Here is a 144,179-nt window from a genome sequence, read left to right as displayed (position 1 = left end):
CGGGCCACACACAATTTCAGCATATTCTATAATTGTCGTATAACATTTTTACGTGTTATACATATCACTGCAGGGGTAGCGACATAAACGTTTCTAATAAGTGACCACAAAGGTTTTCTGGCCTTCCGACAAACATAATCTACAGGTTCATTGGTAACTAGAACCCAGGTAAACTTCAAAATACGTAAATGTTGAAAGTACTGATAACGAGAAATCTTGAATAGAATAATCGTAATAAAAAATATTTCCCTTTCTAGTGACAGATATGTACAGTTTTTTGTCTGTTCCCTTAATCATTGGTCAGTTGTCACACTTTTTATTTTAACACAGTAATATTTATTTCAGTCTGATGGGCACGCGGTTCAATACGGTTGTGTAATACGGGGTCATCTGCGAACAGTTCGATTGGAATAGTAATTTAATGCAGCACGCCATCGATAAACAGCACAAATTGCAGGAGGAACAATACACTTCCCTAGGGTACACCAGACTCTACAGGCGAGAAGCGAGATCGGTAGCCTTCCCATATGACAAAATACTCTCTCTGGCTAAGGTACGACAAAAACCATTCGATAACTGATCATTAGTGAATAGAGCATTAATTTTTATTAGAAAGTTGATGTGCGGTACGTTATCAAAAGCCTTGGTACGCTTTAGGAATATTAAACATGTTTGGCCTCGAATATATATTGTGTGCGAGAGATCAGGGATACTTTCATTTAGTTACGTTACTGGTGCAGACATGATTAAAAACGGAACAGCCAGCTTCATATTAACTAACTGCAATTTCACCTCAAGCGTAACTCATATTAAACGACACTTTCTACTGCTGCCATTACATAGCCACCACTATATTGTTATTCTCGGACTGTTCCACAAATACGTTTCCGCCAATAAGTGAATCAGGCTACGATTTCGAACGCCTTATTCTTTTTCGCGTGATGACATAATTAGCTCAGCTTCATGAGCATAAAAAGTAAGACTAATGCATTTAATTCACCAGCACTGCCTCGTACCGTTTCTGTTTGAAAGGACATCACGCATATCTAATCTGCCAACCGTTCCGCCGTCTGATACTCACGTTCTACACCGTCTAACCCTCTCCTTAAATTCCTAATGTATCGGGTATTTCTGCGATTTGTAACTATGTTGTATTTCAATTTTTTCCAGATTGGATCCCCCTTTCGCCGTGTTAAAGCCAACAAGCGTTGTATACTTCCAAATGTCGCCCACTTTGTCTCTAAATATCGGTTACCGTTTATACTTTTTGTTGTTGCAAAGCTCCTGCCGGAAACTTCTACGTTGTCTCTTTGTAACTTTTGAAATTTCCCCGTTACTCAATGCGCTGCCACGGGGAATGTAAAGCTTTTATGAATAAATAAATAAATAAACAATGACCCCTAATTTTAATTCAACTCGGAAAGTGCGTTTTGTACTGCCCTTGTCCTCTAACTTTTTAATAATGGTATTCAGGAAGGGCCATGACAGCTACACCGTATAAATGTAGCTGTTTGTTGCATGTTCAACATAATGAATACGGGTGTCGGCAGATAAAAGTATTAGAAAATATAAAAACTGCGAAATTCAAAATTGTAGCAGTGGAGCGTCCATCAACACGCATTTGAAAAGCAGTGTTACATCAGTATGCTTGTTTGCGCCGCACCCGGTGAGGACAGAAGGTATCTTCGTTTCTGCCGCCTCTTACAGCTGAACTAAGGTCGCACGCTTTTTCTGAAGGTGTAAACAAGAAATGCAAGAAGTGTAAAACCGCGGTAGTAAGCCATGAAGAAGATTTCGACCTATTTACTTTATTATCTTTACAATGACTTCTCTAAGTTTGCTTCAGGCTCTATTGTCACGCTGGTATCCCCATAACGTATTTCGCTGTCGCCAATGCATTCTCCATTGGTGTGCACAAACTTATTGTACACTTCTGACCTTGGAATGCTGATTTGTTACTTAATTCGTATTTTTCGCGGAAGTTGTGTCTGTTGTGCAATAAAAGCAAAACAAAAAATGCCATATCACATCACTTGTTTCCACATTTAAGTACCCGTTACATCGGGAACACAGTGAAATTATTATTTTTTTCCTTAATGCATCTTCTGTGCGTGAATTCTATTATTGCCGGTCACGAAAAATAACTTGCGTGAATGAGGAGTTTGATGCTATGGTGATTAAAACCCCGAATACTTTGGCAATCGTATATGTAGGTAAGTTTCTAATGCTGCTGCCTTTGTCCATGTCACCGTAGAACGTGTTCAAATCTCGCATTTGCATTTTGGAGGAAAACTAACAAAACCTAACCAAAACGTGTGGTCCATGCTTGGGTGCCAGCAATAGCAATGTTGAAAACTATTCAAAGTCAATCAAGTCACAACGTAAGAAGGAAGACTTATTATCACGATGGTAGACTAGGTATTTGCCGATTAGTACACGAATATGTAATATTCAACGGGCAAACTACAAGTTAATTTTAAAAACGTACCTCCACGAATGCGGGTAAAATACGCGCTTTTATGCCTTTCACTGCTCTGCTAGGAACACATAGAACGCGCCTTGTTCGAAGAGGAGGGGCTTTAGCCATAACCCTTTCATTGATCGGCTTACTCCTAGTTCGCTGTTCAGCATGCATGGAAGAATGAATGTGGGCAGTTGCTGTGATACGTGGTAGCGCATATCACGTACCATGTCAATAAACCTCCTAACTTCTAAACCGTATGAAATAGATAAACCGTGAAATATTTCCGTGGACAGGGAATGACTAGGTTGAAAAGAAACGGTTTTAACTCAGGAAAATATTCCTCCGTTGGCCGGAGTATATGTGTGGAATTTTTAAAATCTAACTGAGGTAGTCGTGTAACGGACTAGAAGGCGCAGGTTTCTTTTACTCACATATTGGAGAACTGGAGGTAAGTCGGCAAATTGGAAGTATTAGTTGAAGCTGAAAGATTCGATTCGAAGCAGGGACTGGTGCAACCGAGTTATCTGCGACGGGTTAATATAGGGTCTGTAGACGTTCCCTTCCAGAACAAGACACGTCATAATTAAGCTTAGGAACAAATTTCACCCGCATTTCCAGGCACACGGCCTTGAACCCGCACACTTTTACCCCCTACGCCTTCCTCGTGTTGAAGAAATGGTGCGCATCCGGCTTTTCGTCGAGTAGTCGTAGTCATATCCGGCACGCAAAAATGGATGGCCTCTCGAGGAAACTGGCTGCACGCCCATGTGCCCTAAACAATGCTTGTTTTCATGGACAATGTTCTGCGCTTGGGGTGTCCTACCTCCTCGCGTCACCGCCACGATTCATTCAGGCGTTGTTCATTTCCTGCTGGAAAATGACTGAACATGATGGAAGACATCAAAAGTAGGCACACAGGATAGTAACACCTCCGGACACAACGTCAAAGCATTAGAATGGATGAACATTTTTGCTTATAATTTGAAACCTTGTGCGTATAGGACTTTTTCCTGGTAAATTTCGTCAAAACACGTGCTGACCAAGAGTGATCGTTTAGCGATAACAATTACAGCATAGGAGCCTGGTTTTTGCGAACATAGGTCAGCTTTTGACAAGTTTTCTTAAGCATGTCGCCAGTATTTCCACGTTTTGCACTAGCTGTTATATTATTCTAATAATCATTATTGGACTACTTTTCGCATTGCTGAACCACACTAGTTCGCATAATTTCTAGACCTCATATGTCTTCTTATATTATAATTTTATAATTTTAATTGAACATTTCAGTTTACATGAAAAGAAAACCACTGGTTTTCATACGATCAGTTTACCACAGGCTGTAAAAATAACACTGTCTGCATGACTCGTCGCTCTAATTTTTAATCTTTATTTAAATGTTAGCTATTTATACCACTATAGATTTGCAATGCATTGATGCAAAGAGAATACTTCACCAGACTTGAAACACAAAATAATATTCGCCCCAAGTAGCGGTAAAACCTACAAGGGAAATGACTATAAGTAATGATCCGTTGGGCTTGATTGTGGGTATGTTGCAAGGGGGACAGGTATTTTGGGAATGCATTGCCCCAAGATTATATGTAATAACTAATGTGACCACAAATAACGAATAGTGCCATAAAATTCGAGTTTTCAACCCAGGATAAGGTGGACCGAAATTAATATTTGCATTCTATCTGGTACTGTTTTAGTTAACAAAGAGATGCGTTATTCAAATTTAAGATGTTTGTCAAGCTCAGCGACTAAAAATATCCAGTAGTCCGAGAAAAAAAGTTGAGTCCCAGTTAGGGAAATTGGAGAGTTTTCCGGGATAGTTCTGTGTGGAGGTTTAAAAATAATAACTCGAGATTTTGAGGATTTGATGGTTAACATGTCCCGACACCATGTAGCTAAACAATTACAACCAGCTTTCATCTCCAGAATTAGCTTTTCTAATTTCGTATAACGGTAAATATAGAGGTATCATTAGCCCAACAAATACTGGTCTAAAAGTTAACTGATTGTGGGAGATCATTCATAGACATTAACAACAAAAGGGGGCGCAGAATAAATCCCTGTGCTATGCCTGTATTATTTTGAGCTCAGGATAACTACTAAGATGCATACGTTTGGTTTCCTGTCGGATAAAAATTTTGATTAGGGTTAGACCACGGCCAGTAAGTGCTATTGCATTTAATTTTTAAACAACATGTGACGGTTTAAGAGATATTAGAATAGGCAAAATCTGAGCTAGTTGGATCATACTTGAATTAATATTGTTCAGCCTTAATTTAACTGGGTACGCAGGCAATGACGTTTCTTGCTTCGTTTCTTGTCATTGCCTTAGTACCCAGTTGAATTTAGGCTGACCAGTAATAATTCAAGTTTAAGAGAGTCGAAAGCCTTATACACGTCAATAAACAGCGCACCAACCAAATTACTTTCACTTTTTTTCTGTGAGGAATCTTAGGACATGTTCAGGGGAATATGCAGCCTCGAACCCAAGCTCAATCGGGGTTATTATGTTAAATTTTGGTAAATAACTGGTGATCCGCAAAACAGCTAGTTTGGAAATAACTTCGCAAAAAACATAACACAGTGATGGGGCGGCAGTTTATTATGTGAGGGCTGTCCGCTTTCTCAAACACATGTTCTGGTTTGGCGTTCTACAGAACGGATGGGAATGCATCAGTCTTAAAGAGAAGATTCCCAACGTGGGCGAATGTTCCAGCATGAGAGCGCTGTCAACTTAACAGTTATTTATTTATTAATTTATTTGAATACTTGCAAGGCCTTTAGGGCGTTACCGAGGGGGTGGGTAAAGGCCTTTTACAGAACGCAAGAAAAAAAGAAAAAGGAAAGTGAAGGGAAAAGAAATGAACACTGCATGAAGCATAAAAAATAAAAACAACCGAAATAAACCACAAGAGATTGGATATGTATAAAGCAAACACGCAAACAAAGACAAGACGAGAAAATGAGCACTGCAGATGGTTAGAAAAAGTACTCGGTAATTGCAGCCTTAAAGAATCAAGGGTCTTGAATTGTTGCGAAGGGAAAATTGGTGGTTCAGTTGAGCACAGGTTCTCGGCAAAAAGATAGCTGAATACAACTTCGTACACCAAAACGGAATGCCAACGTTATGCTGGGGGTCAATGCGTAATGAGTGGTATAATGGTTGTGAAATGAAGCCTCGGCTCATTAATGAGTTTTGAAAAAACATCGTCTGAAAAAGATGAGGTCACGCCACTTTCTCCCGGACACCTAAATCTGGTAGTTCAAGGTGAAATTTCATTTCGGATAGTCGCAGTACGCAAATAATTAGAACAAATAAAACGAGCTGAGGGGTCCTAAAGTGATTCTAACGTGGTGATTAGTGCGTGCTGCACGGTATCGCTTTGTCGAAAACACTCTGTGCTAGTTGATACGTCGTGTTTTAAGTTGACGAGGGGCCTGTTCCTTTTCTTTTCCTGAGTTTCGTATTATAACTAAGCTTCGTTCACCTTGTGGACATGTGAACACCGTCGCCGGTTTTACTATGGTTGGTCGTCCCTGGGGCGTCGCCTTGGTAGCCGCGACTTCTTCATTCCCGGGTTCCCAAACACCAAAAGCTCTTCACGCAAGTAGTCTGATCTCACACAACCAGAAAGAATAACTGTATTTAGATTAAACCGAATTCTTTGCTACCATGATCATAATTTCTGAGCGCCTATTATTTTCCTTCTGTGCTTTGTCGACCCATGACCGGCCCCATGATCTATCCTCTTCTTCAACTTCATTGTTCATAATGTGTGTCCAACACTGTAAAACGTAACACCCTGTACCTTGCACTAGGAGCTGATTGGTCCCCCTGACGGTTCGAGTCATCTGGTCCGGTTGTGCCACTATTGCACTCCTCTATGACAGAGTTTGCTCGAGGGTCAAGCCCAGGTATCCAATATTGCGTCAGCAGAGGAGACGTGTGCCATTGAGATGCAGTGGAGCAGTTCTGCGGGCTTGGGCTGGTCGCGGGTGGAACGCGATGTTCTTCGTTTTGGGCCTCGGAGAGGCGAAGTTCCTTGCTGCCAAGATATTCCGCCACTGCATTAAGGGCCACCTGTGGGGTCGCGCGTGCCCTCCTGGCGACTTGGGTGGGAGCCTGGGTCCAGAGTGCCGTGTCGTCAGCACAGATGGCCATCTCTGCAGGATGCTCCAGAGATCCCGATACATTACTGGTGAGTGTCCTCCGATACATTACCGCAGTGTCCTCCTTAAAAAAGGAGTAGTCAGGATGCTCGCTTGCAGAACACCAGTCCCCACCGGGGGAGGGATGCTCAGGTTGTGTATGACGCGTGCTTACAGTGCACGTTTTCTGAGGAAGCCAACAACATATTCCATATACCTCCCCCTACTCCGTGGCCGTCAAGCGCACTGTGGATGGTGAGGTGCTATAACGTGTCAAATGCTGACTAGCAGTGCAGAAGCAGGAGGTACGGCCGCGCTTCCTCGTACCGGGCCTGCTCTAGGGAGGACACTAGATCTACGACTGCGTCAGCAGTGCAGTAAGACATCCGGAAGGCGCTCTGCCTTTCCTGAAGGGCATCTCGCAGGCTTTCTAGCCAATACAACCTACCACAGACCACAGTCTCCATCAGTTTAACCTGCCTCCCTGTTAGGGAGCCTGCCGGTACAAGGAAGGCTTACTCGGTGGTTTGCATGCCTTCAACACTGCTGCCACAATAGCCATCCTCCAGTTCATTCCGGTGATCCAGGACTGGTTGAAGACGTCCAGTAGGCAGAACTGCTGGTCGATGTCAAGGTTCCGCTGCATGGCTTATGTGATGCTGTCTGCGCCAGGGGTGCTGCGCCTCTGGGGGCAGTGCCGGCGAGCCGCCTGCAGTTCAGCCAGTGTGATGTTTGCGTTGCAGTTCGCGTCACCGGGAGGATCATGTTGTTTCTGTCGTGGCTCGCCGAAAGGTATGCTGTGCGGCAGCAGGTAGCAAACTTGTCTCGTGTGGTCTAGCCCCGAGATAGTAGTCATAGGTGCCGGTCCAAAAGGCACGGGTGTTGTAGCGGACGGCCTCAGGACACCAAAGGTAGGGCGAGCAGTGAATCGGAAAAGGAGAGAATGATTAGTTGATTGTATGGTTTAACGCGCCGGCGCTACACAGGCGATGAGGCTCGCTGTAGTGGAGGAGTCCTGATTAGCTTTGACCACCTGGGGATTAACGCGCGCCGAAATCTCTAGCACACGGGCGTGTTCACTTTTTTCCCACATCAAAAAAGCGACCGCCACTGCCGGGAATTAAACCCACGTCCTTCGGCTCAGCAGCGCTGCGTTAGAGTCGAGGAGGATAGTATAGCAAGAATGTGAGGGGGAAAGTGGTATGCTTTGCCATCCGTGCTCCGAGGCGACGGCGCTTTATGAGGTAACGCGAGAGTGCGAGTGTTCGCTGATGATTCGATCACATGCTCAGACGAAGGAAGTGCGGCGCGAGCAGAGGCTCCACGCCGCCGACACAAAATCGAGAGGTGCGCGGTGCCCAAGCAGGAGCGACACGACATCGCCCACAAAAGTCTGAAGTTTGCAATGCACTCAAATTCCGCATTAGGGAGTAATGTAAACATGATCCAAATTTGTAAAGACTATTACGGGCTACATAATTCACCAAAATCTAATTTGATAAGCCGCCTTCTTTCAGCACGGCCCCTTCGCCCAAGCGAGCTATTGCGGAGCTCGCAGGGGAACCGTTCGTGGCGTTCCTCGGCTCGGGCTAGCTCACGTAGGCAAGCTCGGTGAGGGGAAAGAATGCCACCCTTCTCTTGCACTGCGGCGCCCGTAAAATACTATTCGGCATTGGTTAAAGCTCCTCCACACCAACCCACACGAATGGGGGACGGATGGGGCTTTGTTTCGAGGCAGTCATTTGTCCAGATTTGTATGCCAAAAATGCGGTCGCACACACAGTATAACGTTGCCTTTTGTTTTATTAGTGTTTTATTCTTTAGTTCTAAGTGGGACCACTGGCGTCCTGTCAGAAAACTAGCGCATTTCTCTATGGACCAGTTGGGGGTCTGAAAAGTGTGATAAATCTCTAGACGCAGGGCGCGTGCGTAAAACCAGTTTTTGATTGTGTCAGAACGGTTACTTAAAAATCGCGAAGTGGGAATGGCTCTACATAAGATAATACACGCATCCGTCATGAAGGAAAAGTACAATTCTATGCCTTATCTCATCAATCACCTCTAGGTAAACATCAGGATTATATGTAGATGTGTTTACTTAGTGCGCGAAACCTCGTCGCTTGAGTTCGTCCTTGGTCTCCAACTGTGGTCTTTGAAGGCTGTATGATTGATTAAACGCACCTTCAGCGAAAGTGTCGACGCACTTCTGCCGCAAATTTTATGCGAGCAAGCTTACGCACTTCTGTTAATTTTCTCTTGGAAGAGATGGCAGGTTCTTGTGGCGCATGCAAGAAAGATGGCCATGACTCTTATCTAAGAATGAGGCTCCGAGAGCGAATCCCACGTCGACTTGAGAACTTTACCATCGGTTGCGCCTCAAAGCAGCATTTACGAACTCCTACCGACATCGCCTCGGTCAACACCCCCAACCCTTACTGTGATAACTATGGTTTGCCAGAAACTGTTGAACAGATCTTATTAGAGTGTTCGGCGTACAACCAGGACAGGGCAAACCTCGCGAAGGTGATAGAGTGCCTCAACACCGTACTTTTATCATTGAAAGCTCTTCTTGGACCATGGTCATTTCCATCATTGTAGCGAAAAGTATTACAAGCAGTGTTTGATTATTTACATGACATCGGCGTCGTAGAGACAATCTAGAACGATGTATCGTCATCGTGTGAGACCACCTGGTCTTTTATGTAACCCACGGAGCACTCCATGTTACCTTAATTTTACCTCTTCCTTTTTCACGTCTTTTTCCCTTGGTTTCTTTAGGGCCTTTATTCCCTTCTCTCCGTCCCCACAGAGTAGCATGTAGGCGAATACATACCAGCAGACCACACTGCTTTCTTCCAATAAAGAGCTCTCTCTCAAGAGAGCCCATAATTACTTATAAACATTTTAAAAACTGTGCGCGGAAAACAATGCTTTTTTCGGTTGCTAGTTTACAAAAAAACATCATGTGACGGAAAAGAGACGGGAACGTGCGACGTAGCACATTGCGTTTACCTTATAGATGGTGCTGGACGCAGTATTTTGTACCTGACAGATTTAGTGGCCGGAAAGCGACGCGCCCGTTTTTCTTTTACACGTTCATAGTTTTACAAACTACACACAGAGCTTTTAATACGCCGTGCACCAATAGTTTGGGGCACGCATGAATCGTTTGTAAGACGAACAATTGATAGATTTTTAAACAGGCACAGCGGAAATACCACTAGGGAGAAACACTTCTGCCGAAGTTTCTAGTTGCTTTCGGCGTGACGGTAGTTTTGCTTAATTTGCGTGTCGTTCCCAAGGCGTTTTCACGCTACATAGCTTCTACTAAAATGTGCTGGTTTACTCAAACAACGGAATTTATTCAGGTCGAAGTGCACCCAGCAACAGCCGACGCGTTGACCTTTTTTTCTAGACAGACCAAAATACGTCTTAACGAAGGACACAGAGGTAGTAGCGAGAGGCCTTCTTGACTGTAACGCTCGAAGCAGGTGGTCATCCAAACAACCCTTTTGTGTGTTTGATATTGTAAATGCCTCTTTGTGCAGGGCAGACGTTTGTCAATGAAAACACGGCTTTACAGCCCAGGGAGATATTTGATTCATGAGCAGTGACTTCTAATTGTTACACCATACAATCATATCACTATCGGCCTGCACCCACAACTCATTATCACCATCTTTGTTCTCCAATTACGAACGGTCATCATCATTGTGATTACGCATTCTTGGCAGGCACACCATCCGCCCAATAAAACCCATCCTCGTTGGGTCCTGCAAGCATCCTTCCGTGACCTCTCTAAACGGTTCAGTGGCTCGTATCGACGATGATTTAGGCACACTGCAAAGGGTACTGTATTTTCTAGTATCGAGTTTAGATCAGGACAGACAACAAAAAGCAGCTTTCCCCACTACTGATGGCTTATACGAACGTGAAGTGATGTAATTTTTTTGTGTAATGCTCCAGAAACCTTCAAACGTTGCAGCAATACTGTTGTTCGAAGACGCAAATGGAGAACGTGCCTCTCTTACTTGGATGGTATCTTCGTTTCTTCGATTACCTTTTACGGGAATCTTCTCCCTCTTGATAAGGTTTTAACGTCCCTTTCCTACGCCGACCTGAAACTAAACCTAAAAAATGCCAATTCGCCTCACTGCAAAGCGTAAAACATTCGTTGAGTATGAAGATGGTGTACTGTACCGGATCTCTGTGGCCTGTGGTAAGGAATATATAGCATGACCAGCGGATGCATAAAGGATCAGTTGAAGAACACGACTCTATTGCCCGCCGGCTATCAGACGGAAATTTGGGGCAGCACGCAGCTGACTGCCTACTCTGTGGTGGGCGTACTCGCAAATTTGAGAAAAAAGCAGCAATGTTTAAGAGCAGAATCCAAAGCACGAGGGAACTTGTTGAAGCAGCAAGGATAGAAAACGCTGGTGAGAACTGTGTGAGAGTGCGTTTAATACCTATCGCTCAAAAGGAAAATGAATTTTTGGAGTCTAGGGAAGACCAGACGTGGTGATAAACTCAGTGACGTCAAAGTGGTTTGGCAGGTTAGGAAATTATTTCCTCTCTTGTGTACGTGCTAGTTCTGTCTATCCAAGTAAGCGTGTTATTTAGTCTTTCCAACTTCCAATAAGGCCATCAGTTGACAGTCAGCGCTTGTGGTGTATTTTTCTGTCAGTTTTTCACCAAAACGTGCGCTGTTCATACCTTAGTATGTCCCGACCAACTAGCCCAACATGGCACCCTTTTGGGTCATGGGGAAAACCAGAGGTTTCTTTTTATGAGAACATAAAGTCCTCCGTTGCTGACTTATTCCCACCTTGTGAAATTTCTTTTAAATGTATCTATAAGCGAAACGCGTAGAAATTTAATACGAAAGTACGTTTTTAAGAGAAAAGACCAATTTCCGTACACCGCCTGTTATACTGATTCATCGAAGTCCTCTTTCGCCGTGTAGTGTGGTGGATGTGGTCCTCATTTTTGAAGCACACGGATATAAACGAAAATAGTTGTATACTCAAAGCAGAAGCGCATAGATTTTTAATTTCAGCTCAACACATGACACAACCTACAACACGAGAATGCATAATATTTACTGACTCTGTAAGCATAGACACAGCTTTACATTTCTTTAAACTAACAAAACACAAGGGGCTTAAACATGTTAAAGAAGCTCTAATATCTGCCGATACCCCAAACAAAAAGTAATAGTTTTCTGGGTTCCGGGGCAGTGCGGATTCTGCGTAACAAAACCGCTGACAATATTTCCGCTGTGGCCACTCGCCACAGCTGCGTGTACGTATCACGTGTCCCCTACCTCCACCTAAAACCACTACCTTTGGCACAAACCGCTTTCGTATATCTGGGCAGTGAACACGGCATCCGCAAACAGACCACAAACTGCACCCTATAGAACCATGTCAGAAAGATACATAACAGAAAATCACGCCCACCTCCCCTCGCGGAAACCCTGGTGTGATGCGACGCTGAAGGGGGTTCCATTGTGCGTTTCCGTTGGGTCGATTAATCGAATTGCGTGAGAAATCGTAGAGTAGTGCCAGAGAGAGGGAGAGAGAGAGAGAGAGCAAGCGTAGCGCGGACGACCGTCGACTGACAGACCGGCCGGAGTGCAGCGGCCCGAAGGAGAGAAGACCGCGGAGAGAGAGGGCACTGCACATGCGCACGGCGCGCTTGCTCCGCGCGCAGCGCCACGCGCAGTTGTTGGGAGAGAGTGTTCGCTATCGGCGCTATCGGAGAGAGCAGAGGAGGCGAGCGGAGGAGAGACGCAGCTGTGCGGACGCGGACGACAACGACGCAGGAAGGACAGGGCCGCCGGCAAGAGATGCTCCTCTCAGCGTCGCATCTAAAAACAAACCACACACGGAATTAGCCTCATCTAGGGTACGGATAGGCTGCACGTACATGACACTCTCACACACGCTCAATGATTCTTCAAATTCACTGTGTTGCAGGTGTGGAGAGGGCCTATTCGCAGTTCACATCCCAATTTTTTTGCAATGCACCCGACAAAACATGAAGAAAGCACTTCCCAGAGATCTGCAGACGATAAATCCTACTTTCCGCATTGTTTTTTATAATTGACAATCCCATGTTTTCCCTCAAAACCGTTCTCAACTATTTTACACACTAAATTATTCCAGCTCGTATTATAGTCTTCATAACAGCAGGCTGGCCCTGTACGCAGCCATCTTAATTTTCTTCTTGATTGCATTTCACTTTTGCATTTCGCTTTTACTGCCATTTTCATTAGTTGTCTGCACTCGGCCAGCAACATGAATTAGTTTTTGGGTGATTTTTGCGCTAATAGGCATTACAGAATTAATTGATTGATTGATTGATTGTAGAGTTTAACGCGCCGATGCAACGAAGGCGATGAGGCACGCCGTAGTGGAGGGCTCCGGATTAATTTTGACCACCTGGGGATCTTTAACGTGCGCCGAAATCTCGTACACACGGGCGTTTTTGCTTTTCGCCTCCATCAGAAAAGCGGCCGCCGCGGCCGGAAATCGAACCCATTACAGAATTAAGGAAGTGTGCGCACAACTGGGTATATTTCCGTATAGAGGGCACTCGATACAGTATCCTCCAGAATACGCGATGTATGCGGATCCCAAACACCCGGAAGCATCGGTGACTTCAGGCAAACGAAGGTGTGGCATAGTAAAGGCGTTGTGGTCTTCAACATAAATACGTGTATTGGAGGCATGTACTGAACCGTACATAAATATTTGGGACATAGGGATTTTAGGAACAACTAAAGGAGTAGCAAATTACGCCCCCCCTAGTTTGCTCTTTGCTTTTAGAAGCAAATGCCGCCTTATCCGAGCTATATAAAAGACAAATACAAGGAAAAAAGCAATGGGACAAGGATTCTCATTAAACTAGGGGGCGCGTTTATTGATTTGATGTGAATGTTTACAGCAATACTAGAATAATGCAGTGGTGGGGTGTCTTAGCAATTTTCATTTCATCTCCCTCTTGCAGCTGGACTATAGGTGAGAGGCAGGAGGAATGGGACAGTTGGAGGAATGGGGCAGTAAAATTAGAAAAAAAACACTTACTGCTGTATGCAATTGAAGACAATCTCCATATATGGCACCAGGGCGATTGCAGTCTTGAATAGCAGTGGCGGGCATGGTCGTCGTGTTATACATCTCCTAAAGAAAAAATCGCGTTTTCAGCGCCCGAAAGTATGCATAAGAAATTCTAATTTATTGATTGTGGAGGCTAAACAGAGTATTACACGCCTGAAACGAAATAGGGTGCAAAATCTGCATTATTCAGGGTTTTGACCCGAGGCATTATTAGGCCTAATCAGTGACTGTTTTACGTGAAGAGCTGCTTTACTGTGTTCGCCAAACCTTGGAAGGAATGGGTAATCGTGATAACGGGAGGAACGTCACACTGTGCCGCTGCTCCCTGCAGTGTTGCGCTCTTCTCGGGGTATTTTATTTAATTGATTGCACTGAGATTTATGTATTAGTAAATCACCACCATGAACACAGTGATAACAAAAATATATCTAACAACAAAAATCGTGACCCCATTACTCGTGATTATACGGAGTAATGCCAGGTCGATATTATTTGGTTTTAACTACAGCAGAATAGCAACAATATGAAAACGCAAGTGCTCGGAGAGATAACAAGCATCAAATAGCGTAATAGTTGAGGCGGTTTGAGAAGTGTGCCAACAAAAAAGAAGCATTCGCGATTTGGCAGAAGATTTCAAAATATCGAAATTGCTCGCACGACATTTCAAGAAGCATAAGTCAATTAGCGAGAACAATGACATTGTATTCAAAACAAACCTCATCAGGAGGATGGTGTTCTCAACAGAGAAGGAAAAGATGCTGTGTTAATGCTTGCTCAAGACCAGCAAAATTCCCTATGGACTAACACGCAAGCAGGTTCGTACACTGGCCTATCCGTATGCATATTTCCATCCTCATAAGAAAGAAACAAACTGGCTGGCAAAAAATGGTTCCTGTGTTTCATGGAACGGCATCCAGCATCTCACTGCGATCGCCAGAAGCCACTAGCCTTGGAAGAGCATCCAACTTTATAAGGTTCAACGTGAACGCCTTCCTTGTAAACCTGAAATGGGTTTACAGGTGCTATAAGTTTGCTCCTGAGTTCATCTATAACTGCAATGACAGTGGATTCACTACGGTGCAGAATCCCGTAAATGTTATCGGAGCATGGGGTGAAATGCAAGTCGGCCATGTGACATTGGCTGAATGAGGTCATTTGGCCATGGTTCTCTGCGGTGTGAATGCCATCAGAAAATCCATTCCTGCCATCTTTAGCTTCCCTTGAGTTCAATATAGGAACTTTTTCTTGAATGGCGCGTTGGCTGGTAGTTTATGCTTGCCCAACCAATCAGGAATAGTGATTGCAGAGTTATTTCTACATCTCTCGCTCACATTGCAATACACACAATGTGGACGAAGGACGCACCAATTCTCTTGCTGTAGGACAACCACGAAAAACACGCAAGCATCGAATTTATCAACAGAGCAAGGGAGTTCGGCTTCTGCTTGCTGACATTCCCTTCTCATTACAGTCACCGGCTGCGGCCACTCGACGGGTCCGTTTTCGCCCCTGTGAAGGCCGGATACAATTGGTTGATTGGTTCGATTGTAGGGTTTAACGCGCCGACGCAACGCAGGCGATGAGGCGGGCCGTAGTGGAGTAGTGGAGGGCCCTGGATTAATTTCGACCACCTGGCGATCTTTAACGTGCACCGAAATCTCGTACACACGGGCGTTTTTGCTTTTCGCCTGCATCAGAAAAGCGGCCGCCGCGGCCAGAAATCGAACGCGCGTCCTCGTGTTCAGCAGCACAACGCCTTAGCACCTGAGCCACCGCAGCGGGCACTCGCTACAATGCAGTCCGCAACAACTGGATGTTAAACAACTCCGGAAAGAGCATCACAATTTACAACGTAGCAGAGCTTTTCGGAGTGGCATACACATCAGCATTAACCCCCGGAAATATCATTTCCGGATTTCGAAAGACCAGGACCTATCCTTTCAACAATGATCCCTATACTGACGACGACTTCGTAATGTCTTCTCTGACTGACAGAGATCAAGCACCTTCCATCGAGACAGTGACTACAAGCACTTAACCCATGGTGAATGACGCAAGCACCTGACTGATATTTCTTGAAACAGTTGCCTTGGTGACACAAATGTATACGTTGCTGAAAACAACGAATGCGCGGAAGTGGAGCATCAACATCTGTGACATCGAGAGAAACAGTTGCAGTTATAGCTATGGATATTCGCCTTTTTACAAAAGCCCCTCCACGAATAATTACCCAGAAGGAAGGAATAAAGGAAGGCTGAAGGTCCTAACTGATACACCGGAAAGCAGGAACATGAACGTGCGGCTGCTGAAGAAAAAGAAAAGACAGAATGTGCAACATGCGGAAAAAGCAGGCATTCCTCTAGAGGAATAGGAAGAATGCCTTTAATGATGAGGAGAAGTCATTCCTAGAGAGAATAGCACGGTCAGCAATGGGAAAAGAAGCCAAGGTGAAGAGATTTTTAGCTTAAAAAATACAAAACTATTTTTGTAGCGTAAGTACACTGGCCGAGGTTGAGCAGTTTCATGTGTACCTTGAAGGGCGGTACTGCGCAAACGCGATGAGCATTGGATTGGATTGAATTGGATTGTATTGTATTTGAATTGAATTGGATTGCATTAAATTTGATTCTATTAGATTTGATTTTCTATTGGAGTACGGGTGTGTAGAGAATTGAGTCTGCACGTTCGCCGGTCTGCGCATTCCAGAGGAGTGATGTTATAGCCGCGGCAGACGCACTGGCGCCGGCGCGTACCCAGCTGTGCGCCTCCGTTACGCAGTATCCAAGTCTGACGCTGCGCTGGAGCCGCTTGATAGCCGTTTCGCGATGCTCCTGGAGAGCCGTGATGCGCATGCGCGAGGAGCAGTGGCTGGACTAGACTGGACTGGACTGGACTGGACTTGACTTGACTTGACTTGACTTGACTTGACCGGACCGAACCGGACCGAACCGGACCGAACCGGACCGGACCGGGCCGGACCGGACCGGACTGGACTGGAATGGACTGCACTGGACTGGACTGGATGGGACTGGACTGGATTGGACTGGATTGGAAATCGTTTTAGCAGCAGGAAGCATGCTAATCAGCTAATCCTAGACAACCACGAAACCTAAGAATAACCAGCTGAACCTTAGCTCATGCTACGTATATCCTGGCCTAGCGAAGCTAAGCCACTAGTAATTTTTTATTGCATCCGACCAAACACAAGTTTTGAGTGATTTGTCACACTACACGACGAGCCCCACCGCCTCTCAGGAATTGAATGGGCTTCAGGACATTTAATTATCAAATACGTGACTTTCTATGTAAGATTCTGCAAAAACCAAATCAGTTGTCTTCTTCGGTGGTAGCGTCGAAAATCTAGACAGCACTGATATCACTGTGAAGTTCATGACGAGAAATGGTGGAAGATGGGAATTCTGCTTCACCGTTGATCCGGATATAATTGCAGCAATTGGTTTGCGAAAGAAACGCGGAAGTAGTAATAGTAGAGTACTTCTTCTCGGAGAGAAACGAGTGTGGCTTCTTCCAATAGCCCAAGTGAAGATTTGGCAATCGCCGCCATGGAGACCAGTAGTTTTCGGGCGTCTAGGTGTCGGCTCGTCGACAGGTTAACCATAAGCCCACGATGGGAAGGGGAGCGGAAAAAGGTGGTACGGCTGGGTTGTGACTGCAACCGACGATGGTGTAGGTTGGGGCGTATGGCTAAAAAGAAAATTGCATTCTTCGGAATATTAGGCCTGCCCGAAGCTGTGTAGTCAACTGGGGTGAGGGAAAGTTTCCGTGTGAATTCAACACAGCGTGGTATCTCTGTTTCGGCGGATCTTCGGGTACGCGTGAGCATCGCGTCTCTCCAATCAGAAACAGGAGATTTGGACCGAAGCCCACCCCTTGCTCTTGTATTATTCTCCTGCGAAATGGTGTATCTAGCACGCTCCTCTTGCTGTTCCAACCATGCTTTTGTTTTAGCCGCCAAACTTGTCACTTTTGCACACGTGCAGTGGTATTGGCTGCCTGTCGTTCTATTTCTTTTCCGCAATGTCGTCATGTTGTCCCCGTACTTCCCCACGGTATCTTTTTTTCAGTCACTTTCCCCTGCACTGGCTGCCCACGCATACACGCACTGGCCTGACTTGTCGACTTGCCGTGCGAAAGTCGGGTCGTGGGGAGGAGACTAGCCTAGCAATGACTTGGTTTTCCTGGTAACTATAGTTAATTTCACGAGATGAGTACAGTGAAGTCGAAGTTATGTGGCATACAGATGAAGTTTCACAAAGGTGGGTGGTGGGTGATTATTTCATTTCACGGACACAAATTGCACTATTGCTTTTCTTCAGCCGACTTTGTACACGTCCCGCCGAATAAGACGCTCACGCAAAGAGGCTTTGTCGAGCACTGCAAAGAATAAACCATGCTGCACGCGGCTTTTGTATTGAACAATAGGAGCAGCTGTTCGAACGCAGCGCCACCGAAGTAACTTCCAACCCCTGCATGGCTTATATTACTCCTACGTACACGCCCCATCGTTTGGTTTTTCTGTCGGTCAGCGTCGATACCGCCGCGCAATCCCGAGATGCCCCCACGCAGCCGCGCAACCCTCTACCACGACTGCCTCCCAGTAATTACACCGCGATCTATCGCCCCTGATCCGTCCTCGATCTTTCAGCCTTGTCGCCCCGCCTTCTCACACAAAGCTTAGTAATGGCAAGCAAGATTGCGCAGCAGCAATTCTTCTCTAAATTCACAATTCAAATTGAGACACTCGGAAACATCATTGTAGCTAGTACGCCAAGTGAAAGTCACGCCATAACCCTCAGCCGCATCTCCTCAGTACTACTCAAGTCTATCCTATGCGAACTTCTCCCCGTATGTGAAGTCTCCACGTGACACCTGCCGTGGAGTCATTCACGGCCTAGACTCCGGCACCACGAACGAGAACCTCCTAGACCTCCTCATAGCAAATGAGCCTCGCCTTCTTCAATCACGCATGCCGGGTCGAACCACGTCAGCTCCCCTCACATTTCAAGGGCCGCGCGTCCCCTTTCTTGTAAAAGTCGGCCGTCTCATGTACCGCTGCCGCCCGTTACGGAGAACTGTTGATTTCTGCGGATTGTGCGGAGAAGTCGGCCATCGGCAGAACGTCTGCCCACCCCCGACAAACAAGTCTGTATTGGCTGCGCGGAACTCCTAATCCCACTGACGACAATTGATTCATATCAAATTGAAAGATGTGTGACCTTCCCCACCTCACCATTTCCAAGGACTGCCCCCCACACCAGATTTCAACGTCTACCGTGGTCAAGCGGAAACTACCAGTGCAGCCCCCAGTCTTGAGTCTTGACCTACAATAGCAAGCTTCCGGACACTACCACAACTCAGGCCCGAACTACCACATCGGTGAGCTGGTTACAGGCCGTTCGTAGTGCTCTCTCTGTTCAACCTTTTCCTCCCTTTCCATCCACACTATTAACCACTCATACTTTCACTACCATTCACACACACACACCACACCTAACACCTCATCTTCGTCCGCCATCGATGCCTTCTTCACGGAACTACGCAATCAAAACGCGATACTCCTACTACGCATAGAAGCCCTTGAACAAGAATAACGCTCTCCTAGTAACGATCGCGCTTGCCAGCACGAAGGTTATGTTCAAGCTGAACAATGTGCGCCCTTATCTTCCCCATCTGCTCCTCACATACCCATCATCACTGCTGAAGAGGTTTCGGCGCTCATACATGCAGCTGTTGTTGAAGTAAACCAAAAACTAGCCAAAATTACCCTGTAGCAGCCTGGAATGTCGGCTGCTGAAGGAGGCGAGAAAGTGGACGTAGAGCTGGTTTGCAGTTTCAAGACAAGACTGTTCATTTTCAAAAGATGCGTACGCCAAGAGCTTTCCCCGACGAGGGAAAGAAGGGAACACCCGTGTCCCTCACATGAGAGGTAAAAGGCCCCCAAGGGAGCAGACGGCAACGGCGCCAGGACTAATGCCAGGAATCGGCCGGACAACAACATATGAGTTCCCCCTACGGCGACCGTTGAAGAGGGCGGGGGCATGACCCTCGTAGTAAGCAGGCGGCACCGTCGCCAATACGCGGCTTCCACAAGGGTGCACTGTCGACAAGCCGGTGGCAGACGGGAGAGAAAGGAAAAGTCCCCGTCGGCGGGAGCCGCCTGCGCTGGGGCGCCGAACGGCTTCTGATACAACCCAATGAATCGTCCACCTCGGAGAAACTATTACAGCCCGAATTACCACCCTAGAACAATCCCACTCCTCTAAGCCAAGATACTTCAATCACTTCATCCCCCTCTCGACTGCCTTGAACTCAAAGAATTCCAAAACCCCAAAAGGCCTAAAATAGATCAGAGCAGCGACGAGCAACTTGCCTCTATACCCGCCCTTCCAGATGACTAACGCCTCCACGGTTACAGTCTCCCAATGAAATTGCCGCTCTTTTCTCAGCAAATGCTTTCAACTCGGCCATTATACTCAGCAACGCCAACCTGACATTTTGGTCCAACAAGAATCTGACACCCCTTCACCTAAACACAGAGGCTACGAAGCATACACTCAAGGTTAGAGTCAAGGCACCGCCACGCTCGCTTCAAAGACTCTCGCCGCACAACTACAGGATATTGCCTCGCCCATCACTCATGCCTTTCTGAAAATTCTACCCTCCCACCAAAAGAGCACAAGCCTGTTCATTCTCAACATCTACAGCCCTCCTACCCACTCCCTCACCGCCATCGACCACCTCATCCACAACGTCATCGGCACCTGTCTACCGCTCCTCTGATTGTTTTGGGTGATTTCAAGGCTCCGCACCCAGCATGGGGCTATCATAACGCCACCAAAAAAGGTGCACCCTTACTCAACGCCACTCAGCAGCACGTTCTCCCTCTCTTCGACGAGCTTACCACCCCTACGCGGCTGGGCAACAGTGTATCAAGAGATACGAGCCCCACATAACTTCTTCGCATATTTCCTACCTGAAATGGCAGTGCCTCGAAGACACATTGGGGAGCGATCAGCACATTATCCGTTTCACAATTCCCCGCATCACACTCAAACCTCGCCTCGGTCAAGCCACACTCACCGACTGGGAATCCTTTCGCAAAGATCCTGAGCCCCTCCTTGACACTATCACCAACCTGGAAAAATGGACTTTCCAATTAATCACTGCTGTCAAGAAGCATTCCAAGACAATTCACCTGACGGTGGAGAATCCCTCATTTGACTACCACCTTCTGCATCTATGGGAGGCTCGCCGGGGCCTCGTTCGTAGATGGCGGAGGCAAAAACATATTCGATTCCTGAAACGTCGAATCGCTGCCCTGACTCAACAAGCCGCTATCTACGCTCACACCCTTCACAAACAAAACTGGGTGACCTTTTGCGACCAGCTCCAAGGAACACTCAGCAGTAAACGCACGTTGCATCTCCTCCGTAGTCTTATTGGCTCGAAACACGCCAAAGCTGCCAACCACAATCACGTCCGCCGTCTTCTTAACAACTATCCTCATTCGAACTATGAGCTACTAAAAGAGCTCAAGACCACCCTTTTTGGTACCTACAGCATTTACCTCTCCTTTCTGCCAGGCTGATTACACCGGTGCTCCGAATCCTACCCTTGACACTCCCTTTACGCTGCAAGAACTTGACCAAGCTCTCTCTTGTCTCTCTAAAAACACCCCTCCCAGCCACGACCGTATAACTAACAAAACTATCCGCACGTTGGGCAATGCCTCTCTAACCACTTTACTAGATTTCTTCAACTACCACTGGACAAACGGCACCCTCCCTCCGCGATGCGGCACGCAGATATAAAACTAAGTCCTAAGCCCAACAAGCCAATCCAGCAATCCAACCTTCGCCCCATCTCCCTCACCTCCTGTCCCGCTAAACTCTGAACGCATGGTTCACACCCGCCTCACTACTCGCGTTGAAGACAACGACCTATTCCCCTACACCATATTTGGCTTACGCTCACACCTCTCGACTCAAGATGTTCCCCTACAGATCAAAGAGCAAGTCATCGATCCCCTCAGCAAAATTTATTCCAGCGCTATCGTAGCCCTCGACGTTAAGGGCGCTTTTGACGTCACACTTCAGGCCATCTTAGAAGGACTTCGAGAAACCCAGTGTGGTGCGTGTACATACAACTATGAACGGGCCTTTCTTACCGAAAGCACTGCCACCCTTGGAATTGGACCACTTTAATTCGACACATTTCGCACACCTCCCAAAAACCTCACAGGGATCAGTTATATAACTCTTCCTCTTTAATATCGCTCTCCTCAAGCTCCCACCTTTCCTTCAAACCATTCCTGGTCTCCACCATGGCCTATACGCTGACGATTAAATGGTTTGGACCACTACCGGATCTCCTGGCACACAACAAGATCCTGGACGCCTCACGCGTGCACCCAGCAAGTCAGCACTCCTCATCCTCCGCTCCCAAACTCATGCGCGATCTCCAGTTCCCGCACCCGATCCTGCTCCAACAATGGATTCCCCACCGTCTCCTTATGTTCACACCCCTCGTATATTCGGAGTTCAATTCTGTCAAGATGGCTCTGGTGCTGCAGTTCTTCCCCAGCTACAAGCCACTGTCACCCAACTCACCCATCTCATTAAACGCATCCCAAACCAACGTGGGGCCTCAAAGAAGACGATACAATACGACCAATTTAAGCATTTTTAATTAGTCGCATCACATATTTCGCAGCATACGTCGCCCTCAAACCCAAAGAACGTGATAAAGTCGATATTTTAATTTGAAAAGCTTTCAAAATCGAACTTGGCCTTCCCGCTCAAACCTTTACTAGTGTTTTCTTTAAATTCGGAATCCACAACACCCTCGAACTCCTGGAAGGTCAACGCAACAGCCAACTCACCAGACGTCTCCTTACCACTACCGGCCGACACGTCCCCCAAGGCCCTCGGATAGCCGACAGCACCTTCTTCACAAGCCCTTCAGCGCATTCTATATTCAATCCGGTCCAACATTACTGTATCCAAAATTCCTAAAATTATGCACCCAGAATTCAACCAAGGTAGAATGCTCTCCCGGATTAAACATCTTCGAACACAATTCCACTTTCATCCGGATACTGGCTACACCGACTCCCTACCCTACCCCTCACGGCAGGCTCAAGTTCTGGTGGTTGTAAACTCAGAAAGCACACTTCTCACCTCCCTCACAACGCTGTCAACATCAACCACCACTTCCGAAGAAATTGCCATACCCATCGCCGCTACAACTGGCTCCGAATACCTTACAATATATCAGATTCCCAGCAAGCCTGCCGTAACAATCAACGTGGACGCATCTCACTTCCCGCCTTATGCATACTAGCATCAATCAATCCCGCCCCCGAGATGTACATCCTCTGGACCCCTGGCCACTCGTCCCTCGAGAGAAATGAGGCGGCACGTGTCGCTGCCCGTGCCATTCCACACAAGGCATTTCACTCAGACACAGAACCCACGGTCCAACTTCCTCCACCTAGCGCTGTTCCATCACGCTACCACGACATCCTCCATCATTATGGCAACATTCGCCTCACTTTGCTTCAACCTTACCCACAACTAACCGAGAAGGAAGCAATTATCTGGCGTCATTTACCAACAAACACCTGTTACAACGCACCCATACTCCACGCTATCTCGGCCACCCAATACACCCTCACGTGTCACTTCTGCCCCTCTCTTAATACTACCTACCACATAATGTGGGCCTCTCAAAACACCCCATCACTTACACCCAATCCCTGCCCTTCCTAGGGCAGCCGGATATGGCCTGCTGACCAGCTCGTGTCACGCAGACCAGATCTTTCTAGTCAACCGTGCCAAAGCTGGAGCTAAGGCCCAACGGTACCTGGACTAAGGCGAACCCACCCCACCGAGAGACGGCTCAACCCACCACCATTTGCTCTATTAAATGTTTATTCTCTCTCTCTCCCTGCGCACAGGTAAATGTCAAAAATATCTGCAAAGTGGCTTACCTATTGCTAACGCTATACACATACTTCATGGCACTTAACATTGCTTAGGCGGTTTGAAGGGGACAGATTACTACTTCGTTGCTGCAACATTGCACTTTCACCGCTTTCTTCGCGTTGCCTTCTTTGTCTATTGGTTCGAAATATTTCAACTACCGTCTGGTGGTGGTGATGCCAGAAGAGTGGCTTATACCCACTCATGGGGACTGACCAGGAAATGGGTGCTCGCCGATAGAAACTATGCTCCGGATTTCAAGAAATATAATAAAAAAATGCAATTGAAGTAGCTGCCTAGGGGTGAATATAAAACGTTACAAGAAATAGATGACCACCCAAAAACGAGCTATTGTACAAAAAGTATTCAAACAAATATTAAAAGTTTTGTCTACAGCGAGTACGCATCTCTTTCTTGGCTTTTGTCTCTCACTCTTACGGGGAGAGACAAAACCGAACCTCCTCTAAAACCACGCTTCTGTGGGCATGCTGGGCACATGTTTTACTCGCATGGTATCACGTTCAGGTGTCCCGTGGCGAAAATTAATCTACAACTTTTACGTTTAGCGCACCACCTAAACGTGCCCATGAAGGATCGGTGATTTCACTTATGCTTTTCAACCTTGGTGTATCGGGGTTACAGGCCCAGCTCAGTTACATAGAGGATGTCTCTCACGCACTCTATGCGTACGATGTAACACAATGGATGAATAAAGGGTCCTCAGGCTGCCATCAAGATCAGCTACAACGAGCAATCTACACCGCACTGGTAAACCTGCAGACGTGCTGATTAGCGTGCGTACCTTCAATATCTGCCCTAGTCATTATGCGCTCGCGGGCACGAGGGTGACCGGTACTACCGACTCCAGATCCGAGGTTACCATAAAGGGTGCAGTCCTTCCCGCAATGCAAACGCTCCGAATCCGGGGAATTCCCTACTACCATGATGGAAGTGGAGCAGCATGCTTCCAAGGCTTCAGCAGACTGTGGCTCAACTCACTCATCGCATTCAGAGCGCCTTCTCCAGCCGTCATGAACTCAAAGAAGGAGACACACGCAGAATTCTTCAGGCCATGCTAATCAGCACAATTCCTTTCGGACACTCTACGTGGCTCCCTGCGATTTATATGTGGTGCAGGCTGGGAACGTCTTTCCCTCTCACACTCACTCACTCTCTCTACGTGGCTCCCAAGACCAAGGACGCCACCAAAATAAAGATAATGATTCGAGAAGCCTAAAAAAAAGCTCTTGGGCTACCAGTCTTCATTTCATCTCAGAGCCTCCTCCAGCTAGACTTGTAATACACACTGGCAGAACTTATTGAAGCCCACAGCAACAGTCAGAATCAACGACTTCGACTAACTGCTACAGGGCTAAATGTTATAAGCACTTTGGGCTGCTCCCTTCCACCAACAGTCGACACCCTGCAGCGCATGACAGCGATCGAACGAGCTGCATACGGGCGCTTCCAGTTCCAAAGCACATGCACCCGTCTCACAATGCTGGTCGCCGGCGACACCGCGTGCAGCTTCTTACACCCAGATATGCTACACGGACGCCGCGAGCTACCGCTTGCGACTTCCATATGCGGATGGGGTAGTCAGGGTTAATGGCAGCACACTGGCAACAGCAACATTTCCTACCGGTACTACAAAATACAGCTGAAGAAGCGGCCACCGCCTTAGCGGTGGTGCACACCCCGACCTCCAACGTTACCGTGCTTACCGACTCAGAGACAGCCTGCCACCGGTTTTCAACGGGGATTATCACCGGCCTTGAAGCAATCATCCTCCATAAACGACCAAAACTGCCCCAGAACCACATTGTATGGATCCCAGCCGATACATCCCTAACTGGGAACAAGGTGGCGCATGCCAATGCTCGCGAACTTACCAACCGGGCATTCCCAGAAGGGGAAGAAGGCGAGCCACTTCGCTGCCATTTTGTCCTGCCCCCCCTCTCACAAAACTACTCTGACATCTTTCATAATTACTGGGCTCTCCGTAGGGCCCTACCGCCCCCACATCCGTCCCTAGGTGTGGGTGTGGCCGACGCACACATTTGACGACGACTCCAGACCGAGACTTACCACAACCACACCTTCCTCTATTAGATTTCACCAAACGCATACCCCCCCTCCCTCCCCCACTGCCCATACTGCCCCGGCATCCCAAATACAACAACGCATTTAGCTAGGATGTACCCTGCGAAACCCTCCCCCCATGACCACACACCCTTGAGCTGTAGAAGAGCTTGCTGCGCAGTAGCGAGCTCGCGAATCCGGACTTTCTTGTGACGCGCACCCGGGCTACCGCAGCACAGCGTGGACTGCCGTACTAGGATGTCCGCCCTCCGCCTGCGGTAGCACTCCATACGATAATAAAAAAAGTTTTTCATTTCATTCCATTCCATTTTTGAAGCGGGCACATTGACTCTCAGAGCTCTCTACTCCTGGCCAATTTCTCAGGAGCGTATAGGCCACAAAGAAAGAACAGCTTTTTTTCTACTCTGGCAACGTGCGGAGGCAGCACAGTAGGCAGAGGACTCGGCTGCTGTTGAGCAGACTTGGATTCGATTACCATCGGATGGCACGCCTTCTTTAAAGACACTTTCTTGGGCTACTCAATCACCAAAAATTTCACCCTGTTGTGTCATTCTGTTGGTCCGTCCTGAATTCAGCCGCACAGCCAAAGCTGAAAGAAGACGTGATCGAGACACGTATATAGACAAAACGTTTTCAATATAATAAATCTAAAAATATGCTTCATATTTGTCAACATTGTTCAGCAAAATGATAGTGATGGACAGATTTCACGAAAGACTTCAATTCGTGACTCGTCTTGGCAGTGTTCTTTTATTTAAAAGTATATGTGTGCTTGATTTATCTAAGATAAAATTAAAGAATGCGTAGAATGCAATATTTTAACCACAAAATACACAGAAGTCTGCCTTCCGGTCCTCGGTCTTGTGGCTTGAGCTCTCAGACTCAACAACCCCAACAGATGACGCACCCGCTGGTCGAACGAGGCAAAATTGAACTCTGCGAACCCCCATCGGGAGGACCGAGAGAAGAGGGAAGGAGCATGAGGGGTAGGCGGATAAGAGGACAGGGGTAGTTACTTGGAACGATCGGCAGAAGGCTGTCGTCTTTCGATGGTATCAATAGCGACGGAATGTGATACGTGGTTAATTTTTATTTCTTCTTGACGGGGTGACCAACTTTTTAACGAAACAACAAGTATCAACAGCGCTTTTTCGCCGAATGGGGCCCTTTATGCTCGCGGCCTATAGTAGCGCCTGCATTAGGCAGTGTGCAGTATCTCCACGCTTAGCTTAGCCGCCAATTTCGGGGACCTCTTTAGTGCCAGTCTTGCTTCTGGCTTTGTCACTAAATAACTCGGCGCATTAAAATTAAATAGCTCTGCACATAGATAAGGGCTTTACTCAAAGTCCACCTAGTCACTTTTCAGCCTTTACTTTGAAACAAAATATGTTTTCCTGCCATTCGTCATTGTTCCGCATATAGAATTTCGCTCTAAATTTACCAAAAACGTTTGGGGTAACACTTTCCTATCTCATACACAGGTGTTCACATTTGTAATTCAAATTTTTTCCAGACTGCCATGCGCGCAGTCGCATCATTCCTCCGGACGGCTATTTGTTTTTACCTCCCCATTTCCGCTTACGGTTTCCAGGCAAGGTGATAGGCACGGAAATGGGATCATGGCTTCTTTTTGTGGTTTGTTCTCCTCTTTCTGCTTCCTGCTACTGACATAACATGGTCCTGTAAATTACAACGTGCACCAATATGTTATTTTCGCATTCCAGGCCAAGAAATAAAAAAAAGAATGAAGGAGTAGTTGAGAAGCAGGACTACTTCAAAATGCATCCAAAGAGTAAATTCACTGCATTACCAAAGTAATAGCTTTATTAACAAGTACCAATAAAAGCTTGGAATTGTCATCTCCGCAACTGCGATAGTCGCGTGCATTGGCATTCATTCCCAGGGAACGTTGAGCAGCTGCACACACTAAAGAAGAAAAATGGCAAAGCTGTGCAAGGTAACGTCTGGTTCAAATACAATGCAGCAGTTCCTTTTTCGTGGAATTTATTTATTTATTTATTCCAAATACCTACAGCGCCCGTTGGGCATTTTTGTAGGGGGATTAATTATTAATCACAAAAACAACAAGTAATCATAGAAATGCAAGCCATAGAATGGGATTACAGGTTTGTCTCGGTAGTCAGAACGCAGCAGAACATAGCAACATAACTTAATTCAGAACATAGCAACAATATACGGTCAAAAGCATTAAATCAAATGTTAGCATTCAGGAAACACTTTCAAGAGCAGTCAAAACATTCGGTGAGCGCACAATCCGCCTTTTTCACTGCGGTGTGGCGCCTTCTTGAGGTAGCGACAGGAAGCAGATCGGAGGTCAAGGTTAGCCCGGTGCGTCGTGGTTGTTGCCTTCGGCGGGAGCGCGTTGTTTTTCGACGCTCGAAGAGAGGGTAGCTTTCCGTCTCACCTAGTCGTTTTTTTTTTTTTTTAATCTTATACTTCCGCTGACGACTGCAACTGCATCAGCATATCAATCGCCAGGGGTACAATTTATTCCGGGAACTTTCTTGCCATTACCGACGGCTGGACGAACTTGGCCCGGTCGACTAGCCATAATACCGTAGTTACACGGGCGCAGTTCACCACGGTTAAGCGAACCGCGGTTAGACAAAACCGCAGTTTGCTGCGTTACACGGCAGACGAAACTGCGGTTACCCCGCTAACCATGGTTAACGCAAACTGAGCGTGGCCACCTCATTTCAGTCATGCTAATCGCAGTTCTCGCAGCCGAAGTGCTCAAAATCGCGCAAGTCAGTTCGGACGCAAGCGGCTACGCATCAGCGGAGGCGAAAAAAAAAAATCACCTGGCGTTCCGAGGAGACGAAGGTTCTCAAATAGCGGGCGCCCCAACGCTGCCCCCAAGAGGCGCTGGCGTTCTTTGCGTTGCTCTCGCAAGCAGCGCGACTGCCCGTCAGCAGCGGCTCGTTTCCCGATCCACCCGATCAACTACGACAAAAGCCGTGCTAAATTTGCAAATTCCGCGCGTCGTCCGCCAAAAAAAATGGATAAACAAGGCAATCATGAAGCGTTTTCAGCCCTCGGAAACGATTGGCGCGCACGTCGGCCGTGCCTGTGGACAGGCCGGCGCGCCTGCCCGCACGGAACTGCAAGCGGGAAGCGGCTCGAACCGGTCCAGACCAAGGCAGCAACAACACAGCTTATCGCCGCTCTTCAAAATCAATCTGATCGCGGAAAAGAACTTCCACATGCGAGAAAGTTGATGTTAGCGCGGTGAAAAATTGTGCTATGCATTGTAATTCGCAGTTGTAGAGATAGCGGCGGTCAAATATCCACCGCGATGCTAAGCCTAAAGTTCCCAACACCGAGCAGACCTGAGCAAACCAAGCCGGTTGCGAGCAGTTAGGGAGGCCCCTCTCCTCGCCGCACGCGAGTGCGTTGCGTTTGGGCCTGGAGCGACTGCTTTAACGATATTTCATTTTGTCTACACTGCTTCTCTGTTGTTTTTTCTCGTTAAGTGAAAAGTGTGGTAATTTATTTTTGTTGCGCTCACAACCAAGGAACCGCGGTCGCCACAATCGGAATTTCGTGTGTACAGACAAAACCGCAGTTTGTGATAACCGCGGTTAAAGTTTCGTAACCACGGTTAAACTTAACTGCGGTTACTTCCGCTTCCCATTTTCAGACTGGCGTCTCACAGCCCTAATTCAGGCTTCTCGGCGTTGCCTGTCACGCGTACTTGATGGGAAGCGAAAGAAAAACGCTCCTTCTGGTCACCCTTGGCCCGATAGGTGCACTCGTACGCAGCACACGAAAGCGGCATTGCATTCAAACGACACAAAAGTGGCTAGATATTTGCAGTTCACGTTGCCGACGATATGCATGGGCCTCAGCCGAGTATCGGTGGACGCTGCATACGGATGGTACAGTGGCCCTCCAAACAGTTTCTCGCGTTCACCGCTAGGGCTTCGCGCATGTGCAGTGGCGTCTTGAAAAAGGCGGATTTCACTCGGGAGCACGTTCCAATCGTTAATTGTATTGGGAAAGAAGGAATACCTAAATACATTGATGTGGCACTGGAACGGTTTAATTTTTTCTAAACTGTCTCTTCTTGTGGACACGCAATTCGGCGTTTTTAGGTAAGTGTTTTTGTTAATTTCAGTTGATCCTATCTTAATTTTATTGAGAAGCTTTAATTTACAAATTTTTCTACTCGAGCATAATGTTTGTTACCCTAAGTTATCTCGGATGACAGAGCTTCTTACATTGAATTTGAAGTTACCTGTAACAAATCTGGCTGCACGCGTCTGTACCCTTTCCAGCTGTTCTTTCAACACTTCTGTATATGGGTTCCACACTGCGCACGCGTATTCCAAAATAGGCCTAATGTAGGTGAAATAAAGTGTTTCTTTTAGTGATTGAGGGGAATGTTTGAAATTTCTATGAAAAAAGTAGAATAGCCTAGAAAGAAGCTTTTTCAGCTTTTGCATGAATATGGTCTGTGCAATCTAATTTAGAATTCGATGTTACACCTAGATATATCATTTATTGTACACTTTGTAATAGATTATTGTTTAAAAGATAACTACATTGCAGTGGTTTTTTCTTATTAGTAAATGTTACATGGTAGAATTTAGCTATGTTTAAATTCATCTGCCATTGCGCACACCCTTCTGATACTTTGAATAAATCTGCTTGTAATAGATGTGAATCACTTACACTCTTGACAGGGAGTACAAGATGCAATCATCGGCATACAATCTGATATTAGACAGGATACCATTGGGTAAACCATTCAAAAAACCAAAAACAGCAGCGGCCCAAGAACTGATCCCTGGGGCACGCCAGACAGAACTTCAACTGGTGATGATGAAGTGCCACTTATGACTACCCGTTGTTCTCGTGCAATAAGGTACTGTTTTAACCAACCAAGAAGGCGACTAGGGATTCCCAAAAGTGATAACTTATGCAATAAGAAATTGTGTGGCACTACGTCAAACGCCTTTTTAAAATCTAAAAATACTGCGTCTACTTGCAGGCCCTGGGCGAAAGAGAAGGCAACATCATGAATGAACTCAGTTAATTGTGTGACACACGATAAACCAGAGCGAAAGCCATGCTGAGTTGGAGAAAAGAAATGATTTGCCTCAAGATGTTTTATGATAGACGAGTACAAAATATGCTCAAATGTCTTACAGCAGACTGACGTTAAAGATACTGGTCTATAATTGAATACCTGATTCCGGTCCCCAGCTTTGGGCATGGGTGTGACATTTGCAATTTTCCAATCACGAGGTAGCATTTCAGTTTGGAGTGACACATTGAAAATTAAAACTAAGGAAGGAGCTACTGCGGCTGTGCAGCGCTTTAAAATGTGGTTTGAGATACCATTAGGGCCATACGCGCAGCATGGATTAACATTACTGAGTAATGACGTCACGCCCTGCTCGTTAATAACAATGTCATTCATATCTGGCAATTGTGGAAGTGAATGAGACAGAAAAGTGGGATTTTTAGCTGAAAACATTGAATAATTGATTGATTGAAGGGTTTAACGCGCCGACGCAACGCAGACGATGAGGCGCACCGTAGTTGAGGGCTCCGGATTAATTTTGACCACCTGGGGATCTTTATCGTGCGCCGAAATCTCGTACACACGGGCGTTTTTGCTTTTCGCCTCCATCAGAAAAGCGGCCGCCGCGGCCGGGAATCGAACCCGCGACCTCGTGCTCAGCAGCGCAACGCCTTAGCCACTGCGCCACCGCGGTGGGTGAAAACATTGAATAAAAATATGCGTAAAGCACTCGGCTTTAGTGAAATTATCTTCCAGTAATTTGCCGTTATCCGTGATAGCAGAAATGCCAACGGGGCCCTTCTTGTTATTTTTGAAATAACGCCATACTTCTTTGGGGTTTTTCCTTATTCTATCAGCTAGGGATGATAAATATCGGCGTTTTGAAAGCTTCAGGTCGTTTTTAAGCTGCATACTAAATTCCTTTAGTTTAGCGTATAGGCTGGGGCTTTTTGTTCATCTAAATGTCTTGTACATTCTAGCCTTTCTTTTTACGGACGTACGTAACTCTTTTGTCATCCAAGCTTTGTCGACGCGCTGTTTCTGTCTATTTGATAGGACAAACATATTTGTTAATTAAATTATTTTATCCTTAAATATCGTCCATAAGCTCTCTATGTCCAGGTATTGGCTGTAGTCCACAAAGGACGGCAAGAAAGAACTCAATTCTGCACTCAAAGAATCATAATTGCCCTTGTCATAGAAATAAATTTTCCGTGGACATGGTCTACTATTTTTGACCCGCTTGGACATTAATGTACCACTTACACCCTCATGATCGCTAATTCCTGGTAATGGTATAACCGACTGAACAAAATCATTTTGGTTGCTGAATACCAGATCCAGTACACTACTTCCCGAGGCAGTAATCCTAGTAAAAATTTACCGACTGGAAAAGCCCATATGCACGAATAATTTCACAAAATGCAGCGTGAATTGTGCTTCGAATATTTTCAAACGGAAGTGTATCATTCCAGGTAACGTCAGGCATGTTAAAATCACCACCAAGAAGAAGAATATCTGACGAAAGGGCAGAAAGAGATCTCGATAAACTAAGAAGGGGGGTCATGCTGACACAACCAGGGGGTCGATAAAAAGAACCGACGACAATATTCCGTCCGTCCGGAAATATTACTCTACACCACACAGATTCCGAAGAAGGGTCATCCCCACGGACCGGAATACTCTGTACAGTATCGCGTACTAGAATAAACACGTCACCACCTCGCGTATTGCGATCTTTCCGGTAGCTGGTATACCCTGAAGGAAACACTTTATTATTTAAAATGCCACCATCTAGCCAGGATTCTGTTCCAATAATGATATCCGGTTGCGTGACGCTGACCAGGCTTCGAAATTCACGGGTTTTGTTTTTCAAGCTGCTGCAGTTTGTGCTGTGTGTTTACGCCGAGACGCAAGGGAAACCCGAGCCGACGGCGTGCAGCCGGCGGCTCGGCCCACCCGACGAGGGAATTACAAGGGCAAGGTGTCGAAGAGTTCGTCACTGAGCTACACCGACTGGCCAAGTTGTGCAGTTTCGGAGAACTGCATGACCAGATGATCCGGGACAGGATAGTAGTGGGCATCAGGTACCGCAAGCTGTCTGAACGATTGCAGCTGGATGCGGAGCTGACCCTCGAAAAGGCCACCAACATGGCGCGACAGTCTGAAGTCGTAAAAGAACAAGCTGCTACGCTCCACCGAGACAAGGAGGGAAACGTGGACAGAGTCGGCCAGACTCGTAAAATGACTGTACCTCCAAGAAATCGGAAGGGGTCTGCAACACGAGACAAGAAGCCGCCTGAATCCGACGCAAAGCAGTGTATGTTCTGTGGCTACTCGCAGCACACTACAGGGAAGTGCCCTGCACAAACCGCGACGTGCAACAAGTGCCGCAAAAAGGGACATTTTGCCCGTGTCTGCAAAGGAGGAGCATCAGTCCGCGAGATCGTCGGTAGCAACGATGAATTTCTCGGAGTCGTCTCATCCAGCTGCGACGACAAGTGGACGGCTACTGTGGACATCAATGGATCGCCCGTCACCTTCAAAGTGGACACTGGAGCTGATGTGACTGTGATTCCTGTGAAAACGTACCGGAGATATTTGAGGGATCTTCATCTCCAGAAGCCAGACAAGGTTTTGAAGGGACCCAATGAGCGACAACTTCCTGTTTCCGGCATGATAACGGCAGACATGTCATACCGCGACACGTCGATAAAAGGAAGCATCTACGTGGTGGATGGTCTTCAGATGCCTCTCCTGTCAAGGAAAGCTAGCGAGAAACTAGGCATTGTAAAACGTCTTGATCAAGTCATCATTCAGAAAAGCGAAGCTGTCAACCCACAGGGTGAGTTTCCCAAGCTGTTCTCCGGTCTTGGTAAAATTAAGCTCGCATACAAGATCAAGCTTAAAGAAGATGCTGTACCGTTAGCGTTGACCACTCCTCAAAAAGTTGCCATACCATTAATGTCGAAGGCCAAAGCAAAACTTCAAGAGATGGTTCAGCTTGATGTTATCGAGCCAGTTGAGGAGCCAACAGAATGGTGTTCTGGAATGGTCATTGTTCAGAAACCTGACGGAGATGTACTCATATGCGTAGACCTGACTGAGCTAAACAAGTTTGTAGAGCGAGAAGTTCACCCTCTGCCTGTCAGTGAACATGTCCTTGCGCAACTTGCCGGAGCCCAGTACTTCTCCAAAGTCGACGCCAATTCAGGATTTTGGCAGTTTGAGCTTGCGGAAGAGTCTCGAAGCATGACCACGTTCATAACGCCATTTGGCAGGTACCGGTTCAAGAGACTACCGTTCGGAATCAGTTCAGCGCCTGAATTCTTCCAAAGGAAGATGTCACAGTTTTTGGATAACCTGGAAGGCGTCGTGTGTAACATGGATGATATATCTACGGCAGGACACAAGCAGAGCATAACGCCCGTCTCAGAGCGGTTCTGGAAAGGTTACAGAAACATGGCGTCACGTTGAACCGTGAAAAGTGCGAGTTCAATGTTCAAAGGGTAAAGTTCTTGGGACACATCGTTGATAACCAAGGAATTCATGCCGACCCGTCAAAAGTGCAGGCTATCATTGACATGAGACCACCATCAAACACTCAGGAGCTGAGAAGGTTTCTCGGAATGGCAAACTACCTGATGAAGTTTGTCCCGAACATGTCAGAAATAGCTCACCCCATGAACGCTCTTCTAAACGCGAAAAGCGAGTGGGTATGGACCTCAGCCCAACAGAAAAGCTTCGAACTGCTGCAGAAAAAGCTCTCTGAAAGTCCAGTTCTATCAGTATTCGACCCAGAGAACATGACTGTAGTTTCAGCAGATGCCTCATCGCTCGGGTTAGGTGCAGTTCTGCGACAGAAGCAGAAAGATGGAGTCTATCGACCTGTAGCGTACGCATCCCGTAGCCTGTCAGAGACAGAAAGGAGGTACGCTCAGATTGAGAAAGAAGGCCTTGCTGTGACCTGGGCATGTGAGAAGTTTCAGGAGTATGTCACTGGATTACATTTTACCATTGAAACTGACCATAAGCCGTTAGTTCCGATTTTCATGTCGAAACATTTGTCGGATATCACTCCCAGGCTACAAAAGCTAAAAATGCGCATGATGCGTTTTTCCTATAAAATGACACATGTGCCGGGCAAGGACCTTGTTGCTGCTGACGCTCTGTCTCGACAGCCGCTACCTCACCGAGATAGCACTGAGCCTGAAGAAAAAGTTGCATGCTACGTTAGAAGCGTAATTCCCAATCTTCCGTCAACTGACAAGAGACTTGCGGAAATTCGACGAGAGCAAGCGGCAGATCCAATTTGCAGCAATTTGAGCAGCTACTGCAATGATGGATGGCCAGACCGCAAAGAGCTCCCTTTCGAATGTAAAGATGATTGGCAGCACAGGTCAGACATAGCTGTTCAAGATGGCCTTCTCATGAAAGGATCAAGGATTATAATTCCTGGGCCCATGCGCAAAGAAATACACGCGAAGATACACCAGGGACATCAAGGAATTGTTAAGTGTCGAGCAAGAGCAGGAGAGTCGGTATGGTGGCCGGGTGTATCGACAGAAATCGAAGAGCTTGTTCGCCGATGTACACAGTGCGTTAAAGAACAGGGATACAGACATGAGCCGTTGATGCCATCTGATTTTCCCGATCGACCATGGCAGAAAGTTGCCATGGATATGTTTCACTGTGGAGGGAAGAACTACTTGCTTGTGACCGATTATTATTCAAGGTATCCCGAGATCGCCCTGCTTCCGAGTATGACAGCGCAAGAAGTTATCAAGCACGTGAAGTCTATTTTCGCAAGGCATGGCACGCCTGAGACAGTTTTCAGCGACAATGGACCTCAGTTCAAAAAACTTGATGGCTCTGCTTTCCGCCAGTTCGCGGAAGAATGGGGCTTCGAACACGTAACATCAAGCCCCAGTTTCCGCAAAGCAATGAGTTCGTTGAGGCAGCCGTGCGGATCATAAAGAAGAGCCTACAGAAAACGGGGGACAGTTATGTTTCTCTTCAGGCGTACAGAGCCATGCCACTTGCAAATGGCTTTAGCCCTGTGGAGTTGTTAATGGGACGGCGTCTGAGAACGTCTGTTCCGGCAGTGTCTAGTTCGCTAGATCCCGCTGTTGTCGACAATACAGCGCTCCGGGCGTGGGAACTGCGCCGAGCAGCCCAGCAGAAGAGAAACCACGACAGAAGGCACGGGGCTCGGATCCTCCGTGATTTAGAGCCGGGAGAAACTGTGTGGATAAAGAACCAGAACAAGACTTGAACGGTGCTTTCATCGAAGGGGTCTCCGAGGTCTTACATCGTGGAGACAGGCACAGACCAACTGAGAAGGAACCGAATCCACTTAGCCCCAGTCCCTGAAGTTGAGGTTCCAGACTCACCGAATGAATCAACGCCTGGGAGAAACCCGCCAGCTTCGCAAGATGCAAGGAGACGTGAGGTGGGAGAAGCGCCGGTTTACGACGACCAAAAGCCGCCAGAAACAACTGAACCCCAGGAGAGCTCATCCGCCCCACAAGGCTACAAGACACGGAGTGGACGTGTAGTCAAGCCTGTCCAACGCTTGTAAAAGGGAAGGCTGAGAGGGGAAGATGTGTTGTGTGTTTACGCCGAGACGCAAGGGAAACCCTAGCCGACGGCGCGCAGCCGGCGGCTCGGCCCACCCGACGAGAGAATTACGAGGGCGCGACCCGGGGAGGGGAACCGAAAAATAAAGGCACTCTCAGACTGAACGCCAGACGTGTCGGCTGTATTTTTCTCGCGCTCATCGAACACTACACAGTTCACAAGAACAAAAGACAGGTTATCGAAAGAAGCATTATTTCGGTGAGACGTCGTATGCGTTGGCTGCTATTGAGCGCATTCACGAACCGAATCACTGGTGCTATCGTGCGAGTAGGTCTTGCCATCCAGCGGGAGCTTATTGCACCTAAGTTTAATTTTTGCACCACGTTCCCGTGCAAAAGCGATGAGCTTTTCTCTTTCTTGTCGGATGTTTCTGGAATAATCTTCACTTATTGAAATTTTAGTACCTCTTAATTTTGATGCAGCGGAGACCACTCGTTGCTTGTCCTTAAAAAGAGTGAACTTCTCAATTATTGGTCTGGGATTATCATCTTTACGCTTGCCCATTCTGTGAGCCCTTTCTGTTGATGACGGGTTCACTGTAACCTGCAATTTTTCAGCGCAAAGCGAAATAACGCTTGACTTTGATTCATCCTATGTCTCTTTTTCCTCGCCTTCCACACCAAAAAACTGAAGATTATTCCTGCGGGAGCGATTTTCAATGTCATCCTGTGTTCTGAAAACCTTTCGCATCGCATCTGCAAATTGGCTACTTTGCGTACGTATTTCTTCACTTTCAACATGTGGCGCTGAAGGTGGTGATCCTACTGGTTTATCAATTTTAGTTTCAAGCTATGCGATTTTCTTCATTAGCATTTCATTCTGTGTTTTTAGAGCATCGAACTCTTTTGTTAACATGTCTTGACTTGCTAACATCTTCGGCAAGTCGCGAAGCGTTTTCAGGAGTTCCTGTTCCAATTCTTTTGATAGCGGGCCGGGGTTTTCCTCAACATCGCCGGCCAGTAATAACAGTAATTTCAATACGCTCGACACAGAAGATAACTCCAACACGCAAAAAGCAAAAGATCTCTTAAGTGGACCAGTGGGCTCCGGTGCCGACTATGGGATTACTCTAGTTCTTTTGTATCCATTGAAAACACTAACCTGAAGAAATAGGAGCTGTAAGCGTCTGGTTCCCATGTCGGCACCGAAACCCAAATGGCCGTCACGCAGCAAGCGCTCAAGTAGCCACTCGTCTGATGATGTCTCCCAATGCCAACAGATGGCGATGACATCAGTCAAGCGGTCTATATCTGGTGCATCGCCTTGCGACCACGCACGTGTAGGTTGTTTCGAAGATGCGATACTGACGACAATACCATCAGGCGAGCATTCCGTGAAGCTGGCCTGGCCTCGTGTGCCTCCACCGTCGCACGAAATGGCTGTTGTGCCACTTGTGAATCCGGGGAAGGCGGCGCAGCTGCGTTGAAGCTGGAGACCAAACCTACGTTCTGTTGCCGGCTTGCTCCAGGTAGCCACTCAAAAAGAGCGGTCCCAGACGCCACTGCATGGGCCTGAAACAACTGAAGAAATAGGAGCTGTAAGCGCCTGGTTCCCATGTCGGCACCGGAATCGGATGTAGAGCTAGCCTGCGGAGGGTAAAAAGCTGCAATTCCCTGTTTACCAGTACGATTTATTGATTAAGTAAACTTTATTCATGACAGAAAGCGTGATAGTAGGGCGCCCGCCAGCTGAGAGGCGTCATTAGTCCAGGATGCCTTGGAGGTGACCCGCTCGCGTTGCCCTCTCAACCAGCATTCGCTGGGTAGAGGGATCACAGCTGGCCAGCAACTCCCCCTACTGCTGTGTGGTAATGCTGAGGAGTAGGGGTTTAGAGGGGGTGTTAGATAATTTTAAGGCAATGTGGTAGCGGGTTCCCATGCATGGACAAAACTGACGTGTGGGTGGGTATTTGGTAAAAAACAGCGTGGTAGAGTGTATTGGGGGGGAAGGTGTTTGTAGATTGCGTGGAGTAACTGCGTCGGTCCTTGAGAGAATATAGTGAGGAGGTAGGTATTTCCGTCGTTGTAGCCTATAGTGGGCGAGAATATCGGCGTACGTAAGAAGAGGCGTGGACAGGGTTGGGGCGGGGCGAAGCGGATGGATTTACTAGGGTAGTCTGCAACGGCCCGGAGTACGTGTTCGCGGGCCCCGGTATGAGCCGGTTCATTTACTTCTAATCCTCTTTGCCGAAACTACCGAACTTACGTGCCTAGGAAACGCTCAGCATAGGATATGTGGCAGTAAACACCGGCCTGATTCTTGCCCTCCATTGAGAAATGGGGAAAAGTCAAAAACGAATTGTTAGAAATTTGCTTTCCCATTGTACCTTTACTCAGGGAAGAAACACAAGTCCGCGTACACCGTATTAAAGGAACAGGGGGTAGACCTTGTGGGAATACTACGTATTTCATCCATCAAACGTCGTGGCGGGTGGCTAAATATAGCACCGACAAACACGGCGTTTCCACGTCAACGGAGACCTTGCATGGATGGTCACTACACCTGGTTTTCTTCTTCCCAATTGGCGAGTGAGACAAAGCTTTCAAGGGCCTTCCTGCTTTCCATTCTCATCGGAAAGAGAGACACAATGACTCTGCGCAGTAGAACGAACGGCCAAGGGGTCTTTTGTAGGAATAAGCTTGACCAAGTTGTTCCTTGACTGTCAAGCCCGACTGCCTTCGTGTCGCCCATCTTGTGCGATCTCGGATGAACACGAGGAAACGCGAGAAAATTAGGTTCTGCATCAGGTGATGATTTACTGCCCTTTGTGTGAGGAGGAAAACGAATCAAAGAAGACAAACGAATGAAACGGACAGCACGAGCGCGAAACAACAGCTGATTTAATACATGTACAGTATTTGCTTGGGATTTTAATCACGTGAACAGGGCTACAACATACAAATGAAAAAGGAAAAAACAACAAATCTTTTTGCTGATAAACACAGGCGCAAAGCGTCATTCCCCGATCCCCCTCCCTTCGGTTTGTATATTGTAGCCCTGCTCTCTCTTTCTTTAACCCAAGAAAATATTGTCCTTGTAATAACTCTATTGTTGGTTTGCACTCGCGCTGTCCAGCTCATTCGTTTGTCCTCTTTAAATTGTGTTTCTTTTCACCGAAAGAGACTTCCATCATCATGCAAACGTAACTACCCGCATTTCTTCATCTACGACATTAGATTTCCTTGATATTCTGACCACCTCGGGCACGCGCTTCTTGCTCTTGCTTTCCACAGCGTGATCGGTAGTATTTGCGCTCTGAGAGCATCGTGTAATTGTTTTGCTTCGTTTCTTAGTTCACATTCTATAGTACAAAAGAGTCTCAGTACACTTGAGGGCGTCGTGTTTCTTCTCTGTGGCCCAAAATCGCCCTACCGGTTGCTCGGCAAATTGGAGTAGCATCTTTCACTGATACGCCGCATGCCGTTAAACCGCGGCGGTAGCAGGCAGGCTGCAACAAACTGATGTATTGCATCATTTTTGAGGTACTAACACCGGAAGCTTAAGGTTGGTCGACAAGTCTTTGATTGGCTAGATTAAATTAATCCCCTTGTTTCGAAGTAACCACTTTCTCTTGATAAATTTTTCTTTAGTTATTGGCGTCAAGTGAAGTAATTGACTCTTGCAGGAGGTAGCTTGGTTGCTTTAAAAGCGATTATTCACACTCTTAGCAGAGATCACATGTGTGTGACAGTATAGGGAGGGAAAGAAAATAACAAATTGTATGAAACACTATACGTCGTAGAAGCAACCTAAATCTACGGAAAACGCCTATGGTGACATTTTCCGCGCCCTCCGGATGTCAAACACTTGCTTCCTGTTCTCAGTAAGATATTGGTGGCCGCCACAAGTGGAGCTGGCGGACACATTGAAAGGCACGTGTGTGATTTACAGAAGAAAATAAAGCACTTAATCGGAAACCTTTCTGACGCATTTCCGATAGCAGACAAATAAAGTAGACAACACCACACGCATCGAAGTGGAAAAGAACAACGGAAATTGCCAATTGCCAACGGCACACATGACTATTGCTTTTTCCCACCCGTAAGAACTGTGAGAATTCCTACAAAATAAAATATGTTCTGTACACCGTTGCCCCAATGCTGGGAGGCGTGTACATTGCACCACGGAGGCCAGAAATGGAAACAGAATAGTGAAGCGGCGAAAAAAAGTTTGTCGTTTGTTAGTGTGCAGTTTTAAAATTACTTGTTTGAAACGTTGGGAGACTTCGTTTTAACGCTGTTTGAGGATAGCCTAAAACTTGAAACTGCCGAAGAGTAGAGAATGGGCTAGAAATAAAGCGATAAGTACAGAGGTGAGGTGTCTTGAGGCACCCAATCCTACATTTCCGTTGTTGTATAGCGAGCGCTGCATTTTGGTTACCCCATATGAACGCAGGTGCTGGAAACAATGTGTCGGTGTTTGTGTGTGCTTTAGACAGTTCGCACATTTCCCATAAATTAAACACCAGACAGAAATACCACCGGGGTGATTGGTCAGATGAGACGCAGCACATGTTGCTTACGAAGCGTTGTTTATCTGTTTCGAAATTATCAAAATCAATATAAAATGGCCGCCCACTAATTCGTCATTGACAGTAATGCATTCAGCTGAGCTAACGTCGCCACGCTGTTCTATTTCTTAGTTTTATAAACTTGTATTATTTAGATGTAAGATATACAATAACGACAAGAATTTTCCTATTTTTTACAAAGGTATTAACGAGACTAAACTAAAGAAGCTAAACGTGATCATTTCTAGTCAGCAATTAAGCATACTTTAGTGTGAATTAAATTGATAAAACGTTTATTTATTACTGAATTACCCTAGCAGAAGTAAATGTGGATGCCACAAACCAATTTCTTCTCGTAATGCCTGCTGAGGCTGCTCGAAAATATTTGTTAGCGGCGCGTTATTGTTGTCGTATTAAAACAAGTTAAAACTGCTTACAGGCACGATACCTCCCATAGGCGTTTACGTATTGACAGCCGCCGATATCTTGGAACGTTTATCAGTAGAGCGTGAACTGCGTGAAACGCCGCGTCGTGGTTTTTGAGGTAAATATAAGGTATTGTTTTCCGAAATATTCTCATTGAAAGACGAGTTATAGAACCCCTTCAAAGTTGGCTTGGCCGCAATGTATGTTATGGCTTACGGACGTTACAACGCGAAAAATTCCAGGTGAGGAACCATTAACGAATTTTATGTAAAGTAAATACTGTTTCGTTAACGCAAAACCACGAATATTTTACTTAAAAGAGGCGCCGCGCTGACTAGAATGATACCGCCGGATGTGATGCGGTATTGCAGACGAGCATCTTATCATGCCCCAGCTCACCGCGGATGGTCAGGCACATGCAACGTGCACATTTATTGGACTTTTAGGGTCGTTATCATCAAAGGGGGCAATACAGCGGCTAATGCATCGTTTTAGGTTTGATTGTGGTGGTTTCCGAATTGATATAACGCTCGATTGCTGCAACCCAGCGAGGCAGCTTTCTATCGTATGTCTGGACAGAAATATGCATCTAAGGAGACAGCTATACTCTTCGTTGTTTTCTGCAAAACTTCCTACAGTAGTGGCACTCGAATACCGGTTTTACATTATAAAGCTTGCGGCAGAAGGTGTTCTTTTTCCACCCTAAACGATTCCGCAGCCACGATACCGGGAGATCAAGAACTGCAGTGAGCTGGATAATTCAGGATTTCCGTGATGAAGGGGGACGGGTCGAATATGTGGATTCGGTCATCGTCGTGGCCGATCAGCCGCATAGTATAAAGTAATTGATAAGCCCTGCGCTTTCTCTTTTGTGACATCGCTTTGAAATGATAGACTTTTGTAATGATACTAACCTGGAGTGTTTGACGTTTTCAAGAAGATAGGGTAGCCTGCATGACGGGGGCTTTGCCGGACTTCTGATTTTTTAGGCCAGCGGTAGTCCGCTGTTAGCGTGCTGAGAACCCCTTCTGGGCTTGCAAAAGTGAAAAGGTCCCCACGATGAAACATGCTTATACATCTCGCACTGCACACCATGCTTGCAGCCCAATTCGTTCGCACACATATTTTATTTGTTTTTGTGGCTTTCTTGCATAATTGAAACTTTGTGCAAAAAAGCCAGATTTAAACTTCGTGCAATAGAAATACGTTATGTTAACATGCCATGCGGCAATGCCACTTCAACTGGCGGCAATGTTCGGAAAAAAAGAAATTTGGGAGCGTGGAGAAAGGACCCCCCGACACTCCGAATCGCCCTCACGGATACCTTTTGTTCTGCGGACCCACATCTGAGAACCGCTGTTCTATGCAATGCGTTGTATATAGCACGTGTACATAAATAAATTGGGCATTATTGGAATATACCATATTGTGACACTAGCCGTTGGTTATAACCTACTCGTCTTTTTGTCTTCAAGCATCGACTGACCGATCCCCCGTTGAATCACATCCTTCAACATCAACTACGGTCACTAAATGTGCGCAAGAACTGCCGCCATTCTTTTCGAGCGCGAATAAACCTGACTCAAGACTGTAGTTTAGATTCATTTCGCTAGTCGCTGGGCATCCAAGGCCCAGTTAAATGGTATCTCATATTGCACTCGAGTTCTTGAACACTAACTGTATGGGCACCTGCGTTGCACTTGAAAAAATTACTAAGCTGAATTGGAGAAAATGGCACAAATCTTGCATATAATTTTGCTGCTAATTTTGCTGCTATTTTGCTGCTAATAGAGTTTTAGTACAGCGTTTGTGGCCTTTGCATACGCTAAACGCAAAATTTTTGCGTCCCGCTACGTAAACACCGCGAGGGGAGTTTGTTTTAGTAGAGCGTCTCATCAGTTTTGCGTAGCGACACTAATGCATACGGCACCATCTGTCAAATGTTTTCCGAAATGTCTCGCCGGCTGATCTGCTAGCGGAGTGCCGGAGTGTTTGGACATTTTACGACTATCCAAACAAGTGCAAACAAACGCTTTCCCGTCAGTGTTGAATGCAACACATGGGTGCAGCTTGCCAGAACACGGGTTCTCGCTGATCGAGTGCGGCGTTGGTTTGCTCTGCGCCTTCCCGTTCATCGCCGCTGATAAAGCGATCCGATCCGGCGCGTTTTGTGCACGGGTTCTGTGTCGGTTGAAAATGTCTTTTTTCACATGCCGCCGGTAGTAGGAATTACAACCACCGCAAAATAACAGCCGGCACCAGCGGGGCCACATCTGAGACCGCGCTTTTTGGATAAACAGTGCGCGGTGCACCAAAGGGAACGAGCGCACGATTCTCCCGGCGCGGCTGCGAGTTCGCCGCCGATACCAACTGCAGCTACGTACACCGCGAAAGGGCAAGGCCAGGCCGCACACATGCGGCCAGGTCTTATTTTCGCTTTTCCAGCCTTTAGAGGAGTGTCCATGGTGTCTACAAAGATGAAAAAGCCGAAAGAGCTGGCGCGTAGCAGACGGCAGTCTGTGGGAGCGCAATAGAGGAAGTACGTCACCGTTGAGGAGCGGAGCATCATGGGAGGGGAGGCCAACAGCGAAGAAACAGTTGAAAGGAGGAGGAAATACGGCGCGACGATTATGCGCGGTTTTTTATTTACGATTTCTCAGCCAATACTCATCGCTTTAACAAAATTCTTGCAGGAGGAGATTGCTAATACATTGCTTTATTTGGTTACATGTACATCCATGCATCGGCGGAAGGCATTTCAGGACCCCTTTAAGAGTGGTTTAGCCGGTTATTCGCACAGGGCTCATCCCTACCAGGAATACAAACCGAAATTTTAACGTACGAGATGTCTTTTGGTACCCGCCGGGATGGCTCAGTGGCTCAGCGTTGTGCCGCTGAGCGCGAGGACGCGGTTTCAATTCCAGGCCGCGGCGGTAGCTTTTCTGATGGTGGCGTAAAGCAAAAACGACTGTGTGTGGGAGATTTTGGCGCACGTTAAAGACCACCAGGCGGTCGAAATTAATCCGAAGCCCCCAGTACGGTGCGCCACATCGCCCGCGCTGTGTCGGCGCGTTAAACATTACTATCAATAAGTCAGATGTTTTTGGTGTGATATCTTCAGATAGCGAGATATCTTCAATTTTTGATATTATCAAGGAGGTGTTTTTCGATCTTAGAGCGAATGCTGCAGTAACTAAATTGCTAAAAGCCACGACAAGAAGCATTCGGTGCTGGAGTCACAAAGCCTTCTAATTTTTAAATATTCCTCTTTCAGAGAGGCCACCAAAAATTCGCCTGCCTGCACCTTCAAGAAAGCCCTAGGCTCAAACCATCGATGGCGTTCTCAGTAATCCAAACTAATCCAAACCCTGTCATATTTCGTAAAAACTTCAACTTCCGTGCTTCAGAGGGAGATCTCGTCCAATTCAGGCATCCCAAGAGCGGCACAGACTGGGTCTTCCACATCCCGCAGGTGATTCTCAAGAGGGGTGAGCCTGTCCGCAGTGCGCAGGAGTACACGGACAACCAGCGTTTCATGGAAGGCATGGAGCTGGACGAGTAGAGACCGAGACTGCCCATGCGACCTATACTCACCCACCTGCCTCCACGCAAGGAGACCATGAGCGACGAGGCCAAGTACGCTTACGTGGCCCGCAATCCGTGGGACGTGTGCGTTTCCTTCTACCACATGACCACAAACTTAAGCACCTTCCGCTTCCAGAACGGCACCTTCGACGAGTTCTTCGAGGCGTTCCTCAGTGAAGACTGCGGCGGGCACGGCAGCTACTTTGACCACTTAGCCACCTTCTATGCCCTGCGATACGAACCAAACATGTTTTTTGTCACCTATGGGGAACTCAAGCGGAACACTAGAGACTTTGTCCTTCGACTGGCCTGCTTCTTGGGCGAGGAGTATGGCAGAGAGCTGGAAGTCAACGAAGTGTTGCTCGGCAAATTGCTAGAAAGGATTTCGCCGGCACAAATGAAGGACATTGCAGTGTTGGACTTCAGTGGTGTTTCAGATCCCGAGTGGAGTAGAACGATACAGTGATTAGAGTTGACGTTCAAGGATGGTCACCACGGAAATGCCAAGAAGTACGGGCTTGTTAGGGAGGCCAAAGTGGGTGGCTGGAAAAAGTATTTTTCAGCGGAACAGTTCAGGCGAATGGAAGCGAAGATCACTGAAGTACAAGGGAGGTCTTCTGTGATTAACCTATGGTGAGGTATACCAGAAGCAACTGAAGTGTTTAGTGAAAGTTGAATGTTTAGGATAAATAAAATGTTTTAAGCATTAGTTCCAACTTTATAAAATTGTTTTTGCACAACTGGCTCTTCTACATGTTCTTGAAAGGGCCGGGCGCCGATTTCATGTATTTTTGTCCTTCTTACTGAATTCCTGCGTTCTCTTCTCTTACATTTATTCTATTTTAGTATTCTCGCAAGGTATTATTGCTATTATTGTTGGACACGCTGCAATTGTGGTAACGCTTCGATTGCATTTCGCGAAATATTGGTTGTGAGATGAACTTGGTGATGAGGACTTCGGAACTCACCGTAGTGAACGTGAAGGGGGGGGGGTCGTAAGGCTCATTCCACGAACCCAAATCCTCAACAAATGTAGTGGGGCTGGTCGTTTCACAAGATTAAATTCAGAAGATGAAAATTTTCGAAAGAGACTTTGCAATCAGGGTGGGGCTGCGATCGACTGTCGGGGTGAGCCCCTGTATATGAATTTTGTAGAGATAGCTTTTGCTTCGTGTTTCAGAAATACCAACAGGTGTTCCTTTGCTTGACTGACATCTGAATCAACGATCAGTCACCGAAGATCCCATTCACGAATATTCTCTATCTGTAAACCGCCAGAGAGTCATATAAAGATTATGTTTGTTGTTTTAACCACTGGGACTGGCGTCGTCGGCATGCAGCACACATTATTTATTGCAAGGTGGTAGCGTGGAAGGTTTCAACATACAAAAACCTCACTGATTTCTGCAGTTACTTCCTGATTGGGTATTCAAGAACGCACTCAAGTGATTTTTCTGTGGTAATATAATAGGGTTACGGGACTAGTAGCAATTATTCTGCGAGTGTTGCGGAACGGAAAAACTAATCGCACGAGACGCAGACGCTCACCTGGCATCGTTGACAGAATCGTTATCAGCTGACATCAGGTAAACAGGCCTCAGCTTGGTTTAAGCAACCTTGGCCGATTCTGTAGATAATGTGCGCGTGCAATCGCTGCACCCGTGGGAAGACCTATGAGTTGAAGACATCGCCGGCCGGCATTCATTTTCGTTGCTGCGTCAGCGAACGCTTGCATGCAGAATTTGTGCATTTATATTGGTGCGCGCTACACCACCCACTTACAAAGGCTTTATACACGACGCGTGGAGGTTATTAATTTTGAATACATTAGTGTGGTCCCGCAATAGCATAAAATGACTGTGGCTCAGGCAGCCAATGCAGCAACGGCTGCGTGAGTGAGGAGGCGATGCTCTGCAATTCAGGTCACGCTCGTCGTGCTGAAATTATAACTCCTTCGCAAGCACGAAAAACAAAACGGCTGATTTTTTACATCCTCAAGTACTATTTTTTCTTGTGGGATTTTATATATATAAAATCGTGGTCATTTGCACAGCGATGCGATAGACTTAACCGTGGTACCTATGATCCTTGTCAAAGTCCCAAAAGTTCTTCAAAGAATATTGAAGCGCGGTGACTTGAGCACGTTTCAAAAAAACCCTACGAAGCAAAATGGACTTGCGTGGTTCTGCAACTTCGCAGAAGAAGAAAAGGACTGGTTTGTGGCACGCGACGCGCCTGACCGGTTGCCGACTTTTTTACCTACCGTGAGAGGTAGAAATACGCCTAACGTACTGCAATGGTCTCAGGTTTACGCATCGCGGGGGCGGTGGCCCAGAGTAGCTGCTGCGCCGGGTCGTCAGGGTAAATGTAACTGGTAGCGATTCTTCGGCGAAAAGCGGTTCAGAACCTATAGCCACCAACATCAACACGGGGAGTTATGCGAGTGGCGATTGAAGAGCGACTACGTGTAGAGGAAACAAGAACTAACAACAAAATACCAAGTTTTATTCAACAATAAAAACAATATTTATATTTTACGAACGGTATTTATTTCTGAATCACATTTATCTAGGCTCAGTGCGCAAAGAAGTTATGAAAAAATTATTTATTTTCAGAAACTTTGTTTGTAGCGCCCTCTGAAGATTGGCACATGCCATTGCTCTGGGAGGCAGTCCTTGTATTGTTAGGAAAGGATTGCGTGAAGTTCGTTGCTAAGAAATGCCTCTCACATGTTTTGGTGTTGCGCATTTGCATTCGTTTTTTTATTAATTTGGTCTAAATTTATTATTTTCTGTGCGTGGAGTTGCGAGACGCGTTGTATCCCGGGGGCCCTATTCTCGACTGCCCAAATTCCCAGGGAATTGGGCAATTTGCCTGAAGTCTTTTCTGATTGGCTTTCCATTTCAGTCACGTGCTTCCGGTTGACAAAGCGGTTGTGTGTGCTGACATGATTTGGACGTTTTATGACGTTTACAGGCACCAGTTCTAAAGTTTGCCTTATTTCTCTTTACTGAAAGCGCATAATTCTTGTCCAGCAATAAAAAACTGGATTAAATGAACAAGACATGACAACGTTGGCCTGTCTTTGCTATTCAACAACAATATTGCCTGTAATACACACCCTCTCTGTGATTGGTTGAGAAGGCATGACGTAATTTAAACAGTTGGTGGTAACGATCATGTCATGCATTGGCAACTTCAGCCTGCGTAAAAGTGACGTAATGTTACGACACAGCTTGAAAATGGCGGCTGTTTTGTCGCAATAAAGGGCGAAAAATTGCCCCGGCTTTCGGCCCCGAGAAATGTCCGCGAATTCGCAGAAGACGCAGTGTCGCATGACGTGCGGTTTAAAGCATGTTTTCTACCGAAAGAAGTAATAGTTTCCACTGGACCGGCCGCGGTGGCGCAGTGGCTAAGGCGTTGCGCTGCTGAGCACGAGGTCGCGCGTTCGATTCCCGGCCGCGGTGGCCGCTTTTCTGATGGAGACGAAAAGCAAAAACGCCCGTGTATTCGAGATTTTGGCGCACGTTAAAGATTCCCAGGAGGTCAAAATTAATCCGGAGCCCTCCACTACGGCGCGCCTCATCGCCTGCATTGCGTTGGCGCGTTAAAGGGACACTGAAGTGAATTTGTCAAGCTCCCGTTATTGCTTGCACTGCGTAGACTGGCTCAAATTAGCACACTTTTCATCGTTTATCCGGTTGACAAATCGGTAATTATTTTACAAAGCGCGAAAGAAGAAAAACTACCATGCGCGGCTTGCGGCGGCCGCACTCACTAAAGCTGTGACGTTAGGAGGAGCGGGCACCTTGATTGGACGATGCCCAAGGTGAGCAACCAAACAAGTTTCGGTTTCGGTTCTGTAAAACACAACCGGTGGCGTTGTTGGATGGGCATTCTCAATAACTCAGTAATCATCGTACCGTGCTTCTGCCATGTTGTCAGCTGTAAAAATGCATAAAGATAAGCCTCCCAGGACGGCTTGGAATCGTAGCATTCACTAGCCGAGACCTACGCAGTACATGAACGCCCTCCGCGTACCCGCAGACGCCCAAAAGTCATGCGCTTTTCCCCCATATTTCGAGCTTGCCTCCCTCATGCCTGTATCGTAAAAAGCGTGTTCGCACCAGGCCAAGGGTCTGTTCATTCTGGCCTGCACCCACTGCCTGCAAGCAGTCGGTGCTTATGGCAACAGCACACCAACGAGAACTCGCTAGCGCGCCAGTGCCAGCCTGCGCGCGTTCAGTGAACTAGTTCGTGGAGCCATGAACGTTGCGGCCCAAAAAAAGGTGAACTCAATGTAGAAAACATCGGCAGAAAAAATTTCCTCGCACTTCCCCGAGGGGGAGAGTGTGTAAGTGCGAATGCACGGTTGTTGATTGTGCGATTAAGGTGGATATCGTGATCTTGGAGTGGAGAGGAGGCGCCCAACACCCGCAGTCACTGAGCGGAGAGAGGAGGAGGAGAGTAGCGCCCGCCGTTACGGCGAGGGCTACACGAGCGCCCTCACGCGTCGGAATGCGGTGCGCCCGCTACGCGAGCGAGAGCTCTCCCGCCCGAAGTGGAGAGGAGGCGCCCAACACCCGCAGTCACTGAGCGGAGAGAAGAGGAGGAGAGTAGCGCGCGCCCATATCCCCCCGTTGCTAGGGAAGACGAGGAGGAAGACGAGGAGCGCGCGCACCCGCAGCTGTTGCTATGCGGACGACGGCGGCGGACGATTCAGGCTCGCTTAAGAAGTGCATTCGCACTTAAAACAAAAAAGTTACCTTACAAAAAAAAGCACGTACCCGCGGGGATTCGAACTCGTGACTTGTAAATACTTGCGGTGACATACCTAGCACCCCAGGCCACTCGGCCCTTACCTTTTTTCTTTATTACATGGGAAAATACGCTCAGACGTTGCAGTACGACGAATACAAGCAAACAAAAGAATACCCTGAAGTTATGAGAAGCAAATATACATCAAAATTCAGGCAAACACACACAAGCGTTCAAAAGAGGGAACCAGTCAGGTGGTTGGTCAAGCGAACTATACACACTATGTACAAATGCCACAGTTTCTCGGAAATAAGACTTAGTTGATCTTGGTGGCTCAGCATGCCTATCACATAAGCGGGCTCTGCTGGGCTTGGTAATATAGGGTATATATTATACAACCAGTTTGCACTTTTATTTAGTTTTGGCATTTCAAGCAGATTAGGTGACTATTTGTTGTATTGCGCTCGTGCAGTAAGCGTCGCCCGAGTTTCCACAATAGCTCACGTCTAGCAATTGCATTTCATAGACGGAAAAGCGTTCGCAGATGCGTAGTCGTGCTGCTGAGCGCTGTGCTTGTTCGCCCAGCACAAAAAAGTGCTTCCCGCACCCTAGTTTTACGCTGTACGGTAAAAATATAAGTTGATTTTATTCCCTTAGTACCTATATTGACTTCGCTGATTCTTCTCCCGCCTTCAAGAGGCCTTATATTTTCCTACTGGCGTACCAGTCAGCGAAGCGTCGCATGTGCAGCGCTTGTGTGAAGCGACCTTGACTTGGAGCTAGATACAGTGTACAAACAAACCAAGTAAAGAAAGGCAGATTCTTCCATTCACAAACGTGTCCTGGCTTCGTTTCAACTGAGCGAACGAATTGCGACGACCCGTCGGCGGCCGGCAGACGAAACGCTGGGCCGACTGACTCTGGAGCCGTGGAGTAGCGCAGCCAATTGCGAGCTCGGCTCCTCTCGACGTCACACGAAAACGCCGCAGAAAATGGGCGAGCGTAAAGAGAGGAAGACAGCAATTTCAAATTGATTTTTCTACTAAATAAAATTGCGTAAACGCGCCCAGGGTGGTCGAAACATGGCCTGGGGACTCTGGACTACAATTTGCGCAAGTAATCCCGCAATTTTTACATATCACTTCAGTGTCCCTTTAAACCCTACAATCAATCAATAGTTTCAACTGTTTCCAAGTCAGCGATCAGGGAGGATACAAATAACGGGCCGTAGTTTGCTTTTATGTTTGGCAAAAAAAATTATTTGTTTGGCGTAACCTCAAGATAAGAGGGCAGTACAAGTCCCTCCATGACAAAGAGAACCCAATGCAGGGTATTTCTCCATGCTCCTCCTAGTAAGCTGCTGGGTCACATGATGAAACTCAAGAGAAAAATAACAAAGAAAAGTGACTACAGTAATCCCTGGTTATAGCGAAGTCAGCGGGACGGCGAGAAAATTTCTTATAAGCAGTATTTCGATATAAGCGACCAGCCGAGATAAGCTAAAGCATTTCAGCTTTAATTCTGCCACAAGTGCGAAGAAAAAACACATCTGCGAGGAATCAAAACACAGAAGCAGCGACGTCGAAACTGGCAGCAAAGCGGCGAGGAGTTGACATGAGGGCGAATGACTGGCGTAGGAACGGCTCCATAGTGGAGGGCGAATGAGGAGGGGAAGGCAGGGACCACGTTTATAGAGGAGAGGGGGGGGGGTGCGGGCGTCACATAACGCAATCAGAGTTTAGCGCTGAAAGCGCCGCAAATGCCGTCGCTCGAGTCTGAGGTTGTGTTTGTTGAGCTCAAAAAATGATTTACCGGTCACAGCGCAATCATTAAGACTGACCGGTACTGCTCTACGAGCTTTGCATGATCACTGGGAAATTTTTTCCGAGGTGTGCAGCCGTGAAATCGGCAAATGAACAGTTTTGCGGCGTCCCGTTGCCGAAACTGATAAATCTACGATTCGAGTGTCGGTGTTCACGCACCGTCGCGTACAAGCCATTGACGAAGGTCTAGGAACAAAATTCAATGACCGTAGTACGCATTTGCACCGTTCGTCTAAAGTCGGATAGGGCAAATCGAGCATGACCGACTCAAGAAAATCGCCGCGTTCAACCAGCTTGGGTTGAACCGCCATGTTGACAGCCTAACTCGCCGCTGGGTCGCCGCCGCTGGGTCGCCGCCGCTTGGAAACGCCTCCGCTCGCCACTTCGCTCTAAGCGGGTCAAGCTTTTCGTGCGCTTCGAATAATGCGGCCTAAAATGCGGGCGTTTGTGGTGGGACCAGCGAAAATTTCGAATAAAGCGATATTTCGAGTAAAGCGATTTTGTTATAATGAGGGACTACTGTATTTTGTTCATTACAGCGCAGATTGAAGTTGAGCTTGACGAATGAGTGAATCGGCGACATCGGTGCGCAGTTATAAGGCGTAGCGCTACGCTGCGCTTATGCGTCATAGAACCGATGGTCACGACCGCCTTTTTTTCTGTGATCACGCCATAAACTTGTATCATAGCAGCAGACGATAGCGTAGCGGCGGTGGCAGCCGGGAAGATGATAACGCAACAAAGCTTGCATTGAAGCAGAGAGCCCAACTATGTTACTAAAAGCGACTGAAAGAAATAAATTGATACGGTAAAAAAATCGTTTGATATTCTTTAGCTCGACATCTGTCTTTCGCTCGGTTTTGGATCAACGTTACTCGATCGCCTTGTGGTGTTGACGCCAACGTTGAACTGCAAAAATGTTTTTCTCTTGCCAGCCTCAGCTACCGTGTTAATTTTTATAGCACATGCCAAGTGTTTTTATATCTTTCAAGCGCAATATTTGATTCCTTGGTTGTGATCTTTATGAGTGAATCGTCAATTTACATTGCATGTCGTCATAGCTATAGGTGCAGCAAGTCACTGATTGCTTACGTCGTGCTTACGCAAAAAACATTGCGAATTGCCCGGGAATTTCTGCAGTGGAGAATAGGGCCCCGCGTGAACACGGTTAGTGCCGTTCCCGACTTGCATGGTGTCCTACGGGGCGATGGTGCCAACGGTTCGCGCGGAGCGCTTTCCTCAGTACCAACGGAAACGATGTGATGCACAGGGTGCAACAGCAACTCCCGTACGCCTGGCGTTTCACTGCACCGTTTTCCTCTCATTTTCACAAGTTAAGGCAAAACTGTAGTACTGTTAATACGTGCATGGTAGGGGACGTCGTAACGCTTCAAAAAAGAAGGGTCTAAAGCTTTATGTTATGTCACAGTTATGGCTTGATTTCACGTGAGGTTTGGCTCGGAGCAAGTGGCGCCAAATTCTTGTGAGCGTAGAGACTTCTCAGCGTACTCCAATAGCGCCAGTATTGTGCGTCACTCGGATTCAAACGGTTCGTTCTACTTGTCTATCTCGGTGCCTTCTCTATTGCATTACAACGCTTGTAGTGATCGTTATACTTCCTTCTGTTGCATGCGAAACCAATCTTACAATCGCAGTACTATTGTGCTGCTCTGTGCTGCCCTGCTGCCGCATCTTTCCTGCTATGTGTTTTTACTTACTTCCGTCGCTTTCTTTTGCATTGATCCATTTGTTTCTCTTTTTACTCGTCTGCTGCGACACTTGCCTAAACAATAGAACCATGAGGTTGCAGGCGTGAATCCCGGGTGAAGTTCTGTAGAAACCCATGTGTACTTGGTAAGACGGCGGGACAGCTGCGGTTCAGAGTGGTGTGCTCGCTGCACAATCTTGAATCGGAATTCCTGCGTCCCGATTTTCTGCGTCAAGATGCAGTGTTTGCCATATTTCCTGTAATAGGTTTTTTTTTTCTGGCGCATAGAGAAAATCATCATGCCTGTACTGTATCATTTTGTACTTATTTCAATGCGTGCTGGTTTTGTATAGTGTAATTAAGTTGTTTTATGTTTATCCGATAATAAAATTGAAATAAAATGATTATTGCGTGGCTATGCGTTACTTCCTCTCTTAGAACTCAAGCCCATACCCTTGACCTATACTGAAGACAAGCACGCAACAAGTGCGCGTGCGGCTCAATTAAACAACAAAGCAGTAGCGTAGCCAGAAATTTGTGTCGGGTGGAGGGAGGGCAAGTTTTTGATAGAAAGGGGGGCCGGGTAGCAGACAGGTATGGTCGGGTGTCATTTTGTGCTCTGTATGCTACTACAGAAAAAAAATTCGGGCGGAGGGGGTGCGGTCCCGGTTCTCGTTTACCTCCCACTGCAATCAAGGTAAACAACTGCTTGCTTTCTAACAGCAGTGGAAAACATTAAAAAAAATAAGTTTCAGAAAAAATGAAAGATGTTTTTAGAAACACCGAGGCGAATCATACGGCAGTATGCTTAAGTACGTTCCTCTAGTCACGAGCCTGCACTAGGTAAGCTGGCGTTAACTCGAAGCACACTCCCCAAGGGCTCCCCAACTTGCGTCGGATGGCAATGACGTGAGCCCTCAGCGATCAGTGCCTGCTAAAGCTATTTTGAAATCAAATCTACCTGCTAGTGCCATCAGATTACGTCGCGTTTTGACCAGATCTTGCGTCACATCCGGTTTATTTTTGTTCCGCTGGAAGTCTTGCCTCCTCACACAGATGGCGCTTAGCCCCATGAGCAGCTCAAGATCCGCCATTTTCTGAACGTATGGGCTTCTGTGGAAGCTTCGCCACCATTTACATTTGCCTTGGTCTGGTTGTGCGGCGCCTGTTTTCGAGACAGCGCAGCGTGCAGGCACAGCCTATCACTACAGCACACATGTCGCTAACGCTCGCTTTTTCGCGACTGCTTCACGCTCCGACATTCGCGCTAGGGGAACCTCCCCGCCCTTTTTTGAGGTTCCTGGTCAACACACCATCTGTGCGCAATCGGCGGCAATGCTGCTCCGTTGGAAGAGTTGGCGTGTAATGATTATCTCGTGCTTATCACATTTCTTTTATTTCCAACTTCCCCGCATGATAGGTGGAACGTGAAAATGAAGTAGAAAAAAATCACTGTGCAGCCAATTAAAAATAACCCACCATTTTTCCCGCCTTGAGTATAGTATACTGGATTGCCCAATTTCTGACTAACCGCTCTCAATTTGTTTCCCTTAACAATGTCCAGTCTAACTTGCTTGCTGTAACGTCCGGTGTACCGCAGGGGTCTGTCCCCGGCCCGCTTTTATTCCTCATATATATCAACGACTTGCCCAACAATTTACCATGCAACATTCGCATGTTTGCTGACGACTGTGTTATCTACCGCAAAATAACTAACACTTCTGACCAAATAGCCCTACAGAATGACGTTAATAAAGTTTTAGACTGGTGTAACTGCAGGCTAATGACCCTTAATCCTAACAAATGTAAATTAGTTTCCTTTCACCGCCTCAAAAGTCCGCGCTTATTTTCTAATGAAATCGCTAACGTACCTGTCGAAACAAGTGACTCTTATAAATACCTTGGTGTTACACTAACCCCTGATCTTTCCTGGCGTACGCATATTACTAATAAAATTTCATCGGGTAACCGGTCATTAGGATTTCTAAAAAACCATCTGCGTCACTCACCCTACCACGTAAGACTTTTGACTTACCAATCGCTAATACGACCCAAACTTGAGTAGGCATCACCCATCTGGAGCCGTCACCATGTTTACTTGATCAACGCTATCGAAGCAGTGCAAAATCGTGCTGCTCGATTCATTCATTCTTCCTATTCATATGATATCAGCGTGTCATCCCTTAAAAATGAAACTCGTCTGTCCACTCTTTCATATCGCCGCAGAATCTCTACACTATCACTCTACCACAAGCTTTATCACAGTTCTTTCAGCCAGCCACCCTACATCGCTCCCGCCGCGCGCATTTCCCCCCGCACGGGCCATCCACTTCAAGTCCTACGACCCCGTTCTGGCACTACAACTTTTTCTGCATCTTTTTTCTGCCGCGCAGCTGCAGAATGGAATGGCCTTTCCAACGACATCGTTTCTATCACCTGTCCATCACATTTCGTTCAAAGTGTATCCATGTACCTGTCTTGTTAAAAAATTGTGGTATTTGTTAAATCTCTGTACAACGCACCCCTTATGTAACACCCCCTTGTGGGGTCTTTAAGGAAATAATGTGAAGTGAATGTGAAGTGAAGTGAAGTTACGAAATTGTCGCTCAGAGAGTATGTGAGCGAGCTGTAAAACTATTCCTGCCGGCTGTACCCGCTGAGGTTTAACTTCGTTTATCATATGCAAGATACGTGCCATTTTCTCCAATTCAGCTTAGTAATTTTTCAGGTGCAACGCAGGTGCCCATACATTTAGTGTTCAAGAACTCGAGTGCAATATGAGATACCATTTAACTGGGCCTTGGATGCCCAGCGACTAGCGAAATGAATCTAAACTACATTCTTGAGTCAGGTTTATTCGCGCTCGAAAAGAATGGCGGCAGTTCGTGCGCACATTTAGTGACCGTAGTTGATGTTGAAGGATGTGATTCAACAGGGGATCGGTCAGTCGATGCTTGAAGACAAAAAGACGAGTAGGTTATAACCAACGGCTAGTGTCAAAATATGGTATATTCCAATAATGCCCAATTTATTTATGTACACGTGTTATATACAACGCATTGCATAGAACAGCGGTTCTCAGATGTGGGTCCGCAGAACAAAAGGTGTCCGTGAGGGCGATTCGGAGTGTCGGAGGGTCCTTTCGCCACGCTCCCAAATTTCTTTTTTTCCGAACATTGCCGCCAGTTAAGTGGCATTGCCGCATGGCATGTTAAAATAACGTATTTCTATTGCACGAAGTTTAAATCTGGCTTTTTTGCACAAAGTTTCAATTATGCAAGAAAGCCACAAAAACAAATAAAATATGTGTGCGAACGAATTGGGCTGCAAGCATGGTGTGCAGTGCGAGATGTATAAGCATGTTTCATCGTGGTGACTTTTTCACTTTTGCAAGCCCAGAAGGGGTTCTCAGCACGCTAACAGCGGACTACCGCTGGCATAAAAAATCAGAAGTCGGGCAAAGCCCCCGTCATGCAGGCTACCCTATCTTCTTGAAAACGCCAAACACTCCCGTTCAGTATCATTACAAAAGTCTAGCATTTCAAAGCGATGTCACAAAAGAGAAAGCGCAGGGCTTATCAATTACTTTATACTATGCAGCTGATCGGCCACGATGATGACCGAATCCACATATTCGACCCGTCCACCTTCATCACGGAAATCCTGAATTATCCAGCTCACTGCAGTTCTTGATCTCCCGGTATTGTGGCTGCGGCATCGTTTAGGGTGGAAAAAGAACACCTTCTGCCGCAAGCTTTATAATGTAAAGCCGGTATTCGAGTGCCACTACTGTAGGAAGTTTTGCAGAAGACAACGAAGAGTATAGCTGTCTCCTTAGATGCATATTTCTGTCCAGACATACGATAGAAAGCTGCCTCGCTGGGTTGCAGCAATCGAGCGTTATATCAATTCGGAAACCACCACAACCAAACCTAAAACGATGCATTAGCCGCTGTATTGCCCCCTTTGATGATAACGACCCTAAAAGTCCAATAAATGTGCACGTTGCATGTGCCTGACCATCCGCGGTGAGCTGGGGCATGATAAGATGCTCGTCTGCAATACCGCATCACATCCGGCGGTATCATTCTAGTCAGCGCGGCGCCTCTTTTAAGTAAAATATTCGTGGTTTTGCGTTAACGAAACAGTATTTACTTTACATAAAATTCGTTAATGGTTCCTCACCTGGAATTTTTCGCGTTGTAACGTCCGTAAGCCATAACATACATTGCGGCCAAGCCAACTTTGAAGGGGTTCTATAACTCGTCTTTCAATGAGAATAATTCGGAAAACAATACCTTATATTTACCTCAAAAACCACGACGCGGCGTTTCACGCAGTTCACGCTCTACTGATAAACGTTCCAAGATATCGGCGGCTGTCAATACGTAAACGCCTATGGGGGGTATCGTGCCTGTAAGCAGTTTTAACTTGTTTTATACGACAACAATAACGTGCCGCTAACAAATATTTTCGAGCAGCCTCAGCAGGCATTACGAGAAGAAATTGGTTTGTGGCATCCACATTTACTTCTGCTAGGGTAATTCAGTAATAAATAAACGTTTTATCAATTTATTTCACACTAAAGTATGCTTAATTGCCGACTAGAAATGATCACGTTTAGTTTCTTTAGTTTAGTCTCGTTAATACCTTTGTAAAAAATAGGAAAATTCTTGTCCTTATTGTATATCTTACATCTAAATAATACAAGTTTATAAAACTAAGAAATAGAACAGCGTGGCGACGTTAGCTCAGCTGAATGCATTACTGTCAATGACGAATTAGTGGGCGGCCATTTTATATTGATTTTGATAATTTCGAAACAGGTAAACAACGCTTCGTAAGCAACATGTGCTGTGTCTCATCTGACCAATCACCCCGGTGGTATTTCTGTCTGGTGTTTAATTTATGGGAAATGTGCGAACTGTCTAAAGCACACACAAACACCGACACATTGTTTCCAGCACCTGCGTTCATATGGGGTAACCAAAATGCAGCGCTCGCAATACAACAACGGAAATGTAGGATTGGGTGCCTCAAGACACCTCACTTCTGTTACTTATTGCTTTATTTCTAGCCCATTCCCTAATCTTCGGCAGTTTCAAGTTTTAGGCTATCCTCAAACAGCGTTAAAACGAAGTCTCCCAACGTTTCAAACAAGTAATTTTAAAACTGCACACTAACAAACGACAAACTTTTTTTCGCCGCTTCACTATTCTGTTTCCATTTCTGGCCTCCGTGGTGCAATGTACACGCCTCCCAGCATTGGGGCAACGGTGTACAGAACATATTTTATTTTGTAGGAATTCTCACAGTTCTTACGGGTGGGAAAAAGCAATAGTCATGTGTGCCGTTGGCAATTGGCAATTTCCGTTGTTCTTTTCCACTTCGATGCGTGTGGTGTTGTCTACTTTATTTGTCTGCTATCGGAAATGCGTCACAAAGGTTTCCGATTAAGTGCTTTATTTTCTTCTGTAAATCACACACGTGCCTTTCAATGTGTTCGCCAGCTCCACTTGTGGCGGCCACCAATATCTTACTGAGAACAGGAAGCAAGTGTTTGACATCCGGAGGGCGCGGAAAATGTCACCACAGGCGTTTTCCGTAGATTTAGGTTGCTTCTACGACGTATAGTGTTTCACACAATTTGTTATTTTCTTTCCCTCCCTATACTGTCACACACATGTGATCTCTGCTAAAAGTGTGAATAATCGCTTTTAAAGCAACCAAGGTACCTCCTGCAAGAGTTAATTACTTCACTTGACGCCAATAACTAAAGAAAAATTTATTAAGAGAAAGTGGTTACTTCGAAACGAGGGGATTAATTTAATCTAGCCAATCAATGACTTGTCGACCAACCTGAAGGTTCCGGTGTTAGTACCTCAAAAATGATGCAATACATCAGTTTGTTGCAGCCTGCCTGCTACCGCCGCGGTTTAACGGCATGCAGCGTATCAGTGAAAGATGCTACTCCAAGTTGCCGAGCAACCGGTAGGGCGATTTTGGGCCACAGAGAAGAAACACGACGCCCTCAAGTCCACTGAGACTCTTTTGTACTATAAAATGTGGGCTAAGAAACGAAGTAAAACAATTACATGATGCTCTCAGAGCGCAAATACTACCGATCACGCTGTGGAAAGCAAGAGCAAGAAGCGCGTGCCCGAGGTGGTCAGAATATCAAGGAAATCTAATGCCGTAGATGAAGAAATACGGGTAGTTACGTTTGCATGATGATGGAAGTCTCTTTCGGTGATAAAGGAAGACAATTTAAAAGGACAAACGAATGAGCTGGACAGCGCGAGTGCAAACCAACAATAGAGTTATTACAAGGACAATATATACTTGGGTTAACGAAAGAGAGAGCAGGGTTACAATATACAAACCGAAGGGAGGGGGTTGGGCGAATGACGCTTTGCGCCTGTGTGTATCAGCAAAAAGATATGTTCTTTTTTTTTCCTTTTCATTTGTATGTTGTAGCCCTGTTCACGTGATTAAAATCCCAAGCAAATACTGTACATGTAATTAATCAGCTGTTGTTTCGCGTTCGTGCTGTCCGTTTTATTAGTTTGTCTTCTTTGATTCGTTTTCCTCCTCACACAAAGGGCAGTAAATCATCACCTGATGCAGAACCCAATTTCCCCGCGTTTCCTCGTGTTCAGCGGAGATCACACAAGATGGGCGACACGAAGGCAGTCGGCCTTGACAGTCAAGGGACAACTTGGTCATGCTTATTCCCCCAAAAGACCCCTTGGCCATTCATTCCTCTGCGCAGAGTCATGGTGTCTCTCTTTCCGATGAGAATGGAAAGCAGAAAGGCCCTTGAAGCTATGTCTCACTCGCCAATTGGGAAAAAAAAAACCAGGTGTAGTGACCTTCCATGCAGGGTCTCCTTTGATGTGGAAACGCCGTGTTTGTCGGTGCTATATTTAGCCACCCGCCACGAAGTTTGATAAATGAAATATGTAGTATTCCCACAAGGTCTACCCCCCGTTGCTTTTACACGGTGTACACGGTCTTGTGTTTCTTTCCTAAGTAAAGGCACAATAGGAAAGCAAATTTCTAACAATTCGTTTTTGACTTTTCCGCATTTCTCAATGGAGGGCAAAAATCAGGCCCGTGTTTACTGCCATATATACAATGCTGAGCTGTAGTGCGGTAGTTTCGGCGAAGAGGATTAGAAGTAACTGAAGCGGCTCATACCGGGGCCCGCGAACACGTTCTCCGGGCCGTTGCCGACTACCCTAGTAAATCCATCCGCTTCGCCCCGCCCCAACCCTGTCCATGCCTCTTGTTACGTACGCCGATATTCTCGCCCACTATAGGCCACAACGACGGAAATACCTACCTCCTCACTATAATCTCTCAAGGACCGATGCAGTTACACCACGCAATTACAGACAAACACCTTCCCCCACAATACACGGTACCACGCTGTTTCCTACCAAATGCCCACCCACCCGTCAGTTTTGTCCATGCATGGGAACCCGCTACCACATTGCCGTAAAATGATCTAACACCCCCTCTAAACCCCTACTCCTCAGCATTGCCACACAGCAGTAGGGGGAGTTGCTGGCCAGCTTTGATCCCTCTACCCAGCGAATGCTGGTTGAGAGGGCAACGCGAGCGGGTCACCTCCAAGGAATCCTGGACTAATGACGCCTCTCACCTGGCGGGCGCCCTACTATCGCGCTTTCTGTCATGAATAAAGTTTATTTAATCAATCAATCGTACTGTTAAACAGGGAATTGCAGCTTTTTACCCTCCGCAGGCTAGCTCTACATCCGATTCCGGTGCCGACATGGGAACCAGGCACTTACTTACACCTCCTATTTCTGCAGGTGTTTCAGGCAACGCCGCCTGTATAAACATTGCCTAACGCGTGAGCGAAAAATGGCCAAACAGCCACTCTCCTGTTGCTCTCTCCTACTCTTCCCCGCTCCGTAGCCTTCCAGCGTGCTTTCGTGTCCGCCAGCGAGCGCCGCTTCTCGGAAGCTATGCAAAATAGTGGAAAGTTTGTTTATCGTTCCCGAGGCGGCGCTCCTACGCCTTCTTGTTTTTCACCATGCCTGTCTGTCTTGGTCTGTCACTGATAAAACTGCCTTTGTCACGAAGCAAAATCCCTTGCGCTGCCGCAGGCTGATGCCGGCTTTGCGCGCTTATCTACTCGGATCACAGGCCCTGAAATTTTCTGAGTGGGGCATCCCACCTCTATCCACTCCGCATTTAGGTATTGTTTTGACCCCGCTGTTCGCACTCCGCATCGGTACGCACTTCTAAAATTGAGGACTGTACTGTAGAAGCGCCCGGACAGCGTGGCGGGATCCCAGCTGCTTATCCTTTTGTTTCCTATAATTTTCTGAAGTTTACAAGCAGGTGATATTATTGGAAAGTAGTCGTAGAAGTGAGCGCCTGAACAAAAAACGTGCACGCAATTTTATCTTCTCTAAATACTCCAGAAAGAAAAATATCAGTAAAATAATGGCTGCCCCATCCGAAAATATTGTTTTTCTGTTAGCTATATGTCTACCCGACAATCAGTACGTTCTTACACTATTTCAGTCCGCCTCCGTCTTTATCTTTGGAAAAATGCAGCAAGTATGAAGCGAGCGACACGTTGAATGAGATCCCAAGTACGCCACAGAACTAACGCCCCATCGCGGCTAAGATGTAAGCGAAACGGCTCTTGAAGCCCGACAGGTAAGCTGACAGACATACGTCGTAGAAGTGGGTGCAGCGTTCGCGACTCGCGAGCAGTGTCGTAAGGCGAGATGTCCGCCGGCATGCGCCACATAGCGGATCAGTGCCTGAACTAAGCGTCCCTACCGTTCCTATTGAAAAGTGCGCGACGCGTCAGGCAATGTTAATACAGGCGGCGTTGTTTCAGGCCTATGCAGTGGCGTCTGGGACCGGTCTTTTTGAGTGGCTACCTGGAGCAAGCCGGCAACACAACGTGGGTTTGGTCTCCAGCTTCAACGCAGCAGCGCCGCCTTCCCCGTATTTACAAGTGGTACAACAGCCATTTCGTGCGACGGTGGAGGCACACGAGACCAGGCCAGCTTCACGGAATGCTCGCCTGATGGTATTGACGTCAGTATCGCATCTTCGAAACAACCTAGACGTGCGTGGTCGCAAGGCGATGCAGCAGATATGGACCGCTTGACTGATGTCATCGCCATCTGTTGGCATTGGGAGACATCATCAGACGAGTGGCTACTTGTGCGCTTGCTGCATGACGGCCATTTGGGTTCCGGTGCCGACATGGGAACCAGGCGCTTACAGCTCCTATTTCTTCAGGTTAGTGTTTTCTATCGATACAAAATAACTAGAGTAATCCCTAAAGTCGCTACCGGAGCCCACTGGACCACTTAAGAGATATTTTGCTTTTTGCGTGTTGGAGTTATCTTCTGTGTCGAGCGTATAGAAATTACTGTTATTACTGGCCGGCGATGTTGAGGAAAACCCCGGCCCGCTATCAAAAGAGTTGGAACAGGAACTCATGAAAACGCTTCGCGACTTGCCGAAGATGTTAGAAAGTCAAGACATGTTAACAAAAGAGTTCGATGAACTAAAAAAACAGAATGAAATGCTAATCAAGAAAATCGCAGAGTTTGAAACGAAAATGGATAAACCAGTAGCATCAGCACCTTCAGCGCCATATGTTGAAGGTGAAGAAATACGTACGCAAAGTAGCCAACTTGCAGATGCGATGCGAATGGTTTTCAGAAAACAGGATGACATTGAAAATCGCTCCCGCAGGAATAATCTTCAGATTTTTGGTGTGGAAGGAGAGGAAAAAGAGACATGCGATGAATCAGTCCAGGGTTATTTCGCTTTGCGCTGAAAAATTGCAGGTTACAGTGAACCCGTCATCAACAGAAAGGGCTCACAGAATGGGCAAGCCTAAAGATGATAATCCCAGACCCATAATTGTGAAGTTCGCTCTTTTTAAGGACAAGCAACGAGTGCTCTCTGCTGCGTCAAAATTAAGAGGTACTAAAATTTCAATAAGTGAAGATTATTCTAGAAACATCCGACAAGAAAGAGAAAAGCTCATCGCTTTTGCACACGGGAACGTGGTGCCAAAATTAAACTTAGGTACAATAAGCTCACGCTGAATGGCAAGACCTACTCGTACGATAGCACCAGTGATTCGGTTCCTGAATGCGCTCAGTAGCAGCCAACGCATACGACGTCTCACTGAAATAATGCTTCTTTCGATAACTTGTCTTTTGTTCTTGTGAACTGCGGCAGCTTCAAAAGCAAAACCTGTGAATTTCGAAGCCTGGTCAGCGTCACGGAACTGGATATTATTATTGGAAGAGAATCCTGGCCAGATGGTGACATTTTAAATAATGAAGTGTTTCCTTCGGGGTATACCAGCTACCGAAAAGATCGCAATACGGGAGGTGGTGGCGTGTTTTTTCTAGTACGTGATACTGTACAGAGCATTCCGGTTATTGGTGATGACACTTTTTCGGAATTTGTGTGGTGTAGAGTAATATTTCCGGACGGACGGAATATTGTCGTCGGTTCTTTTTATCGACCCCCTGGTTGTGTCAGCATGACCCCCCTTCTTAGTTTATCGAGATCTCTTTCTGCCCTTTCGTCAGATATTCTTCTTCTTGGTGGTGATTTTAACATGCCTGACGTTACCTGGAATGATACACTTCCGCTTGAAAATAGTCGAAGCACAATTCACGCTGCATTTTGTGAAATTATTCGTGCATATGGGCTTTTCCAGTCGGTAAATTTTTACTAGGATTACTGCTTCGGGAAGTAGTGTACTGGATCTGGTATTCAGCAACCAAAATGATTTTGTTCAGTCGGGTATACCATTACCAGGAATTAGCGATCATGAAGTTGTAAGTGGTACATTAATGTGCAAGCGGGTCAAAAATAGTAGACCATGTCCACGAAAAATTTATTTCTATGACAAGGGCAATTACGATTCTTTGAGTGCAGAATTAAGTTCTTTCTTGTAGTCCTTTGTGGACTACAGCCAATACCTGGACATAGAGAGCTTATGGACCATATTTAAGGATAAAATAATTTCATTAACAAACAAGTTTGTTCTATCAAAAAGACAGAAACAGCCCGTCGACAAAGCTTGGATGACAAAAGAATTACGTACGCCTTAAAAAGAAAGGCTAGAATGTACAAGACATTTAGGCGAACAAAAGCCCCACCCTGTACGCTAAACTAAAGGAATTTAGTATGCAGCTTAAAAACGAACTGAAGCTTTCAAAACGCCGATATTTATCATCCCTAGCTGATAGGATGAAGAAAAACCCCAAAGAAGTATGGCGTTAGTTCAAAAATAACAAGAAGGACCCCGTTGGCATTTCTGCTATCACGGATAACGGCAAATTACTGGAAGATAATTTCACTAAAGCCGAGTGCTTTAACGCATATTTTTATTCAATGTTTTCAGCTCAAAATCCCACTTTTCTGTCTCATTCGCTTCCACAATTGCCAGATATGAATGACATTGTTATTACCGAGCAGGGCGTGACGTCATTACTCAGTAATGTTAATCCATACTCCGCGTATGACCCTAATAGTATCTCAAACCACATTTTAAAGCGCTGTGCAGCCGCAGTAGCTCCTTTCTTAGTTTTATTTTCAATGTGTCACTCCAAACTGAAATGTTACCTCGTGATTGGAAAATTGCAAATGTCACACCCATGCACAAAGCTGGGGACCGGAATCAGGTATGCAATTATAGACCAGTATCTTGAACGTCAGTCTGCTGTAAGACACTTCAGCATATTTTGTACTCGTCTATCATAAAACATCTTCAGGCAAATCATTTCTTTTCGCCAGCTCAGCATGACTTTCGCTCTGATTTATCGGTGTCACACAATTAACTGAGTGCATTCATGATGTTGCCTTCTCTTTCGACCAGGGCCTGCAAGTAGACGCAGTATTTTTAGATTTTAAAAAGGCGTTTGACGTAGTGCCACACAACTTCTTGTTGCATAAGTTATCACTTTTGGGAATCCCTAGTCGCCTTCTTCGTTGGTTAAAACAGTACCTTATTGCACGGGAACAACGGGAAGTCATAAGTGGCACTTCATCATCACCAGTTGAATTTCTGTCTGGTGTGCCCCAGGGATCAGTTCTTGGGCCGCTGCTGTTTTTGGTTTTTTGAATGATTTACCCAATGGTATACGGTCAAATATCAGATTGTACGCCGATGACTGCATCTTGTGCTACCCTGTCAAGAGTGTCAGTGATTCACATCTATTACAAGCAGATTTATTCAAAGTATCAGAATGGTGTGCGCAATGGCAGATGAATTTAAACATAGCTAAATGCTACCATGTACCATTTACTAATAGGAAAAAAGCCACTGCAATGTAGTTATCTTTTAAACAATAATGTATTACAAAGTGTACAACAAATGAAATATCTAGGTGTAACATCGAACTCTAAATTACATTGGACAGACCATATTCATGCAACAGCTGCAAGAGCTTCTAGGCTCTTGCACTTTTTTCAGAGAAATTTCCAACATTCCCTTCAATCACAAAAAGAAACACTTATTCCACCTACATTAGGCCTATTTTGGAATACGCGTGCGCAGTGTGGGACCCATATACGGAATTGTTGAAAGAACAGCTGGAAAGGGTACAGAAGCGTGCAGCCAGATTTGTTACAGGTAACTTCAACTTCAATGTAAGAAGCTCTGTCATCCGAGACAACGCCGCCTGTTTAAACAGTGCCCTCTCCTGTTGCTCTTTCCTACCCTTCCCCGCTCCGTAGCCTTCCAGCGTGCTTTCGTGTCCGCCAGCCAGCGCCGCTTCTCGGAAACTATGCAAAATAGTGGAAAGTTTGTTTAGCGTTCCCGAGGCGGCGCTCCTACGCCTTCTTGTTTTTCACCATGCCTGTCTGGCTTGGTCTGTCACTGATAAAACTTCCTTTGTCACGAAGCAAAATCCCTTGCGCTGCCGCAGGCTGATGCCGGCTTTGCGCGCTTATCTACTCTGATCACAGGCCCTGAAATTTTCTGAGTGGGGCATCCCCCCTCTATCCACTCCGCATTTAGGTATTGTTTTGACCCCCCCTGTTCGCACTCCGCATCGGTACGCATTTCTAAAATTGAGGACTGTACTGTAGAAGCGCCCGGACAGCGTGGCGGGATCGCAGCAGCTTATCCTTTTGTTTCCTATAATTTTCTGAAGTTTACAAGCACGTGATATTATTGGAAAGTAATCGTAGAAGTGAGCGCCTGAACAAAAAACGTGCACGCAATTTTTTCTTCCCTAAATACTCCAGAAAGAAAAATATCAGTAAAATAACGGCTGCCCCATCCGAAAATATCGTTTTTCTGTTAGCTATATGTCTACCCGACAATCAGTATGTTCTTAGCCTATTTCAGTCCGCCTCTGTCTTTATCTTTGGAAAAATGCAGCAAGTATGAAGCGAGCGACACGTTGAACGAGATCCCCAGTGCGCCACAGAACTAGCGCCCCGTCACGGCTAAGATGTAAGCGAAACGGCCCTTGAAGCCCAACAGGCAAGCTGACAGACACACGTCGTAGAAGTTGGTGCAGCGTTCGCGACTCGCGAGCATTGACGTAAGGCGAGATGTCTGTCGGCACGCGCCACATAGCGGGTCAGTGCCTGAACTAAGCGTCCCTACCCTTCCCATTGAAAAGCGCGCGACGCGTCAGGCAATGTTAATACAGGCGGCGTTGTCCGAGATAACTTAGGGTGGCAAACATTATGCTCGCGTAGAAAATTTTGTAAATTGAAGCTTCTCCATAAAATTAAGATAGGATCAACTGCAATTAACAAAAACACTTACCTAAAAACGCCGAATTACGTGTCCACACGAAGAGACAATTTAGGAAAAATTAAACCGTTCCAGTGCCACATCAATGTATTTAAGTATTCCTTCTTTCCCAATACAATTAACGATTGGAACGTGCTGCCGAATGAAATCCGCCTTTTTCAAGACGCCACTGCGCATGCGCGAAGCCCTAGCGGTGAACGCGAGAAACTGTTTGGAGGGCCACTGCACCATCCGCCTGCAGCGTCCACCGATACTCGGCTGAGGCCCATGCATATCGTCGGCAACGTGAACTGCAAATATCTAGCCACTTTTGTGTCGTTTGAATGCAATGCCGCTTTCGTGTGCTGCGTACGAGTGCACCTCTCGGGCCAAGGGTGACCAGAAGGAGCGTTTTTTTTTCGCTTCCCATCAGGTACGCGCGACAGGCAACGCTGAGAAGCCTGGATTAGGGCTGTGAGGCGCCAGTCTGAAAATGGGAAGCGGAAGTATCCGCAGTTAAGTTTAACCGTGGTTACGAAACTTTAACCGCGGTTATCACAGACTGCGGTTTTGTCTGTACACACGAAATTCCGATTGTGGCGACCGCAGTCCCTTGGTTGTGAGCGTAACAAAAATAAATTACCACACTTTTCTTTTAACGAGAAAAAACAAAAGAGAAGCAGTGTAGACAAAATGAAATATCGTTAAAGCAGTCGCTCCAGACCTAAACGCAACGCACTCGCGCGCGGCGAGGAGAGGGGCTTCCCCAACAGCTCGGAACCGGCTTGGTTTGCTCAGGTCTGCACGGTGTTGGGAACTTTAGGCTTAGCATCGCGGTGGATATTTGACCGCCGCTATCTCAACAACTGGGAATTACAATCCATAGCACAATTTTTCACAGCGCTAAAATCAACTTTCTCGCATGTGGAAGTTCTTTTCCGCGATCAGATTGATTTTGAAGAGCGGCGATAAGCTGTGTCGTTGCTGCCGTGGTCTGGGCCGGTTCGAGCCGCTAGCAGTACCGTGCGGGCAGGCGCGCCGGCGTGTTCACAGGCACGGCCGACGTGCGCGCCGAGCGTTTCCGAGTGCTGAAAACGCTTCATGATTGCCTTGTTTATCCATTTTATTGGCGGACGACGCGCGGAATTCACAAATTTAGCACGGCTTTTGTCGTAGTTGATCGGGTGGATCGGGAAACGAGCCGCTGCTGACGGGCAGTCGCGCTGCTTGCCGGAGCAACGCAAAGAACGCCAGCGCCTCTTGGGGGCAGCGTCGGAGCGCCCGCTATTTGAGAACCTTCGTCTCCTCGGAACGCCAGGTGATTTTTTTTTCGCCTCCGCTGATGCGCCGCCGCTTGCGTCCGAACTGACTTGCGCGATTTTGAGCACTGCGGTTGCGGGAACTGCGATTAGCATGACTGAAATGAGGTGGCCACGCTCAGTTTGCGTTAACCATGGTTAGCGGGGTAACCGCAGTTTCGTCTGCCGTGTAACGCAGAAAACTGCGGTTTTGTCTAACCGCGGTTCGCTTAAACGTGGTGAACTGCGCCCGTGTAACTACGGTATTATGGCTAGTCGACCGGGCCAAGTCCGTCCAGCCGTTGGTAACGGCAAGAAAGCCTCCCGGAATAAATTGTTCCCCTGGTGATTGATATGCTGATGCAGTTGCAGTCGTCAGCGGAAGTATAAGATTTAAAAAAAAAACGACTAGGTGAGACGGAAAGCTACCTTCTTTTCGAGCGTCGAAAAACAACGCGCTCACGCCGAAGGTAACAACGACGACGCACCGCGCTAACCTTGACCTCCGATCTGCTTTCCGTCGCTACCTCAAGAGGGCGCCACACCGCAGTGAAAAAGGCGGATTGTGCGCTCACCGAATTTTTTGACTGCTCTTGAAAGTGTTTCCTGAATGCTAACATTTGATTTAATGCTTTTGACCGTCTATTGTTGCTATGGTCTGAATTAAGTTCTGTTGCTATGTTCTGCTGCGTTCTGATTACCGAGACAAACCTGTATTCCCATTCTATAGCTTGCATTTCTAAGATTACTTGTTGTTTTTGTGGTTAATAATTAATCCCCCTTCAAAAATCCCCAACGGGCGCTGTAGGTATTTGGAATAAATAAATAAATAAATAAATTCCACGAAGAAGGAATTGCTGCATTGTATTTGAACCAGACGATACCTTGCACAGCTTTGCCATTTTCCTTCTTTAGTGCTTGCAGCTGTTCAACGTTCCCTGAGAATGAATGCCAATGTACGCGACTATCGCAGTTGCGGAGACGACACAATTCACAAGCTTTTATTGGTCCTTGTTAATAAAGCTATTAATTTGGTAATGCAGTGAATTTACTCTTTGGATGCATTTTGAAGCCGTCCTGCTCCTGAACTAGTTCTTCAGTCTTTTTTTTTATTTCTTCACCTGAAATGCGAAAAACCCATACCGGTGCACAAGGTAATTTAGAGAACCGGTCTACGTCAGTAGCAGGAAGCACAAAGAAAAGAATTAACCACAAAAAGAAGCCACGATTACATTTCCGTGCCCATCACCTTGCCTGGAAACCGTAAGCGGAAATGGGGAGGTAAAAAGAAATAGCCGTCCGGAGGAATGATGCGACTGCGCGCGTGGCAGTCTGGAAAAATTTGAATAACAGATGTGAACACCTGTGTACGAGATAGGAAAGTGTTACCCCAAACGTTTTCGGTAAATTTAGAGCGAAATTCTATATGCGGAACAATGACGAATGGCAGGAAAACATATTTTGTTTCAAAGTAAAGGCTGAAAAGTGACTAGGTGGACTTAGAGGAAAGCCCTTAGCGATGTGCAGAGCTATTTAATTTTAATGCGCCGAGTTATTTAGTGACAAAGCCAGAAGCAAGACTGGCTCTAAAGAGGTCCCCGAAATTGCGGGCTAAGCTAAGTGTGGAGATACTGCACGCTGCCTAATGCAGACGCTACTATAGGGCGCGAGCATTAAGGGACCCATTCGGCGTAAAAGCGCTGTTTATACTTGTTGTTACGTTAAAAAGTTGGTCACCCCGTCAAGAAGAAATAAAAATTGGCCACGCATCACATGGCGTCGCTACTTATACCGTCGAAAGACGACAGCCTTCTGTCAATCGTTCCAAGTAACTACCCTTGTCTTCTTATCCACCTACCCTCTTTCCCTCTTCTCTCGGTCCTCCCGATGGGGGTTCGCAGAGTTCAATTTTGCCTCGTTCGACCAGCGGGTGCGTGATCTGTTGGGTTGTTGATCTGAGGGCTCAAGCCAGAAGACCGGGGCTCGGAAGGCAGACTTCTGTGTATTTTGTGGGTAAAATATTGCATTCTACACATTCTTTAATAATTTTCTCTTAGATAAATCAAGCACACATATACTTTTAAATTAAAGAACACTGTTAAGACGAGTCACGAATTGAAGTCCTTCGTGAAATCTGTTCATCATTATCATTTCGCTGAACAATGTTGACAAATATGAAGCATATTTTTAGATTTATTATATTGAAAACGTTTCGCCTATATACGTGTCTCGATCACGTCTTCTTTCAGCTTTGGCCGTGCGGTTGAATTGAGGACGGACCGACAGAATGACACAACAGGCTGAAATTTTTGGTGATTGAGTATCCCAAGAAAGTGTCTTTAAAAAAGACGTGCCATCCGCTGGCAATGGAATCTAGGTCTGCGCAGCAGAAGCCGAGTCCTCTGCCTACTGTGCTGCCTCCGCACGTTGCCAGAGTAGAACAAAAGCTGCCATTGTTGTTTTTTTTCTTTGTGGCCTATGCGCTCTTGAGGGATTGGGCAGGAGTAGGGAGCTCTGAAAGTCAATGTGCCCGCTTCAAAAATCGAATGGAATGAAATGGAAAACTTTTTTATTATCGTATTGACTGCTACCGTAGGCGGCGGGTGGACATCCTAGTACGGCAGTCCACGCTGTGCTGCGGCAGCCCGGGCGCACGCCACAAGAAAGTCGTAATTCGCGAGCTGGCTACTGCGCAGCAAGCTCTTGTGCAGCTCAAGGGTGTGTGGTCGGGGGGGGGGGGGGAGGGTTTGGCAGGGTACATCCCAGCTAAATGGGTTGTTGTATTTGGGATGCCGGGGCAGTATGGGCAGTGGGGGAGGGAGGGGGGTATGGGGTTGGGGAAATCTAATGGAGGAAGGTGTGGTTGTGGCAAGTCTCAGTCTGGAGTCGTCGCCAAATGTGTGCGTCGGCCACACCCACACCTAGGGACGGATGTGGGGGCGGTAGGGCCCTACGGAGAGCCCGGTAATTATGAAGGATGTCGGAGTAGTTTTGTGAGAGGGGGGGGGGGGCAGGACCGAATGGCAGCGAAGTGGCTTGCCTTCTTCCCCTTCTGGGAATGCCCGGTTTGGTAAGGTCGCGAGCATTGGCATGCGCCACCTCGTTCCCAGTTAGGGATGTATGGGCTGGGATCCATACAATGCGGGTCTGGGGAAGTTTTGTTCGTTTATGGAGGATGATTGCTGCAAGGCCGGTGATATTCCCCGTTGCAAACCGGCGGCAGGCTGTTTCTGAGTCGGTAAACACGGTAACGTTGGAGGTAGGGGCATGCACCACCGCTAAGGTGGTGGACGCTTCTTCAGCTGTACTTTGTAGAACCGGTAGGAAATGTTTCTGTTGCCAGTGTGCTGCCATTAGCCCTGACTACCGCATCCGCATGTGCAAGTCGGAAGTGGTAGCTAGCGGCGTCCGTGTAGCATATGTGGCTGTAAGAAGCCGCACGTGGTGTCGCCGGCGACCAGCATTGTGAGACGGGTGCATGTGCTTTGGAACTGGAAGCATCCGTACGGCAGCTCGTTCGATCGCTGTCGTGCGCTGCAGGGTGTCGACTGTTGGTGGAAGGGAGTAGCCCAAAGTGCTTAGTACATATAGCCCTGTAGCAGTTAGTCGAAGTCGTTGATTCTGAGTGTTGCTGTGGACTTCAATTAGTTCTCCCAGTGTGTATTACAAGTCCAGCTGGAGCGGGCTCTGAGATGAAATCAAGACTGGTAGCCCAAGAGCTGTTTTGTATGCTTCTGGAATCATTATATGTATTTTGGTGGCGTCCTTGGTATTGAGAGCCACGTAGAGTGAGTGAGTGAGTGTGAGAGGGAAAGAGGTTCGCAGCCTGCACCATATATGTATCACAGAGAGCCACGTAGAGTGTCCGAAAGGAATTGTGCTGATTAGCATGGCCTGAAGAATTCTGCGTGTGTATCCTTCTTTGAGTCCATGACGGCTGGAGAAGGCGCTCTGAATACGATGAGTGAGTTGAGCCACAGTCTGCTGAAGCCTAGGAAGCAATGCTGCTCCACTTCCATCATGGTAGTAGGGAATTCCCAGGATTCGGAGCGTTTGCATTGCGGGAAGAACTGTACCATTTATGGTAACCTCGGATCTGGAGTCGGTAGTACCGGTCACCCTCGCGCCCGCGAGCGCATAATGACTAGGGCAGATATTGAAGGTACGCACGTTAAGCCGCACGTTTGCAGGTTTGCCAGTGTGGTGTAGATTGCTCGTTGTAGCTGATCTTGATGGCGGCCAGAGGACCCTTTATTTATCCATTGTGTTACATCGGTCGCATAGAGTGCGTGAGGGACATCCTCTATGTAACTGAGCTGGGCCTGTAACCCCGATACACCAAGGTTGAAAAGCATAGGTGAAATCACCGAGCCTTGAGAAGTACGTTTGGGTGGTATGCTAAACGTAAAAGTGATAGATTAATTTTCGCCACGCGACACCTGAACGTGATGCCATGCGAGTAAAACATGTGCCCAGCATACGCACAGAAGCATGGTTTTAGAGGCGGTTTGGTTTTGTCTCTCCCCGTCAGAGGGAGAGACAAAAGCCAAGAAAGAGATGCGTGCTCCCTGTAGATAAAACTTTTAATAGTTTGTATCACGAAACTTGCGCTAAATAGACATACAGGCAGACGAAGGAAGACGGACGATGCGCATCGTCTGTCTGTCCCTTCGTCTGTATGTATGTCTATTTAGCGCAAGTTTCGCGATACATAATGCACCAACTAGCCCAACAGCACATTATACTGGAGTATCTTAGGGAATGCGCTGTAGAATGCGCTGTAGGGCTTGTGAAGAAGGTGGGTTCGGCTATCCGAGGGCCTTGGGGGACGTGTCGGCCGGTAGTGGTAAGGAGACGTCTGGTGAGTTGGCTGTTGCGTTGACCTTCCAGAAGTTCGAGGGTGTTGTGGATTCCGAATTTAAAGAAAACACTAGTAAAGGTTTGAGCGGGAAGGCCAAGTTCGATTTTGAAAGCTTTTCAAATTAGAATGTCGACTTTCTCACGTTCTGTGGGTTTGAGGGCGATGTATGGGGCGAAATATGTGGTGCGACTAATTAAAAATGCTTAAATTAGTCGTATTGTATCGCCTTCTTTGAGGCCCGACGTTGGTTTGGGATGCGTTTGATGAGATGGGTGAGTTGGGTGACAGTGGCTTGTAGCTGGGGAAGAACTGCAGCACCAGAGCCATCTGGACAGAATTGAACTCTGAATATACGAGGGGTGTGTACTTAAGGAGAGGGTGGGGAATCCATTGTTGGATCCGGATCGGGTGCGGGAACTGGAGATCGCGCATGAGTTTGGGAGCGGAGGATAAGGAGTGCTGACTTGCTGGGTGCACGCGTGAGGCGTCCAGGTCGGGGATAAGCGAGAATGGTGTTGATGGCTTGTTGTAGGGTATCTTGTTGTGTGCCAGGAGATCCGGTAGTGGTCCAAAGGATTTAATCGTCAGCGTATAGGGTATGGTGGAGACCAGGAATGGTTTGAAGGAAAGGTGGGAGCTTGAGGAGAGCGGTAATAAAGAGGAAGAGAGAGAGAGAGAGATAAAAATCTTTAATGAAAACTGGCGATGTCAGCCCAGCTAAGATGCCTGGCTTGCTACGCCAGATGAATTCGATGACGATGATGATTATAATGATGAAGAGGAATACATATGATTTTAACTAATTACAAAGTCTGATTAGTTAAAGTTATATAACTGATCCCTGTGGGGGTTTTGGGAGGTGTGCGAAATGTGTCGGATTAAAATGGTCCAATGCCAAGGGTGGCAGTGCTTTCGGTAAGAAAGGCCCGTTCATAGTTGTATGTACACGCACCAGACTGGGTTTCTCGAAGTCCTTCTAAGATGGCCTGAAGTGTGACGTTGTCAGAAGCGCCCTTAACGTCGAGGGCTAAGATAGCGCTGGAATAAATTTTTCTGAGGGGATCGATGACTTGCTCTTCGATCTGTAGGAGAACATCTTGAGTCGAGAGGTGTGAGCGTAAGCCAAATATGGTGTAGGGGAATAGGTCGTTATCTTCAAGGCGAGTAGTGAGGCGGGTGTGAACCATGCGTTCAGAGTTTACCGAGACAGGAGGTGAGGGAGATGGGGCGAAGGTTGGAGAGCTGGATTGGCTTGTTGGGCTTAGGACTTAGTGATATATCTGCGTGCCGCATTGCGGAGGGAGGGTGCCGTTTGTCCAGTGGTTGTCGAAGAAATCTAGTAAAGTGGTTAGAGAGGCATTGCCCAAGTTGCGGATAGTTTAGTTAGTTATACGGTCGTGGCTGGGAGGGGTGTTTTTAGAGAGACAAGAGAGAGCTTGGTCAAGTTCTTGCAGCGTAAAGGGAGTGCCAAGGCTAGGATTTGATCGAATCTGAGGATGTGATCGAATCATCAGCGAACACTCGCACTCTCGCGTTACCTCATAAAGCGTCGTCGCCTCGGAGCACGGATGGCAAGGCATACCACTTTCCCCCTCACATGCTTGCTATACTATCCTCTTCGACTCTAACGCAGCGCTACTGAGCCGAAGGACGTAGGTTCAATTCCCGGCAGTGGCGGTCGCTTTTTTGATGTGGGCAAAAAGCGAACACGCCCGTCTGCTAGAGATTTCGGCGCGTGTTAATACCCAGGTGGTCAAAACTAATCCGGACTCCTCCACTACGGTGCACCTCATCGCCTGTGTAGCGCCGGAGCGTTAAAGGGGCCCTGAAAGGCGTTTTGAGCACACTAAATGAACTAGCGCAATCGTTAGATTGGGTCGTCAACGTCATCTGTGCCAAGTATTACTCTTTTACGCGCAGCGGAAAGCTCACACTTTTGTTGCAAAGTTTGTCGCTTTTTTCTCACCCTTTCCTTCGTGTTTTTGGACGCCGCCATCTTCACATGTCTACATCATCGATTCCCAGCTGTTCGTCATGAGCTAGACATCCTGCTATTGGGCGGCTTTTTCACGCACTTCCGGCAAAGAGATGAGTCGTCTGCTCAGCGTCGGCTCGCCGGCTGATCTGCCGGCGGAGTGCCGGAGTGCTTGGACATTTTACGACAAACGAAACAAGTGTAAACAAACGTTTAACCGTTTGTATTAAATGCAGCACGGCCATAACACGACATGGATATTCCCTTACCTGAGTACGTTCCGTAAAGAAAGCGTTGAAGCCCCGTTGCACTTCTTTCGTGCAATCGCAGAGAACGCCCTGAGCCGAATGCCCGGGTTTGACGCATACATTTTATTCTACTTCAAAACAATCGAGAGATGGGTTTCGAACGAACACAACGTCACAACATGCGTTGCAAGTCTGAACCGCGATTGAAAGACGATGGGTTGCCTCCTCCTGCCCGTCGTAACTTCGGCACTCACCTCGCGCGCGGTTTGCGGGGACGAACAGCAAGTCACTTAACTCCGGTGCACAAGCCGAGACGGCTTTTAGCCACGCACACTGCACATACCCCATGCGAAGTTGAGTCGTACGTCGCTCGAGAAAGATAACCCAGACCATGGGAAGCACTATCCACCCCCAGAAGCACAACGTCGCATTGCATCGCGAAACAAAGACGTCCACAACACACACACACCATCGCCTCCTGTATTGTCAAACGCATCTCGCACTTCCCAATGGGAGTGGGTGGTACGCCTGCAGTGCCCACATGTCGCGAGGTGGGGCCCCGAGCTGAACCGGGAACACGCAACTGTAACTGAGTTCTACAGTGGTTCGTGCCTTGTTGTCAAGGCAACCGATGTTTGAGATTCTCAAAGAAGTGGCGCTCGCCCCAGCGCTAGAAAGCTCAGAGCCGCGGTGGAGCATGCTTTGCCAACGTTGCCGCTCTCCACCACGCGTCGCCCCAAGCTGAACTGGTCACATGATTGAAGGGTTTTGGTCACGGGTTCTGTATCGATTTAAAATGTCTTTTTCAGATGCCGCCGGCAGGAATTACGACCGCCACAAAATAAGACCCGGCACCAGCGGGGCCACATCTAATACGGCACTTTTTGGATAAATAGTGTCGGTGCATCAAAGGGAACGAGCGCACGATCTTCCCCTTACGGCTGCGAGTTCGCCGCCGATAAAAAGTCACGTGCCACCGATAGCAACTGCACGAACGAACACCGCGAAAGGGCAAGGCCAGGCCGCCGCACACATGCGGCCAGATTTTTCGTTCGGTTTTCCAGCCTTGAGCGAAGTGCGGGATTCATGGTGTCAACAAAGCTTGCCCGTAGCAGACGACGTAGCAGCGCAATAGCGGAAGTACGTCACCGCTGCGGAGCGCAGCATCATGGGAGGCAAAGCTCGCGCGCCGTCAACAGCGGAGAGTAAGTCGAAAGGAGGAGGAAACGCGGAGCGACGATAATGCGCGGTTTTTGATTTACGATTTCTCAGCTAATACTCATCGCTTTATCATAATTCTTGCAGGAGGAGATTGCAAATACATTGCTTTATTTGGGTACATGTACATCCATGCATCGGCGGAAGGTATTTCAGGACCCCTTTAAACCATACAATCAAGTAATCATTCTCTCCTTCTCCGATTCACTGCTCGCCCTACCTTTGGTGTCCTCAGGCCGTCCGCTACAACACCCGTGCCTTTTGGACCGGCACCTATGACTACTATCTCGGTGCTAGACGACACGAGAGAAGTTTTCTACCTGCTGCCGCACAGCATACCTTTCGGCGAGCCACCACAGAAAAAACATGATCCTCCCGGTGACGCGACCTGCAACGCAAACGTCACACTGGCTGAACTCCAGGCGGCTCGCCGGCACTGCCCTCAGAGGCGCAGCACCCCTGGCGCAGACAGCATCACATAAGCCATGCAGCGTAACCTTGACATCGACCAGCAGTTCTGCCTACCGGACGTCTTCAACCAGTCCTGGATCACCGGAATGAACTGGAGGATGGCTATTGTGGCAGCAGTGTTGAAGGCATGCAAACCACCGAGTAAGCCTTCCTCGTACCGGCAGGCTCCCTAATAGGAAGGCTGGTGAAACTGATGGAGAATGTGGTCTGTGGTAGGTTGTATTGGCTAGAAAGCCTGCGAGATGCCCTTCAGGAAAGGCAGAGCGCCTTCCGAATCTCTTACTGCACTGCTGCCGCAGTCGTAGATCTAGTGTCCTCCCTAGAGCAGGCCCGGTGTGAGGAAGCGCGCCCGTACCTCCTGCTTCTGCACTGCTAGTCAGCATTTGACACGTTATAGCACCTCACCATCCACAGTGCGCTTGATGGCCACGGAGTAGGGGGAGGAAGATGGAATATGTTGTTGGCTTCCTCAGAAAACGTGCACTGTAAGCACGCGTCATACACAACCCGAGCGTCCCCCCCCCCCATGGTGGGGACCGGTGTTCTGCAAGCGAGCATCCCCAGGCAGCACAGGACTGTTCGGCCTAAAACAGGCCGGTGTACTTTGGCCGGTGATTTTCTGTCCGGCCGTTTTCCGGCAGCCATGTTCGGCCTATGTCCAAATGTGGGCCTTTTGACCGTATACGGCCGTACTCCCATGGCTGTCCAACGGCCAGTGTCCATCGGCCAGTCGACCGGCTTACGGTCATACGGCCCGATTCCAGCCGTAGGGCTCCGGCCATTCCAAAGCCACCCGTGTACGGCCGAAGTACGGCCGCCGGAGGACAGCCGAGATGCGGTCGTCGGACTCTAGCCGGACTAAAGCTACCGGAAATACGGCCGTGCTACGGGCATTGGAGTTCAGCCACAGTACGTTAACTGTACTGAGGCCGGTCACTGCATGTCGCGCAAGCAGATGACTCATTCGCGCAGTGCAGAAGCAGCACAAACCTAGAATTTTGGGTCCAATGCAGCCACATCAAAGTGAGCTCGCGCGCAACCACCAGCCATCAAGCTTTCAGCGCAGCCTTGCTTAATTACCAGCCTCAGTTGACAGCAAAATTCATTTATTAAACAGTGCTCACAAATTGTGGTTCCTTTAATTGCTGTGCCTCTTTTACTGCCAACACAGAAAATATTCAGTTCTTTGTAGAGCTTGAATAGATGTATTGTCGAGGTCCTGATATCCTCTGTGGGGCGGCTTACCTGTAATAAACGGGGAAAGATGAGGGGGGGGGGGGGCGTGCGGCGGAGGGCGCATATTTTAGTGGGTCGAATTTCAGAGAGATAAATAGGGCCGCTGTTAGCCAATTTCTTTTAGGGCAATATTCCGGAACACTTTCATGCTATGACTACATAAACTATTTTTATAACAGTTGCTTGACCAATTTTGATGTATATAAAACCGGCGTGAATGCCTTTGCGAAGCGTTTTGGTTCTCAACAAAACACTCAGGAGCATTTAATATAACTCCTTCACAAAAAAGTATATCCAGTTTTTGCCCATTTTTCTTCAAAGACATTTTCTACTGGATCAACTTTTCTGATGACCTTGCGCTGGGCTGATCCTAAGAAGGAGAGAACAGGTACTTTCATTTTCAATCTATTTTAATGTTGTTTTCATGAGTGTACGACCACACCACTTAATAGTCCAAAAGAACTTAATTTGCTTCCAATGTCATACTACGTTCAAAAAATTCTATACGCGTTGCGAATGACGCCCTGCTTCCGGTGGCTGCAGTTGTATCCCCCTGTGTTCACGCAAGGAAAAGCGTAAAATTAGAGTTACATAATTTGTTTCAAACCAATAACATAGCAATGGTAGCATGCATACAGGAAACCTTGGATACTGCAACGAATAGGGCAATAAATATTTGATTGGTCAAGGTTGAATGCGTAGGGTTCTAAACCCGTTGGAGGCAAACTTTCGCCTCTGGAAGCTTATTTATTTATTTATTTATTTATTTATTTATTTTTATTCGTTTATTTATTCATTGTTTTATTTATTTATTTATTTATTTGATGCCTGCTTGCCTTTGCACGCTTTACAGAAGGGAGATACTCTAAGCATTAAATATGAGACAAAATTCCAAAATAATTCTACAGAGCGCGCTGAAAATCGTCAATATAAACAGTTAATGCAATCAACACTGCAGTATTGATGTAAAATAAAATGAATCGCGCAAGGCGTCACCTTTATAGGAAAGTTAATAATTTGCTTTAAGCTAGCGGTCCCACTTTGCGATATGTAGAATGGTGCTTGGACATACTTCTCCCCTTCTACTCCAGTTTTCGAATGACAGATATTACGAAAAAAGTTCAATCTGTGGTTTCGTCTGTGATCTTTCACGTCCTGCCATTTCAGTTTACTTTTACTTTCTCTCATGCTAAGTTGAGCGTGCCAATTACCTAATACGAATCGCACTGACATATTCTGTATGTTTTCGAGCGTATCAACCAGCTCTCTGGTGTAGGGATCCATGAAAACACATGCGTAGGGATCCACGAAAACTGTAGCTGTGCTTCTCACATGCGTACTCCAAGTTTGAGCGCACATGAGTGAAATACGGTTGTTCTTTTCAGTTAGACGGAGGTTCACTGAAATTTCGTCTCAGAAAACCAAAAACATATGCAGCCGTAACTTTTATGGTGTGAACCTTCCTATTTAATCTCTAACCACTCCCTAAATAAACTCGTAGGTATTTATAATCCTCGGCCGTTGTCACAGCAGCATAATTTACGGTATACGTATTCAATTGGAATGAAGGTTTTCTTGTAAAGGTGCCGTTAACACACTGTTTAACATCCAAAAACTTTTCTGAATCAGCACATCAGGATGTTATTAAATTAGAATAAAGCTGCAGGTATACGGAATCACGTTCATTCGCTATAGTCAGGTGAACTACACAGTACTTTTGAACAAAGCTATAGGGCCAATAGTAATAACAATGCAAAAACCGATTCATTCAGTTCATAGGATGAAATGTACTACGCAGAAGGTGATATGGAACACCATCATTTGCTTTTTTGCAGTCCAAAAATATACAGTCAACCACTTTAAGCTTATCTATTGCAAGAGCCAAATCGTGCGTGAACTGAACAATCTGTGTTGAGCAAGAAAATCCTGACAAAATCCGTGTTGGCTAGGATGCTGGCGATTATGTTTAACCAAATGAGTCATATCCCAAGAGTAGCTAAGCTCACCTTCAAACATCGGAACTAAATTAACAGCTAGGCTTAGTCAGTGAGAAGGCTCTGTTATTATCGCAAATTTAAAAAAAAAATTTTTCTAAATAGGCAGTCGTAAAATCAAATGAAGTAACATAGTGCAGGGCATGAAGTTGATCCTACCAATGCATGAGCGAGTGTCTTCTACGTTTATCACCAACAACATAGTGCAACATCGCTTGTCGCAAATTAATTGTAAGCAGAATAACTTGCGCTTTTGCTCGCACTTGCCTTTCTTTGGTGGGGAGTCCCTGACATGGTGGCGGTTTAGCTCCTGCGTGGTGGCCGCTTGCTCGACGCCTTTGAAGGCCAGTTATTTTGGTGAACCATCTTCATCTCGGATCAGACATCTCTGCCGGGTCGATGTCTCCAATGCTCTCCATTCCTTGAGGGGGCGAATAGCCTCGAGCTGATGCGTCTACGAAGCCGGCGGCAGAGGCGTGGTAGCGGCGTTGACTGGCGAGGCTTAGCTCACCCGTCGGTGTGGCACAGTCTTCTTGTGGCAATAAATGACATTTCGATGGCCTAAAAGGTTCCCTGCTAATGTCCAGTGAGTCCTTGCACCTTGCCAGTTTACCGAGAACACTCATTAGTGTTTGACAAACGATGTTCGTTCATTTAAAACGTAGAAACACGGAGCGGATGAAAAACGCGTCCCCGTCGTTCGGCTCCCTAACGGCGTTTTCTCCCCCAGGAAAAAACAGGTCGGTCTCCTTCCAAACACGTCTGTGCATGAATTCTCGGCGCCCAGGCGCGTGCCGTTGTTCGGCTGTATGCCGTTTGCCGAACAAATGACGTATAACCAGATACATTAGGTAGGCCGGTCTCCTATTGAACACCGGTTGCCAAATATTCTGTGGGCATTCGCTTGCCGTAATTCGGCCGAGGACAGGTAACCGAATGAAAAACTTATATTCTGGGGCCGTACGTCAGCCGGTATCCTTCATAACACTGGTTGCCCGAAGAAAACGAATATTCTACCGCCGGACGCGCGGTTCACCGTTAACGAATGCACGGCAGCCGTTCTCCGGCCGGTCTTCTTTCGAAGACCAACTGCCGCAAGAATACGCATATTCTGTGGCCGGTCGCTTGCCGTGCTTCGGCCGATTACCGCTTCCCGAAGAAAAAACGGATGCCCTAAGGCCGTACTTCGGCCGTTCTCTTTCTCAACATCGGCAGCCGTAAGAGAACTGAATATCTGGCAGCCGGTTAGCTGCCGTTGTGCATCCGGACACGGGCGGACGGAAAAATACCGAAGCGCTGGTTGCCGAATGTTGGCCGTTCAACGCATGATCAGTGGCTGATAGAACCTGGATGCTGGCCGGACATGCCAGAAAGCGGCCATAGACGGGCCGGTCTTGGGGCACACTTTCTGTGCCGCCTGGGTCCTGACTACTCCTTTTTTAAGGAGGACACTGCGGACCTCACCAGTAATGTATCGGGATCTCTGGAGCATCCTGCAGAGATGGGCATTTGTGCTGACGACACGGCACTCTGGACCCGGGCTCCCACCCAAGTCGCCAGGAGGGTACGCGCGACCCCACAGGTGGCCCTTAATGCAGTGGCGGAACACCTGGGCAGCAAGGGGCTTCGCCTCTCCGAGGCCCAAAACGAAGATCATCGCGTTCCACCCGCGACCAGCCCACTCCCGTAGCAGTGCTCCACTGCATCTCAATGGCACACGTCTCCTCTGATGACGCAATATTGGATACCTCGGCTTGACCCTCGAGCAAACTCTGTCATAGAGGAGTGCAGTAGTGGCACAACCGGACCAGATGACTCGAACCGTCAGGGGGACCAATCAGCTCCTGGTGCAAGGTACAGGGTGTTACGTTCTACAGTGTTGGACACACATTATGAACAATCAAGTTGAAGACGAGGATAGATCATGGGGCCGGTCATGGGTCGACAAAGGAAAAGGACAGAAGGAAAATAATAGGCGCTCAGAAACCATGATCATGGTAGCAAATAATTCGGTTTAATCTAAATACAGTTATTCTTTCTGGTTGTGTGAGATCAGACTACTTGCGTGAAGAGTTTTTGGTGTATGGGAACCCGGGAATGAAGAAGTCGCGGGTACCAAGACTACGGCCCAGGGACGACCAACCATAGTAGAACCGGCGACGGTGTTCACATGTCCACAAGGTGAACGAATCTTAGGTATAGTACGAAACTCAGGAAAACAAAAGCAACAGGCCCCTCGTCAACTTAAAACACGATGTATCAACTAGCACAGAGTGTTTTCGACAAGGCGATACCGTGCAGCACAACTAATCACCACGTTAGAATCACTTCAGGACTCCTCAGCTCGTTTTATTTGTTCTAATTATTCGCGTACTGCGACTATCCCAAATGAAATCTCACCTTGAACTACCAGATTTAGCTGTCGGGGGGAAATTGGCGTGACCTCATCTTTTTCAGACGATGTTTTTTCAAAACTGTATAATGAGCCGAGGCTTCATTCCACAACCATTATACCACTCATTACGCATTGACCCCCAGCATAAAGTTGGCATTCCGTTTTGGTGTACGAAATTGTATTCAGCTATCTTTTTGCCGAGAACCTGTGCTCAACTGAACCACCAATTTTCCCTTTGCAACAATTCAAGACCCTTGATTCTTTAAGGCTGCAATTACCGAGTACTTTTTCTAACCATCTGCAGTGCTCATTTTCTCGTCTTGTCTTTGTTGGCGTGTTAGCTTTATACATAGCCATTCTCTTGGGGTTTATTTCGGTTGTTTTTATTCTTCATGCTTCTTGCAGTGTTCGTTTCTTTTCCCTTCACTTTCCTTTTCATTTTTTTCTTGCGTTCTGTAAAAGGCCTGAACCCACCCCCTCGGTAACGCCTTAAAGGCCTTGCAAGTATTCAAATAAATTAATAAATAAATAACTGTTAAGTTGATAGCACTCTCATTGCTGGAGCATTCGCCCACGTTGCGAATCTTCTCTTTAAGACTGATGCATTCCCATCCGTTCTGAAAAACGCCAAACCAGAACATGTGTTTGAGAAAGCGGACAGCCCTCACATAATAAACTGCCGCCCCATCACTGTGTTATCTTTTTTACGAAGTTATTCCCAAACTAGCTGTTTTGCGGATCACAAGTTATTTACCAAAATTTAACTTAATAACCCCGATTGAGCTTCGGTTCAGGGCTGCATATTCCCCTGAACATTTCTTAAGATTCCTCACAGAAAAAAGTAAAAGTAATTTGGCTGGTGCGCTGTTTATTGACGTGTATAACGCTTCCGACTCTCTTAAACCTGAATTAATACTGGTCAGCCTAAATTTAACTGGGTACGCAGACAATGACAAGAAACGAAGCAAAAAACGTCATTGTCTGCGTACCCAGTCATATTAGGGCTGAACAATATTAATTCAAGTATGATCCAACTAGCTCAGATTCTGCCTATTCTAATATCTCTTAAACCGTCAAATGTTGTTTAAAAATCAAATGCAATTGCACTTACTGGCCCTGGTCTATCCCGAATCAAAATTTTTTATCCGACAGGAAACCAAACGTATGCATTTTAGTAGTTATCCTGAGCTCAAAATAATACAGGCATAGCACAGGGATTAATTCTGCGCCCCCTTTTGTTGTTAATGTCTATGAATGATCTCCCACAATCCGTTAACTTTTAGACCAGTATTTTTTAGGCTGATGATACCCCTATATTTACAGTTATACGAAATTAGAAAAGCTAATTCTGGAGGTGAACGCTGGTTGTAATTGTTTAGCTACATGGTGTCGGGACATGTTAACCATCAAATCATCAAAATCTCGAGTTATTATTTTCAGATCTCCACACAGAACTATCCCGGAAAACTCTCCCGTTTCCCTAACTGGTACTCAACTTTTTTCCTCGGACTACGGGATATTTTTAGTCGCTGAGCTTGAAAAACATCTTAAATTTGAATAACGCATCTCTTTGTTAACTAAAAAAGTGCCACATAGAATGCAAATATTAATTTCTGTCGACCTAATCCTGGGTTGAAAACTCAAATTTTATGGCACTATGCTTTATTTGTGGTCACATTAGTTATTACATATCATCTTGGGGAAATGCATTCCCAACATAGCTGTCCCCCATGGAACATACCCACAATCAAGCCATACGGATAATTACTTATAGTCATTTCCCTTGTAGGTTTTACCGCTACTTGGGGCGAATATTATTTTGTGTTTCAAGTTTGGTGAAGTATTCTCTTTGCATCAATGCATTGCAAATCTATAGTGGCATAAATAGCTAACATTTAAATAAAGATTAAAAATTAGAGCGATGAGTCATGCAGCCAGTGTTATTTTTACAGCCTGTGGTAAACTGATCTTATGAAAACCAGTGGTTTTCTTTTCATGTAAACTGAAATTTTCGATCAAAATTATAAAATTATACTATAAGAAGATATATGAGGTCTAGAAATTATGCTAACTAATGTGGTTCAGCAATGTGAAAAGTAGTCCTATAATGATTATTAGAATAATATAACAGTTAGTTAGTGCAAATCGTGGAAATACTGGCGACATGTGTAAGGAAACTTGTCAAAAGCTGACCTATGTTCGCAAAAACCAGGCTCCTATGCTGTAATTGTTATCGCTAAACGATCACTCTTGGTCAGCACGTGTTTTGACGACATTTACCAGGAAAAAGTCGTATATGCACAAGGTTTCAAATTCTAAGCAAATATGTTCATCCATTCTAATGCTTTGACGCTGTGTCCGGTGGTGTTACTATCCTGTTTGCCTACTTTTGATGTCTTCCATCATGTTCAGTCATTTTCAGGCAGGAAATGAACAACGCATGAATGAATTGCGGCGGTGACGTGAAGAGGTAGGACACCCCAAGCGCAGAGCATTGTCCATAAAAACAAGCATTGTTTATGGCACAAGGGCGTGCAGCCAGTTTTCTCGAGAGGCCATCCATTTTTGCGTGCCGGATATGACTACGACTACTCTACGAAAAGCCGGATGCGCACCATTTCATCAACACGAGGAAGGCGTAGGGAGTAAAAGTGTGCGGGTTCAAGGCCGTGTGCCTGGAAATGCTGGTGAGTTTTATTCCTAAGTTTAATTATGACGTGTCTTGTTCTGGAAGGGAACTTCTACAGACCCTATATTAACGCGTCGCAGATAACTCGGTTTCACCAGTCCCTGCTTCGAATCGAATCTTTCAACTTCAACTAATACTTCCAATTTGCCGACTTACCTCCAGTTCTCCAATATATGAGTAAAAAAAAACCTGTGCCTTCTAGTCCGTTACACGACTACCTCAGTTAGATTTTAAAAATTCCACACATATACTCCGCCCAAGGGAGGAATATTTTCCTGCGTTAAAACCGTGTTATTTCAACCTAGTCATTCCCTGTCCACGGAAATATTTCACGGTTTATCTATTTCATACAGTTTAGAAGTTAGGAGGTTTATTGACATGGTACGTGATATGCGCTACCACGTATCGCAGCAACTGCCCACATTCCTTCATCTATGCATGCTGAACAGCGAACTAGGAGTAAGCCCATCAATGAAAGGGTTATGGCTAAAGTCCCTCCTCTTCGAACAAAGCGCGTTCTATGTCTATGCGTTCTATGTGTTCCTAGCAGAGCAGTGAAAGGCATATAAGCGCGTATTTTTCCCGCATTCGTGGAGATACTTTTTTAAAATTAAATTGTAGTTTGCCCGTCGAATATTCGTGTACTAATCGGCAAATACCTAGTCTACCATCGTGATAATAAGTCTTCCTTCTTACGTTGTGACTAGATTGACTTTGAATACTTTTCAATATTCCTATTGCTGGCACCCAAGCATGGACCACACGTTTTGGCTAGGTTTTGTTAGTTTTCCTCCAAAATGCAAATGCGAGATTTGAACACGTTCTACGGTGACATGGACAAAGGCAGCAGCATTAGAAACTTACCTACATATACGATTGCCGAAAGTATTCGGGGTTTTAATCACCATAGCATCAAACTCCTCATTCACGCGAGTTATTTTTCGTGACCGGCAATAATAGAATTCACGCACAGAAGATGCATTAAGGAAAAAAATAATAATTTCACTGTGTTCCCGATGTAACGGGTACCTAAATGTGGAAACAAGTGATGTGATATGGCACTTTGTGTGTTGCTTTTATTGCACGACAGACACAACTTCCGCGAAAAATACGAATGAAGTAACAAATCAACATTCCAAGGTCAGAACTGTACAATAAGTTTGTGCACAACAATGGAGAATGCATTGGCGACAGCGAAATACGTTATGGGGATACCAGCGTGATAATAGAGCCTGAACAAAACTTGGAGAAGTCATTGTAAAGATAATAAAGTAAATAGGCGAAATCTTCTTCATGGCTGAGTACCGCGGTTCTACACTTGTTGCATTTCTTATTTACACCTTCAGAAAAAGCGTGCGACCTTAGTTCAGCTGTAAGAGGCGGCAGAAACGAAGATACCTTGTGTCCTCACCGGGTGCGGCGCAAACGAGCATACTGATGTAACACTGCTTTTCAAATGCGTGTTGATGGACGCTCCACTGCTACAATTTTGAATTTCGCAGTTTTTATATTTCGTAATACTTTTATCTGCAGACACCCGTGTTCATTATGTCGAACATGCAACAAACAGCTACATTTATACGGTGTAGCTGTCATGGCCATTCCTGAATACCATTATTACAAAGTTAGAGGACAAGGGCAGTACAAAACGCACTTTCCGAGTTGAATTAAAATTAGGGGTCATTGTTTATTTATTTATTTATTCATAAAAGCTTTACATTCCCCGTGGCAGCGCATTGAGTAACGGGGGAATTTCAAAAGTTACAAAGAAATAACGTGCAACTTTCCGGCAGGAGCTTTGCAACAACAAAAAGTATAAACGATAACCGATATTTAGAGACAAAGTGGGCCACATTTGGAAGTATACAACGCTTGTTGGCATGAACACGGCGAAAGCGGGATCCAATCTGAAAAAATTTAAATACAACATAGTTACAAATCGCAGAAACACCTGATACATTAGGCATTTAAGGAGAGGGTTAGACGGTGTAGAACGTGAGTATCAGACGGCGGAACGGTTGGCAGATTAGATATGCGTGATGTCGTTTCAAAGAGAAACGGTACGAGGCAGTGCTGGCGAATTAAATGCATTAGTTTTACTTTTTATGCTCATGAAGCTGAGCTAATTATGCCATCACGTGAAAAAGAACAAGGCGTTCGAAATCGTTGCCTGGTTCATTTATTGGCGGAAACGTATTTGTGGAACAGTCCGAGAATAACAATATAGTGGTGGCTATGTAATGGCGGCAGTAGAAAGTGTCGTTTAATATGAGTTACGCTTGAGGTGAAATTGCAGTTAGTTAATATGAAGCGGCCTGTTCCGTTTTTAATCATGTCTGCAGCAGTAACGTAACTAAATGAAAGTATCCCTGATCTCTCGCACACAATATATATTCGAGGCCAAACATGTTTAATATTCTCAAAGCGTACCAAGGCTTTCGATAACGTACCGCACATCAACTTTCTATTAAAAATTAATGCTCTATTCACTAATCATCAGTTGCCGAATGGTTTTTGTCGTACCTTAGCGAGAGAGAGTAGTTTGTCATATGGGAAGGCTACCGATCTCGCTTCTCGCCTGTAGAGTCTGGTGTACCCTAGGGAAGTGTATTGTTCCTCCTGCAATTTGTGTTGTTTATCAATGGCGTGCTGCATTTCATTACTATTCCAATCTAACTGTTCGCAGATGACTCCGTATTACACAACCGTATTGAACCGCGTGCCGATCAGATTGAAATAAATATTACTGCGTTAAAACAAAAAGTGTAACAACTGACCAATGATTTAGGGCACAGACAAAAAACTGTACATATCTGTCACTAGAAAGTGAAATATTTTTGATTACGATTATTCTGTTCAAGATTTCTCGTTATCAGCACTTTCAACATTTACATACTTTGAAGTTTACCTGGGTTCTAAGTACCAATGAACCTGTAGATTATGTTTGTCGGAAGGCCAGAAAAGCTTTGTGGTCACTTATTAGAAACGTGTATGTCGCTGCCCCTGCAGTAATATGTATAACGCGTAAAAATGTTATACGACAAATTATAGAATATGCTGAAATTGTGTGTGGCCCGCAGACTTCAACACACTGTTGTAAGCTCCATAAAACCCAACGGCTTCACGCGGGATTTATTTTCAACTAATATTGTCGTTGCCACTTCCCCTGAACGTGCTGAACTTCCTTGTATAGACTCCAGAAATGAGACTGACCGATTAAAGGTTCTTTAATTTATTATTCGTGACCATGTTAAATATAACAGATATGACTATTTCCGATATCTCCTGATGTCTGTTTTTGTAATCGTAAGAGCATGTATATCCCACCTCCCACTACAATACAGCTTTTTTTCTACAACAATATAGCAATGGATTATGTTTTCAGACACCACAGTAATGTGTTTCTTGAAATTGTGTGTCTTTGACACACTGTATTTTCAATATGGCAATAAACTGAAACTGAACTGAACTGTATTGTCAAGAGCACATACCTATACGCGCAATAACGTGGCCAAATGTCAACCTGTGTTTCTATCGCATGTTACAGTTTCCTCACGTTGCACTTCCCAACTGTACTTCGTGTTTGCATTTTCCGAAATGTACTTTCTTTTTAATCCTGAAATATAGTGTATAGTCACCTCCCACTCTTGTAATACCCCAAAACTGGGCAGACAGTATAAAAAAATTAATAATTTATAAGCATTGGTTAAGTAGTTTTGGTGAGGGCACCAAATTGATGAGGCAAATTCCAATTGTTACAAAATGGAGGTTTGGAAGTCAATGTTGTCAGTTTTAGTAGGGTATTTCGCATGTTACGGAGCAGCGAGTGTGATGACTTTGCAGATTAGGCGTGATGTGTGGGACTCATAAACGTTTTGCTATAAGAAGAACGCCAAGTTACTTATACGTAGAAGTTAGCCAAAGCAGAGTGCTATTCTAACAGTAGTAAAATTCCGAGTTTACCGGTTTATGGCTGAAGAACACTGCCTCACGGTTTGGGAAGATTAATTTCATGCGCAATTTCCCACCAGTAACAAATACGTTTAAGATCTACCGGGAGAATTAGGGATCATTATTGGAGTTAACAGAATGGAACATAATACAACGGTAGGTAAAAAGACGCGCGCAGAAAGTAATCTCAGACGTGCTTCATTAATCCACATTAATGTAGGTTCAGAAAAGTAAGAGGGCAACGTCGTTGCCTTCCGCCACACCCGAACTAAAAAAAGAAAGTGGGAACAAGAAATTGTTAACAACACTGAACTTCTGTGAAAAATAAACGAAATTTTAAATGCAGGATAAAACAGAGTCACGTAGTAGACCACACAATTTAGATATGATTTGGCAGTGACGCACGCAGTCAAAGCCAATAGGAAAGTCAGGAAAGATACAATCAGTTTGAAGTTTGCTGTCCACGTTAAACTACATGTGGATCATTAGTTCAAGCAGTTTTGTGTCAGAGGAAAATCCCTTCCTAAAACCACGCCGGTTATAAAAAAATTGTCCGTGTCGAGTTCACTATACACGTGTGAACTGATTATGTACTAAGCAGTCCAGCATACGCAAGTTATAGATATGGGTCGGCAGTTACCAGACGAGTAATATCTCCAGTTTGGTGAATTGGTTTCATTTTTGTTATAGCCATTCCGCAGGTAGCCCCTCAGATGTAACGAATTGTTGAAAAAAAGGCATAAGATCGTGCATAATGCAGCAAGAGTGTTCTTTAGTATCTTTGAATTAATGTTATCGGTACCGGCTCATGGGGATATTTGAGGTTAGTATTGATTAAATCAATGCCTCACGCGGTGACAGTAACGGGTTCAATACATCCACCTTTAAATTCAGGAAAGGTAGACAGAACGAAATAGACCTCTTGAGGGAAAACAAAACAAAGACGTGTTGCATAGTGAGGTGCAGTCAGCGCTAGGAAAAGGTATGTTGTCAGTTGCGCATAAAGTAATTCTGGCCGCCAACACAGACTCGCACGATCACTCTACATACTATGGTGCTGCGGAAGTTTTACAATGTTTTACAACGTGCTTCAGAGACCCTTTCCGTTCCAAACTTGTACGGTTCAAACTTGATTAAACCCCTCTTCATCAAAACATCATGGTTCTGGAGACAAGATTATCAATGCCCAAAAGACGTACATTTTCGCTTTATACGGCATTTCTAAAGCCTCCGTGTGCTACCTGCGCAGATTCCACCCGAATAACTGGCCTTCCAACGATTAAAGCGACACTGAAGTGAATTTGTCAAGCTCCCGTTTTTGCTTGCACTGCGTAGACTGGCTCAAATTAGCACACTTTTCATCTTTTATCCGGTTGACAAATCGGTAATTATTTTACAAAGCGCGAAAGAAGAAAAACTACCATGCGCGGTTTGCGGCGGCCGCACCAACTAAGGCTGTGACGTTGGGAGGAGGGGCGCCGTGATTGGACGATGCCCAAGGTTAGCAATCACACAAGTTTCGGTTTCGGTTTCCGTTCTGTAAAACATAACCAAAAGCGTTGTTGGATGGGCATTCTCAATATCTCAGTAATCATCGTACCGCGCTTCTGCCACGTTGTCGGCTGTAAAATGCACAAGATAAACCTCCCAGGACGGCTTGTAGTCGTAGCATTCACTAGCCGAGACCTACGCAGTCCATGAACGCCCTCCGCGTACCCGCAGACTCCCAAATGTCATGCGCTTTTCCCCCATATTTGGAGCTTGCCTCCCTCATGCCTGTATCGTAAAAAGCGTGTTCGCACCAGGCCAAGGGTCTGTTCATTCTGGCCTGTACCCACTGCCTCCAAGCAGTCGGTGCTTATGGCAACAGCACGCCAACGAGAACTCGCTAGCGCGCCAGTGCCAGCCTGAGCGCGTTTTGTGAACTAGTTCGTGTGGCCATGAACGTTGCGGCCCAAAAAAAGGTGAACTCAATATAGAAAACATCGGCGGAAAATAAAAAAGATAACTTACAAAAAAAAGCACGTACCCGCGGGGATTCGAACTCGTGACTCAAAAACATTCGCGGTGACATACCTAGCGCCGCAGACCACTGAGCCACGGAGCGGGACGCGAAAGCCTTACTAATATAGGGTATATATTGTACAACCGGTTTACACTTTTATTTAGTTTTGGCATTTCAAGCAGCTTAGGTGACTATTTGTTGTACTGCGATCGTGCAGTAAGCGTCGCCCGAGTTTCCACAGTAGCTCACGTCTAGCAATTGCATTTCGTAGACGAAAAAGCGTTCGCAGATGCGTAGTCGTGCTGCTGACCGCTGTGCTTGTTCGCCCAGCGCAAAAAAGTGCTTCCCGCGCCCTAGTTTTACGCTGTACGGTAAAAATATCAGTTGATTTTATTTCCTTAGTACCTATATCGACTTCGCTGACTCTTCTCCCGCCTTCAAGACGCCTTATATTTTCCTACTGGCGTACCAGTCAGCGAAGCGTCGCATGTGCGCTTGTGCAGCGCTTGTGTGAAGCGACCTTGACTTGGAGCTAGATACAGTGTACAAACAAACCAAGTAAAGAAAGGCACATTCTTCCATTCACAAACGTGTCCTGGCTTCGTTTCAACTAAGCGAACGAATTGCGACCAAGCAATTTTTTTTAACCTCCTTGATTGCGACAACCCGCCGGCGGCCGGCGGACGAAACGCTGGGCCGACTGACTCTGTCGGCCGGGGAGCCGTGCAGTAGCGCAGCCGTGGCGCAGCCAATTGCCAGCTCATCCCCTCCTGACGTCACACGAAAACGCCACAGAAAATGGGCGAGCGTAAAGAGAGGAGGACAGCATTTTCGAATTAGTTTTTCTACTAAATAAAATCGCGTAAACGCGCCTAGAGTGGTCGAAACATGGGCTGGGGACTCCGGACTACAATTTGCGCTAGTAATCCCGCAATGTTTACATATCACTTCAGTGTCCCTTTAAGTCGAGTGGGGACTGGTGATTGAAGATAATTCTGGAACACTAATTGATGCCAAAAAACAACGCGGGAATATCATATGTCGCACTTTTTCTCCTTGCAGAAACAACCCAACATGCGCATCCCTACGCTACCCAGAAAGCCGTATACTCAAATCATCGACGGCGTTCCCAGAAATCCAAATTTCGACCCTGTCATCTTTCGTAAAAACTTCAGCTTCCGCGCTTCACAGGGAGATCTCGTCCAGTTCACGCACCCGAAGAGCGGCACAAACTGGGTCTTTCACATCACGCAGTTGATTCTCAAGAGGGGCGAGCCTGTCCGCAGTGCGCAGGAGTACACGGACAACCAGCGTTTCATGGAAGGCATGGAGCTGGACGAGTGGAGACCGAGACTGCCCATGCGACCCATCTTCACCCACCTGCCTCCACGCAAGGAGACCATGAGCGACGAGGCCAAGTACATCTACGTCGCCCGCAACCAGTGGGACGTGTGCGTTTCCTTCTACCACATGACCACAAACTTCAGCACCTTCCGCTTCCAGGACGGCACCTTCGGCGAGTTCTTCGAGGCGTTCCTCAGTGAAGACTGCGGTGGACACGGCAGCCTCTTTGACCACGTAGCGGCCGGCTATGCCCTGCGATATGAACCCAACATGTTTTTTGTGACCTACGAGGAGCTCAAGCGGGACACGAGAAGCGTAGTTCTTCGCCTGGCCTACTTCTTGGGTGAGCAGTACGGTAGAGAGCTGGAAGAGGACGAGGTTTTGCTCGGCAAGTTGCTAGAAAGGATTGCGCCGGAACAAATGAAGGACATTGCAGTGCTCGACTTCAGTGGTGTTTCAGATCCCGAGTGGAGTCGCACAATGCAACGACTCGACGTTACATTCAAGGACGGACACGAAGGAAATAACAAGAAGTATGGACTTGTTAGGGAGGCCAAAGTGGGTGGCTGGAAAAAGTATTTTTCACCTCAGCAGCTGCGGCGGATGGAAACTAAGTTAAAGGAGGTAGATGAAAAGTCCACTGTCATGAACATGTGGGGAGACATACGGGAAGAAGCAATTGCAGCTTCCAGGAAAGGTGCAAAGGCTCTTGAATGACGTTTTGTTTAGCGTTCAATAAAACAGATGACTTTGCAACTGGATTACAAAATATTGTGTGACACAACATAACTACATATTTTTCCTTTGAAAGACGCTATATCTTGCAGAAAGCTGGGTTTTGAGATAGCAACTAAACTATGAAACTTTTGGTGGTTGTTGGAGTCGCTAATTTTGTTGAATGCTTTCCGCCTTTACATCATGAATTTAAAATAGGAAATCAATTTTACTCCTAATTTTCTGAGAGTTGTGCGCAATTAGTCATTTAGTGTTTATTATTAGTCAATTAGTGTTTATTATATCGCACAGTTTAAACGAAGAAAGATTGCCTGACTAAATTTATCACCTATAAAACATGGCCATGAGGTGCAATCTTTTATTTCGACAGCACTTTGTTTTGTCTGCTTATCATGTGTTCAAGGGGGTGCACAATGTGGCTATGGAGATTGCCACCAATTGCCATCGAGAAAACACACATTTTGTGTCAGTACTAATTTAGTTTCGCAACAATCCGATTTTGACACTGTTAACTCAACATCACTGGAAACTTGGTAATATGTTGATTTTATTAGCTATGGCACTACAGCAGCCTATTACCTCGGATTGCAAACGCAACCATTCACCTTTAACGACCGGAAATTGCCTTTGTTATTTCCGCTGTCTCTCCTTTTTTAGTAACAATCAATTCGAGCTTATTACTTCCTCCGTCCTTCGAATGACATAGCTAATACCGATTAACAATGGGAAAATAACTGTTCGCCCATTGGCGTTTCCGATATGCGGTTTACGATACCCGTGTCGGTAGCCCAAAAACGGCTCCTAAACCCCGTGCCGCTTGGCATTCACTACATGGTCCTTCTAATAATACCACCACAAAAGGATGGTGCTGCTGAGCAATCCCATTTGGTTGACCCATTCAATTTCATGAGGTTCACATGAACACATATAAAGGAGGGAGTGCTAATATGTAATGCCCTGAAACTTGGATAGGCGGAAACGTTGTCTATAGCGCGTGCTTCGCACTAATAAATACCCCAAAGCAAACGCTGATAGGCAACTGTTATGTAGTGCCAGCAAATACCACATCGCTATGCAGTTTTAAGCGTTGGAGCTACCGGTGGCTGCACCCTGGAGAAGATAAAGGTTCCGGCACAAGCGAGACCACATCTAAAAACTCATAAAGCTTACTCGCAGTGCCTTGCTCCGATGAGTACTCAGGGGATTTCAATGGGAAATTATTGCTTTCGCATTGATAACTCAATGGAAGCGCTTAAACAAACTCGGGGTTTCCGACCTGATTTTTGGTATAAAAATAATCAAAAGGGCTTAGCAAACCTAATCTTTATTAGAAATACACGACAAATCTCTTCTCAGAGTATATATATTGCTGCAAAATACCCCTTCACCTAGAAACCAAATTCTAATAGAAAGGCAGACTAAATTATGTGAACTTGATCTGCTCAACACTTTTGGCTGGCTCGACAAGCCTCCGAAATCGGCTTGACATATGTATAGACTTTGCAAGTAAGTAGATGAGTCCAATGGCGCTTACTCAATCACAGTCAGGATATTTTAAAATTCCCAGGTCATGAGCTGCCCTCACAAGTAATGCAACGAGGTGGTGATGTCTTCTGAAAAACTGCTGCAAAATAGTGCTTGTTCGAAATCATGTTTTAAATGTACAGCACTGTAGGGAGCCGGCTTGGCGTCGTAGCTCGTCCGAGGTCACGCTATCCAGCCAACGCAGTCACGTAGCGTAACGAACCAAGAGTCCGGCGGGGTCACGCACCCAAAGAGGGGCTTCGAAAAGATACGCTATTATCCCTCAATTCAGCCTTCCGCCCAAACGTTAACAGGGTACTTGAACAAGAGGTTTATTGAGGCAGAACCGTTTATAACTCCTGGAATCGCTTGCACTTGTTATACATATCTCCATTATTTAGTGCTAAAAAAACTGCAGGTAATGCTGAAGCAAAATATTTGTAATTACCCGCAGTCCCCGGGTCTGTTTGGTTATGAATGCTCATTGGGGTGGTTTTTACAATCGTAAGCGAAAAAAGCGGCCGCCGAAGAAAAAACAACGACGATTTCAGAATGGCGCAGAAAGGCTCCAGCGCGTGCGATATGAAAGCAAGGACAAAAAGAATAGAACTTCCGTTCGTGATGATGCTGGCGGAAAAAAAAGATAAAGAAAAAGATGCCAGCTGTCTCAGGACAAGGCGCGCGAGCACTGTGAAGGCGGGAAAATTGAGTTGCATTGAAGAAACCTGTTCATTTATTCAACACAGGAGTGAGAAAGATATGTGAACAGATTGAGGGGTGATAGCAAAGAGCGGAGAACGGCGCTGCAGCTCCTATTGGGAATCACGGCTATGCACTTCCGACGGCTTTCACGGTGAGAACTGCTTCAATTCATACTGTGATTACCGAGTCAGGCTTCTGGTGACCATTATGCGAGTTAAAGCACTCATGTTGCAAGAGCAAATGGTGTGCCTAATTTATGCTTACTCCTTCCTGGAAATAAATTCTGAAGAATAGACGGTTTTCGACTTCGCAAAGAATGCCGAATTATCAGAAGCATCACCGAAAACACTGAATACGGAAAATGAAGCACCACGGAAAAGTATTTTTGCCTGCTGTTTTCCGCTCTTTGCGAAACAACTTCCTTGCAGGACAGAATAGTTCACACGCAGAAAATGTTCCAGACGCCGTTTCCTGCCTTAGGCTGGGCTTGGAAGAACGCTAAAAGGCGGAGGGCTATGCGAAGCCGAGTGGCGTAATTAATTTCCGTACCTTAGTGAGGCTGGGGTCTGGTGAAACGGTATTGATCGGTCTCTGGCGAGAAGCTAAGCAAAAATATGACAACCCTGAAAAAGCAGTACTTGTAGTTCTTTGCATAAGTAAGGTCTCTGTTCGACTATCTTGGGCATAAGACGTCGCCGTATCTCCAATGAAAAATTAGCGAATTCGAATAAATGAACGGCCCCTTAAATCACTTGTAGATATTTTTATGAAATTTGTCGATGAATCTTTTCGGATGTATAATAATAGTAGTGTCATCATTGCCATGATATGTCTTTCTGGGTAGAAGCTGCCTGTGGGTTAACCAGTCCAGACAAATTGGCTTCCCTCCGAAGGTCAGTTGACGATGATGCCTAATAAGGGTTTCATTATAAGAGTAGCTGACCTCTTAAGCACGTCATTCTGGCAGCCGGTGAAGAACAGATTAGAGAGAGTGACTTCACTAGTATAACGAATTTGCTCTTTGTAGAAGAATGAATAGCACGAAAGTAATTGGTTTTTGTTATTGATACTGGTCCTTTTCTGTGATGCAAGCATCTATCGTAAATACTTGCGGACATTCTTTCCGCTTTTTTACAACAAAACTTTCGGAAATACGGGATGCTACGTAGTCGTGGCCTAACTGTGATTTACTAGTCGTGGCTGTAGGAGAACTGTGTTTCCAACATTTCCGAAAAGGGTGTTTTGCTCGATTGCCACATCACTTTTTATTCACGTGTGATGAAACATTATATGTGAAAAATTCTTTAGCTACGTATTGGCCACAGTGGTGGCTTGTAGTGACACTTTTGCGTGGTCATAATTGCACCAGGAGGTCAGCCATAAAGGAATGAATTGTGCATTTGGCGTACAAAAAAGATATCAAGATTATTAGGAACCCCACGTTACACATCACAAAATGGAAACGCACACGTGCCAACAATCTTGGCTTAAGCGAAATTTATGACACAATACATTATAAAATAGAACTTTTTGAGCCCTAATAAAAATCTTGAGCACATTTATAAATCACAAGGCAGATCTTTGTTTCTCCACGAAACACATCTCAATGCAAAACAAGAACTCCATCTGACCCAACGGAATAGAGAGGGCTGCACATACTGTTCTGGAGGTTTTGCTCGTGTAGCTCCGGAATCGGTAGCGTGCCAGCAAAAAGGCCTGCAGCCTAACATAGGAGCAGTTCCCATGGAACAATTATTTCGAATAACTTAATTACACTGTGTTCCTTAAATATCCCTCCAGATTATGACCTCTGGAAACTGAATAGTAAAACTGTAGATCAACGTCACGCCATTTTGTATTGATGGGCAATATTGTTCAGCATCAATTATGTCGTTCCGGACGAGGCAGAGTGTTAGCAAAATGCCTGCTCTCCTCTGGCAACTGCTCATTTTACAAACAAATTAAATTTATTACAGCACGACACACAACACGTACTCCTCAATTAAAGTGGAGCGTTACTCCGAATCCCTGCGGAAGTTGCCATTTTCCAATTGCATCGACCGCAATAGATAGCTCCCCAACTCCAACACACATGCAACAGTGTCACGAAAACGTAGTTGACTCTAAACAGCTCAGGGAAATGTCCAAAGGGTCCTATGTCTCGAGCGAAAAAGTAGATATTCATCAAGGTACAAATATATTTAGTGCAGACGTAATAGAGGCAGGACATTTCCCAATTCTCCTAACCTCTGATAGAAATAACAAACTGGTAATTTGGTGCAATGAGGAGCGCATGGTAGCTCGTAAGCAGCAAAATAAAGCCTGGACAGCTCTCAGAAAGCACTCAACGACTAAAAACCTAGTTAGTTTCAAGCGCGTAAACGCAACGGGCTGGCGAATAGACGTGAAGATAAAATTCACAGTTAAAAAACGCTTCGCTTATCCGTCCACTCATGCACTGACTAACACGAAGTTTGGAAAAGAACTAGTGTGCTACAAGAAACACCAACACTATCACACTTGTTAGCACGGCTGGAGACACGCTTGTAGATCAAGGTAATGCTCTTGGCCAACATTTTGGGGATGTATTCTCTTCTGTTCACTACACTGCACAATTGTTGAAACAGAAACGGCTATTCAAGCGGCAGCCTATGCGAAAGAAGAAAGCTCATCCGGTGGGCCACAACAGCCCCTTCACTGAAAACGAGTTTGCTGTTGCGCTTTCGAGTGGCGGAAAAACTGCTGTACCGGCCAGTATAATCGCGAATGAAAGGTTAGATCATATCCACCAAGACAATCAAGAAGCAATACATTTCTTATTTTAAAAATAGGGAAAGCAGGACGCCTTTCTATATCCTGCAAAGAGCGCATTGTCGCCCCATAACCAAATGAAATGAAAAACATCTGTTTAGCTGCCAGATCAGAGCCCATTGCATTAACAAGCTGCACTTGCAAGCCTTTATGAAAAAGCATAAACAGACGCTTTATATATTTTTGAGAACATAACAGAATTTTAGACCACTTTCATGCGGGTTTTCAGCCTGGAAGGTGCACAACTGATGCTTTTGTGATCTTTTATGCTTACCCATGCGATGCATTGGCGCATGAAAAACACTGTATGACTTTGTTTATGGACACAAAAAGGGCGCACGATATTACGCGGCGTTACGGCATTCTACTCGACGTTTCTCCTATGCTAACGTTATTGAACATGATCTGATCTACATGGCATTCCGCATGTCAGTTGGCTACAACATATCCCACACGTTCACCGAAGAAATGGGCGTTCTTCAAGGAGATGTCTTAAAGAGACCCTGTGTTAGGTTCCGAACAATAATAAAAAATACCAGTATAAATTTTGAATGTGACTATGTTTATGTTCTACACAACCCAAATAAATACACACTTTGGACAGAGAGACGAAAGAGCACTGGCGAACCGAAGAATAGAGGGGGACTGTGAGAACGCGGTATATAAAACGTTAACAAGTTTAACAAACGAGAAACAGTCAAAAGTCAGGTAATGAAGGGAAAAGGCACAGTTCGAATATGCGGGAAAGAGTTCAAGGTGAACGACAAGGTCACGGTAGGTGTTCGCTGCGGGAACGGGGTTGTCCTACCTCACGTCCCAGAGGCGCAGTCGTGGTGATGCGGTGTTGCAAGGTCTCGCTGATGTCGTGGCCGTGGTGGTCGAGCGTGCTCCCAGGTCCCGTTGCAGAGAAGCCAATGCAGCTGTCTTGGAGAGTCGCTGTCTCTCACCGACGCACGGCGAGACGACTTCCTTGCGGAGGAGACGTCTTGGAGGTTGCAGTCGTGGATGACCTCTTGGGGCACAGCACGGGTCTGGTCGCCCGACCGCCGCGCATCCCGGTCTCGCTCCACCCTTCTCCATCCCCATCTCTCGACGTTCTCTTTTCGGCTCGCTTCCCTGCCTCCGGCAGCTGTTGTGGGCAGCTTCTCATTCGCCGGGGGCCGGCGAAGCTCGTGCTCCGGTCTCGATAGCCTTGGTGCCGTAGCTCGTGTCGATGACGTACGCTGCGCGTGCCTTGGGTCGTCTTTCTGTTCTCACCCCATGCACAGTTCAGTATGACTTCACCAAAAGACTTTTCACAGTCCTTAATACTTCAACGCACCAATTTCATTACTACAATATTACGCATGACGCGCAAGCGGTACACACGGACCAGGTTTCAGCCGAAAAGACAAGCCGGGGGGGGGGGGAGTTTCCGACACTTTTTCCGACAATGACTGCGGTGCCAGTCCCTGCCTCTTTCGTACACACGTCGAGCAGCTTAGTGATGAGGCTTTCCCCTTAAGTCACAAGCTACCCACGCTGATGCGAACTCTCTGACTGACCGTGACCATGGCACACGCAGACAAAGAAACCTTTCGGTATATTTGATTTCGTAGGCTAGTGGTGAGTTCTGACATAGTTCTTTTTGAGGTGCTCTGCCTGCTTTGCCTGCCGGCTTTTGAAATTGGCCTCTTAGTCCGACTACAGTAGCACCTTCTTAGCTTACAAGGAGGGTGCATTATTCTCGGCGCTACTTGGTCTCTTTGGACTGATGTCTTGGTTGGTTCGGCATCTCTGTCTGAAATCAGGGTCTTTTCCAATACAGGACGGTCCTTATCAGACAAAATGTCATGGAGGCCCGATTTACGGCTCTCGTTAATCTTGGGCTCAGCAGACCCGCAAGCAGTCAAGTGCTATGCTGCCACAAGAGTTTTAAGTGGTTTTTTGATCATCCTCTGATTGAAGATGCACCTGCTGTTCCGTGCTCACGTTATGCTCACACGGTTCATCGACATCCCCAGACTCTTCAAAAGGGGTCAGAGGTTGGCCTGAACGATAGCGTGGGGGCGAGAAAGCCTGTACTCTATGAAATCTTTTCCCGCCATCCTTAGATTTACAGGCCTCACTTCCCGTAGCCTCAAGCTCCGCGAGTCATTGCCGCAGCTTCAAAGTTTCCTTTTCAATTTCTGCGCGCTCCTGTTTTATCTCGGCTAGCCTTTTGGCCGCCTCGATATCTAGAGCTCTTTCTTCACCCCAGAGCCTTTGCTCCTCGTGTGCCCACTCTTTCAGCTCATCGCCGCTTAATAGCAATCGCTTCCCCAAATCAATTAGCTCTGCAAGGTCCATCTCGGGTCTTTAGGAGTATACACAAATGAACTAGCCTCGTCCTGTCGCGGACGCCAATTATTGTCAGGTTTGGGACAATAATAATAAATACAAGTATAAATTTTGTACGACACTATGTTTGTGTTCTAGACAACCCAAATAAATACACACACTATGTACAGAGAGACGAAAGAGCACTGGCGAACCGAAGAATAGAGGGGTACTGTGAGAACGCGGTATATAAAACTTTAACAAGTTTAACAAACGACAAACAGTCAAAAGTCTGGTAATGAAGGAAAAAGGCACAGTTCGAATATGCGGGAAAGAGATGAAGGTGAACGACAAGGTCACGGTAGGTGTTCGCTGCGGGAACGGGGTTGTCCTACATCCAGTCCCAGAGGCGCAGTCGTGGTGATGCGGTGTTGCAAGGTCTCGCTGATGTCGTAGCCGTGGTGGTCGAGCGTGCTCCCAGCTCCCGTTGCAAAGAAGCCAACGCAGCTGTCTTGGAGAGTCGCTGTCTCTCACCGACGCACGGCGAGACGACTTCCTTGCGGAGGAGACGTCTTGGAGGTTGCAGTCGTGGATGACCTCTTGGGGCACGGCACGGGTCTCGTCGCCCGACCGCCGCGCATCCCGGTCTCTCTCCATGCTTCTCAATCCGCATCTCTTGACGTTCTCTTTTCGGCTCGCTTCCCTGCCTCCGGCAGCTGTTGTGGGCAGCCTCTCATTCGCCGGTGGCCGGCGAAGCTCGTGCTCCGGTCTCGAGAGCCTTGATGCCGTAGCTCGTGTCGATGACGTACGCTGCGCGTGCCTTGAGTCGTCTTTCTCTTCACTTCATGACACCCTGAAACACTCTTCGTGCAGGGCAAGTAAACCAGCGTGACGTTTAGATTGGACTTCTAGGAACACCCGAGCCAAATATTACACGTGCACATGAAGCGCTAAACGCGCAAAGCGCCGTGAAAGACGCGGAAAAACCAACCGCGCTCTCTTCAATTCTTCTTATTATGCACCCCTGGCATGGCCTCTGCGGCGTCAATCGGGCCATGGCTGTCCTGGCTGCCCTATTGGCTGCCGCTGGTGAACTTCGCGGCAACATTCTGGCATTTCCTGTGACGATCAGCCATCGTTGGTGCTGTGTATGAACCTCTTCTATGTCTGAACCTGTGCGCATGCTTTTGGTGTTTCTTTTGTTTTGAGTGCGCGCGGAGTTTGAGTGAGGAACTAAATATTCCACTTTCAACGAGCCCACTCAACAACAAACGTTTATTGCTCCAAAAACGCCGTACCAGCCTGAGCGCTTGCTTGCGAGCACGCCACCATGCCTGCTTTTTTGTGGCACCAGACCGGAAATACACCCGTCCACGTTGCGGGGAAAATGACGAAACTCCCTGGCCTGTGACATATTGAAGGCCGCCGAACAGAACGCCGCGCGGGACCCCCCTCTCCGAGAGAGAGCCCGCAGCTTCCGTCGCGTTGTCCGCGGTTGAGTTGAAAGGGAACATTTATGCACGATTTTTCATCACGCGTAGTTTCGGTGACAGTGAACGGATTGTCATAATTCTTGAGGGAGGAGATTGCTGGGACAATAGACCTTACCCCAAAATACATTCCGAGTAGTCGATGCAAAGTGTTGCAAGGTCCGTTTAAGCTGCGCGCTTGTTGTGGTCAAAAATAATTCTTTGAAAACCTTTTGAACCACTCTCTCTTTTACTCTGCATGCGCTCATATTGGTGTTAAGTATCGCAATTTGGCCATCTGCCAGGTATAAATTCCCCTTGTAATGGCGAGGCTATCGACATGGGCAAATGAGAACGGTTTTAAGCTTAACTGTGACAAAAGCTGCTGCGTGCTGTTTACTAAGCTACGAGGCATACTGCCAGAGCCATGTGGGGCCCTTCATGGGAAGTCTAGCCCGGTAAAAAAAGCACAGATGATTGGGCAAGCCGGTTGCTGAATCTTTCGATGAATGCAAAGATGAAGCTGGCACCGAGCTCAGCAGACGCATAGGCGAGGAAAAACAAGACCACTAGGTGAGGCCACAAGACCACCACAAGATGGCTGCTCAGAATGTTTCCCTCTAAATAGTGTAAATATACTGCCTTTCCCCAGACGACGGCCTCCTCCTTGCTTCCCTGGACATTCTTCGACACTGCTGGAAGAATAATTATCCGTTGTACACCACTTAAAAATGCGGAAAAATGCGTAAAAGATTTAAAGTTTCTACTTCTAAAGAATCTGTCACGTAATGTCGTGGGGCACAGACAGATCATGTATATTAAAATTTTTACACTGCAAGTTCAGATAAAGGTTTGATTTCGGTGCCCAGCCCATGTGTAAGCCCCAAAAGCTTCTCTGAAACTACTGCATCCTGTCTACCGGCTTGCGGTTGGTGACAGGCACACTCTGTAGGAGTCCGATAGAAAGCGTGTATTTAAAATCCCACATGTGGTCACTAGGAAGTCCACGTGCCTACGCAGCCTTCTTATTTGCTGTAAAAGGAAGCTCAATCTTAAAACACTCAATTAACATTTTAATACATCACACATTCAGTGTATATTTAACCATTAAAGGGCCTTCGGTTTCTCAACTTCATGCAAAAACTGTAAACACTATAGCACCCAACATAAACATCACTTTTAAGGACACCTGCAAGACCACTTTTACTGATGTTGTGGCCCCCTGGAAGATTTCGCCAATAAAGTGCGAATTTATTTCGCAAAGGTAGACAGAAACGAAGCTCTGATTGCCTTGAATAATAAGGAAGCTTTACGCATTCAACAAAAATATCACTGCGCAGAGTTTTACACCGATGCCTGCAAAGCAAACTCTGCGGTATTATGTGTCAAATGTGGACCGCGCCTCTCCGCTTCAAAAATACTGAACAGTCGCTCCAGCATTCTCACAGGTTAAGCCCATGGCACTAGGATACAATATGCAAAAGAAGACAGCTCGCTAGGTCATATAAGAGGATTTTGTTCGCGTGGTGACAACTCTGTCAGTAGCGAAGCGCGTAACAATGCAGTGTTCAACACGCTTTACTTTTTCCATCTCCACGTGTGGCTACCCCTTTGCCTCAACGCTTTGTTAGCTTGTGGGAAACTGAATAGCACCGGAAAAAACACCCCACTGGCCCCTATGAATAGGTTCAGACCTCGCCAAGAGCTTTTACTTGACCACAGAAAATCCCTTTTCAATGTTCACTAAAAACGCGCCAACGTTCAGGAAATTGGCCAGTTTTATCTTCGTTATTTTACTACTCAAAGAATGTATGCAACCCTGCTTTGATATAAAAGTAGCGACGGAGATTTCCCAGTCGAAATGATCGATACCTTCCGCGTGCTTTTCAATCTATAATTAATACGCGTACAGACACCTAAGTGGTGCGATGCCCTCCCTGCTGACATGTAGTTTCGCAAATCAGTTCTGGTTGCAATTTACAGCCCTAGTAATGGGAAAGCTCCAGATATGACTTCCTTTTCTGGTCTTACTGTTATTCGCAATTGATTCTTTTGAATCCACAAATAGGTCGACATGGTTTATTGGAACCTTCACATGTTGGAGTACAAAGAATAGAAGCCGAGATACATTCCAACTTCTGGTCCCCAAAAATCTCCGCCATTGCTCGTCAGCGTAGCAGACTATAGAGCAATCGAACTTGAAGCAATGTGCAGTTTATGTAGATATTTTCAATAGTGACAAGACAGACGCGGAAGTACAGCCCCCTTTAAAACTGACAGTGCTTGCGGGCTCCCGGTCGACGTAATACAAGCGAGGTGCCGATCGCCGCAATCAAATAAACATGAAGAGCACACCCTGATGCCAAACCACATTCTTGGACTTGTGGGTACTCCAACTGAAGTGCAATGTTAAGAAAGTCTAGCGACGCGTCTTCTTAGGATGAGGCTTTAATAGAAACTGCTAGAAAACGAGCGCAAGGCAGCGCGGCCACGAAAGCATGTGATAGCTCGTGAGGAGCGTAATGAAAATGATAATGATCAGCATCGTCTGCTACAAGGGGTGAAGACGAGAAAGTCCCAGCACGAATAAATACCCTTTATGTCAGATAACAGAATATCAAAGAGACACATTTGTCTCCTACCTGCGGGAATGTTAAGGCATTACTTTTTATACATATCTGCGCGACATTTTGTGGTTGATAAGTAAGTCATGATGCTGTCACGTTCTCTTGGAACACTATCCTCGTCATCAGAGGGATGTGTGACTCGTGCGTAATCCTGTCCGCTGGGGTAGTAATGGCTTCCTTGGTGTCGGCTTGTGGGGTCTTGGTTGCAGCAAGCACACGCCTGTTTGCCTGCCGTGCTGCATTTTGCTACCTTGCATCTTACTGTGAGGTTTGTTTCTGTTATGGTGCAAGCCCTCCTAATTTACGGGGCAGACTTGTGCGATTCCACTGAGTGCCGTATACTACACTGAGAAAAAATGAGAGGAGGCATTGAGATGGTGAGAACAATCAAAAAACAGAACAGCGGAAAAGTACACTGAAAATAACTGATGCCAAATCAGCTGTAATATAAGTGTATGTTCACAAGAAAATAGCCCAATTATCCTCCGCAATTAGCATATATAGTACATATAAATTTCCTGACAGGCTTTTAACGGCAGAATTTTTGAGGGGCTATTGATTTGTGTACGAGTAGACGGAACTGCGTCTCTGTAATCTTCTTCACAAATTGGAACTTAGAGGCCTAATTTAAGCTTTAATTAGCAGAGACTGAAAATGCTGCCAAACTAATATATTGTTTTCAGCGATGTCCTTCCCACAACTCATCTTTATTTCCTGCAGTTACAAGTAGACACATTTCTTGCAAGTAAAATAATTCTAAAGCTCGGTGCAACTAGTTATAAATGGTGCCAATGGCGATCTAATGTAGACGCCCCTACTCTCGGAGTGCGCCGCGCTCTCTAATATTGCTGACTATATAAGCGCCTCATGCAATGCGAGGCACGCACTCCAGAAATTAAGAAAAATTATTTTCTTATTTTTTTCTCGACGCATTTAGATCTTACATTTTTAGTGCCTTACCAAACTAGCACGTTGCATGATCGTGCTTTTATGGGTGTAATTGTATAAAAACACGTGTGTTGAACTTTCATGCATTCAAAATGTTTTTTTTTTCATATTCTTAGGCATTATTTTTGCTATGTGACTGTCGTCTTTTCTATTACAACACCGCCAACAATGACGTAAGGTCTTTGTAGGAATTCATCTTATTGAATGAACGTGTACCACACAAAAGCGAAAAGCCATTCCACTCGGTGAAAGGGGATATTCACCAGTGAAGCTGATGTCACAGAAGTTTGAACAAAGGCTCGAGGTTAAATTATTGTCTTGCGTTCTGCATACCGTGAGAACGGATACGCAAACATTTTATTGTCTTGATGGGTGATCCTTTTTTAATTTACTGGGTGAGTTCCCACTTTTCGTCGTAACGCCGGCGCCAACTTCGCCAACTGAACCATGCCCCTTAGGTCGCCATCCACGGCGCACGCACGCCTATCTCAGCGTCCAACCCTACCACTCGCCATGCACCCCGAACAACAGAGATCTCCAAGAGTGTAGCAATAGCCAGCAGTCGTGAATAAAGTCGCGGATGTTTGTTGATATGGCCTAGCTCAATGGGCCATCAACCGGGAGTAAAGGGTCCCATTTAAATTTGAAATGTTGCGTGCAACCTCTTTGGCACTGGAGGAAGAGGCTGCAATACCTCTATCGTTAGCAACCTGGCGTACTCTAACAATTATCACATAATAGAAAAGGGTCACTCAATATTTTATCTGCGCTGCTATTTTTCTGGCCTCATTCTAAACTCCCCGCAATTATCTCACTGAATCCGCGGTTGCCTGAGGAGGTATTTCCCCAGCTCCCAGCAGATCGTCGTTCTTCGTACATCGCAGTGTCAGGAGAATGTCCGTTATGGTTCCGTTGCATGGTGTGGTGGGTCAATGTTTTGCCTTTGACACGCCCCCGATAATACCCTCTCACCATCCTTGTTCAATGGAGTGGGTGATGATAGCCGTGGTGATGCGTCATAACGTATGTACGGGCAAAATCTTGCCTGAAACCAGGTATAAGTATAATAGATTAATCAAAGAGGAAACATTTAGCCCGTCTGTGTCAACACCACGCAACATAGAACTGGAACTCATATGACCATTTTATGCCACTTTATTCGACAATACCCAATGGAAATACGCCCGAGTAACTATTCACACGGAATTCTACTTAGGATTCCCGTTTGAGGAAATTGTAGGGAACGAGCGTACGTCTTCTTTATTATGCTGTCGCTTATTAACGTATTTAAGAAGATATCAGAAAATCTACAATTTATTGTGTAATGTCGCGTACAGCACGTGGTCGTCAAATCGCACAAGAAATGGTAAAAACGAACATTTGAGTGCCGTGTTGAACAAAGCATTGTTGCACCTTGTTGCACATTTCAAATAAAAAAGCCCTTCTAAAACTTGCTCGCATTAATTGCTGTAAAACTTGCACAGCTGTAGGATCAAGACATCCTTTATGGATGGTGTTTACTACGATTGGAACCTTTTCGTTTAAATGAGCAAATTTGTTCGTCTTTTATTCCGAACTTGTAGAAACAGCAACCATTTTACAGAAACAAGAAATTAGTAAGGCGAAACTGGGTGCAACGTTGTATCTAGAGTTGGTGTCACCGTAAAGCGCTTCTAAATACCTGGCGAGTCACAGGGTGGGAGTTTGAACCTCACGAGTATTTTTATTCTTGCTGGTATGAGTTACTGCATGCATGGCAGCATTGATTAAAAGGAGAACAATTGGCTACACACATTTCTAAGGAGCCCTACTTGTCCTACTGTGAGCGTACACTGTTTAATCCGGACACCTCGAAGCTTCAACAGCTTCAGCTCGAATATCGCTCCAGAGCTCCATAAGGGATGACGTCTTTTCAGCTTCGCGAATTCTTAATTCCATTATATGCAGTAGTTCTGGTGTGAAGTAGTCTCTCCACCCGCCCACTATGGCCGCTCGCACGATACCGTATTTGTTTTCGTCGCCACCGTACCCATCTTTACACTTGTTTTCATTTCTTGAGAACAGCTCTTGGATTTCCTTGTTTGGATTGTCCTTCAAGTCCATCACGACTACACTTTTCATTGATTCGGGTGATGACTGGACCAGCAAGTTCTCAAGCAGCTCTTTTTTGCTCTCCAAGTCCTTGCCATACTCCTCGCCCAAAAAGTACGCTAATCTTAGAACGACATTTCGTTTGTTCTTTTGGAGTTCTTCGTAGGTAACGAAAAACACGTTCGGTCTGTCTTTCAGTGCGTAGCCAGATGCCACGTGTGCGAAGTAGTCACCGTATCCGAAGTTTCCATCCACAAAGGCGTGGACGAATTCCTCAAACGTTGCATCCTGATATTCGTAGGAGCTAAGGTTTGTAGCCATATGGAAGAAAGAGACGCACACGTCCCAGGGATTACGAGCCACGTACACGTACTTGGCTTCTTCCGTCATCGTCTCGGTGCTCAATGGCAGGTGCGAGAAGAACGTTCTCATAGGTAGAGTTGGTGTCCAGTCCTGGCACCTTGAATACTCCAACAAGCGCATGTTGTCGGCGAATTCCTTGTAAGATGGGATCGGTTCGCCTTTCTTGAGGATCAGCTGAATGATGAACTGTACCCAGTGTGTTCCACTCTTCGGGAACGCGGACTCCAAGACATCTCCAGCTCTGGCTCTGAACTTAAGATTTTCTCGTAAGATATCCGGGTCAAGCCGTATGCATCTGGGGACGCCGTCGATTACCTGATGCTTTGGTTTCCTTCGCTCCATCGCCGAGGATGCGTGCCTGAAAGTAGATGATATTGTGTTGCCATAGGATTTGACAATTGATCAGTATGATCAGTTGATTAAACTTTTGTTACCTGTCATTAAGTTGTGAGAAAGACAACCTTATTGTTTTGCTCGAGTGGAGAGAAAGGTTTCAAGACAAACATTGTATTTAGATAAACTGCACTTTTAGTATAGTAAGAATCGGAATTAACCCGCAGTTAACACAAAAATATTTGGTCTAGGCCTTCCAGCCCTGATTTATTAATGAGCAAATAGTCAGAACATCTGTCAAATAAACATTTTATACCGAGCATAAATATCATTTTTGCGTGTTTTCCTAGACGTTATGACAATGAACGTACAGAAAAGTAATTAGGTTCGTAATGCGCGTATTTATAGATTTACGAGCTTAGGAATAAAACTATGACCTCCGTTTTTTTACCGTAAACGCCGGACGTGTTTTCACTGGAGCTTGTTCTTCCTCGTGGCTTCCTGTCTGTTAAAACGCAACAGCGGCGAACAGTGAGCGCCTGCTGGACTGATCTTTCCCCTACATTTTTACCTCTCTGTCCCCGGGGCATCTGCCCTTCTTACCTCCATAACGCAATTATATCTTTCTCTCTGTTTTGCTATAGGCGTCATTGAAGAACAATTCCCCAGAAAACTGGCGGTTTCGCTTTCGCTCCCTATTCGCTAGATGACCTTTTATGTGCTGGCGCCAGTTGACACCACCACGGCCGAAAGGGCTAGGAGCCGCTTTTAATTGGAATTGATTGTAGAGCCGTCAATCAATGAGAAACCGATGTTTTAATTTTGACCTTTAGAACTCTTCAATAAACATTGTGATTTGCATGTGGTAAAAACTCACGTGCAGGAAAATTGATTTATTGTGGACTTGCGGTAGTACCCGCTGATGACCGCGTGGGCCAATATATTAATGTGTATAACTCGGTTCATTTATTTGTTAGTTGTCATAATTGGCTAGTTTATCGTGAAGTGGTACAGACTCAGGAACTCCTGCTTGATGTCTATCCATGGGCTCCAAACACAGGCGCGTCGTGGTAATGCGAAACGCCTGGGACGCGTATTTTACTGCAACTCTCGCTAAACAAATTGCACCAAGATGGTGTGCTCAAGCGAATGAGTGAGTGAGTGAAAAACGTTTTATTGAGCCGGTTAACTGGGTGGGGTCCCTAATCCAGAAAGCCATGCAATGAGCGGGCAGCCTTCGCTCTGGAGGGAAAAGTGTCTCGACGTCCAGATCACTGCTTGGCACCAGGTTCTCCCACAGGTCATGGCTAGGAAGGGTGGATGGAAGAGGGTGGGGGTTGGGGTTTTGCTTGCACTCTAACAGGGTATGAGGACGCGTGCCGGGTTGTAAGTAGAACTTGAATTCGGCAAAAGATTGCGCTGGGAACATACGAAGGAGGCCGACAGCGGGAGTGAAGGTATTCCTACCCTTGAGAAGGGCTTACTCAGCAGGTATGAACGATGCTCATCGCTCACAGTTTTATGATAAGTAAGGCTTAGGTTTGGGCGCTTTGCGGGATCAACCACGCCACTCGCTTCGTCCGCTGTCGCGACAACGTAGTGTACGAGATCCCCCTCAGGTGCGGTGCAGTGTACGTTGGACAAACGGGGAGATATCTCAACGACCGCCTGAGGGAGCACGCGTATGCCTTACGCGTCGGCACCGGGAGCCACCTGGTTTCCCACTGCAAGAACTGCAAAAAGTGTGGGTGCAAACCACCTCTCCTTGAGAACACCAAGGTACTTAATCACTACTTGGAAGCGCGCAGGCGCAAAAGTTTTGAAGCTTACATGATAGCGAAAAGAGGCGACAAGTGCGTGAGTCAGCCCTCAGTTAGTTTGCTACAGAAGGAGCGCGACTACTTAGACGGGGCAAGTCAGAGATAACAGCATCAAAATATTCCCCTCAGTGCTGCATGCATTGTTAATTTGTCACTGGTTTTTTGTACTGTCCTTTTCCTTTTCTCTTTTTTTTGATTGATTCCAAAGGTGTGACATCGTCTGTGTTTTCGTATATATTGCAGAACGCAATAAAATACGCCGAGTTGCTAGTCAGCGCTTGTACTGTCTTTTTTACGTTCTGTCGTACGCGTCCTTGCGCTGTTTTTTCTAATTATGATAAGTAACCTGGGCTACCTATGGGAGGCGCGCGGTTGCAAGAAATCCCAGGAGATGGCGAGCACTATGCCTTTGCGCTTTTTACCGGCACGTCTTCTCTTTTAGATTTATTATAAATGGCAGGGCTTCTCCAGGAGGCGTGTGGTGGCAGAAAGTGCCAACAGATGGCGAGCGCATTGCGAACGCGGAAAAATTCAAGTGAATATCACTTGCAGAGGGCGGTATATTTAAAATCCTCGCTTGCCTTTCTATCCACATGTTAGGACAAAATCCTGAAATCGATTTTTGAGCAATTGGATGGGCAGCATTTCCAAGCAAAACCGAATTGGACATATTAGCGGGCTGTGTACTTGTTGAGGAATGTGTAGAAACACCCCTTTTTCCCAAAAAACCAGATTGTCCCTCTTAGTTGGGCGCCATAGTCAAATGTTTTATAACAGTGTTTACATACTTGAGTAAGTTGTTTATATCTGCAGAAACCAGTTTATTATCTCAAACGACCTGCGATAATAAAATTATTATCTGAAAAACTATTTCACCACTTTTCTCTTTCTCGGTGGTGTAATACTTAAAATCATCGTCATCATCATCATCATCATAAACAGCCTATTTGAGTCCACTGCAGGATGAAGGCCTCCCCCATTGACCTCCACCCATTTCTGTCCTGTGCTGCCCGTGTCCATTCCTTGCCGCCAAATTTTCTTCTTTCATCTCTCCATCGAGTTAATGGCCTTCCTCTTCTTCTAGTCCCGTCTCGCGCTGTCCATTCTGTTGTCCTTGTGGTCCACCTATTGTCCGTTCATCGTACTATATGACCAGATCAAGTCCATTTCTTTTTCTTAACCTGGACTATGACATCATCTATTGGAGTTTGCTCCCTAATCCAGTTAGCTCGTTTTCTGTCCCTAAGCGTTACCCCTAACATTATTCTCTCCACTGCACGTTGAGCGGACATCAGCTTGCTTTCTAATTGTTTAGTAAGTCGTCAAGTTTCCGCTCCGTATGTCATCACTGGCAGGACGCATTGGTTGAATACCTTTCTTTTTACGGATAGAGGCATCTTACTTTTCATTATTTCCGAGTGCTTGGCGAATGCACCCCATCCCAGTCCTATTCTGCGCCTGACTTCGTTTTCATGGTTGGGCTCCGCACTGACCATCTGGCCAAGGTAGTCATATTCTTGTACTTGTTCCAGTGTTTCGTCTCCTAGTCTAACAAAGGCGCGTTCAGCATGTTTATTTATCATCACTTTAGTTTTATTCATGTTTATCTTTAGCCCCACAGCGAACCTCTGTCACTTTAGTTCCTCAATCATGTTTTGGAGTTGCTCTGCTGATCCACTGGGCAAGACTATATCATCTGAAATCCTTAAATGGCTCAAGTATTCGCCGTTTATCCGTAAGCCTAAGTTTTCCCAGTCAAGCCTCCTGAAAACACTGTCCAGACATGCTGTGAACAATTTTGGTGAGCTGGTATCTCTTTGTCATACTCCCCTCCGGATCGGGAATTTATCACTTTGCTTGTGAAGTGTAATTCTGCCGGTGCATTCCTCATATATGTCGTCTAGGAGTCGTGCGTAGGTCTTCTCTATTCCTTGTCCTTTAAGGCGTCCATCACTGCGGCGGTGCTTACTGAATCGAACGCTTTTTCATTGTCTATAAATATCATGTAAAGTGGTTTATTATACTCTGCGCATTTTTCTATCACTTGGTTAATGACATGGTTGTGATCCATTGTGGAATATCCTTTTCTGTTCCCTGGGTTGTTTGAAGTCTAGGCTGGCGGTCATGCGGCTAACTATTATCTGGGTAAATAGCTTGTATACAACCGACAGAAGGCTGATGGGTCTGTAGTTCTTAAGATCTTTGTTATCTCCCTTGTTATGAATTGAATGTATGTTGGCGTTTTCCCAGGCTTTTGGTACTTTTAGAGTCCTTAAACATACTGACAATAGTTCAGCAAGCTTTTCGATAATTATATCTCCACCCTCTTTTAAAAGGTCTATGGTTATGCCATCGTCACCTGCAGCTTCCCCTTTTTTCATGCCCTTGAGTGCCTTTTCTACTTCCTCTTCCGTTACTGCTGGAACATCGCAAGCAACGCTTGTAGGCTCGGTACTTTATCTCGCTCCAGCTTCGCTGCCGTATAGCCTGGTGTAGAACTGTTCTGAGATTTTTATTATATCTTCCATATTGTGCGTAACGCTGCCCTGTTCATCTCTAAGTGCGTACATTCTATCTCTGCCAATACCCAGCTTCCTCCTTGTTCCCTTCAGCACTTCCTCCTCTTTCTATAGTTTCCTTGATGGCCGCCTTGTTGTACGCACGAAAGTCATTTGTTTTACTTTTGTTTATTAATTTTGATAGCTCCGCTTGTTCAGTTTCATCCACCGTACTCGACAATATCATCTTCTGGCGCTGCGAAATAAGTTCCTTTGTTTGCCTAGTTAGTTTTCCGGTTTTCGCCCTACATGCTGCTTCTCAGTAGCCGCTGCTGACTCCGTGATTGCTGTTGTTGGGTTATCATTTAGAGTGTCCACTCTGTCCTCATTTTGACCGTCCACAAGTGCGAACCTGCTCTGAAGGAGTTTTTTAAAAATACCCGCTTGCCTTTTTATCAGCATGTTAGGACAAAATCCTGAAATCGATTATTGCGCAATTGCATGGGGAGCATTTGCAAGAAAAACCGAATGGGATATATTAGCGGGCTGTGTACTAATTCAGGAATGTGTGGAAACATCTCGTTTTCCCGAAATCCGGATTGTCCCTATTAGGTGGGCGCCACAGTCAAATGTTTTATAACAGAGTTTGCATACTTGAGTAAGTTATTTATATCCACAGAAACCAGTTTAATATCTCCAATGGCCAGGGATAAAAAAATAATATCGGAAGAACGATTTCACCGCTTTAACCTTCTATCGATTGTGTAATATTTAAAATGTTCAGCAATATTGAGCTGCAACACCGTAATCACAACGTGCTTATGAAATATCAAGCCGTTCGAACCAGCAGTTTGGCTAGGGGTTGACATCACCTGTTAGGCCTTTCCGGCTCATCAGGCGTCTCATTTCCTAAACAAATTTGGCCTTTTTACCGGCGTTGCTCGGCGACATCCTTTAAATAGGTTGTCCGCATATGTAAGAGTAACATATGTTGGCAAAAACCAATTGGATAAATGAATCAGTGAAAGATTTATTGGAGTATCTTTAGGAACACCCATTTTATTTGGAATGCCTATCACCCCGATGGTGTTGGTTAGGGAGAAATCCTAGAAACTTTTTTTAGATAGTCTTAAAGGTATATATATCATAAGAAAAGACATCGATATGTGAACGGGCGAGCGACATAATCACAAATTTACGAAACCGCAATTTTGCCCGTTTGCTCTCATAGGAGTGCAATTTCCGAAAATTCCACCTTAGTGAGCCCCCTCGCTATAACGAAAATGTATTCGTGTAATTTCAATTCTGCGGAGCTACCAGCTTTGGCTGGGCGTTGATGAGTCAGGCAGTCACTCAGTCAGTCGGTCACTTCATTTTGTAGGTATAGATTTGTTTTGGTGAATATACAGAAGGCTCGAAGATTTGGGCGGGCGCTTACTAAACACACCATTGTCCAGCTTACTAAAATACAAAGAAAGTGCGCGATTCCGGGAAAAGTCTACTAATGCGCAGCCTTGTTACGCCCCTCGTCGTCATTCGGATTCTTAATGCCAAATTTTGCTGACTAGCCAACTACGCCGTTATTTTATTGTTTTAACCACTTCGTTGTGTATTTTTGCAATGATGCACGCTTACGGCATTATAGAGATAACTGTTTTATATTGCCAGTGGTGTGTCCCGCTCCCTTTCCGAGCATTTTTATTTTTGTAGAGCTTTCTGACTAGGCGCATTGGCTTCAAATGCTATTTTGTTACAACCTATTTCCATACATTCTTTCTTGGGTTTATAAATAAATAAATATATATATATATATATATATATATATATATCAATATTTATATATTGTAAGCGCTGGTTAGTGCCCCGACACCAGACGAATGTGCGTCCGGACAATCCCCCGGTAGTTGTACACGAACGGTATGTGCGAAGTACTAGCAGAAGGGTATGCGCCAGTGGACTCGTACTCCGGAGGCCTGTCTTCCACATGCAATCATGCTTCATCATCGTCATCAGTTGTCTGTCATCATCAACACCCGTCTGGGTTGTTCTCTGGGGCTCGCTCTCTGCCACGTAGGACAAGGCTCGCCTAATAAAGACGTTCCCCAAGACTACTGGTGCACGCCTTAAAATATATATATCTTGCTTTTTCAAAACTCCACCAGACCAATTAATTACGTTTGCGCTATTACAATCATTATATGCGTTCGTTACTCCAATTATTCATTTTCTTCAAAATGCACTGAGGAACGCGGTTTATCCGTTTTCGCAACTGTTACTTTGTTTCCGTTGTCCTTTTCGGGAACTTTTTAATTACGTCGTCGTTTGGGGAGGAGGGAGGGGGTTGAAAGACGCAGATGTGGTATTTACTGAGTTCATTTTTATACGATTATTTCAATTTAAACTTTCTCATTTTTATAAAATTTCCTCCACCTGTTACGTCCATTTACGCATTGATGACAATTAAAGGTGTTGGCTCCGCCAGTTGTACATTTTTGCGGCCATGCCATGCGTTCCATGGTTGCCGTGGCTCTTTCTTGTGCAGTTTTATTTTTGTATTTGTTTCTGTTTCAAATTTTAAAATGCGTGTGTTTATATTATTTATTCCCTTTTACAATTTGTACTGTTCTTTATACCTATTGTTTTTCAAAACAACGTTTGACAAATCATCTCACTTTAGCCAATTGAGTGTGTCAATTTAACCTCTGAATTATGCTGTGGGTATGTGGATGACTGTATTGTCCAAAATTTCATACGCTGTATTATTCTTGTACAATGTCCTAACTAATTTGTCTATTAAGTGTTTTTCGTACTAATCAGGTACATTTATTCAGAAATGTATATTTTGACGCTACTTTAAAACTGTGCTTGATATCTTCATCGGAGTTCCCCCGGACAGTGCATTGGAACTTCGGCACCTCCTCCTGTTTTGCGTTTGAATAATAAACAATAAACATACAATTTCAAGCAAAAAAATTCGGGCAATGTTTTTGTGTGCAAATGCAGGGTGTTGCACGAATGGGGATGAGAGAGGTGGGGCATGATGCTCTCCAGATAATGCTACCCGTTAAAAGGGGAAGCCGTGCGATCGTGCGTATGGGATAGTCGCCTTCTTTTAAAGACAGCACCGCAGCAGCGGAAATACCGGTGAAAGCCCACCAATACTTCACTGTGTCCGACGTGTGTTCTAGAACTGTTGCTAGCTTGCAGCATCACAGGAACCGCGCTAGATACTAGAAAGTAGAAGGAAGGAATACAGACAGTCCCACTGCAGCGGATGCTTTATTTGGTTGTCTCATTTGCCGCAGAAACACGAGTGCAAATCCTCGTGAACAACCAAAGTGTGGAGTCGTGTCGGGATGTCGCGATGCCATGGTGCGTTTTCACGTGCATGGTTGTGCATCGTCAATAATGGCCGGCGTTGTTGAAGACCCATACGGGCCCGAAATTTCCTGAAACACATTGTTCGTCATAGGACGCGAGCTACTGTGGATGCACGCCTTGGAAGATTGCCTATGTTGCCATGAGACAGAGCTGCATCATTGGCACGGTCAGGGAGTATTGAGGACCTTAGTTTCTTCCATATGCAAATAATTGCATTGGGTTTATTAAAATTGTAGTGTTTATAACCTGACGTTGATAGCGCTGCTAGTTTTAAACACTTTCTGGCATACCCTTTACTAATGTTGTAGTTCATTGCGTTGGTTCCCCTGCGTTTATGTCTAATAAGTACGGTACCTTGCCTCGAGTTATAAGAATCTTTCTTTGTTTCGTTTTGGATTCAAGCAGGTTTTTATATCCGCTGCTGGCGGTGGAGGACACGGTTCAGGCAGCCACCGGCTCGACAATGGTGATTTGTGTATTTGCTGGGTTTGTTTCTCTGGCGGGCGCTCTTAACGGCACACACCCTTGATACTAGTGATCGGCAGCCTTGACGGGCCGTTCTTCACGGCGGAGAACTCCGACAAGGTGACTTATGGCCTTCGCGATAGGACGTCGGAGGCCAGTGTTCATGCATAAGTAGATAAAAAGTTCCGGTTTCATTACTTATCTTTTTCTTTGATATGCATACTTGGTAGATAAAAGGCTCGTGTTTCTAGTTGCATTGCGAATCTAGAAACACAAGCACGTTTGGGAGTCTTTTAGTTCTGGAACGAACTGTGAACGTCGTCGGCTAAAATCACAGTCGACGAATAGGCAAAGAGCGAGAGAGCACGGAAGAGTTAATTAATTACAGAAAGGAACACATTTGAGATATATATATATATATATAGGGAGAGAGAGAGAGAGAAAGTGTGTGTGAGTGAGAGAGAGGCAGGCAAAGAGAGATTAAATGGAGCAAAAGGTCAAAACAGGCCACAAAAGGTCAAAAAGGTCAAAAGGTCAAAACAGGTGGAGAGCACGGAATGAATAACGAGTTTTAAAGAGCGACTCCTCATTAGCCGATCGAGGAACGACAGAGTGAATTGGCGGTGCGATGTTTGAGTGACGCCCCCTGGCTGTGACGTAGGCTAAGATACTCGCGCCGCTACCTTCTGTTACAATCCGCTTGTAAGGGGCAGCGGAGTCGTGCTAGAAATCGCCCGCTATGTAGCTGTAGTGAATAAAAAGCGTATTTCTAGTAATTCGGTAATTTTACCAGCTTCTGACATATGTGAATAATTTCAAGTTGCATCCGCACAAGTCCGCCACACAGATCAACTTTCTTCAGAGCATCGCTAGATGATCGTGCGTGGCTGGTCCTTTGTAGCTTATTTGCGAGGTTCAGTGATCAGAGCTCCCCTATAAGTATTCAAAATGTGTAGGCTTCTCTAAAGTATTTTGGAGATGCTCTTATCAAGACTGACCACTCTAATGCTACGCAGCAAGCAGCAAGCCCCCACACGCACATCGCACAGTAGGAAAAGAAATGGCTGTCTTCTATTCCTTTCATTGTTGTTGACTTGTATCGGGTGAAGGTTTTTTCTGTACCCAACGTATTAATTTTTCTTCGGCGTCATAAACGTCGTATTAGGATGTTTGGAGATGTTTGTAAGGCTCTCAAAGTTCGTGCGGATATTTTCTTCAGGCTGTGAGGTATACAGTACCTTCTTCACAAATTGGCTTTCGTTAAGGCTACGTGCAAGGAGGCGCCTATCCGCGGCGTGCTTTGTTTATTATTCACGGACAAATGCAATGAGAAGGTATGTTTTACGCCGCCGCTAAAATACGCAGACAACCTTGTCTAGAGTACTCAAAAGCGGCCTTTGTTCCCTGATTTTCTGTCGTAACCACCGTTATCACAGCGAAGTGACTCTGAACCCGGTCAGCTACGACCTGAATACCGTGTTGAAGGCTTGATATACTCGCTAACAAATGCAATAAATAGCATACGTTCCCGTTTCAAGTATGACAAGAAGCAAAACTGAGGAATATTTTCACGCAGCTAACATATGTGGCCTACTCGAGATGGCGTTCTATGAATTGAAAAACATCACTTCACTCTCTTGTCCTGCACCAAGGACCCCGCGCACTAACCAGCTCGATTTTACTGTTTAATTAAGTTTCCACGTCCTCCTACTCTTGCTCCCTTTGAGCGCAGTTTTACTATAACGCGTATCTGAATATCCGGTAGACATGGCTGTGGGAAATGCACCGAAGTATCCCCCCAGGTTTGAAGAAACACTGTGTTACTGTATTTCTACAGTAAACGTGACTCGTTTTCCTCAATAAGCCGCCATAGCGGTGAGAAGACTGGTATAAAACCAGCAGTCCACATACACACAGTAGGTAATTTACAATTCAACCTACATTTTTTTTTGCTGCCCATAGCGCATGTCGGCATACTTTCACGCCATGAAAACCTAAAGTGAGGTGATACAATACTTTCAAGCGTTCGGCAAGGTTGCAAAAGCGTATATATACCATTACCGGGAATCGTAATGCCTTCTGGCAAAGCCGACGGCCTCGAAGGCGCGTAATTTGTTTTCGACTTGCATTTATCGCTTTGCTCGGTTATTAGCAGATGGCTGTTCAATTTGTTCGAACGATTGCTGAATACAGAAGCTGACGCCTAGCTCCGACTTTTCTTACTCCGCAGAGGACCGGCTTCACAAGGAATGGGGTGACGTCGGCAATATTTCTTCCGGAGCGGTATCAAAAAATATAATAAAATTCACTCCTTGAGATGGTGTGTGCAATTTTAAGTCTTTCATTAGCATAAAATGTTCGCACACGCAAAATGTGGTGTCGACAAGCATCCAAAGCCAGCCGAGCGCAAAGAGAGAGAGATAAGACTTTATTCAAACAAGGGTTAGCGCAGCGAAAGCAGACGACAAAGCCGACGGAAGGGTCCCGCCCACACTCCCGCCGGGGTGAGCACGGGGAACGCTGGGTAATAGAGCCCTGTGGCCGCACCATCTACAGCTCCGTGAATGAAAAGCGCCCTCCGCCTCCCCAACCGTGTTGGGAGTTTTTTATCCCGCACGCTACGAAAGAACCGTTGGATGGTAGATGTAGAAAGCTTTGCTTTAAAAACGTAGCAGTAAAATGTTTTTATCATTGTTCCAAGCCTTTCGCCTTTAAAGCACACAGACAGAAATGACCCGAGATTTTTTTCTCACTGACAAAAAAGAGTTCTATATAACATGTCGCAGATGTTTATATTGTCCAAACTATTCTTGTAGTAATAGCCCAATGGAAGTCTAGAAAACCTTTGCAGCTAATATATTACTTAAACTGTGTTGTCATCATTCAGAGTGACGGAAAATTAACAAAACAAAGTACTATTTCCCCCGAAACTGGTGCAATATTTACAAAACAAAGTACTATTTCCCCAAGACTGGTGCAATATTTCAGGTAAGATGACCGGAGAACCATAAGCTTGTTTTTTTGTGAAGCTAGGAAAGCTGCATGGCACATGGGCAACGGTGCGTCAACATTTACCGACCTGGACGTTTGCGCGGCGGGAAAGGCAGATAGCAAGAAGAAAAAAAAGTGGGAAAAAGAGCGGGAGAAATTTCGCATTCAAAATTTACGTTACATACTTTATCTTCTTTTGTTCACAGATTTCCTGCTTGTATGTGGTGAAGACGCCTTTCTTTGTACTGGCGAGTGACTACTTACATTGTAGGCACGAATAAGCCACAGTAGCGCAGATAACATGTTCCAGTGACACGTAGGAAGCGCGAAAACAGTGCTAAATCAATCAACCCAACTTGCCAACTTATTTGGGGATACGCATCTTAGGGGCTCGGGTTGTAGGCGTCTCATGTCGTCATCATCGTAACCGTCATCTCATGTAGTCACGGTACTAAAAGACCTAAACACTCGGTTTCGCCTCGCGCTGGAATGTAACGCGTATAACGAACACCAGGACACTCGTTTACGCTTCCCGCTGGAAACCTTCGTGGTTCAAAGACACGAGACTTGTACAGCAATGCTGTACACCTCTACCCCACAACGGTTTCATCTCCGCTGGCAAGAACGCGAAGGCCCCAAGAATACACTTAAGAACTGCATGCTTGGCCCCTCCCCAGGGTTCATATTAGTAGCGACGGCCGGAGATTTTCTTGTTCGAAACAGGTATACAGTAACAACACCTAACAAAGATGATTTAATACACAGTGGTAAGGTATATCTCAGTAAAAAAAGTAAAAATATAAGTGTTGGCTGTACCTTTGACGACACCTTCTAAGTATAGCCCGTGTTTCCGGAGAAACCCAAACAAATTTGAAAAACAGTTGCGGGTAACACATTTGTCTGTCCGGACTTGCGGTAAACGCAAATTTTAGAGACCACGGAATAAAATAACGTGGTGTTCGAAGTTAGCACTTGGTACTCATCGATATCTTATTGAGACCGCTGGAAGTTCCCCCTGATGGCGATTGGTCCGAACAGCTAGCGGTCCGAGCAGGGGCTTCAGCTGCGTATTTTAAGCTGCCTTTACTGTAGAAATGTAGTTGTTTTTCTTTCACACTGAGGACAAGGTCCAGCCCACGACTGATTTCTCAAAGTAGCCAAACTAAGAAATCCCGAACTTTGGTTTATACATGCCATTTTAGAGAATTCTCACTGTCCAATGATTACTCGCTATTGGCTGGGGTTTTAGGGGCGAACCCCCTTAGGGGCTCGAACTTTTGGCGTCTCATGTCGTCGTTGTCGTAATCGTCGTCTCATGTAGTCACGGTGTTAAACACCGGGACACTCGCTTATGCCTTGCGCTAGAACGTTTCGTGCTTGAAGAAGAGGAGAATCTTACAGCAAAGCTGCATACCTCTACCCCTCAACAGTTTCGTCTCCGGGGAGAAAAACGACAAGGCGCCAAGAATACACTTATTTAGTTCATCCTTCGCCCCTCCCCGGGTTTCACTTTAATGGAGATGGTCCGGGGATTTTCACATTCCCTCCCGTGTTTTGCCGTGCGGTAGGTTGCATAAATTTATTTCGAGTTTATTTCAACGCCCGTGATTTGAAGAAGCAGTACACAAAAGAGGGGGATATGAAACGCAGAGATAGTGAGCAACGTAAGCACAAACTTCAGTAGCTCCTTCAAATATGCATTGTTTTGCAGCAGTTGTGCTACTCCGGTATATTTAAGCTACGACCGCCACTATGAGTGCATTCTCTCAAGCTGTCTTTCCTCGTTGTCTGTTCTTTAGGGAAACGTTGAAACGGCGTTCTGAATGTTGGGAATAATCAATCGAAGAACCAGCGCTTCCATTAGATACAGAATCCACTCAAAGTATGCTTACCTATATTACATCAGGCTGTAAAGACGCAGTAGCCGCACAATTACATGCTCTGCATTCAAGTATTTCTCCTTGGGTGTACGTGTGGTTTTGCAATGAACCCTTTCAGTAAGTTAAAAGCCATTCGAGGGTTTGTATGTGTTCTTGCATAAGTTCATAAGCGCAAAATTAAACTTGGAATTCTCGAGATGTACTAGTCACGAGACATAAAGGCTGATCAGCATCGATTTTTGGTTAACATGATCGCTTGCGGCTTTGCGAACTGAAACCACGTTTTTTTGTTTAATTTATATTGGCTAAATTGTATATTCTACAACCACCAACCCCGTCCGAATTTTACAAAAAATAAACTCCAAAAACGCGGTGCCGCACTCATAAGAAAAAAGTGTCGTGGAAATAAATATGAAAATATTTTTACGCATGCTCGAATTCTTAGGTACGTAGTGCATATTTTGTTTATCCTCTCACGAGATTTCTTTCCCTGTTATCGCTAACTTACAGCGAATATCAGGCTTGTATTCCAGACATTGACTCCTCAAAACACTATTCCGCTCAATGAGAAAGGGTAAATATCATAATCACGACCAAGAACGCTAAAGGGTTTCCTTTATAAACTATGTGCGACGCTGTGGGTCGCACTAACTTTATAAATACACGTATTCTGGTATCTAACTCCACAAACTCCATTAAGTGCGCGTTATTACTCTCTCAACACGACAAACAAAAAACCTTCCAATGTAAGTATGCATACTAAAAAAACTGACAAAATATTCACCTTACCTCACGCTTGCTTGTGCCCTCGCTTGTCGTCGTTTTGTTGCAGGTGTAGATTTATTTCATGAATCCGTTTAAACTCGTCCAGCTTTCACATCAGCCACTTTTGGGGTTCTAAACCTGATAAGCCGCGTAAGGGCTCAATAAAGGTGTATACACAAGATACTCTTTGGCATCGAGCTGGTGCGCTGTTCTTGCAGGCACGGCGCGTAGTGAACAAGAAGTGCAGGCTCTTCTTCCTACATATGGAAATGATCAGCAAAGTTTTCGCGAATCGCGCAAGCAAGCACGCAACCTTAGTGCTCTATAAAACTTTTCTCCGCATCTGTCCAGCGGGCACAGAGACTGGGGCACACTTAATGCGGCACTTTCGCGAGAAGCATTCTTGACGCTGGAATGTAGCAGAAAAACTTCAGCCCACAACAGCAACGCACACAACGCCTTATCCGGACGTAGCCGTTCTACCAAAGGCTATTGTTCTTTCCGCGATACCCGAACCAAGGCCTGAGCTTTCTGATTGTATGAAAGCTTTGACAAACAACACAATGCCTCATGATTGCTGCGATTATCGAGGAGACAACGCAGGCTCATCGAAGCAGCAGACCGTGTTCAGGTATCTGTAACGCGAACAAAGTTCGTAAAGCCAGAAGAAGAAAAAATGGCCGCGTATCTCTTCGTCTCGTTGCAAATGTCGACGAAACACGATAGCTGACTGGAGCCCCTGTCAAGTAAATGCCTCCCTTCTCTTTGCCGCTCACCTTTCATGCTGTTCCTCTCCCGTCTCGTTACTCCCAAGATAACACTCTAGACGTATGCTCAAGACAATTTATATTTACCGCGTTGCAGTTTTCCGAGTCGGGTGCATCGATGCCAGCGCTGCCGTACGGCGGAGACGCGTGGGAATCGAGTGACCCTACTACTATGTTTACAGAAGAACGTTGCCCTAGTCCACGAACGTGCCAAGCGCAAAGTGGAGCCTATCTAGTAGTAGCTTCGTTTGCTGTTGCCCTTTAATTTAATAAATTCCGCCAGGAACTATATTAGCACTGGCAACAACAGGCGACGCTTTTCTGCAGTTGAAAGTAGTATTTAATTTGCTATCGCAAAAACGAAGCATCCATGAATTTTTTAAATAAAGAAACACTGCAAATATCACTTATGTATTGATTTTACCACTTATATTTGCGTAATGTCTTGTTCTTGTTGAGCAGTGTTCACGAGTATGAACATTGACACCGGACTCAGACGTTTACGTTTGGCTCTGGGTATATAAGATTATTGAGGAGCACCTGTTTTCCTTTGACCGGGTGGCTGAATCGAGTCACCGAGAGACAGACACACATACAGACATTCCAAAATTACTGCCTTTAAGTAGCCCAAGAAAGACTATTGTCTTTACTATATCGGCCTTTGACTACGGATTGAAGCAGCGTCAGACGCATTTCTCAAAGTATTCCTGCGAGTAAAAAAGATGTCTGCCGGTCAGTCTGCCTTTCGAATCCGAGGTTACAGAATAACAATTTTGATAACAATCTTCATTAGGGTTTCGTCTAATCTGGCATGCTTACGGCCTACGCAGATTTTTGTGAATTTTACATTTTGCAATCACCGAGGAAGGCGATGAACTTCACCAAATTAGGGAAGCAGAAAAGGAAGATACGAAAACTGGAGGAGAATAAAGCGTACCGCCTTGCCAACCAGTAGCAGTTTCTCACAGTAGCAGTAGCGCACCCGCCGAACCTCCAAAGCCCAGGTGTCTTCGCCCTGTCCCTAACTGTGATTCGGCCTAAGGGATTGTACTCCGCAGCGGCCGAGCCCTTCCAGGTCTTCAAGCGTCTTCGACCGAGGAGAGCGTTCACATGCGCGAATCGAGCACCAACGCGTAGCTGAACCGCTGATAATCTTCAGGCCGTCGCCAAGTTGACCAGACTGCTGGATGACTTTACCGGTTCCGTCTCCACTTCGGTCCAGATTGGGGCGACTACGTCTTTGTGGGATGCCAGTGTCGCAGAGTTCCATGGCTTCCGCTACGACCCGGCGAGCTGGCTGCAGAAGATAGATGCATTTGCCGCTCTTTATACATGGCCTGGGAACGTCACGCGGTCCTTCGCGGAAATTCGTCGGCGCGGCGCTGCCTGAGCGTGTAATCTTAATGATTGCCACTCACAGAACCTGGGAAAGCTGGAGCGGGGCACTGATAACGATATTTGTGACTTGTCGGTCGCCCCCGGTGACCGCCTCTTGCAAATGCTTGCGTGCCGCCAAGGCCCTGGGACAGCATGGCGCTACTTAAGTCTGCGATAAGCTACCTCGCCTCACAGCCTGCAACCTTGCTTGGGATGCTCCTGCTGCGCGGCCGTATGTCTCAGACGGCCTGGCGGACCCTGTTCATGCTGCAATTGTGACTGCGGAGCCGCCAGGCTTGATCTCACCAAAGTTCATCCGGGTGCTTGCGGAACTTCATGACAGCCCCGGGCACTCGCCTGCTTCCCGCCGCTACACTCTAAGAAAAAAGGGTGTGGTAGTTTCTCCCTTAATGGTGAAACAGGGATGTATGGTATATTGCTCCCTAAGAGGTATAAAGATTCTCCCTTATAAGCGAGGATCGCGTTTCTACCGCTAGGAGTGGAGGAAGATTTCCCCCTTTCGTGAGGTAATGGAGGAGCGTTCCTCCCCTGGTAGCGCCACCCGAGCAAGGCTTGTCATGCGAGAAATGCCTAGCGAGGTGATCGGTTTGAGGATCGAAGAAGTACAAATACGTAGGTTACTGTGGATGTGTGCGCTTAAAATGCGCTAAAATAACCAAGAAATTACCTACCGAGCACCAGAACTGCGATTAGCGAACCATGACCCCAATCCTATATGCGCGACTTCTTGCATTCGTCTCGTTGCGCGCCCCGCCTACGCGTTCAGAGCGAACGCGCCGCCGTAAACATAGTAGAATTCATGTCGTTTGCTGTGAAAACGCCGCCTTTGTTTCCGAAAGGCTCGTAACCCGCCGTTCTCCGCACACGAGATCACAAGCATCCAATGCGGCCGTTTGAGTACAACCAGTTGTTAGTCGCCTTACTTTGCTACAACTGATGCATCAAAAAGCGAATCGTCTGCAATCGTACATCTCGGTGCAAAGGCAATGCAGGCAATACGAAAAACGTATCCGTCGCTGACGCATCTGTCCGAGCGAGGAGACGACAATGCTCGCCCTCTAGCGTGCTCGAAGTAAAGCAATCGTAAACGTTTTACAATGACCGATAGATGACGAAAAAAAAGTAGGGGTGGGGAGGGGCAGCTACTAAGCATCACCATCAGTGGGCACTTACATCAGGGTGTTTCCTTGGTTTCCTTTATAGATAACTTGTACTACTATTATAGCCACCATCACGGAGGCCGCATGTGGACGGGCATATATTGGGAAGAAACATAGCACAACACAACGACATACACTTCGTTAAAGTCACTGCCAACGCACAATACACAACATCGCAAGCATAATATACGTATACACCACCACATATAGTACACTTTTGACAAGTCCGCATGATCACAAGCAACAACTAAACATTTAAACGACACAAAGTATTTATAACCCTGATCTCTGAGAATGCAGGTAGGAACAATCAGCTTGTTGCTTGTTTCGATAATCCACGGCAGTGCGTGAGCCTTAGGTGGGTTTTGTTATTTCATCAAATGTACCCCGTGCAATTGCAAATTTTTATTAATTTGTCGTTTTGTAAGAAGCAGTAAAATATCTCAAAGAAGAAAAAACGTTTCACGAAACAGTACGGCAGGTATGTTTGGGTAATGACACTCATTGCCTCGCCTGGGTTAACTTAGCGTAGAGCGCACCGCTGGTCTGGCAACCATTCAGTCAAGATGTTACCAAATGGGGGCCTTTTTTTCATGGTAACTTATGCGTCAATATGCAGCGGTCCGTGCTCGTTGACGAAAAAAGGGCTGTTTACTATCATCGCTGACCTCTTTTACCCTTGGGCGTCAGTATAAAATGTCCACAAATGCAGTGGTAACGTTGAACAGGACGCAGGCGAGTCGCCCACAGCAAGCATGCAGCGGTGCCCACAGAATGTGCTTCGAACACAGGGCTGGCGAGCCGAGCGTTGGCGTGGCGGGCACATGGTAATAATGAAAAAAAGACAGCGAGAAAGCAAGCAAGCAGGACACCGCAGGGGAGGTGTTGCTCATAGTCGTCGTATGCGCCCAATCGGCGAAAGCCAGTGCTACGATGAATGGTTTCGTTTTCGGCGTCGGCACCGACAGCACGTTGGAGACGACAGGGGAGAATATTTCCTCCCCCGTTTCGGTGTTTCGTAGAGGCTGTACAGAGGGCGCTACCTGTAATTAGCTAAAGGGAGAAGCTCGCTGGTCCGTGGTGGAAAACCCTCGATTTCCTCCCTTTTTCTACCCTTTTTTCTTAGAGTGTACTACAGCAACCGTGGCGCCGAACGGCCTGTCAAACGTTAATGAAATGTGTGCCTAAGTCTCGGTGATGCTTTTCCTGCGGGCACCACAGCCATTCGTAGAAGGCTTGTCTAGCACCACACCCGCAGATGCGCTACGAAGTGCGTCCACTGCCCGTGCTTCAAGTGCATATCGACGGAATCGGTTACGCTATAACCTTCGTTTACACTGGAGCTAAACGCTCCGCCATCCACTGACGCCATACTCCAGAAAATGCTAGAAAGCCGTGAACGCAGCCACAGCTTGAATGCAATTATATATGTTCTATTTTGCATACCACAAATTTATGGCGCAAACAGATAACATAAATGAAATCGATAAGGTAAACCCCAACGCTCAATTGGGTCCTTCAAAAGCAGTTGTCCAGCTGCTGAGAAATGGCGACAGTCGAAGAAAAAGTGTGCGATTGTTTCAGGGACCTGGCACCGCACACATAGTTCCGTAGGTGAAAGCCCTGATTAGACAAATAGAAATTTAGCCTTGTCATCCTGCAGCTGAGCTCGGTGCAGCTCACTATTCGCCCCATCCGTGCTTCCTGACTCTAATTCTTAGCTTCTAGTCGCCTGCTCTCCTATTTGCTCTGTTCGTAGATTGGCCGCTGAAAGTGCTGGGAAATTTTCCTTTAACTGAAAACGCGCTGGCATTGCCCTGAACCGCGAGAAATGCCATTTTGGGGTCACCTTCATTCCGTGCATGGAATACAGGATTTTCATCGACGCTGTAGAGCCGCTTCCTGAACGCATCGCCGCTGTGGCGGACTATCCCACGCCGACCTGCCTGAAAGAACTGCAGTCATTTCTTGGCGGTGCTTCGTACTTGCGCAAATTCATCCCACCTTTTCCTGCTTCGGCTGTCCTCTTTACAGAGATCACCAAAAATACCCAAGATTTGTGTGGGGCGCTGCTGAACAAGAGGCATTCCAAGCCCGCTCAAACAAATTTCCCCGCATTTCCCCGAGGGGAAGAATGTGAAAGTGCGAATGCAGGAGTTGAATTTGCGCGGTTCGGTAATATTCGCGAAAGAGAGATCACACACACACACACACAACTACAAAGAAAGAAAGATGCATTTATTCACAGACACCTATTTGTGTCGTCGTTGTACTTGATTGCTAGAGCGGATCTCAGCTTTGAAATTTCGTGTCAGTACTCCTTTAGGCGGGTGCATTAGCCCTTCTCACGCCCGATTCCTGGCCAATCCCCCACGTGGGTATGTGCCATGCACAGACACCTATTTGTGTTGTCGTTGTACTTGATTGCTAGAGCGGATCTCAGCTTTGAAATTTCGTGTCAGTACTCCTTTAAGCGGGTGCATTAGCCCTTCTCACGCCCGATTCTTGGCCAATCGCCCTAAGTGGGTATGTGCTAAAGAAATCAGGAACTCTTCTTGGCCAATCGCCCTAAGTGGGTATGTGGTGCGGACGGACGGACGGCGGTGGACGCGTGATTCAGATTACTTGGCCAATCGCCCTAAGTGTGTATGTGCTACAGAAATTTGGAACTCTTCTTGGCCAATCGCCCTAAGTGGGTATGTGGTGCGGACGGACGGACGGCGGTGGACGCGTGATTCAGGGTCGCTTAAGAAGTGCATTCGCACTTAAAAATCTCACCCGTTGTCGCTGCTGAGACATTTGAACGAAGGATTGTAGACAGAAGTGCGCACCGACGCCCGCCGATACTTTGAAGTACCCACGAAAGGGACCTACCTGCGGTATATTCAGTGATTAACTAATTGTTTGCGCATTTATTCTGACTGATGAAGAAATCCTTCGAATTATGAAAAATACCACGTAACGGCGCTACCGCCCGCACCATAAACCAGTGCCTTCGAACAGGCTGCGTCTGAGTTAGCCGGAATAAAATAAAGAACAGAAGGAAATCGCAACTGCGTTGGTGCCTGTTTGGCCTCCCGCGCTGCGCGAAAATTGATTTTCCTGCAGCTTTCATGAATGTCCTTACAACGGCGATGCGCTCTCTTTTCGGACGCGTGACAGGCTAAGCACTTACATTCAATCAGCCTATTTGAGCACGCTCATTTGTGATGCTGGCGGGAGCGCCGTCACCTGGTATTTCTCACATTTCGCTGGTTTTGTCAGAATAAACGAGTCTGCAATTAGTTCATCGCTGAATATGCCGTAGTTACATTCCCCTCTTAGATACCTATAACTTCCGCATTGAAACTTTAATAATTAGGGCAGTACTTTTGGAGTTAGCTATTTAAGTAAAATTAATAATTAAATCTCATTAACGAAAAAAGTACTGGGTGCTACTCCACTATACCGGAAACATTACGCACGAACTTTTGTGCAAGTAACGCCTTTTCTCCTTTTTCAAATCGTTAAGCAGAGAGAAGACACACACACACACAACACACGTACACACACGCAAACGCACACGCAGACGCGCACGGACGCACACACACTCACATACACACGCACACACACACACACGCACACACACACGCGCGCGCACCCGCATGCACGCACGCACGCACACTTCAATTGCTATTCGGGTTTTGAAGACGTTTACAAAGCGCCAAAAAGGTAAACTTTCTTTTTTCCTGATACAGGGATGAATGATAGGAAGTCGAGAAAAAATCTGCCGTCATTCGGAAGCGGGAATGAAACCCATAACCCCCGCATAACGCGTGCAATACACTTACAATTGTGCTATTCCATGTAGACTACCCTATAGAATTATTTAAAGCGGCTCAGAAGCCGGCGAGCTACCACAGGAGACGTAGAACGCCTTTGTTTTTCGCAGCGGCCATCATGGACACTGTGCTCAGAAGTCGAGGATAGTTAATGGCATTTCCGGACTGCTGGTGCTGGAACCCTTGTAAAAATTCCCCGCATTTCCCCGAGGGGAATAATGTGAAAGTGCGAATGCACGAGTTGAATTTGCGCGGTTCGGTAATGTTCGCGAAACAGAGATCACACACACACACACAACTACAAAGAAAGAAAGATGCATTTATTCACAGACACCTATTTGTGTTGTCGTTGTACTTGATTGCTAGAGCGGATCTCAGCTTTGAAATTTCGTGTCAGTAGTCCTTTAAGCAGGTGCATTAGCCCTTCTCACGCCCGATTCTTGGCCAATCCCCCACGTGGGTATGTGCCATGTCAGCGGCCAGGGAGCGCGCGCCCATCTCCCCCCGTTGCCAAGGAAGCCGAGGAGATTCCTGGCCAATCCCCCACGTGGGTATGTGCTATGTCAGCGGCCAGGCTGCGCGCGCCCATCTCCACGTGCGCGGACATCGCCGGTGGAGGCAGGTTCAGGGTCGCTTAAGAAGTGCATTGCACTTACTATATTTTGCAGAACACGAATATATGGATCATAGGCACCCCGAGCCCCCTCCGGTGTTGACCGGGGTGAGGCAGAGCGCCCCTGCGATGCTGACCCCTGCCCCCCACCCGCCCCTCACCTAGTGCAATTACCTGTGGAGATTTCTTTTGGACACGTACCGGGGGTACTCGACACAAGACACTCTGGAGAAGGCGACGGCCAAGGTGGCTAAAATGTCACACACGGAATTCGCCAACTTACCCATGGAGATTCTCATCGTCCAAAACAAGCCCCACATGATCGCCAAAAACATCGACGTCGTCGACGGGCTTGTCAAAAGAGCGGGGGGAAGTCTCAAGCTTTGCAAACGGAGCGGTGTTTTTGACGCGGCGGCGCCCGGTTTCGATCCCACGACTCTCTGGCCGCGACTGGAGGTACGTGGTGCAATTCCCACTGCGCTACAAATCGAGACGCGAGCATGGCTACGAACGCGCGTGATGTCCTTCACTCATTGAGATGGTGCGCGCCGTCAAGAAGACCTATAGAATGTTTTACGATTTCACCGATAAGCATTTTAGCTTCGCCCCGCTCATCACCATTCACTTCGTGGAGATGGCGGGATTTTTTTTCAGTAGAGAAGCTGTCTGCGGGCAGGATATGGATATTATGCCGCCCCGGTGGCCCAACAGCTACCGAGGGGATGGTGTACCTCAGTTAGGCGTAGAAGACAAATATTGAGAGTAACAGATACACCACGTAACAAATAACAAAGCGTAAACACACCCACATATACCAACAATAATATTCCCTTAAACCAAATTCATAACAAAATGCTTTATAATACGGAATTAATACGGAATTATACTACAAAATACTACTGCCTGAATAAAAATCTTGAGGACATACGTTTAGCAAATCCTTTCAGAAAATATGACAGATACAGTGTATTTCCAACAAACACATCTAAACGCAAAACAAGCACTCCACCTGACGCAATATCATCATAACCAGAATAATAATAATAATCATTATCATCATCATCGTCGTCATCCGCCTATCTACCCTACTGCAGGACAAAGCCCTCTCCCATGGATATCCAATTATCCCGGTCCTGTCCTAACCGCGACCAGTTTATCCCCGCAAAGTTCTTCATCGCGTCCGCCCACCTAACTTTCTGCCGCCCCCTGCTGCGATTGGCTTCTCTAGGGATCACTTCTGTTAGCCCTAATGACAAACGGTTATCTTGTCTCCGCATTACATGCCCTGCCTACGCCCATTTCTTCTTAGTTTCTGCAATTATGTTTTTAACACTCGTTTATTTTTTGACTCACTCCGCTCTCTCTTCATCCCTTAATCTTACAACTATCATATTCCGTTCTTTTGCTCACTCAGTGATGCTCAATTTAAGTTAATCCCTTTTAGTGAGCCTCCAATTGTCTGCCCCGTAGGTGAGTACGCAAAATACGATATATATGTAAAATACAATATACACAAAATACGGCTTTAAAGGATAGAGATTGCTGCACTAACGTATTAGCGGAGAAATCGCTGGCGTGTCGTCAAAAAAGCCTGGAGACTAACTTGGGAGCAGCTGCTGTAGTAGAAATTGTTTTCAATGAGTTACAGTGTGTTTGTCATATATCCCTTCAAATGTTCACCTCTGGGCAACTGAACGTGAAAACATTCGATCATACTTTGCATCCTAGGTGATTAATACATTTCGGAGCCTTAGGAACTCAAAATCGCGAGACTTGAACGACATGCAAATTGGCCCCATTAAGTATGTAATAGACCTCATAGCTCCTATGTTGACGGCTTTATATAATTTAGTACTACAGAGTGGGTGTTTTCCGGCGCAAATGCAAGTTGCAAAAGTTGCTGCCATTTACAAAGGTGGTGACAGAAATGACCTAAACAATTTTAGACCTGTCTGTCTAAATTGCCTGTCCTGTCGAAGGGCATAGAAAAAATCATGCACGCGCGACTTTATGAATTTCTTAACAAACACTCACTGATTGCCCCCTCCCAGTAGGGGTTTTTAAAAGGTAAATCAACTGAGTTGGCACTGCTAACACAGAAAGAATATATTATCAACCAACTTGAAGAGAAAAATACTGTTTTGGGTGTATACGTAGATTTTTCAAAAGCGTTTGACTGTATCAATCATAATAATCAAGTATCCAAACTTGAGCAATATGGTGTGCGTGGTGATGCTAACGCTCTCCTGTGTTCATATTTGCAACATCGTTCACAGTATGTCTCCCATTACAATGCAAACTCCCAATTACGACGCATAACTAGTGGTGTTCCTCAAGGCAGCATTCTTGGGCCCCTATTGTTTATTGTTTACATCAATGATATTTTTAAAATTTCTGAAGATGTGCGATGGATTGGTTATGCAGATGATACAACCATTCTACTCAGCGGCAGAGATTCCCGGCATATAATTAGTTCAGCAAATGGTATCATGAAGCTCGTAAAAGAATGGTGCGACACAAACTATCTGCGACTAAATGCTAAGAAACCCCAAGCCATTCTTTTTCGTACACGAAATACTGCCTTAGCTGAGTCACCGAAACTAAGTATAGATAGCGAGGAAATTAAAATTGTAAATCACATAAAAACACTTGGAGTAATATTTTCTGAACATTTAAGCTGGGACCAGCACATTGAACGAATTTGTAGTAAACTAAATAAAATTACAGGAGTATTAAATCGACACCGTCATTTCCTACCATGTTCAGTAAAACGCATAATATACAATGGACTGTTCTTATCTACCATTAATTATGGCCACATGGTATGGGCAACAACATCAAATGTTAACATGAACAAAGTAAGTGTATGCCAAAAGCGTGCTGTGCGTATAATAGCGAATGCTCCATTCAGGGCTCATACAATCCAATACTTTAAGATGTTTGATATATTACCAGTTGCCTCAATTTATCGTTTCCGGCTCGCTTGCGCTTACCGGTCTGCTATTCGAAACAGAAATCTTGATTATGTAGCATTATTTAACCTGGAAGAGCGGCGCAACATTTATGACACGAGAACACATGACCCATGGCTTACCCGCTTTTGCCGCACGACATATGGATCACAGTCTGCGTCGTTTAACATTGCATTCATTTTAAATAAGCTATCTACACTTGATATCGATGTTATAACCTCCTCGACTCGAAGCCTTTTCGCGTATTTCTTATCCGATGCAACTGGGATCTGATGCCTGTCTGTTACATCGGCTGTCTGATCTTGTGCTACTATTGATTTCTGCCTACATTGCATTCATAAAGGAACTTGTTCCGTTTAATACAGAGAACACGCGCTCTGCTTCAACGGCTAAGCAGTGTTTCCGAGCAACATAGCTTCCATTTTTGTTCTGTTTCCTGCGCTCTTGCAATACACCAGTTCATATCTGGGACATTTTTTTTCCCTTAACTATTTTTCCAGTATTTATCGTATTTTCAGACAACTCCGAACTATTGTCCACCTGTTACGTGGGCTCACAAACGTAATAATACGTAATAGTATCTGTATTATTCTTTAGTATAATCGTACTTTTTATCGAATTTTACCGTGTTATCGTATTTTATCGTATTATCGGTCATATTCTTTTATTTTGTTTTGTGCAGTGATATTTTACTACGGCCTAGCGCATGCGTTCTGCGGCAGTGGCCAGACATGTTTTTGTATGCTGTATCTTATTTATAGTTATCGCCTTCAGTGGCCTTTTGTTGCGCTACTTCAGTTGATATTGGATGTTATGTCATGTACTGTTCCTTGTTTCTTTTTTCTATGCCCAAATGTGTGCACCTCATTACTATATCGCTGCTGCATAAATCTGTACCGGGGGGCGCGGGCTTCGTCAAGCTGCTCATGCGCAGCTTATTTCCGCTGTCCTCCCTTTCTTCCTCTTGAAGAACAAATAAAGATTGATTGATTGATTGATTGATTGATTGATTGATTGATTGATTGATTGATTGATTGATTGATTGATTGATTGATTGATTGATTGATTGATTGATTGATTGATTGATTGATTGATTGATTGATTGATTGATTGATTGATTGATTGATTGATTGATTGATTGATTGATTGATTGATTGATTGATTGATTGATTGATTGATTGATTGATCCTTTGGTATTGATGGGCGATTTTAATGATCGACTTGAAATCCTGGGTTCTGCACGTCCCGATGCACGCAGCTGAGTTAGAGAAATTCCTGCTCTCCTCTGGCAACTGCTTATTTAAAAAAAACACAGCAGCTTATTACAGCGCCACACACAACATGTATTTCACGACTGGCCTAGCATAAGGTCCCCACCTTGCACTTCATTCGTGCAGTGGAGGGCAACTTCGAATTCCTAAAGCCGTGACAATTTTCTTGTTGCATAAACCCCAACCGATAGCCCCACGATTCCAACACACGCCATAATTTCGTGGAGAGGTAGCTGACTGCAAACAATTCAGGTACATCTTCAAACTGTACTGCCATGATAGAAAAAGCAGATATTAATCAAGCTACAAATTTAATTACTGCAGACATAATAGCTGCAGCACATTCCTCAATTCCCCCAACCTCTTGTAGAAAAAACCATCGATCTGTTCCCCTGGTGGAACGATGAGAGCAAGGTAGCTCGTAAGCAACAAAATAAAATCATCGGCAGCCCTCAGAAGGTACTCAGCTACTGAAACCCTGGTTGCTTTGAATCGGGAAATTGCAAACGGCCGAAGAAAAGACGTGAGCATAAAGCGGGCAGTTGGAAATTGTTTCACTCATCCGTACACTGATACACTGACACACGTGAATTTTGGAAAATAATTAATGCCCTACAACGAAGTAACGCCAACTGCCTCTCCCATGTTAATACGGCTGGAGACAGGATTTGAGATCAAGATAATGCTCTTGGCAAACACTTTGGGAGTGTATCCTATTGTGTTATTACACGGAACATTCTTAGAGCAGAAAAGCCGATTCCAGCTGCAGCCTCCGCAAAAGAAGACAGCTCATCCGTTGGGCTAGAACTCTCCCGTAACAAAACTCGAGATTGCGGTGGCATTTGCGACGTGTGGAAAAACTGCTCCACCAGCCGGTAAAATCGCGAAAGGCACTGAAAACGCAATACTTTCTTAATTTTAAGAGATGGGGAAAGCAGGACGCCTCTTTAATAATGCCAAGAATGCTGAGTCGTCCCAAAACGAAAAGAATGGAAGTGCACGTGTTTATCCGCAGAGTCGATTACATTAACAAGCTGTACTTACACGCTTTTACACAAAAGGGTAAAGAGACGCTTTATTTATTTTTGACAATTGAACTGAATTTCAGAAACCTTTGAGGCGAGATTCCGCCTTGCAAGGTGCACCAACTCTGCTCTTGTGGCTTTTCATACCTACACACAAGATACGCTGGTTCTTAAACAACACTGCATGACGCTGTTTTTCGCCATGGTAAAGCCCTACGATACCACGTGGCACCACGGCATTCAACTCGAGCTTTGCGCACTACGCTAAATGTTTTTTAACACCATCTGAATAACATGACATTCCGCGTGTGATTTTGCCACGTCACATCCCGCGTGTACACCGAAGGAAATCGTATTTTTAGGCAAGTGTCTCAAGCTGTTTCCTTGTCATTGTCACGGCGAATTATTTAAAAACATTTAACAACGCTGTTTCTGTTACTGTTTTCTTTCAACGCTGTTTCTTTTACGCTGTTTCTTTTCAGATTAGCTTTAGGTCTGCCAATTTTTCCACCTGCGAGATAGAGATTCAATTTTGAGTGTACAGGCTTTCGACGGGGGAAAATGAGAACGGTTGCGAGTTTAACGGTACGAAAAGCAGTGCATTGCTGTTCACTATGCTCGAGGCATACGCCAGGAGCCGTGTGTGACTGCGTAGAAAGCCCATACCGGTAAAAGAAAAGCACAGATTTTTGCGTATTCTGATGAATGAAAAAAATATCTATTATACACAACACTCAACAAAACAAAAAAATTGCATGAACGGACTATTTCTAAAGCTAAAGATTCTCTCGCGTATGTCGTGAGGTGCGGAAAAATCATGCGTATCTAAATTTTTCAACAGTAATGTCAGATCGAGGTTCGATAACGGGAGCGCAGTATATAGCCGGTATTCAATGGCGTGGAATGCATGCAGGAAACTATACGAGTGCGCCGCCATATCTGGGGCCAAGCGTCTGTTGCTAGGCGACGTTGTGCGTACGGCCCGTAGATCAGGCACCCCTCTTGTCCTCCATGCAACTGTGTGAGTGCGCCGTCACTCGTTACCTCGGGCTCCGCGGGATGGCAGTACTTGTCCATGCTAAGCACGACGGTGAAACACATGACTGTGTTTCACGTTAAAAACTCTTCCGAACGCAAAGTGTTGCCTCGAGTTCAATGTGAGTGCGATTAATAACATATCTCTTGACGCCCCCGCTTAGAATCCGATTGGAACGGAGCAGATTGCGCACGCCGGTGTGTTTTTTTCTTCGCCGTGCGGCTGCAGTGGCCCAAGCCGCGCCGTGTCCGTGGCGCATCGGCCATGTCTGTGGCCGTTTCCAGCGTTGTCAAGCGAAGAAATTGACCGCTAAACTTTTCAACGAATACCGGGTATAAGTCCGCCCAAAAAGGGGCTCTGAAACTGGTAGAGCCTCTGTTCTATTTAGGCATACGGTTGGCGACTTACGCTTTGAGCACGAGTACGACAGAAAGCTTGTAGTAGAATCTCACATGTCGTCGCTGCCAGTGAAAGTCACCATGCCCGCCCAGCCTTCTTATCTGCTGTAAATCAACGAAATCCTAAAACACCTACCAAACAACTTAATATGAGACATCCATTGTTCCTTTCAACTTTTTTCACTTCTTCAGCCTTATGCAATACCTGTAAACGCTCCAGCACCCAACACGAAAATCCTGTTCAGAGGATCCTGCAAATCCACTTTTACTGATTACATGGCCCCCTGGAAGTCATCCTAAGTAGTTTGCGACTTGTCTTTTGCAAACGTAGACTGAAAGACAGCTCCCAGTGCCTTGATTTATCAGTACGTTTTGCACCTACAACACGAGAATCCCTGCACAGAGTTTTACACAGAAGTGTTAAAAACAAACTCAGCGGTATCATGTGCTGCCAGCGGACTGAAGCTCCCCGCTTCCCAATCAGTAAACCACCTTTATAGCTTTTTCACTGGGGAACCCCATGGTACTAGAAAGCAGACTGCCAAAGAAAACAGCTCGCTGGGTCAGATACGAGAATTTTCTGTGCAAAGTGAGAGCTCTGTCCGTAGCGGAGCACACTAGAATGCAGTTTTCAACACGCTTTACATTCCTTGAATCTCAAGCTGCTGCAACATCTGCTGCTACATCGCTTTATTAGCTTATTGGAGACAAAATAACACGATAAATATTTTTGTTTGGTTTAACGCACCGACGCAACGCAGGCGATCAGGCGTGCCGCAGTGGAGGCCTCCGGATTAATTTCGACAACCTGGGGATCTTTAACGTGTGCCGAAATCTCCTACAGACGGGCATTTTTGCTTTCCGCCTCCATCAGAAAAGCGGCCGCCACGGCCGGGAATCGAACCCTGCGACCTCGCGCTCAGCAGCGCAACGCCTTAGCCACTGAGCCACCGCGGCGGATACGATAAATATGACCCAACTAGACTGTATAAAGAGATTCAGAGCTCGCCAAGAGCATTTACTTAGGCACAAAAAAATCCCTCTTTAATGTTCCCTGAAATGCACAGTACGCTCAAGAAATGGGCCCATTTTTTTTGTCTCCGTTATTTTACTAGGAAAAGGACATATCCAACCCTGCTTTGCTCTCACAATAGCGACGGATATTTTCCATTCGAAGTGGCGCGTCACTTCCGCATTCGCTCCAATCTATAATTCATGAGCGTCCGGCTTCCCGTGTGCAGCGATATCCTTCCTGCTGATAGGTCTTTTCACAGAGCAGATCCGGCTGCCATGTAAAACGAAACTAATGGGAACGCTCGAGTTGTGACTTCCTTTTTTCTGCTCTTCCTATTGTTCGGCATTGATTTAAAGCCAATTCTTGGAATTCACACATAGGTAGATATTCTTTATTTAAACCTTAATCTGTTGGAGTAAAAAAGACAGCGGATGAAATACATTCGCACTTTTTTGTTTTTAAAAAGTTTCCGCCATTTCTGTTCCGCGTAGCTAGACGAGAAAAGAATCAAACTTAAAGCGACGGGCAGTTTATGTACACATTTTATATGGGGACAATACTGAGGTGGATTTACGGCCACCCAAAGCAGAACTGAGATTGTTTGCTGCTTCTAGCCGGCAAGCATTCTATCCGACTAGCCGACTAGCCTGGTGCCGATGTTCGAAATATCAAAAGAGCAAAAAAGAACCCGTTAATGCTGGAGTAAACAAATACCTTTTTATGCCAGATAAGAAAATATCAGAGTGACTCTTATTACTGCTGGCTGTAAAAATACCTAATTCTTTACGCAAAGCTGCGCGGATTATTTTGATTGATAGGTCATGAGTATGTAACTCTTTTTTCCAACAATGTCTTCGTCAACAAATGGATTAGTTACTCTTGTGTAATCTCCAGGTCGTAATCGCTGCGTTGGTGTTGGCTAGTGGGCTGTTGGCTGGAACAGCTCATGCATTTTCCCTTGCCGTGCTGCATTTTGTTTTCTTGCATGTTACTCTGCGGTTTACGTCCGCTATGGTCAAACCCCTTCCACACTGCGGTGGAGATTCTTGCGATTCCACTGAGAGGCGTACGTTGCGTCCAGAAAAAAATGAGGGGAGGGACTTAGATGACGACAGCCACAAAACCTGCTGTAGCAGAAAAGAACAGTTAGATAACGCGAAATCCGCGAAAATGTGAGTGTGTTTACCATGAAAATAGCCCCATGTTTCTCCGCAGTTTCCATATACAGTAATTAACAATTTCCTGACATGCCTTTCAAGAAGGCATTTTGTGAGGCTATTGATTAGTTTACGAGTAACCGGCACTGTGCCCCTGGAGCCTTTCAAAAAATGGGTTTTCAGAGGTCTAATTTAGGCTGTAACAAGAGGAGACTGAAAATGCAGCCAAACTAATATTTTGCTTCCCTCGATATCGTTCCCACAAGAACCCATTTTTATTTCCTACATTTAGAAGTAAACACATCTTAAACACCTAAGTAAAACAACTGTAAATCTCGGCACAACTAGTAAAAATATTGAACAAAGCAATTGTGATGGTATTAGTGGCTAGAACTGGACACTTGCGTCGCACATACAAGACAGGCGCTTGAGACGGACGCATAAGATGAAGACGGATATTTATCGAGACGATACGAGCTAACGATATCGCAGTACGCTACAGCTACAAATAGACTGCGACACAAAAGCCAATCCTACAGACACCAAGCTCTGTAAGTGCGTAAAAGAAATCAACAGTTCATAGTTCAGTTTGTAGAGATACCCGCGATAGATAAAACGTTTCACTTAATAGGGCGCACTCAATGCTAGGTGTTGGCCAGACCCGGTTCTCGGCGGCTGTCGGTAGATAGGCAGGGGGGAAACGAATTCACACAGTGGATGCCGGCAATTCAATGTGCGGTCGACGAACGGCTGGCACTGCAGTCTAGCTGGGTCTCCGGGCATCTTTAACGACGGCCTCAGTAGACCATGGCTACCACATCTTCCAGGTAGCCCTCATAACCGTGTTCTTCCGAATCCTCCACTGCCACCCATACACGCCCTCCTCTTCTTCCTCTTCCCCCGTCACTGCAATTCCTGGGGATATTTTGCCGGTTTCCTTGAGGTTACCCAGATCCGGCACATACCCACAAATGGCGATTGTTCATGGTATGCTGTGTCATCATCATCAACTTCATCATTCGTCGAAGCCTTCTCCGACAAACACACCATCACCAGAATGTCACCTAATCACAGCAATATAATGCCCCTAGTCCCTGAGTACGCCGGACAAGGTAAATTTGCTGACCATATAACAGCCTCATGCAATCCGCGCCAGAGACTCCACAAATTTAGAAAAACTCGTTCCTTCTAATTATTGCGACGTTTTTATCACGTACATTTCTGAACACAGTCCCAAAATTAGCAGGGTGCATGATAGTGCTTGTGTGGGTGCATTAAATACAAAAACACGTGTGTTTCACTGTCATACGCTCAAATTTTCAAAACTCAAATTGTTACCCATACATTTTGCTATATGACCGGGTATGCTTCATATTGTAATGTCTTCAACAGCGGGGCAAGGTTTACGTAAGATTTATACGTATTGAAGCGGATGTTTGCTCCACAAAAACCAAGAACTACTCCACTCGGTGAAAGTGGATATTCACCAGTAAAGCTAATGTGACAGAACTTTGAAGAAAAGTTGAAACTAATTTTTTGGAGTGGGACGTACCCGCCGCGGCGGCTTAGTTGCTAAGACGTTGTGCCGCTGAGCACAAGGACGTGGGTTCGATTCCCGGCCGCGGCGGCCGCTTTTCTTAGGGAAGCGAAAAGCAAAAATGCCTGTGTGTACGAGATTTATGCGCACGGTAAAGATCCTCACATGGTCAAAATTAATTTGTAGCCCTCCACTCTAGCGCGCCTCAACCCCTGCGTTACGTTGGGACGTTACACCTTACAATGAATCATTGAACTGACACGTGCTAGTTAGTGCACAATTCTACCAGAGTCCGGACTTTGATTCTACTTAAAAAAAAGCGAAAAAAAATGATACGAAAGGACGCGTCCGCTCATACCACTCACGATGTGCCCCGATAGCAGAGAGCTCCACAGAAGTAGCAATAGCGACCACTCATAAAGGAAACTGCTCATATACCTTCAAATTATATATTTTGATATGGCAGACGGCCACTAGCGATCAACTGCCTGCATACGGTCCCTATTACATCTCTAATGTTGCGTGGCACATCACTGGCGCTGGCGCAAGAGGATGCAGTACTGGTAGCGTTGGCAACCTGTCCTACTCCAACACTTTCCACATAATAGAAAACAGCCGTTCAATATTTTGTCTTCGCTGATAATTTCCTCGCATCATTTTAAACTCTCGTTAAGTAACGCCCGACATCCGCGGTTCCCTGAAACGGTATATTCCTAGCTTCGAGCCAAGCGTCGTTCGTAGTACAGCCCACGTTCCGAAGAATGTCTATATTTCTAATTGGTGCCACTGGACAGTGCGCTGGCTCACTTTTTCTGCATTTATGATATTATATGATATATTTTATTTCTCTCAAACATACTGCCCAACCCTCAAATATACTGCCCAACTTACTGATATACTGACATACTGTCTTTGACACACGGCCGTTCTGGTGAAAAACCATAGGGTCGCAGTTGTAGCTATGATGCGGCCAATTTAAGTCGGGGGAAAACAGCGGTTGAAACAAGGTATAAGTACAATTGATAAAAAAGCAGTGAACGTTTGGCCCCTACGCGTAAATACCCCTTAAATATCACTGCAAATCGCATGACCAACTTTATTGCAACTGATTTCACAATAGCCAAAGGAAATAAGCTTGGGGAACTATTCAAGCGACATTCGACTGACGAAGCCCTTGTATAACAGGTTGTCGTGGTTGATATTACGTCTTGTGCGTAAAAATTTACCTGATGGATCATAATTGTGAAGTACAGCCAGTAAAACGCTGGTCTACACCACAGCTTTCGGGCTTTCCGTTTTATCCTGCCTCGGTTGAGCGGGATATGAAGAAAAGTACTGCGGCGTTCTGAAGTCCCATCCCACCTGTTTCGTCTCCAAAATATCTGTAAATAGTATGTTTTGGCGGTTTTTAGATGCAACTAGGTGAAGTTGACATCGCTGTTATAGACGAGCCATTTAACGACTGTCCATCAGAAATATGCACCTAAATGTGTAATGTCGTCTAGGATATGTGGTCATTCAACTGCACATGAAATATTAACAACAAACATTTTAGTGTTGTGGCAAACAGAGCATTTGCACATCGTGTGTACACTAATATTTCATTACCAAAATATAAAACACTTTAAAATAAAGCGCTTCCGTTAAACATAAAAGCGGTAGGAGTAGCGGTGCAGTTATTCGCTGATATTTCCCTAGTGTTATTTTTGTCCGTATATTGTGTTTATGTTTTTTTTGTAATTTTCGTACATTTAGCAACAAACGACGCCTGTATAACATTGCCTGAAATAGGCGGCTTCTTTCCAAAGCTCTCGCCTAGACGGGCAGCGGCACCCTCTTTTGACTAGTTTAAGCATCAGCCTGGCGTTGATACCGAAAGAAACCAAGAGAGTCCTCCGCAGCCCCCAAAAAGGCCTCTAAAGGTACACTGTATTGAGTTTTTATTAGGTAATTTGTGGTATTACGGCGCTAATTCATGATGTTTCCCTTAGTTTAGATAATTGCGCATTCATTTCCGGCCTCGCTGCGGCAGTGTTTGTAGCAATGGTATACCGCAATGGTCACCCCCAACACTTTGAAAATTAGTAACGTGTGCCTCTGTGGCGCAATGGTATAGAAATTGGCTTCTTAACACGAGGGAGGCTGGTTCGATTACGATCAAACCAATCGGGTTCCTTTTAGATGCAAAGTATCTCTTGCTCTTTGCTCCGTCGTCCGTTTTCCGTCGTCCGTCCATCCACCGGCCCAGGAAGACACCGGCAACAATGCCGCTCCAGGATCCCTTTAAGGGGAAGCGTGCTCGTCTCGTGCCGGCCCAGGAAGACACCGGCAACACTGTCGGTCCAGCGTCTCATGGTCGGGGCTATGTCCCTCCCCTGTTGTGGCGCTGTCCACAACCCCACTGAGCATGCTCGGCTGATCTCGGGTCGGCCCAGAAAGACACCGGTAACACGGTCGCTCCAGGAGCCATTAAAGGGTAAGAAACCACGGGGCGTTCAGGAAGCCGAGCATGCGCAGTGGGGGTATGGACGGCGCCACAACGACAAGGGAGGGACATAGACACGTCGCATCTAATAGAATTACACCATCTTCCCGTAGGGGAACCCTGAGTAGTATGCGCAGCAGCTATGGGCTCAACGCAATTTCCCATTTCGTAGTTCCGGTAAATGAAAAGTGTGGTAGTTACCATGGAAACTAAACTGTAAATATAACGGTAGCTACGTACCTCAACCTAACGGAAACAAAGAACTGAAAACTAATGGGCGCTTGAATCGACTCCATGGCTGCTTTGCATACTACTCAGAGTTCCCCTACTGGAAGATGTTGTAATTTTTTCCAAGCGTCTGTTGGGTACGTTATGCTGTGAATCTGTAAGAGCACCAACGACAAGCCAAGCCCCTGCAGTGCTCCGGACTTATAAGATCCCGTAAGAATCGCTTTAGAAATACCAAGCCCATAGGACCAAGATTTATCTAATCGGCTCGATGGTACCTCTTCATTGGAATCAACGAAATTGGTTCTGTTTTACCCCAAGCTTGTAAAAACAGCCACAATTTTACAACAAAAAGAAATGAGCGAGGCGGAAATCCGTGCAACGTTGCCTCTGCAATTCGTGGCATCTTAATTTCGCTACCGCGCCTATCAAAATCGATCAATTTGATCGATACTTTTGGGAGCGCCTTTTCATAGTGTTCCAGGCGTTTCTCGAACAAGTAAACTGTTCGGAGTTAGATCAGAAAATGGCCTTTCAAAATCAGTTTTGCTTTCACTTTTGCGACGGAAACGTGATTTTTGACACGCTTTTGAATCACGTGGGTGTGGAAAAGGAGCGTGGTCATCGCGCGTCACGGCTACCAACGAAGAATGCGTGCAACTCGTAATTACGCTGCACCAGCGCTTGTTTTTTGCTATCAGGGCGTGAATGGGGAACTAGCAAACGTTTTTCAGTCGTCAGGTTCGTGCTCTGACAGTAATAATCCCAGAAATC

General features: G+C 46.0%; 4 protein-coding genes across 4 annotated transcripts in view; 2 read left to right on the top strand and 2 right to left on the bottom strand.

Annotated features, from left to right (window-relative positions):
• LOC144145576 (sulfotransferase 1C2A-like) overlaps positions 1-3,023 on the bottom strand; it is a 6,650-nt gene extending 3,627 nt beyond the window's left edge. The window contains exon 1 of the mRNA XM_077677227.1: positions 2,896-3,023. The gene's annotated coding sequence lies outside the window, so the exon portion shown is untranslated. The remainder of the gene's footprint in view (positions 1-2,895) is intronic.
• A 42,039-nt stretch (positions 3,024-45,062) lies between these two features.
• Positions 45,063-45,536, top strand: LOC144146682 (sulfotransferase 4A1-like). The gene has a single exon (XM_077678610.1). It carries the CDS (start codon positions 45,063-45,065, stop codon positions 45,534-45,536), a length of 474 nt encoding a protein of 157 aa, XP_077534736.1.
• Positions 45,537-92,551: 47,015 nt separating this feature from the next.
• On the top strand, positions 92,552-93,538 carry LOC144146681 (sulfotransferase 1C2A-like). The gene has a single exon (XM_077678608.1). The coding sequence runs from the start codon at positions 92,552-92,554 to the stop codon at positions 93,536-93,538; it is 987 nt and encodes a 328-aa protein (XP_077534734.1).
• Positions 93,539-107,241: 13,703 nt separating this feature from the next.
• On the bottom strand, positions 107,242-122,982 carry LOC144145575 (amine sulfotransferase-like). Its single transcript, XM_077677226.1, has 2 exons — positions 122,547-122,982; positions 107,242-108,747 (listed from the first exon to the last, which is right to left on the bottom strand). The coding sequence occupies exon 2, from the start codon at positions 108,729-108,731 to the stop codon at positions 107,772-107,774; it is 960 nt and encodes a 319-aa protein (XP_077533352.1). The 5' UTR covers positions 108,732-108,747; positions 122,547-122,982; the 3' UTR covers positions 107,242-107,771.
• Between the last annotated feature and the right edge of the window lie 21,197 nt (positions 122,983-144,179).

Source organism: Haemaphysalis longicornis, unplaced genomic scaffold (assembly GCF_048455015.1).
Source record: "Haemaphysalis longicornis isolate Haplotype H1 unplaced genomic scaffold, Haemaphysalis longicornis Haplotype H1 scaffold_7, whole genome shotgun sequence".
NCBI classification, from domain to species: Eukaryota; Metazoa; Arthropoda; class Arachnida; order Ixodida; family Ixodidae; genus Haemaphysalis; species Haemaphysalis longicornis.
This window is presented reverse-complemented; position numbering and strand designations above follow the sequence as displayed.

Bases quoted from the DNA above. Each gene is read 5' to 3' on its own strand.
- LOC144146681 (XM_077678608.1), top strand. From the start codon at position 92,552: ATGCGCATCCCTACGCTACCCAGAAAGCCGTATACTCAAATCATCGAC.
- LOC144145575 (XM_077677226.1), bottom strand. From the start codon at position 108,731: ATGGAGCGAAGGAAACCAAAGCATCAGGTAATCGACGGCGTCCCCAGA.
- LOC144146682 (XM_077678610.1), top strand. From the start codon at position 45,063: ATGCGACCTATACTCACCCACCTGCCTCCACGCAAGGAGACCATGAGC.